Source organism: Eulemur rufifrons, chromosome 8 (assembly GCF_041146395.1).
Source record: "Eulemur rufifrons isolate Redbay chromosome 8, OSU_ERuf_1, whole genome shotgun sequence".
NCBI classification, from domain to species: Eukaryota; Metazoa; Chordata; class Mammalia; order Primates; family Lemuridae; genus Eulemur; species Eulemur rufifrons.
Genome location: NC_090990.1, coordinates 19305068 through 19437723, shown reverse-complemented (window position 1 = coordinate 19437723; position 132656 = coordinate 19305068). Strand labels below are relative to the sequence as shown.

General features: G+C 42.7%; 2 protein-coding genes and 1 non-coding gene across 6 annotated transcripts; all 3 read right to left on the bottom strand.

Annotated features, from left to right (window-relative positions):
• Nucleotides 1-32566: 32566 nt before the first annotated feature.
• Nucleotides 32567-62975, bottom strand: YTHDF2 (YTH N6-methyladenosine RNA binding protein F2). 4 transcript variants are annotated; one of them, XM_069477562.1, is made up of 6 exons: nt 62789-62975; nt 62435-62538; nt 61923-61947; nt 61272-61351; nt 56199-57782; nt 32567-33824 (listed from the first exon to the last, which is right to left on the bottom strand). In XM_069477562.1, the coding sequence occupies exons 2-6, from the start codon at nt 62459-62461 to the stop codon at nt 33801-33803; spliced, it is 1740 nt and encodes a 579-aa protein (XP_069333663.1). In that variant the 5' UTR covers nt 62462-62538; nt 62789-62975; the 3' UTR covers nt 32567-33800. The 4 variants fall into 4 exon arrangements, with proteins under 4 accessions (XP_069333663.1, XP_069333664.1, XP_069333661.1 ...); XM_069477563.1 differs by lacking the exon at nt 62789-62975 and adding an exon at nt 61675-61680 and having other exon boundaries at nt 62435-62629; XM_069477560.1 differs by lacking the exon at nt 62789-62975 and having other exon boundaries at nt 62435-62656.
• Nucleotides 62976-75451: 12476 nt separating this feature from the next.
• Nucleotides 75452-112677, bottom strand: GMEB1 (glucocorticoid modulatory element binding protein 1). The gene is made up of 10 exons (XM_069477559.1): nt 112650-112677; nt 104678-104832; nt 96243-96325; nt 95423-95547; nt 94277-94380; nt 91028-91185; nt 87626-87757; nt 85589-85726; nt 81463-81585; nt 75452-77515 (listed from the first exon to the last, which is right to left on the bottom strand). Exons 2-10 carry the CDS (start codon nt 104803-104805, stop codon nt 76815-76817), a joined length of 1692 nt encoding a protein of 563 aa, XP_069333660.1. The 5' UTR covers nt 104806-104832; nt 112650-112677; the 3' UTR covers nt 75452-76814.
• A 16740-nt stretch (nt 112678-129417) lies between these two features.
• Nucleotides 129418-129551, bottom strand: LOC138391187 (U11 spliceosomal RNA). Its single transcript, XR_011234800.1, has one exon. It is a non-coding gene; the product is annotated as a U11 spliceosomal RNA (small nuclear RNA).
• Between the last annotated feature and the right edge of the window lie 3105 nt (nt 129552-132656).

Below are 132656 nucleotides of genomic sequence, written 5' to 3'. Positions count from 1 at the left end.
TTCTCATCTGTAAAGTAGAGAGGTGCAGGATTGGGGGGAGGATCCTCTGAAACAACAGATGTTTTGTCAACTGAGATAGGCTGTATGGGCATGAGTTGTTAAACCGTGAGGATGAGTAAGACCCGGAAGTTATGAAAGATATGTAAATGGACTGGGTTGCTCACTCCTGTTATCCTAGTGCTTTGGGAGGCAGAGGCAGGAGAATTGCTTGAAGCCAGGAGTTCAAGACCAGCCTGGGCAACATAGTGAGACCCCGTCTCTACAAAAAATAAGAAAAATTAGCCAGGCATGGTGGTATGTGCCTATAGTCTTAGCTACTACAGAGGCAGAGGCAGGAGGATCTCCTGAGCCCAGGAGTTGAGGCTGCAGTGAGCTCTGATCATACCACTGCACTCTAGCCTGGGTGACAGAGCATGACACTGTCTCTTTTAAAAAAATGTAAATGACCAAGTACATAAGTGAAATAATTGCTAAGAAAACATACATGCCAAGTACAGGTGACTTGTCCTCATTTTAGACATTGGAAGAACACGTGGAAACTGGAAAGACCTCTAAAGGAGTTTCCACATGACATTTTTTTTTGCCCCAAACACCTATAGTAGAATTTTTCTTTTCTTTTTTTGTTTTTTTGTTTTTTTTTTTTGAGACAGAGTCTCTCTCTGTCGCCCAGTCTAGAGTGCAATGGTCTCATCATAGCTCCCTGCAACCTCAAACTCCTGGGCTCAAGTGATCCTCCAGCCTTAGCCTCCCGAGTAGCTGGGACTACAGGCATGCGCCACCATACCTGGCTCATTTTTCTATTTTTTGTGGAGATGGGGTCTTGCTCTTGCTCAGGCTGGTCCCAAACTCCTGGCCTCAAGGGATCCTCCTGCCTCAGCCTCCCTGAGTGCCAGGATTACAGGCATGAGCCACTGTACCTGGCCCTACAATGACCTTCTAACGTAAGTACTTGGAAGTGATCGATTCTTACACAGATGTAAGCATTCTAGTCTAATTATCTTTAAAAGGCTGTCTCATTTCTGTGGTCACAAACTCATACACAATCCTGTTGGCTACCATTTCTGGAAAGTTTGCTGTATGCCAGGCACTGGGCCAAGTGCTTTGTGTATTATCTCATTTAATCCACAGGCAGCCCTGTGGGCAAGAGATACTACTATTGTTAATATTATTCCATTTTGCAGCGGTCAGGCTACCTACCCAAGCCAGAGCCAAGATGCCAAGCCAGACCCGTGTGACTCCAGACCCTGGACTCCAGACCCTGGTCTCCTGACCACCACACTATGCCGCCTCCCAGCACAAGGACCAGAAAGTCACGCACCGTCTGCCTCTGTTCGGCAGTTACCTCACTGGGGAGGGCGCTGAGTCTCCTGGAGCTCAGGAGATTCCTGCATCCGTCCTTGCTCTTGGTGGGGCAGAGAGTAGACACAGTTCTCCATGTCTGGGTTACCAAAGAGTCTGGGCCCTGCTTGGGGCTTGTCCCCATGCCTGGCTTCAGGGGAAACAAAACAAAAACAAAAAAATGGATGGGAAATCCTGGGCCAACCCAGGGCATCAGAAGGCGTCAGCAGTAGAGAAACAGAAATCAAGAAGGAGTCAGAGCAGAAAGGAACTCCCTGGGGAAGCTATTAACAATTTAGGACGTGGGAGTGGGAATGTGGCTCCCACCTGCCAGAGAGACAGATCTGCCTCTGAGCCAGCAGGCAGCTCCCCTGGTTGCCTTCCAGTCTGGCTCCCTCTGCAAGCCCAAGGGAGGGAGGAGCGCAAAGATAACCATCAAATAATAACCACTTGCATTTGCAAAGGACTTTTGACTTTCCAAAGCACTTCCAGATTTATGACTTCATCTTATCTTGACACCACCCTGATACACGGGGAGGTCAGGTTTGATTATCTTCATTTTATAGCTGGGAAGACAGATATCTAGAGAGCCCGGGTGGGATCTCCAAGGATACACAGCAAATGGGTGAAAGGACTAGGATTGGCACCACCCAGGTAGGTGCTCTTGCCAGAAACCTAAGACTCAGTCTTGACTCCTCTTTCTCTCTCCTTCTGCCCCCTCTAAGCAATCACCAAGTCCTGTCCATCCTTCCATTATAACCGATGTAATACTGCCATTGTTCTTTATTTTTAATACCAGCTTCCTAATCTGACATATCATCATTTCTTGCTGAAACTACTGAGATAGCCTCTGAGACGCATCTGGGCTTGCTGCCTTCAAGCAGTGACATGGCTATGGGGTGCTCCACGCTTTCCCTTCTGTCCACCTCACTGGCCTCTTGTCCCGCCTTCCCCGTCATATCCCAGGTTCCAGCCAAAATGAATTCCTTGTGCTTCTCTCACCTCCAGGTTTATCTGAATGGTCAAGAGAAGGGCTTTGGCATCAGACTGGTTGGATTTGAAATCCACGCTTAGCCACTTACTAGTTGCATGACCTTGAGTGAGTTACTTAACTCTTGTAAGTTTTGTGAAATGGGGACAACAAAAGCACATACTTCATAGTACCTGGCATATAGGCAGTGCTCCGTGTGTGTTAGCTATTGCTGCGATGATGGGTCATCTGCCTGGAACTCTCTACTGCACCCTCCCTGACCCCTGTGTCATCTATCCCATTCTGACACCTCTATCATGTCTCAGCTGAGATGCCACTTTCTTCCCTGCTTCCCCAGATTAGCTTATGTCACATATTGTCTGTCCTGGAAACAGTCAAGTCCTGGGTTCCTTGAAGACCATCCACCCAGGCGTTGCTGGGGAGGCCTGAGTCTGCCAGAAGGAGGAGGGAATGGAGTTGAAGAGGGAGGGTGGCCCAAGGCAGGACAGAGAGTTGGATTCTCCAAGGAAGGGAGGACAGAGGAGATGGTGGGTTCCTTGAGAAGACCTTGTTGGGTGGTAAGAGCCTGGGAAAAGTTCTGCAACAAGTTCAGGGTCAAGGGAAGAGAGACAGTCTCTGCCCCTTTTGAATGGACCCTGGGGCTTGGACAAAAGCACCTCAGAAATGACTTTGAGGGACCAAATACCAAAAGGTCTTTGCCCCATGTTTCCTGGATCATGGAAACCTCAAGGGAACAGAAGGCCTGGACCTCACCCCCATGGCTGAGACTGGACTTTCCCATAAGCCTGGTGGATGGGGCAGAGGCAGAGTTAATTTGATTTTTTTTTAATTTGTTTTTGCATCTGAGTGTCATGGAGGAAATTCCTGCACCTGTTAGAGGAACCGTCACGAGGCCTAGCATAGACATCAGCAAAAGACAGATGCAAATCACCCTTTGCAGAAGAAAGATGGTGACTTGGAGAAGTTGAAAGTGCAAAATCTCCCTTCACCTCCTTGTACCTGGGATTGGGCCCTGTCCAGACACTCTCAGCTGTCTGCCCAACAGCAGTGTCCTCTCTCATTCCCTACAACTGTATCCTCCTGATCAGGGGACAAGGGATGTCCTTTGTTTTGGGGAAAGGGCCCCTCCCTACCTCAAGGAATGAATTGGTCTAAATTAATCATGGTAACTTGGGGTAGATGCCACACTCCGATGCTGAGGGTATTAAAAAGTGCATTCAGTTGACCTTGTCACATGGGTCCCCCCCCACTGGCAGGTCCCGATTCTCCTCCCAAAATCCCTTCTCCCCAGTCCCCTTCCAGGTCTTCCCCGGCCTCTCTCTACAAAGCATAGGGAGGGACTGAAGCAGAGGTGCTCGCCTGAGAGCCAGACTTTGAGCCAGCACCCTGTCATCTCCCTCTTCCTGCAAAGGGCCTCCGCCTTGGGGTGCTGGCTTCCTGCTTGGGCCCAGGGCCAATCTGGCAGTGAGGCAGGGTGGTGTGATGGAACAAACACAGCTTTAGGAGCCCTGGGATTCGCCTTCTGTCACCAGAGCACAGAATGGTAGAACCAGAAAGAAGACATAGGCACCATGTGGTCCCACACCCCCTTCAGCTTACAGGAAAAGATGCTGAGGTCCAGAGTGGTGAAGGGACTCACCCAAGTCACACAGCAAGTTAGAACCCACATCTCCTGAGTCCTGTGACACTTTCCCCCACATCGGGTGGGGTGACCTTGGACAGTTGCATCTCCGTATGTAGCAGTGAAGGGAAGCTCAACATAACTGGTTCCATTTTGCTTCTGGCCCCCACAGGAATGTCCCTTAGGTTATAAGCTGCTGAGCTCTGCACACAGGCTACAAGAAAGGTGGCAACTGTGCCTTTTCCAAAACCAACTCCCAGGAAGATAAGAAAAGCATACACACAAATACCAATGCTATGTTCAAGATTTTTAGGAACATCCTGATCTTCATCCTCCAAAGTTAATTGACCAAGAACAAAGAAGTTTTAGAACCAACTCAGACCCTCACTTGACGCCCAGATGTCTACGGTCCTCGGTTACCTCTTGCAACCCAACTCCCTCCTTCCCCTTCCCTTAAGATAAAAAGGAGCCTGAAGTTCACACTAACTCAAGATGGTTCTTTGGGACTTTAGTCTGCCATCTTCTCAGTTTGCTGGCTCTCCAAGTAAAAGTCACTTTCTTTGCCCAAACACCTTGCCTGTTGACTTATTGGCTGTCCTGTGGCAAGTGGTACGAGCTTGAACTCAGTTACACTCACATGCCAGGTATTTTGTGAAGCACTTGGTGTATATGACTTCATTTAATCCTTCAGATAACTCTTTCAGGGAAGCAGTGATGTAATTCTCAGTTTATAGAGGAGGAATCCAAGGCTTTAGGGGCTTGCCCAATGTCACACCATACAGCCAGGGACTATGCCTCCAGGACCCTCCTGGTGCTTAGCATGTCACAAAGAGGCCTCAGTTTTCCCTCCTGTGAAATGGAGGCATTGGACTCCATGGCCCGAGGACCCACCTCTGAAGCATTGAAAGGAATTTTGAGGAGAAGCTGGCTGTTTGCTAGTTACCCGTATCAGTGGGAGAATTTTTCTGTTTTCCCCCTGTTTGCTTTAAAACAGCTGGCCCCCAGCTTTATGCAGAGAGGAGCCTGGGGAAGGTGCCATGGCAACCATGGCTGCTCCAGGGAGCCGAATTCCCCCGACTTGGCCAGACTGGCAAACTCAGTGACCTGATGCCTTTGGTCCCTGAGGGGGTCAGGACAGAGCCAGGGCCAGCCCAGAGGACATGAACCAGACCACAGAGGACCTGTGGGGAGCGTGGGGGCAGCCTGCACTCTGTCCCTACAATCCTGCAGCCCAGGCAGAGAGACCGCGGGTTTGCAGCCTGAAAATAAGGCTCTGCAGCCAGCTCTGTGCTGTCTAAAGTTGGAGATCTTGGGCAAATCAATTACTCTCTCTCAGCCTCAGGAGGGTTTTTTTTTTTTTTTTTCTCACTCATCTAGCACATAATATATGCACAAAATAAACAGCAGCTGTTGCCATTATTATTCATATCCAAATTCTTTCTGAAGACTTGGACGCCCATTAGATAATGAACTTGAAAATGCTTTCTATGCTGCAGCACCACATGGTAAGGGGCCATCATCACACCCGGAGACCACTTGCTCATGGCCCCCTGGCGTGGCTTTCCGGGCCAGGGTTGCACATATTCGGCTCAGAATAAACCTCTTTAAATTATTTTACAGGCTTTGGGTTCTTTCTGTTGGCAAAATCACTCCTTTTATTTCATGAATTAGAGGCTTTCAAAAAATCAAATTAATCTCTTACTACTTTTATCCATTATCATTATGCAATATTGTAGAGTGATGTGATTCGTGTTTATAGAACGGGCAAAATGAGTGTAATTTGTATGTGCCAACCTCATTTGCAGCAGAAATAAGAGGCTACTCAGAAAAATGCACTGAATGAATGAGCCTAAGAGTTAGCTCACCTTTAGTAACCCATTGGGCAGACACTTTGATCCTGTATTAATGATAAAAACACCTTATAAACTGTTATAAATAATTAAGAGATGACTGGAAGTATATTTTATACAGAGGACCGTGGCAACTCCTCTGGAAGGAGTTTAAATTCTCAAAATAATTGAATCCTATGTCTACTAATTATCTCCTCATTCACTAATAAACATAAAATCTCCTTAACTTAAATTTTCTGATCCATATAATTGGGACATGAGTATCTATCTTGCAGAGCTACTGTGGGGATTAAACATCATTAGATAGGATCATGGATCTGAAAGCTTCTAAGATGAAGTCTGCCATGGTCACGGAGCAGACATATATTAATAGTTCTGCTAGTTCCTATCCAACCTTTTTTTTTTTTTTTTTGTGACAGTCTCCCTCTGTCACCCCAGGCTAGAGTGCCGTGGTGTCAGCCTAGCTCACAGCAACCTCACACTCCTGGGCTCAAGCAATCCTGCCTCAGCTTCCCAAGTAGCTGGGACTATCGGCGCGTGCCACCACGCCCGGCTAATTATTTCTATTTTTAGTAGAGACGGAGTCTCGCTCTTGCTCAAGCTGGTGTGGAACTCCTGAGCTCAAGTGATCCTCTCGCCCTGGCCTCCCAGAGTGCTAGGATTACAGGCATGAGCCGTTGTGCCCGGCCTCTATCCAACCTTCTTAGAGGATCGATTCTATTTCACAGTATCCTCAGTCATTCTGTGATCAGAAAGACCACATTTCTGATCAAGAAGATCATAAAGACCAAGGATGGAGACTTGAAGCTAAACACTCACGTTTTACTTTTACAAATAACAGTGAAAGGATAACTGGAAATGGATCCATGTAACCCATTTTGAGAAATGACTAATGCTTTCTTGCCTTGTTTTTGCTTAAAGGTAACTGAAATACTTAAGACAGAAAGATCACACAAAGTGTAAGCTTGCGAGTACATTTTGGATGGATGATGCATGAGTAAATATCTCTTTAGAGCTAATTTGATAAAAATTTGTGGTGCCGAATCAACCTTAATTTCAAAAGTAAATTCAGAATTGGTTTTTGATGGCTTTTGAAGCAGTGCCAAGCAGTGGGGTACATGCCTTATGCTGAATTGCTCAGAGTTCAGACCCTTTTTAATGGGAGATGTAATGGCTTTGTTTTTGTTCATTATCTTCCTTGAAGAATGAAAGGCAAAAGTTCTCTCCCCAGCTTCCTAAAAGTAAGTGCATATAAAGCACTTCATGAATTCTAGGAATGGGAACCGGTCTGTTCTGAAACTTTACTTCCTGTTCTAGGTTTAATGGGCAATTAAGTTCTGTTGGGAAAAAGGAAAGTAGGTGGGGTTTATCTTACTGAGCTTTGTTTGGTTTAGGTTTTTGGGGCTTGAGGAGTGAAAAGGGTGTGGGGTGGAAATGCAGGAGTGTGCTCGGTCAGGGGATACATCTCAGGGTGGGGAAGCAAGAGGAGTCCGTGAAAGACTGAACAGTGATCCTTTAAACAGTTCCCGAGAGAGAGAGAGAGAGAGAGAGAGAGAGAGACCACAACCCAAGAGTGCCAGGAAGAAAGTGGACCCGGGGAGGACCATGAGGAACCATCGTTCTAGAGCCGGGGATTGTGTGCAATCTGAATCCTCCACCTTCAACTTCCAAGTCTGGTTTCAGAGAGACCTTTTGTTGTATTATGTAATAAAGAACTTGGCTGGGTGCAGTGGCTCATGCCTGTAATCCTAGCACTCTGGGAGGCCGGGGCGGGAGGATTGTTTGACTCATGAGTTGGAGACCAGCCTGAGCAAGAGCAAGACTCCATCTCTACTAAAAATGGAAAAAATTAGCTGGGCGTGGTGGCTCACGCCTGTAGTCCTAGCTACTCGAGAGGCTGAGGCAGGAGGATTGCTTGAGCCCAGGAATTTGAGGTTGCTGTGAGCTAGGCTGACACCAAAGCACTCTAGCCAGGGCAACAAACTGAGACCCTGTCTCAAAAACAAAACAAACAAACAAAAAAAACTTGACTGGCCTTTGTCCCTGGTTTCTGGGAGAGAGAACCTGAATCCTTGGAATTCCCAAGTAACAGGAGTGTCTTTGCTCTTCATGAGCCCCTTGGTTTTTTTGTTTGTTTGTTTGTTTATTTGTTTTTGAGACAGAGTTTTGCTCTGTTGCCTGGGCTAGAGTGCCGTGGTGTCAGCCTAGCTCAGCCTCCCGAGTAGCTGGGACTACAGGCATGTGCCACCATGCCCGGCTAATTTTTTCTATGTATATTTTTAGTTGGCCAGATAATTTCTTTCTATTTTTAGTAGAGACGAGGTCTCGCTCTTTCTCAGGCTGGTCTCGAACTCCTGACCTTGAGTGATCCTCCTGCCTCGGCCTTTCAGAGTGCTAGGATTACAGGCGTGAGCCACCGCGCCGGCCCTTCATGAGCCCCTTGGATCAACCTGAGTTTCTACTAATGAGATGTGTTGACTCTGGGTAGGAGCTGGCCCTCGGAAAGACTAAACACGTGATTAGAGAGTTGGGGCTTTCAACCAGCCTGACCTCCAAGGAGATGAGGGAGGTTGGAGATTGAGTTCAATCATGGGGCCAATGTTTAATCAATCACAAAGAAAAATAAAGACTATTCACACTACCCTGGGCATGTAGAACCCTTTATTTGCATCTCACGCACCAGGCACTTTCTATACAAAAGGACGTGTTAGACACAATGTTTGGGGAGAAGTACAAAGATGAAATCATTACAGTCTAGTAGAAGATGACATAAAAGATATCAGGGAGAAGCAGTAAGTGTTAGGAGAAAGCCTTTGTTAAAGTTGCTGGGAGCTGAGAGAACACAGATTGGGTCAAAAGGTTGGGGAAAGCTTTCCTGGGCACGTAGCCAAGGGGGCAGGCCACTTCCTCACTGTGCCGCTGCTATACCCGGACTACAGACACGTCTGTGAAGGCACACACGCCCTGGGTTACAGTTATTTGTGGACACTGTCTTTATCAATTAGGACTCTGTGGTTGCAAGTAACAGAAACCTGCTGCAGCTAATTTAAGCAGACAACAGAGATTTATGGTAATGGAACAAGGATGGCTGAGAATCCACGGTCAGGGATGTAGACTGGCTCTAGGAAGGCTCTGGAATCAAGAATAGAATCTGGGGACTCACTCTCTGCTTCTCATCTCTCCTCCATTCTCCTCTCTCTGCAGGCCAGCCCCCTCTGCTGCTGCGCCCCTGATGGCTCCGACCACCCTGCAGCTCCTAAAGGCTCAGGTTTCCCATTCAGCCTGGCACACAGTCGATAGGTGACCAATCACCCTGGTTAGCACGGGACTGTCTTAATTTTACCACAGAAACCTCTCAGTCCCTGCAAAACTGAGATGGTTGGTCATCCTAAGAGTGGGTGCTCAAGACATGATTATTTTTTATTTTTTGAGTCTCGCTCTGTTGCCCAGGCTAGAGTGTCATGGCATCAGCCTAACTCACAGCAACCTCAAACTCCTGGGCTCAAGCCATCCTCCTGCCTCAGCCTCTCGAGTAGCTGGGACTATAGGCACTCACCACCATGCCCAGCTAATTTTTTTCTATTTTTAGTAGAGATGGGATCTCACTCTTGCTCAGGCTGGTCTTGAACTCCTGAGCTCAATGGATCCTCCGCCTCGGCCTCCCAGAGTGCTAGGATTATAGGCATAAGCCACAGAGCCCGGCCAAGACATGTTTATTGAATGAATAAATGTTCTAGTGCCAGCCACAAGCAGGGGTAGTATTTGAATCCCCTCTTAGCGGTCCTGGGCTCCAATCTAAATTACATTGCCCCCCACCTTAGAACTATCTTTTATATCAACCTGTTTACAACCTGTCATTACTTCCTGATTTTCTTCCCAGATTCTCATCACCATCTGAAATTATCTTGTTCATTCACTGGCTTGAGTTTTGTCTGTTTTCACAATATTAGAATGTGAGCTCCAGAAGGGCAGGGACTTCATTTCTCTTGTCCCCAGTGGAAAGATAGTAACTACCACCTTATAGGTGCTTAAGAGATACTCGTTGAATGAATAAATAAATGAATGAAATGTAAAAGAGAGGGAGGCACATTCCAGGTACAGGAACAGCACCAGGTGAAACAAAGAGGAAGAAATTAACGGCACGGAAAGGAAGTAGCCAAGTTTGGCCCGAGGATGGACAGCACAAAGAGAAATGGACAACAATCTGATGAGGGCGTGAGTGGGTTAGGGCCAGATCTCTACACCAGAGCCACAGCCACGCTTTTAGCATCTTCATAACTGCAGGAGGTTTCAGGTGAAGCTGTCCTCTTTGTAAAAGAATAAATTCTCACTTGCTTCAGGGCACACAGGTAGTGAACATTTTTATCAAAAGACCTACTTTGTACCAATGCCAGACGTGTGCATAGACCTTTGTGGAATGTGAAGCTCTTGTGGGAGAATGTCTCCCATGCTCCAGCAGCAGCCCTAGCACCACACAAGGCTGGCTGTGGTCACTGTTCTAGGAAGCCTGGTGGTGGGATGGAAAGGACAGCCAGCGGCCTGCATGGAATTCAGAAGGCCTGGGGGCTCTGTGCCCACTGCGTGACCCCGGCAAGACCCTCACCCTCCTTAAGTTCATTCAGTCATTGACTCAGCCACTCATTCAACAAATATTTATCATGGGCCTACATGATGATTAATTTCATGTGTCGACTTGGCTGAGCCACAGTGTCCAGATATTTGGCCCAACATTATTCCACATGTTTCTGTGAGGGTGTTTTGGACGACATAAACATTGGAGTAAAGCAGACACTCCATAATGTGGGTGGGCCTCATCCAATCAGCTGGAGGCCTGAATAGAGTGAAAGACTGACCTCCCCTGAGCAAAAAGGGATTCTGGCAGCAGACGGCCTCCGGTCCTTCCCTGCTTCTCCAGCCTGGCAGCCCACCCTACGGATTTTGGACTTGCCAACTTCAAAATCATGGCAGCCAATTCCTTAAAATAAATCTTTATATACATGTCAGCACACGTCCTGTAGGTTTTGTTTCTCTGGAAAACCCTAGCTTTTACAGCCTCCTCTGTGCTGAATTCTGAAGACAGAGCAGTGAGCACAAGAGGCTGGTCTGTGGCCTCACTGAGTTTATGTTCCAGTGAGGGGAAGGAATAATAAATAAGAAACACAACATTAAACACACTAATTAGGCCAGGCGCAGTGGCTCACGCCTGTAATCCTAGCACTCTGGGAGGCTGAGGCAGGAGGAGTGTTTGAGCCCAGGAGTTTGAGGTTGCTGTGAGCTAGGCTGACGCCATGGCATTCTAGCCCAGGCGACAGAGTGAGACTCTGTCTCAAAAAAAAAAAACCAAAAAAACAAGAAAAAAACCCAAAACAAAACACTAATTAGATATGCTTGCAAATGTGCTGAAGGGCACAGCTGAGACTGACCCAAAGGCTGGTCCGGCCTCCCACGGGCCAGACAGGGCAGCTTTTAGGCAAAGGCCAAGACTATGGGTTCAGTTTCCTCCTTTGTAAAATGGAGAAAAGAATATCAGCTGTCAGAGAGAGTGTGTAGAATGAGCCCATTTGTGTTTTTAAAAAAAGATAAATGTGTCTATCAGGATAGAAGGAAACGTTGTCTTAGCAGATGGCGGCAGATTCCTTAGGGAGGAAAGTGTCTCTCTTTAAGATAACATTTCGATAAACCACTGGAGGTAGAAACTGCAAACTTGAACCCGGGGGCATTAGCTCTCAGAGACAAGCCGGCATGAGAGATGGAATTAGGAACAACAGGAACTGGGGTGGGGGCCGCAAAGGAGGGAGGACAGGAGGGAGGGAAGAGGGAAAGGCGCCCAGACAGGGGGACCCAGGACCTTCCCAGAAAGAAATGACCATGTTCAGTTTTAAATCACTGGTGTTCCTGCCACATAACGCCACCTTTTGTTCCTCCATACCTTAGAATATTTGCAGGACACACACAGCTTCTTATGAATGCAGATTTTTCTGGAAATGGAAGAAAGGAGCTATATTCCAGGTCTCAGTGACCCCAGGCTGTGTTGCCCCAGGCGTTACACACACACATACACACACACACACACACACACACACAGCCCTCGACAGGATGCAGCGCAGACTAAGATTTCAGTGATGTTGGGAAGTAGGAGCCTGAGGTAACCATGCCCACTTAAACTGTCTGGAAATGTGAGTTTTGAAGAGAAAACTGGAGTTTACACTGGGCACAGAATGAAGGGTGCAAGCCCAGCTTATCTCAATCTTAAGGCCTCAGCTGACTTCTGGGTGACCTGGATATGAAAACATAAAAAAACAAAGTGGGCCGGGCGTGGTGGCTCACGCCTGTAATCCCAGCACTCTGGGAGGCCAAGGCAGGAGGATCCCTTGAGCTCAGGAGTTCGAGACCAGCCTGACCAACAGCAAGGCCCTGTCTCTACTAAAAATAGAAAACTTAGCTGGGTGTGGTGGCTCATGCCTGTAGTCCCAGCTACTCGGGAGGCTGAGGCAGGAGGGTCACTTGAGCCCAGGAGTTTGAGGTTGCTGTGAGCTATGATGATGCCACTGCTCTCTACCCAGGTGACAGAGCAAGAGTCTGTTGCAAAAAAAAAAAAAAAAAAAGAAAGAAAGAAAAAAGAAAACAAAGTGTAGAAAGCTTAACGCGGAAATGCTAACAGGAGCTATTTCTGGATGATGGAATGACTTGTGATTTTGTTTATTTTTTAAAATATCTTTGTGCAACTGTCTAAATCTTGAAAATAAGCAGGAAAATATCCAACAAAGCTAGTTTCATTTTTTTAAAAAAGAAATACATCTCCTCCCACCATCAATCCTGTGGAAATGGCCAAAATGGTAGGTCCCTCCCTCAGGGCCGGACCTGGGGAGGGCTGGGAGGAGCAGCTGGGCCTCCTGCCTCCACTGCGTTTAGAAACATGACTCATTTTGTTCTTCAGGCTTCCAAGAAAATGGAAAGAGAGCTGCCGAGGAGACTCATAAATTGCCCATCTCTTTCTCCACACAAGAGAGAGGAACCCAGACTGTCCTGCCCTTCTCTCCAAAGCGCTAACCCCTGGCCCTTTGCCTGTCAGACCCAGAGCTGCCTCCCGCTTGTCCTCAAGGCCAGGAAAGTTGACAAATCCGTGGTGTCCATCTCCACTTCTTTCCCTCCCCACACCATGCCCAGGCCTGGCTCTAGAGAAGGCCTCCTCTCTTTGCAGCCTCCAGCGCCCTCCTGAAGCCCCCCTAGCCTCTGCTGCCCTCAGGCCCTAATGTCAGAGGGCCGGTGGCCTGGGGTGGGGGGAAGCTGGCCTCCCTCCTCCTCCCTCCTGAGCACCCCTCCTCAGGCTTGCTGCAGTTCCTCCCAAGTTCATGAGGCTCCTCCCCACCGGCTTCCACAGGACCAAGCACCTCCTCAAGTTACGGTCCAGGTAAAATCTGGCTACAAAGGGCACTTGGGGAGGGTTTGGAAGGGAAATGAAAGTAAGAAGAATCTAAAGGTTAAATGCAAGCACATTTAGTACATGGTCCAAGTGAGAGAAATTATTTTCAAGATAATAACACTTATAACTGACGGTCCCCTATTTTCCACTCTTCCTGGTTTCCCCTTTCCTTTAATATCTGAACCAAAGAGTTCAAGCTCCCATTCTTTTTTTTTTTTTTTTTTTTTTTGAGACAGGGTCTTGCTCCGTCGCCCTGGCTAGAGTGCAGTGGCGTCATCATAGCTTATGGCAACCTCAAACTCCTGGGCCCAAGCCATCCTCCTGCCTCAGCCTCCCAAGTAGCTGGGACTACAGGAACATGTGCCATGATGTCCGGCTAATTTTTCTATTTTTTGTAGAGACAGGCTCACTCTTGCTCAGGCTGGTCTCGAACTCCTGGCTTCAAGTGATCCTCCAGCCCTGGCCTCCCAAAGTGCCAGGATTACAGGTATGAGCCACCTCGCCTGGCCTCAATCTCCCATTTAACTGCAGGGAGTCCAGTCTCCTTTCCAATTTTTTTTGAGGGTCCTTGGAGAGGGAAGTACTTAATATTAATAACAACAATGATAAGAGTGTCCTGGCTGGGCAGAAGGATCACTCGAGGCCAGCAGTTCAAGACCAGCCTGAGCAACACAGCGAGACCCCGTCTCTACAGAAAAATAGAAAAATCGGACAGGCGTGATGGTGTTCACCTGTAGTCCCAGCTGCTTGGGAGGCTGAGGGGGGAATAATACAGGGAAGTGGACTCCGAAACTGGGATCTGGCCTGAAGGCCAAGAGAGTTCTTGGCTTCAGGCAGGAAAGATTCTAAGAGTGAGCTGACAGAGTAAGGGCAAGAGCAAATTTATTGAAGGAAGAAAAGAAAAAAAAGGGCTGTCCCACAGGCAGAGCAGCGACTCCCTCAGGGCAACAGTGAGTAGCACTTTGTGAGTTTCCAGAGTCTTATTTTATACCTTCTATTTAATTTTATGCTAAGCGGAGGGAGGATTATTCATAAGATTTCTGGGAAAGGGGTGGGGAGTTCTAGGAACGGAGGGTTCGTCCTCTTTTTAAACCACATAGGGTAACTTCCGGTAGTTGCCATGGCATTTGTGAAATGTCAGGGTGCTAGCGGGTGTTTCTTTTAATATGCTGATACAGGCCGGGCGCGGTGGCTCACGCCTGTAATCCTAGCACTCTGGGAGGCCGAGGCGGGTGGATCGCTCGAGGTCAGGAGTTCGAGACCAGCCTGAGCAAGAGCGAGACCCCGTCTCTACTAAAAATAGAAAGAAATTATATGGCCAACTAAAATATATATATAGAAAAAATTAGCCGGGCATGGTGGTGCATGCCTGTAGTCCCAGCTACTCGGGAGGCTGAGGCAGTAGGATCGCTTGAGCCCAGGAGTTTGAGGCTGCTGTGAGCTAGACTGACGCCACGGCACTCACTCTAGCCCGGGCAACAGAGTGAGACTCTGTCTCAAAAAAAAAAAAAAAATATGCTGATACATTATAAGTAGGGTATAATGAGCAGTGATGGTAACCCAAGGTCGGGTTTTTTTGTGGCCATCTTGGTTCTAGCTGGTTTTGGCCAGTTTCTCCATGGCCTCTTGTTTTATCAGAGACACTGATAAAGTTTTATGACTCCTTATTGAGCAGGGCCTGCCGGTTCCCAATCTCAAAAGGATCACTTGAGCTCAGGAGTTTGAGGTTGCTGTGAGCTATGATGACACCACTGCACTCTAGCCCCAGCGACAGAGTGAGACGCTGTCTCAAAAAAAGAAATGTCCCGTATTTACTGGGTCCTTATTAGGTTCAGCCATGTCAATTTGCTTCTCTTCAATCATCTTAGATCCACAAAACAGCTATTTCATATGCGTGAACTGAATTCTGTGACATGCACTATGCTAAGCGATACATATGCAGTATCTCATTTAATCCCTGTGACAGCCCTATGAGGTAAAGACTGTTGTGCTCACTTAACAGACAGTGAAATTGAGGCCCAGGGAGGTTATTTAACTTGCCCAAGGTCACACAGCTTGTAAGGCAGACCCAAGAATCAAAACAAGACTGTCTGACTCCAAAACTCACAGTTTAACCACTAAACCGTAGTCATATGTCTTGTCGCCATGTAATCTGAACAGCTGTTCTGGTTTATTCCGGATCATTCCTGACAGTCTTGTAATCACGTTTTCAGGCGGCTGCAAGGCTCCCAAGCACTTTCACCCAGAGACAGAGCTGCTATTTGTCACTTCGTTCCCCAAGGCGGCACCAACCACAGACTAACTCCAGGTGTGCCGGCTAACAAGCTTGCTGACAGCTTGGGGAAATCATGAGGAAATTGCAATTCAGAAAACAAAAATTGAAAATTGCTGTCCTACAGGGAAACTCAAGTGTGGACATCAGAAGGCCCCGCAGCCATGCTCTGCTGGCCCCCCAGCCTCGCACCAGCGTCACTGGGGCCTTCTCCTGTCGGGATCAAGCTTTTTAGCTCCTGCCCTTTTTTCACTGTGCCTAAACTGTGCCCCACACCCATTTCCTGGGTCTTTCAGAGAAAGAAAACAAGAATAATATCTATAACCAAACGAAACCAAGGCAAGAAACAACAAAAACCATTAATAACCGAACAACCCCTCCACCCAGAAAGACACACTTGACCTCATCGTGCAAAGCAGTTTAGCTCTTTTGGCCTCAATTTCTCCCACCACATTTGTTCTGGGACTCGCTTTGTATAACCAGAAGACCAAGTAGGTATGCCTGCTGTCCAAAAATAGGCAGCCTTCACCAGGGTGGAACCAGCTTAGTATAGAAAATGCTGCCAGGCGGCTCTTTTTTTTTTTTTTTTTTTAGTTAAATATATATAACATAAAAGTTGCCATTTCAGGCAGTTCTTAAAAATAGCACTTTTCCCCATCCCTGCTACATTGTGAATAAAAAGGGGAAAGGAAGTCTGAGGAGACTGTGAATGGCAGCGGGAGGGGGTGGAAGATGCACTTGCCAGGCAGGTGGTTCCAAGCGCCCAGGAGGTGGCGCGCACTTCTCCCTGGTGCCCCCCGAGGGACTGCCTCTGCCTGCCTGGTGACTGCCCTGCTGGGAGTGACCAGTGATGAGACTGCAAAGTTGGGTTAGGGCCCTATTGTAGAGGCCTGAAATGCTACTTAATTAACTATGTGCTACGTTTCTAATCCATGGGGAGCCATTGAAGGTTCTTGAGCATGACCAGAGCCACACTTTACTAAGATTCTTCTGGTGGGAGGGTGCAGAATAGCAAGGGGAGAGTCCCAGGGTGGAGAGATGCGTTAGGAGATGGCAAGGGTGTAGCCGGGGGCCAGGTCCTAGCCATACAGGGTGAGGAGATCGAACTGAGACCCTCACATGAATGCTACGTCCTCAGTGAAAGAGGAGATGAGGACCCTCTGGCACAGAGAAACAAGGAAACTTGTATGTCCAAGCCTGAGTTGGAGTGCGAGGGAGGTGTTTCCCTGGGAAATTATAATCCAAGCTCAGGTTTGGAGTTTAACTTTAAGATCTTGGAATCAGAAGCTGATGAATTAACATAAAATGTGCCCTGGACCCAGAAGCCTGCTCTGAAGAGGGACACCTTCAACCCAGGCCTGCGCAGCCTGGGACCAGCACTGGAATTCTCCTCGAGAGGAGTGGGGATCTCAGAACTTCCAAGGAGCAAAAATTTGTCTCAAAGCATTTTGTCTCTGGTCTTCCTAGTTTTAATGGTTTCACTCTGGGCAGTGCCTTTGGGGATCAGACTGAGGGTCACATTGTCCTCAGGCTGAGAGGCAGAGCCAGGACGAGAGCCCTGGGCTCCGGTCCTACATGGTGCAGCCTCGGCACCAGGGCCTGGCCCGCGAGCCCCTCCCGCAGAGCCCTGTTCTGGAGGAGATGCCAAGGATGAGGCTACAGGCCTTTGAGGATCTTATTAAAAGACACCAAATGAGGAATTTAAAATCTATTGAATGTGCAGTACAAACCAAACGCACACACACCACCGAGGCCGTGAAACTAGCCAAGGAGGGCTCAGTCAGGGACAGTGCCATGATGTGAATATTTGTCACCTCTAAGCCTCGTGTTGAAATTTAACCCCCAATGTGGCAGTATTGAAAGATGAGGCCTTTAAGAGGTGACTAGGTCATGAGGGCTCTGCCCTTATGAATAGATTCATCCACTCATGGACTAAGGGACTAATAGGTTAATGGATTAATTGGTGATCATGGGAGTGGGACTGGTGGCTTTATAAGAAGAGGAAGGGAGACCTGAGCTAGCACCTCAGGCCCCGGCCATGTGATGCCCTGCACCACTTAGGGACTTCTCAGAGTCCCTGCCAGCAAGAAGGCCCTCACCAGATGCGGCCCCTCGACCTCGGACTTCTCGGTCTCCATAACTGTAAAAAATAAATTGCTTTTCTTTAATTGCTTTCTTTTTCAGGTATTCTGTTATAAGCAACAGAATACAGGCTAAGACGGACGGCGTCTCAGAAAAGGCGAGTCTCTGGCAGGACAGAGATGGAGCTTCGCGGTTGGCGCTGTCTCTTCTTGACGTCGTGTCCTTGGCAAGTCCCTCCCCTTCCCCACGCCTCCACTTCCAAGGTCTCTTCAGGTGCTAAGATTCTGTGTCAGGCTGGGGGACAGGCTAGAGGAGAGAGTTCCAGAGGGAAATTCAGCTGTCAGGTGGGGACAGCTATGGCAGGCGGTGGGGAGTCCAGAAAGAGCTGAGGGCAGTGACAGGACAAGGACACTCCTGAAACTGCTTCCTCCGTGGAGCCCGTTTGCAGTGGGTATCAGTGACCGGGCACCAAAGCCCTTTCTTGGTCTTCATTCCCCTCAGTCACTTAGGAACAGCTGACACCATTGTTCCCTCTGTCAGCTGGCCTAGGTCTAGACTCTCCCTGCCTCACACAAACCCCTCGTGGGTACCAGGTTATTCTTCCTAAAGTGCAAATAGAAAATCTTATTCCCCTGCTCAAAAACCTCCAAGGTGTCCTTAGTGCTCACCGGTGTTAGCACCAACTCGTCACTGAAGCACGCAAAGCTCTGTACAATACAGCCTCAGCCTACCTCCCCAGCTCCCTCTCACTGCTCCCTCGCAAATTGTGTGCCCAAGCCCCACGCCACCATTCTTTCTTACCTGCCTGCCTTTGCTCACGTGGTGATTCCCTCCTGAAATCTCCTTTCTCTGCTGGTCACATGACTTTCCACCATCCAGGTGCAAGCTCGCTCTTCTTAAAAATTAGTCTTGATCATTTTCAAACTTAACTGGAAAATAGTTTAGTTGCAGAAATGAAGATACCCTAAAATACACGGGCCTACGTAAGCCTTCCTCGATTCCTGCCTGTTTTCTGGCCTTAGTCTTTCAGTTTTCCTTTGGATTCTGGGAGCTGTTGGATAACCTCCCAATACATTCCTTCTCTGCTTGAGCTACCAGAATTGGTTTCCATTGCTTGCAATCAATAGCTGTGATTGCTACCCCTGCCTTCCTCCTGGGTTGCTCTCGAGCGAGATGCTGTGTACACAGGTGCTTTGTGAAAGGTAAAGCCCAGCACAGGTGTGATTTATCATCCACTCTGTAACCCCCGGCCATCGCCTCTGACCCTCCAGCCGCCTCTGACAGAAGAGAACCAGCAAAACATCTCACAATCACATTAGCCAAAGGGAATGAAAGGCCAGAAGAGCTAGCAATGAGGCCCCAAAATAGAACACTCATGTTACACTTGATGATTACCTCCCTGAGTATGATTTTTTGCAATTATATAATCCCAAGCTTGTTTTTTTTTTTTTTTTTTCATTGTAAACAGCAAATAATCTCCAAAACCACTTACTGATGATTCCTGACTCCATTAAGGGAAGTTTAAGTGCTTTGTTTAGATCCTCTGGTGCTGAGCCACCAAGGGAGAGACAGTGCCCATGTCCCCCCTGCAGTTCCTTCTCTGGACACGCAGCCTGCTCTGTCTGTGTAGCTAGAAAAAATCACTCCCTTCTCTAAACTCCTTTAGCATTTTGTTCCAGAAATAATTTATGTATGGTAAAGTATTAATATACAAACCTTAGTGTACCACGGGTGAATTTTGACATATTTTGCATATGTCGAGGTGTCCACTACCCAGGTCAAGACAGGGAACAGTTCCACATCCCGGGAAGTTCCCTCATGTCTGTTCCTGTCACTACCCCGGCAGGAGCCACTCTGCTGACCTCTCTCACTAGATTGCTTTGCCTGTGCTAGAATTTCATAAACATGGAATCACGTAGTGTGTGCTCTTTGGCTTCTAGTTTCTTTGAGTCAAGTTTTTGAGTCTCCCGACTTTCTTTGTAGGGAATCTTTCTTCGGCCCCCTCATCGTGCTGCCTGTGAACGCTTCCTGACTTCTGTGTGTGTCTTCTCTACCAGACCGGGGACCAGGACATGTGGCACGGCAGCCCCCACAGCATCCTCGGTGAATTGGCTGCTTGACAAATAGTTCCCGTGGCATTTACCAGTGAGGATCAGAACCACTGATCCCATTTCTCTGTCCCCCTCACAGTCCCTGGGTTGATGCTGAGCACATCCTTTGAGCGCTTGCTGTGTACCAGGCTCTGGGATGGGTTGTTCATACACATTAGCTTCACGTGGAGTTCACAATAACCCTATGATGCAGGTATGACTTTGTCCTCATTTTCTTTTTTTGAGACAGAGTCTTGCTTTGTTGCCCAGGCTAGAGTGAGTGCCGTGGCGTCAGCCTAGCTCACAGCAACCTCAAACTCCTGGGCTCAAGTGATCCTCCTGCCTCAGCCTCCTGAGTAGCTGGGACTACAGGCATGCGCCACCATGCCCGGCTAATATTTTCTATGTATTTTTAGTTGTTCAGCTAATTTCTTTCTATTTTTAGTAGAGACGGGGTCTCGCTCTTGCTCAGGCTGGTCTCGAACTCCTGACCTCAAGCAATCCTCCCGCCTCGGTCTCCCAGAGTTCTAGGACTACAGGCGTGAGCCACTGCGCCCGGCCTTTGTCCTCATTTTCTGCATGAGAAAACTGAGACTCAGCAATGTGACATTACTTTCCTCAGGTCTGTCTGACCCAGAACTCAGACTTCTAACCACTAACCTGCACTGCCTTGCAGTTAGGAAAGACACTAAAAGCAGTGGCCCGAGTGTCCTTTGCGACAGTTCATGAACTCCTCCTGTGGGCCGGGCAGTGCACTTATTATGGCCACCTTCACAGGTAGAAAGGCTGAGGGTCAGAAACACTGAATGATTTGTGCACACAACTAGCACATAGAAGACTGGAAACCAGAATCCCTCTCAACTTAAGGCCCGTGTTCTTTGTGTGACACCCTTGGGCCACCTTTCTGTAGGATGGGTTGACTGCATGCCAGGGCTGTAGCCGCAGATCTCTGTGCCGGCTGGGTGTTTAGAGAGATGTGAGGGATCAATGGTTTCCTTTAAAGCACAGCACTGGAGTATGGGAGATTTGATTGTGCAAGGCTTTGACGAGGGTGGCTGTGTCTGCAGCAATGTTTAAGAAGTTGTCCTCAAATATTCTAAAAAAACAGATCCAAATGAAAAGGATGTGTCCTTTCATTCCACCGATATGTATTGAGTTTATGCTATGAGGCTGGGCACAGTGCCAGGCACCAGTGAACATGGCAGACCTGGTTTTGAGTCTGGTGGAGCGTCTGGTCTAGCAGGGGAATCAGACATGAGTAATGAAGGTCACATCCAGGACCATGGGAATACACAACAAAGGTTCTTTTTTTTTTTTTTTAAGACAGAGTCTCGCTCTGTTGCCCTGGCTAGAGTGCCATGGCATCAGCCTAGCTCACAGCAACCTCAAACTCCTGGGCTCAAGCGATCCTTCCGCCTCAGCCTCCTGAGTAGCTGGGACTACAGGCATGTGCCACCATGCCTGGCTAATTTTTTCTATATATATTTTTAGCTGTCCAGATCATTTCTTTCTATTTTTAGTAGAGATGGGGTCTCACTCTTGCTCAGGCTGGTCTCGAACTCCTGACCTCGAGCGATCCTCCCACCTCGGCCTCCCAGAGTGCTAGGATTACAGGCCTGAGCCACCGTGCCTGGCCGCAACAAAGGTTCTTAACTGAGCCTGTGATGCCCAGGGGAACGTTTCAGAAAGGAATGACATTGAATTTTGACCTTAGTGATGAGCAGGAGTTTAGTAGAGGAGAGGAGTAGAAGGTGTGTGTTGGAGGAGGGAGCTCAGGTAGAGGAAGTGGCAGGTGAGAAGACCCTGAAGCAAGAAGAGAAAGCACTGGAGCCTTTGTGAAGGCAGAAACATTTGCCTTATTCACACCCAAGCCCCTTATACCACACCTGGCACAAATGAGGCACTCAGTAAATACCTGGATGCCTGAATGAATGAATGTTTCAATCACATTCCGACTAGCTGAAGTAGAGTGGGGAAAAGAATAACATGAGATGGAGGCTGAGAGGTGGGCATCAGCCAAACCTTGCAGACTCTTGAAGTTCATGGTTAAAGGGCTTGGATTTTATGTAAGAGAAATGGCAGGGTATTTGAAGAATTTGGAGACATGATAAAATGCAACACTATTTCCATTTTTAAAGAGTCACTTTGGGCCAGCTCGGTGGCTCACATCTGTAATCCCAGTCTATGGGAGGCTTGGGAGGCTGAGGCAGGAGGATCCCTTGAGCACAGGAGTTTGAGGCTGCAGTGAGCTATAATGACACCACTGTACTCCACCCTGGGCCATAGACGGAGACCCTTTCTCTAAAAAGAGCCACTTTGGCTACTGAGGAGAGAGTGACCTGCAGACCAGGCAGCATAGGATGATGCAAGCAGGAAGGAGCTGGAGAGATTCAGGAGCTACTGACGAAGACGAATGATCAGGACTTGAGTCAAGGATGACTCACCCAGGCTTCTGACTTAAGCAACTGGCTGGATGTTCGGCCATTCACCACAATAGGGACCCTGGAGGGGGAACAGATTATATAGAGAAGACAACAATTTTTGTACATGTTGAGGTTAAGATGTCTTAAGAAACATCCAAGTGGGAAAAAGTCAAGTAGGCTGTTGGATGTGTGGGCTGGAGCTCAGAGAGAGGGCTGTGGAGAGCTCTCCAAGGACTGTTGACATCTAGATGGTCAATGGAAACCACAGGGAAGAATGAGATCACCCAGGGAGAGAGGTCAAAGTGAGAGGAGGCCAGGGCCTAGAACTCAACCCTTAATGGGTACAGAGCACAGGAAAAGAAGCTGGCAGAGGAAACCAAGAAGAGGAGAGAGGCAGGTGGCAAACAGGAGAGTACAGGGTTGCACAAGAAGGAAAGAGAATGTTTTAAAAAGAAGCAGCCCTCTGAATTAAATAAAAATGAGGATTGAAATGTTTCCAATGGACTTAGCAACTCGGAAGTGACGGATAACACCAGTTGCTATAAAAACATAAGCAATGATCATTATTGTCTCAGCCCTGGAGAAGGAGACTATATTTTAGGGACAGGACTTGGGAGTCCTCTAATAAGGGTCTGGATGCCAGAGATCTTACAGGTTATTGCAAACCTTTCCTTCTTGGGGATGAGTATTTCTTGTCTTTGGAGAAAAGAAAAGCTGTCTGTGAAGAGTTTCTCACGTATGGGGAAAGAATCCTGGAAAACACACTCTTAAAGTGTCAGCAAGGACCAATGATTTAGCAAAGAAACCACCCAGAGTTTCATGATTCTTTCATTCAACAAGTTATTGAGCCTCTACTATCTGCCTGACACATAAATCTCGATCCATTGACTATTTCTTGAGGGTCTTCTCAAGAAAGCATCTGGGCAGGGAAAACACTGTTTTTACATATGATGCATTAGTTAATTTATAAGGATTTTGTCCTTTTATCAAAATGTGAGCTCAGAGAGCAGAACTTTTTCTTTACCTTTATATCATCCACCACCAACCTTGGGATGATCCAGCCATCCTTGGCAATTCACCATTCCCCCAGTTTCCTGAATCTGTTCCCTCTACCTGGAATGTCTTCCAACTGGATAAATCCTCCTCATTTTTAGGCCCAGTGCAAACGCCCTCTCCTCTGTGAACTTTCCCCAGATGCCTCAAACAAACTTAATCCTCCTTTCTCAGGGATCCTAAGGGCCAGGATAGCACTTGTCTTCTTATGTAGTGTTGATATCTCTGAGGGGCTGCAATCTCCCTAACCCAGCTGTGCCTCTTCTTACACTCTCCCAATACATTTGTCAAAAATCACCTAAACTCCACTCCCTCCCCTGGTGAAAATAGGGCTCTGCACCCCAGACTGTGAGGCTCAGGCTGAGGGGCTATCTCAGGAAATGCTCCTCTGGTGCCACCTTCTGGCTAGGTCGGGTATGACAGCCCCTGATTGTGGCTTTTCTCTATTTGTTCTGGAGTCCCCTGAAGTCCTTCTATTCTTTCATTCATTCATTTTTGTGTTCATTCCATACATTGGTGAGCCAGACAGATCCAGTTCCTTACCTCATGGAGTTAGAATCTAGTGCAGAAGACGATCTCGGAAGGAGATTGTTACAGGAGCTATGATCCTGAATGTTTGAGGCCACAGAAGGGGCTGCTTTGCTGTCTCTGAAGCTGCATCCCCAGATGCCAAGACCGGGGCACGGTCTGGCATTGCCCTCTTGCCTACCTCGGTTCTCACTTGGGAAGCACATCTGTGGCCAGGCCTATCCTACATGTCCACACAATCCCCAGTCACTTTTATTTTTTTAAAGCATAATGATAACAAAGAAAAACAGTACACCACACTACTAAACAATGCAGTGTTTCAGTTCCTCCGAATGGCTGGTCCTGGACTCCATTTCTTACACTCTTGAAACCCTAAGATTAGAACCACAATGTTAGAGCTCGAAGAGAACTTCATTCTTTCATTTATCCATTCTGTAAACACTTAGTGAGCATTTATTAGGCGCCAGGAATCATGTTAAATGCTGAGGACGTAATAGTGAACAAGAAAGGGCATGATGTACGCTCTCATAAAGTTTATGTTCTCTTTAGGGAGATAGGAAACAAAGTAAGTACGCAACTTTTAAATATTTATTTATAACTTTTAATAGGCAGTACATTATATGATTCAAAATGCAAAAGGGAATACAACGAAAAGTCCCCCACTCCTGCCTGTAGCTAACTAGTGCCCCTCATAGAGGCAAGCAATGTTATAAGTTTCCTCTGTACCCATCCAGAGATAACATATACAAGCAAATATGTTCTCCCCCCCTCATTATACAGATGGTAGTACTTTGTACACTCTGTACTGTACCTTGGGTTTTTTCCACTTAACAATGTATCTTAGAAAGCATTCTATGTCGATACATGGCTTCCCACCTTTTGTACAGTTGTACAGTATCCCATTTATGAGTACTGCATGACTTATTACTAAAATAATTTTATATTGTAATAAATGTTATGATGAACACAGAAAATAAGTAGGGAACCTAATTTTAATCTAATACGGGAGATCTGGCTTTAAGGTGATAAGGTGGTCAGGAAGGGAAGCTCACAGTCAGGAAATGACATTGAAGATGAGTCCTAAAATAAAAGAGGAAATCCACCAGGAGAAAATGAGAATATCTAAGCAAAACAAGGGCTGCCAAGGCAGGAACGAGCTTGGCATCCTGGAGGGGCTGAACTGTGGCTGGAGCTGAGGTGCATGGAGGAAGCACCGAGCCAGGTGGCGAGGGACATTGTAGCCAGGCTAAGGAGCACAGGTATGATTCTAACACAACACGAAGCCCCTAGACGGTTCAACAGGGAAAGGGCGTGCTTTGGTTTATATTTGTTTTTTTAAAAAAACCTCACTTAGGCAGCTCTGTGGAATGCAGATGACAGGACAAGAACGAAGGGAGGGAAATCAGTAGAGGCTAACGCGGTGTTCCGGGCAGGAGGTAACAGCATGGATAGGGTGGCTGCGGTGGCGATGCAGAAACACTGACGATGCTGGGATTTACTCTGGAAGTAGAGCTGACAGGACATGCTGATGGACTGAAGGTGGGTTAGCCTCACAGATTATGTACCCCAGCTCCCTCGCTTCCCAAGCAGGCCAACCCTCATGGCTTGCTTGCCATAAGTCACAGGGCCCCAAAGTGGAGTATCCGGGCCTAGAATGCAAGGTTTCTGACTCCCAGGTCAGTGTTCTTTCACTCCAGTAAAGGAGGAGTTGGAATTTGAGAACAGAAACTATTTTTTAAATGCTGTGAACCAATAATTACTTATATGTTCAATTTTTTTAAATTGTTGGACAGCTTTTTGTTGGCTTTCTTGACTCCCCACCTCAGAGTAGAAAGAGACAGATCTGGGGTGGGCGGAATCTCGGGTCTACCACTACCCACTCTCCGCCTGGTGGAGCAAGGACGGGTAGCGTGCGAGATGGGACAGTCAGAGGAGACCTCAGTGGTGAGGGAATGTCTGCTGAAAGACCGGAGGGAGGTTTAGGAGTGAGTGGGTCTTGCACGTATCGGAGGGAAGAATATTCCAGGGGGAAGACGCAGCTGGGGAGAAGATCCCCTGGCAGAAGCCTGGCATGTCTGCAGAGTAGCAGGGAGGCCAAGGTGGGTGGAGCAGATGAGAACAGCGGGGAATGAGATGAGAGCAAGACTGGGGCTGAGGGTCAGATGGCCTGAGGCTTTGTGGGCTGTTGAAGACTTTAGCCTTTACTCTGAGTGAAATGGGAGCCATCAGAGGGTGTGAGTTGATAAGTGACATGATCTGATGTTCATTTTCACAGGAGCCCCCTGCTGCTGCGGACCCACTGTAGGAAGCAAAGGTGGCAGTAGAAACTAGCTAAGAGAACACTGCAATCATCTCGGTGAGAAGGTGGTGACTTGGCTCAGGGGGGCTATGGCGAGACACAGTCAACCAATAAGATATACGGACTGATATGATATAGGATGTGAGAAAGAGAGCCAAACATTACTCCTGGGATTTGTTCTGAGAACCTGGGAGAATGAGCTTGTTATTAATGAGATGCAGCAGATGAGGAAGGAAGGGGTTTGGGTTTGCAAGTGTTGGGTGTGAGATGTTGGTCACATCCAGTGGAGAGGCTGAGCTGGCAGTTGAATATACAGAGTTTAGGGGACAGCTTTGGGCTGTCTATATGTGGGAGCGGTTGGCACATGGATGGTATTTAAAGCCACAGGACTATATGAAATCTAGTGAGTGTAGACAGAGGGTCAAGGACTCAGCCCTCGGCCACTCTGACATCAAAGGGACAAAGAACAGAGGAAGAACCAGCCAAGGAGACTAAGTAGTGAAATAGGAGGAAAATCAAGAGGTACACTGCTAGAATCCAAGTAAAAAAAGGAGGAAAGAAGCATCAGTGATGCCACATGCTGCTTACAGGTCAAATAAGACGAGGACTGAGAATTGGTAAGATGGAATAGTGATCTAACGAGAGCAGCCCCACTGGAATGGAGAGGACGAAAGCCTGACTGAAGTGGGAAAGACAGAATGGAAGGAGAGAAATGGAGCCAATGAGGAACAACCTCCTCTTTAGGGCTCTGTTGCAAAAAGGAATAGAGACATGGGCAGTAACTGGTAGAAGAAATGGGGGAAACAACGGCGTGTTTGTACGCTGATGGGAATGATTCAATAGAGGTAAAATTGTGATGTGGGAGAGAGGGAGATTGGATGGAGCCATATTCTTGAGCTGATGGGAGACTGAGATCTGATACACAAGTGGAGGAATTTGTTCTAGACAGAAATGTGCGTAGTCCAAGGTCATTGGTTCTCCAACACCAGGAAGACCTTGTTAAAGCACAGATTGCCAGGCCCCACCTGCAGAATTTCTGATTCTGTAGGTCTGGGTTGGGGCCCAGTAACTTGCATTTCTCACAAGTCCCCCAGTGGTGCTGCTGCTGGCCAGGAGACCAGTCTTTCAGAGATACTCATCTTTAACAGGCGGGAAGGCAGCATATGTGAGGGAAGCAGAAGTAATGACGGGAGTCTGTGATGTTTTGTTCTGGTTGCTTCGATTTTCTTGTCTAGTAGGAAGTCATTAACTGAAAGCAGAGATGAGAGAGGAAATGTCAGAGGTTTGAGGAAAGGGAGAAGGTATGAAATGGTTGTCTTGAGAGTAGGAGAATGAATTGATGGGGGAGATATTGACGTTCCTCCTGAGGTTGATGATCATGAATTTAAAATGAGACATAGGTTGAATGATTTTCTCCAGTCACACTAAACTGCAGGTGGATGGAAAGTTGGAGGTAACTAGGGTTGTGGTTTCTCAGTTGAATTTGATGAAGCAAGGCTGGATGTGGTGACTGACACCTGTAATCACAGCACTTTGGGAGGCCAAGGTGGGAGGATTGCTTGAGGCCAGGAGTTAGAGACCAGCCTGGGCAACATAACGAGAACTCCACACCACCAATAAAAATGAAAAAAAAAATTGATGAAGCAAGAGAAAAGGGCCAGGAAGTTGATGGTGAATACAAAGTGGGAAGGGGGATTATGATGAACCATGGAATTTAAGCTAGATAAGGAGAGAGATACAGCATGGTGAAGGAAAATGAAATACATTTTCTTCAAAAGTGGGTGCTTTCTTCTCAAAGCCTTACCCAACTTGTCTTCATCTCTCACCTCTCTGTGCTTCTCTTAGCATTGCTTTCTCTTCCAGCCTCATGCCCTTACCTTATAGTACTTTTCTCTACAGCACTCATTATCCAACAAATGTTTGTCTCTCCACCAGAATTAAAGTTCCATTGAAGGCACGGGCTTTTTGTTTTCTGGTGTAGCCCCGGTGCCTAGAACTGCCTGGCATGTAGCAGTCCTCCTCCATGCCATCTTCCCTATCCACTCCTGGCCGGCTTACTCTTCAGCCACACATCCAGGACATGCTTCATAGTTCTGCATCAAAATGCCTGGATCTGTAATGACATTCATCTAAAAACTGAGTGCCTAACTTTAAAAACAGAGAAGCTTCAGGAAAACAGAAATCTGTAAAGTTTGGCTTCCAATGCTTAAGAGCAAGATTACAAGGATGAGCTTCTGCCAAGTTGCTTTTGATGACTGAAACCCAGGCCCTTGGGGCACCGCTCACCCCAGGATCCCAGAAGACCAGACATATTAGGTTGTCATGGAGGCTCTGGGTCCTACTTTAGCAGATTACAGAACTCATGGAATCATGACTGGGGCAGGCGGTGCGGGTGTCGGTGGAGGGAGCGGACCCTGTGGATGGTTTGGTATTATTCCATTTTTGTAAAATAATTTAAAATTGTGTACATGCATATATTAGTATTTAGGAATTCTCATGCTACATATACTGATTTTACATGGCATAAAGTAAAAGTGTTTTTTAAAAAAAGGTTTAGAAGGCTAGATAGCAAACTGTTATACCAAGGTGTACAAAGACACTTTTTATCTTATATAGGTAACTGAACTTTTTTCCTTTAATTAGAAGAGGGCTACTAGTTAAAATCAGTTTAAATCTGTTAAAAAAAAAAAAATCACACAACCAAGTGGCTTCAGAGGTCATTTGCTTTTTCCAATGAGGAAATGTGTGCACAGAGCAATTCCCTGATCGCCCAGTACCACACAGCTCCGTGGGGACGGAGCAGGGCGCGGGGAGGCTGAGGCTGTGGAGGAGGGTGAAGAGGCGCGTGTGGTTGCCCCTGAGACAACGCCAGTATAGAAAGGGCAGATGTCCTCCTCTGCTCCTCCAGTGCTTTGGGCTTATCTCCCACAACTCCCAACTACGACAGAGTATTCCTTAAACTGATTTTTTTAAAGCAGGGGGAGTGAGGAAGGGAGTTCAGTTTCTTTCTTTCTTTCTTTTTAAATCTCTGTCTCGCTCCATCGCCCCTGGGTACAGTGCAGTGGCATCAACACAGCTCACAGCAACCTCAAACTCCTGGGCTCAGGCGATCCTCCTGCCTCAGCCTCCCGAGTAGCTGGGACTGCAGGCGCACACCAAGAGGCCGAGCTAATTTTTCTATTTTTTGTGGAGACGGGGTTGCTCTTGCTCAGGCTGGTCTGGAACTCCCGAGCTCAAGCGATCCTCCCGCCTCAGCCTCCCAGAGTGCTGGGGTTACAGACATGAGCCTCCACGCCCGGCCCTTAAACTGAATTCTGAGAAGACAAGAATCTTCATGTATTTCTTTGCCTCAGTGCTCAACGATAGCACCGACAGGAGCTCACAGAATACAGGCTGTGAGCTCGCAGGCGAAGCTCGAGAGCGGTCCGGAGACCTGGAACCAAGAGCCCTGAAGGGACTGGGACCTTCTCCAATTCACTTAACCTCGCCGAAAATGGTTTATACCACAGCATAGTCAACTTTCCACGTGCAAATCCAGCAGCTGTAATTAAACATTACAGTTCCAAAGAAAGGTTTCTGAGGGGTAAGGAGTTTCACCAGCTGCCCAGAAATCACTAGCAATGAGTGATACCATAAGTAGCATTCCCCCACAACGTAGAAAACAACTGATTGCAAATGGACTTAACAGATTGGGATCCTAGGGACACTTCTACTCTCAATCTCAGAACATTGATGACACACAGTCTAAAAATGATTTATTTTTCAAATAAAGGCCAAAATAAGTGGTAACATTCAAGTGCTATATTAGCTCCATAATGAAAACTGGAAAATTTTAGTACAAGATCACTTATTTTCCTCTCACAGGCAAAAAAGCTCTGAATCCTTAAAAGTTTCGAAGATGTGGGAACCAGATCTTTCAATACTTTGGGGAGGACTTCCAACGTTTGGGGTCTTTATTTACAGGGCTAAAAGCAGAAATTATGGAAGGATGTAAACCAACCCACGCTCACTGAGCCACATTCTAGGTGTATTATGCCAAGTAAAAGCCCTCTCCATAACTCCAGAAATTCATTCGTATATGGCGTTATGAAAGAAGGAAGAAATGAAGTGGTTAAGTTTTTGATTAGGCTAAACAATTCTCCACTTACGCCAGTAATAAAAAACCCTAGTTTAATAATCCATTGCAATTTGAAGAATTGTCTTAAAAAAAAGGATAGTTCCTAAATACTCCCAATAAAAGGAACCAGAGGCTCCTCGGAAAAATGAGTCTAAGGCATGGAAAATACAAGACTTGCCAAAAACATCTTGTAGTAACAGAAAGGAAGGGAGAACATGTCAAACAGGCACAAGAGCCAACTTGAAGAACTCCCAAATGCCAAAGCTGGGACAATTTGAGCAACAAAATAAACGACAGTCTTGACCCGTGGACTAAATACAACAGTCCATACTGATATAACTGAATAAATAAATGGGGAGAAGGGACAGCTCCTCATAGAACTAGTAAATTAACATTTGGCATATGCCACAGTAACACGTGTGGCAGGCAGTAATAATCTATAGATACCCAAAATTAGTGGGCCAAAGAATAGTTTCAAAATATATTCCCCCGTTACATATTAGAAAGGGAAAATTACTAACTTTACAGTGGAGAAACATGGCAGATACTTTGCCCAAGTGATCAAAGTTAACACCATCAGTAGTAAGTCATATCATCACGTATCTTAACATAATGCACTAAAAGGGGTACAGTGCTTTTGTGACATTCTTGCTAAAGAATAAACACAACCTAGTAGTGAGAAATCATCAGATAAATCCAACTGGAAGGGCGTTTTATAAAATTAACTGGCTATTATGCTCCAAAAGTGTCAAGTCATAAAAGATGAAGACTAAGAAAATAAATGCAATGTGGAATCCTGGATTGGATGCTGAACCAGAAAAAAAAGTGTGGTGACTGGCATAATTCAAATAAAGTCTGTAGATTAGTTACTAGTACTGTATCAATATTTACTGGTTTTGGTATTTTTACTATGGTTAGGCAAAATGTTAATATTTGGGAAAAACTGAGTGAAGAGTACATTGGAACTCTCCACACTATTTTTGCAAAAGTCTAAAATTATTTAAGTTTTAAAAAATAGAACATGTTGAGGGAAGATAGCCAAACACAGCTAAAATTGAGTGACTGTGAGATTTACACATTTTGTTCATTGTAAAGGTTAAAAATTCTTTGAATTATGACACTGATATGTAGGCGAGACTATTTGGTTTCCCCGAGTATAGTCAAAAGTTGATTCCCACTGGCAAAGTTATCTTTAGCAAATAAGAGAACTAGTTTAGCTGCATTTTGGGGTGTTCACTAAAACAACTTTTAGACCAAACTCTTGAGTGAACATACGCTAACTTTTTTTTATACTACAGAAAAAGCCAAAGCAGTTTTTAAGAGACCCATAAAATCTGCAAGTCATGGTGGCTCATGCCTGTAATCCCAGCACTTTGGGAGGCCAAGGATTGCTTGCAAGGGATCGCTTGAGGCCAGAAGTTCGGAAGTTCAAGACCAGCCTGGGCAACATAGTGAGACCTTCCTCATCACTAAAAAAAAAAAACTTTGCCTGTCATGGTGGCACATGCCTATAGTCCCAGCTACTCAGGAGGCTGAGGGAGGAAGATCATTTGAGGCCAGGGTGTAACGTGGCCAGGTGTGAAGTTGCAGTAAGCTGTGATGACACCACTTGCACTCTAGCCTCAGCAAAGGAGTGAGATCTTTTCTTAAAAAAAAAAAATAAATAAATAAAATAAAAAATGCCATAAAAATCCAAGATCTTGCACCCTCAACACTCAGGGAGGACTAGGTGTGTGACTCTGTTAGGGGCTCCAAATTCCTTTTGGTCTACTCCCAAAGCCATAACAGTATTTTCTTATGTGCTATGAAAATACTGGGAAGCAATGGCTTAAACTACTGAAGTGCTAGCATTTGAGATAATTTGAAATTATGAGATAATCTTGAATAATCTCATATCCAATTTGTGAATAGAGGAAAATCTAGTTAAAATTGGTTTTGACTTTGATTTTCTCTATTTTCCCTTTTGAAGGTAAAATACTAAACAAATAAGCCCAAGGGAGTCCTCTAGAAGGCACAGAAGTTTGGGGTAAGAGTGAAAACAATGATCTTACTGGGAAATCCAGTATCTTCAAACTGATGAAGACAGAAAGGACCCCCCAATTTGGAAGGAATATATTTCAAAAAGCTTGGGAGATACAAATATCCAGGAATAGAAATATTGTACTGGGCCTCTGGTAGGCAAAGAAAAGTTACGATTGGAAGTGTCAGCAATGATGCTAATTAGAAATCAGTATTTATTCATTTTATTGGCAACCTTGACTTTAGTAGCCTGGGCTATGTAGAACAGACTGAATAAGTCATTTTAGAGCAAAACTGTCCAACAGTATTAAAACCCATTTCCAGAACCTTTTCTTAGTATACATGTTATCGCATATTGAACTAGATTGAATTAGAACATCTTAAGAGCTAAAAATCTTTAAGGCAGAGAAGCCTCCAAACCTTTGGGAATAAATAAGAATTAATGAAATGCCATTACAGTTGTAAGGTTCCCAAAGGCCCAAGTCTACTAAAATTTCATTTTTGGGGACCTGCATTCATGTGGAATACCGTCTAACCTCCTTCGTACCTAAGATAGCGCGCCAGATTCTATGGAGTTATATTTAGCACAGTGCCTGGGACCTAACAAACACAAATATTTGTTGAATGAATGCTTTGGCAATGACTCTACTTTCTCTGAGAAGTATCCAGAAATAAAGCATTAAGAATACCAGCCCACTATGCTTTGCAGAGGTCATGGTTATCCAGCCCCAGGTACAAAGCAGGTCTGACTATTCCCTCTCAGCACAAACTCTCTAAAATTAGTTGCTGTCTCATCCCTCAGTACTCCTTATACTCCAAATCTTTCATAAACATAGCAGACTCAAATAATACTAAAAAGTACTAGGAGTGATGCTCAACAGGATCTCACGTTTATTGAGAAGTGATTAATGGTAAAAAGAAAGGCAATGCCCTTTCCTCATTGGCTGAACAAGAAACTGAAGAAACATACACTACACGTTTTACAATATTTTTCTCTTCCAAAATGCATTTCTGTAAACAAGTTTTTAACCACTGTTCTTAGCTTTGAAATCAAATTAATCCTGACTTAATCAGTATAATGTACAAGAACAGAACCACCCCTTAGGACTCCTAGTACTTTACTTTGAGTAACAAAGGGTCAGAGAAAATGAACCACCCTTAAAGACACAACCTTGGGGTAACACTGTTAAATTCTCCTAGACAAAAATTCTTCATAAAAATGTTCTTCCAGTTAGGAAGGGAAAAACCAAATTCCCACTTTCTGGGGTGGATGCCCAAAACCTTTGTAACTCAAGTGTTCTCCAAGTGCAAATGTCAAAATGGGAGGAGGAAAGGGTTTAAAAATTAGAGAAAACTGTATGCACTTACGGACTTAAAAATCCGAAAAACATAGTAAAAAGACAAAAAAACAAAGCATTATGCTCTGAAATCACAACCAAAGCCAAAATAAAAGGGACATTTTTCACCTAAACTACCTAGAGGAATTTTTTGTTTAGTTTTTTCTTTTTCTTTTTTTTTTCATTTTCCAGTTAAGTCCTATGTCTTTTGTGAAATTCCAATATTTAAACTGCAAGTCTGCAATCGTCTCTGAAGTCAATGAAATTAAGAAAAAAGTCCTAATTCTCTTGAAGGTCATTTTTTCCTTTTAGGATATGCAGATGCAACCGTTGCTGCAGTCTGTGCAGAACTGCCTTTCATTTCCCACGACCTTGACGTTCCTACAGAGATAAGAAAAAAGGGAACTGGTTAGTTAAAACTTATCTGAACATGCTTAAAAATGAAAATTTCATAGATTAGCTCAATAGAAATTTAATTATTTATAGTAGGTAAATATTCCTTACAAACAAAAACTGGCTTTTACTTCTCATATTTTAAACCAAAACACTCAAACATCCCAATTAGTACAGAATCACTTTTCTTTGACTTTATTTATTTTTGAGACAGAGTCTCACTCTGTCGCCCTGGCTGGAGTGCAGTGGCAGATACTCACAGCTCACTGCAGTCTAATATTCCTGGGCTCAAGCAATCCTCCTGCCTTAGCCTCCCAAAGTGCTGGGATTAGAGGTGTGAGCCACTGTGCCCGGCCTGCATTATTTCATCTTTTAAACAAACTTAGTTCCTCTTCATAATGTGCAATTAATTTTAAGTGCCATAAACACCTGTGTTCAATTATGCCTCAAAAATCTATCTGTGAATCTTAGCTACACAATAATACCAAGAGGACCAGTATAAGCTGTGTCTTAATGTAAACCAATATGCCAGAAGGCTTGTTTTAAACGATGCAAATTACAAATGGTATTAGCTGCCTTAATATCCTGATCAACATCAAGAAAACGCCATATTGCTATAATTCAATCTGACTAAATTGTTCTATTTCCAAATACAGTTTTGACGTACACACAATAAGCTTATATATTTACAAATAAAGATACCACTGATCTCCTTAGAGATTATAGGGATACTTAAGCATTCACATCCTATCATACTGATAAATTTGGAACCAGTAAAATAACTGTCAATGATTCACAAGATTTTAAATACTAGATAAAATTTTTTTTTCCATTAAACAGAAGTGTAGGCCAGGCACAGTGGCTCACACCTATAACCTCAGCACTCTGGGAGGCCGGGGCAGGAGGATAGCGAGGCCAAGAGTTTAAGGTTGCAGTGGGCTATGATGATACTATCTAGCCTGGGCAACAGAGAGCCTGTCTCAAAAAAACTAATAGTAATAATAAAATAAAGTATACACTGGAAACAGTGAGAATTAGGATTATTCTTGAAGGTTTTCGCACTGGCCAAATCTGTCACTTGAGTATTACCTACCATTAATGATACATAAACAACTATCATAGTAATATCTGAATCAGGCAAGAACTATCAGTGAATGCTAAAACAAAAGGGTAAAACTTCAATGAGAGATAAGATACTTATATAGTCTCAAGCAATTTTCCCACATATTAAAAGGAAAAAATAGTAACTTTATAGAGGAGAATCTGGTAGACAGCACACCTTACACAAGTGAGCATAGTTAACATTACCAATAATGGTATAAACATATCTTGTGTCTCCTAGTAGATGCACTGAGAAAGACAACATCACTTGAAACAGCGAAGACTGAAAGACTGAGACCTGAAACCAAATGTTACTCAACTGGAATCTGGACTACAAAGAACTGCTATTAGGGACATTAATACAACTGGTAAAGTCTGAATGAATCTCTGTGGTTAACAGCATTGTGTCAGTGTTAAATTTCTCGATTTTTATAAATGCACTGTGGTTATATAAGTGCACATCTTTGTTCTTGGGAACTACACACCAAAATATTTAGGAGAAAGGACATGATGTCTGGACCTTAACTCTCAAATGATTACAAAAAAAACTATTACATACACATTCCCAAAAAGGATGACAGAGAAAATGTGGCAAGATACTACATTGGTAAATCTGGGTGAAAAGTCTAAAAGTATTTCAAAATAAAAATTGGGGGGGATGAGTTTTCATGTAATCCCTCCGCAAAAAAATTAAGTTCACTAAAGTTATGTTTATTATTTTATTTTTAAAAGTCTACTCAACAGCTTTCATAAATCTTTTGGAATAAAAAAGACAGGAGATTCTAATTCAAGAACTTTATTTTTTGAGACAGGGTCTCAACTCTGTCACCTGGGCTAGAGCATAGTGGCATCAACATAGCTCACCGCAACCTCAGACTCCTAATAAGCTCAAGCAATCCTCCTACCTCAGCCTCTCCAGTAACCAGGAATATAGGCGTGCCCCACTATGCCTGGGTATTTTTTCTTTTTTCTTTTTTTTGGGGTAGAGAGACAAGGGTCTCACTCTTGCTCAGGCTAGTCTCAAACTCCTGGCTTCAAACAATCCTCCTGCCTTGGCCTCCCAAAGTGCTAGGATTACAGGCGTGAGCCACCACGATCGGCCAAGGACCATTATTTTTAACCACTTTTTGACATGCAAACTTTTTAAGTTTCTATAAAAGACTTCTCTTACGGCAGTTCTTTCACTTTTGTGACTATTTCCTATTACCACTGGGAATAATTCCACTAAGTGCTTTGACAATTCATGGTCAAAGAGCTTCACTTGTAGGTAGGTCAGGTGTATTTATTTACATTTCTGATCAACCAAATCTACCCTGGCAAAATTTAATAAAGAAAAAGCAAGCAGGAAAAAAGAGGAGACAGATGGGCCGGGCGCAGTGGCTCACATCTGTAATCCTAGCACTCTGGGAGGCCGAGGTAGGAGGATCGCTCGAGGTCAGGAGTTCAAGACCAACCTGAGCAAGAGTGAGACCTTGTCTCTACTAAAAATAGAAAGAAATGATTTGCACAGCTAAAAATATATAGAGAGAAAAAAATTAGCCGGGCATGGTGGCACATGCCTGTAGTCCCAGCTACTTGGGAGGCTGAGGCAGAAGGATTATCTAAGCCCAGGAGTTTGAGGTTGCTGTGAGCTAGGCTGACGCCACGGCACTCTAGCCAGGGCAAAAGAGCGAGACTCTGTCTCAAAAAAACAAAAACAAAAACAAAAACAAAAACAAACAAACAAAAAAACCAAAGAGGAGACAGACGATGGATGTATAATAAAGGGAGAAGAGCACATAAAAGCAAACATGGACCTCCAATGGATTCAAATCCCAGTCAGAATTGCCACAGGTACAACATATGTTTGTGTTCAGTTGGATACACGAGCTTTTATATATGAAGATGCTACTGGCTCACTGTAGCAGTGGAAGTGGTGTGGCAAAAGTTGCTTTTCCCTATGATGCTGTCACGTGGAGTCTGTCTGCCATTCTTCTAACCTAGAGCCATGTACAAGGCAGCTGAAAATCTGTAGTCTTGAGAAATGTCATAGTGAGACCTATGGTGGGAGCAGGCTGGAGTGACCAGTCCAGCTTAAGCTCCTGTCATGGAATGGCTGTCCGTGAGTACAAAGAGGTAAAGGCAAGATACTAAAGCTCAAACACAAAATTAATTATAAAGCCCCCGTTAAACAGAAATCGGCCCCAAAGCTAAGAAGAGTAAAGGAAGATGGCATTCCTAGGTCTAAAAGTAGGTAATAAGCAAAGAATAGAGAAAAACAGCAGAGAAAGTACCTGTCACAAAATTTCCACTAGGACAGTAATTCCAAATCTTTAAAGATAAATTTGGCCGGGCGTGGTGGCTCATGCCTGTAATCCTAGCACTCTGGGAGGTCGAGGCGGGGAGATCGCTCAAGGTCAGGAGTTCAAGACCAGCCTGAGCAAAAGTGAGACCCCCCCCCCCCCCCCCGTCTCCACTAAAAAAAATAGATAAGGATTCGCTGGACAACTAAAAATATATAGACAAAATTAGCCGGGCCTGGTGGCACATGCCTGTAGTCCCAGCTACTCGGGAGGCTGAGGCAGAAGGATCACTTGAGCCCAGGAGTTTGAGGTTGCTGTCGCCTAGGCTGACGCCACGGCACTCTAGCCCAGGCAACAGAAAAGAAAGAAAGAAAGAAAGAAAGAAAGAAAGAAAGAAAGGAAGGAGGGAGGGAGGGAAGGAGGGAGGGGGGAGGGGGGAGGGGGGAGGGGAAAGGAAAGAAAGGAAGAAAGAAAGGAAAGGAAGGAAAGAAAGAAAGGGAAGAAAGAATGATAGATTTGAGCCAGATGAGGTGGCAATGCACCTGCAGTCTCAGTTACATGGGAAGCGGAGGCAACAGGATCTAAGCTTAAGCCCAGGAGTTTGAGGCAGTAATGCACTATAACTAGGCCTGTGAACAGCCACTGTACTGTAGCCCAGGCAACACAGTGAGACCCCCACCTCTTAAAAACAAACAAAAAAGATATTAACTAAGAATGAACTGGAAGATGACATTTCTAGCCCTCAACATCAGATCTGTGGCTTAAATAACTAGAATTAATGCCCACACCACTCTATCCACCCACTCCACTTCAGCCCCTTCTCACATACATTCAGTAAATCTGCCTACTTGGCTTTCCTCTATTTAGCATATTATCCCTCCTAGTACTACTGCGTTGTCCTATCATTCCTCTCCCTCCACTTTTAAGTGAGCCATAAAATGAAGCATATTCATATTTATTTGTTGAATATAATTTCATTAACTTTAAAATCTGATAAACGTTTATACCCACCCATAAATTAAATCTATATAGCCCAACTAATTTTTCCTATGCCCCCATGGGCCTTGATAGAAAAGAACACAAAGTTCAGTGTCCCTGGCTGATAACACAGAATGCTTAGATAGGCTAACATGAAAAAACTGTGATTAAACCAAAATCACTTTCATTGCTTTATATGGTTTATAGAATCAATCTTTATAGTCTCCAGTGCTGTCAATTAGAGTTCAGTGAGTCTAATGGCAGATAGACTGAGTTACATATAATATTCTGACTCCGACAGGCAAAGGAGCAAAAGTATTTTTTAATCACTTTTCCAATTTAAATGATATAATATTTTATTAAAGCTATCTTCTATCTTCTCATTACTTCTTGAGCTTTTCTAGGTGCAGAATGGACATTTCAGTTGGACTGAATTTCTGGGAACTGAAGTAGTAGCACAAAGATGAAATAAATGCATTAATTATCTTTCCAACCCTCTAATTCTTTCCCAAGACTGTTAATTAGTAGCTTAATGCCTATATACATTTCAAGGAAAGGGCCAGGTGTAAAAAGCCTGAAAATATTTAGTCCCTGAATAATAAATCTGACCAGTCATTTCTCAAATGAGAACAAAAAGCAAGATAAATAGATAAAATAAGATTTTCTGGTGTAACTGAAAGTAAAATCCAAAAACACTAGTTCCAAACCAAGTGAAATGGTTTGCCAGGCTTGACTATTCTCAAAATCATTCCTTGGCTCTACACTAAGAAATAACATCTGAACTGAAACTAATTTCCCAACAAAACCAATTTCTCAAAACACTTTGGAAATACTGATTTTAGCTGGTATTATAATTGTATTAGAATACAATTAGGCAAATATTTTTAATGGTTCGTCAAACCCACCCCCAGCAAGGATATTCTGCATTTAACGGGTAAATTCAGAGAGAATGAAGTAATCATTAGAATACGCTTTCCACTTACCTAATATTTTATCCAACTCCCCTTTCAAAAAATTTCTAATCTAACCATCCTCAGTACTTCCATAGCACTCTAGTACAAGCTACTGTCATCTCTCACTGGAACTTTACCACACTTTTTAACTGATCTTCCTGCTTTGACTCCTGTCCTTTCAGTCTATTCCAAGGATTAGATCCCACAAGGGAAACCCAGCAGTACTATTAAGTACCATGCCAAAAGTTATTGAACTTTATGACTGATCCAAACAAGGGGTGTCGGGGGCTATGCGCCTGAGATTATGAATAACAATCATTCATAAAAGCCCTGTGTACAAACACCTCATTTATACAATCATGCTCTGCATAATGGCATTTTAGTCAACTGACCACATATAAAAGGGTGGTCGAGTTAGGATTACAATGGACCTGAAAACTTCTTATCACCTGGTGATACAGTCGCCGTAACAACATAGCACAATACATTATTCATTTGTTTGTGGTGATACTGGTGTAAACAAATGTACTGCACTGCCAGTCATAAAAGTACAGCACATAAAATTATGTACCATACATAATACTTGATAATAAACAACTATGTTACTGGTTTACATATTTACAATACTTTAGTTATTTTAGAATATATTCCTGATGCTTTTTTTTAAAAAAAGCTAATTACAAAACAGCCTCAGGCAGGTCCTTCAGGAGGTATTCCAGAAGAAAGCACTGTTATAGGAGATGACAGCTCCATGTAAGTTACTGCCCTTGAAGACCTTCCAATGGGACACGATGTGGAGATGAAGACAGTGATATTGATGATCCTGACCTCTGTGCAGGTCTAGGCTAATGTGTGTTTGTGACTTAGTTTTTAACACAAGTTTAAAAAGTGTAAAAAAAAAAAAAAAAAAAATTAAGCCAGGCATGGCTCACGCCTGTAACCTTAGCACTCAGGGAGGCTGAGGCCGGAGGATCCCATGAGGTCAGGAGTTCAAGACCAGCCTCAGCAAGAGTGAGACCCCCGTCTCTACTAAAAATAGAAAGAAATTAGCTGGACAGCTAAAAATATAGAAAAAATTAGCTGGGCATAATGGCGCACACCTGTAGTCCCAGGCTACTCAGGAGGATCCCTTGAGCCCAGGAATTTGAGGTTGCTGTGAGCTATGATGATGCCATTGCACTCTAGCCTGGGCAACAGAGTGAGACTGTCTCAAAAAAAAAAAAAAAAAATTAAATAGAAAAAAGCTTAAAGAATAAGGATGTAAAGGAAATACTTTTGTACAGGTTTATGTGTGTGTGTTAACATGAGTCAAAAAGTTTTAAAAAAATTTTAAAGGTTTATAAAGTAGTTACAGTAAGCTATGGTTCATTTATCATTGAAGAAAGAAAAGTTTTTGTTAATTTAGTGGAGCCTAAGTGTACAGTGTTTATAAAGCCTATAGTAGAATACATTAATGTACTTGGCCTTCACGTTTGCTCACCACTCACTGATCCAGAGCAATTAATTTTCAGTCCTGTACACTACATTCGTAAGTGTCCTATACAGGTATACCATTTTTTATCTTTTATACCTTATTTTTACTGTACCTTCTCTATGTTTAGACACAAATATTTACTGCTGTGTTACAACTGTCTACAGCAGTCAGTATACTACTGAGTGGTTTGTAGCCTATGAGCAATAGGCTATGCCACATAGCCTAAGTATGTAGTGAGCCATACCTTCTAGAATTGTGTAAGTACAATCTGTATGTCTGCACAATGAAATCACCTAACAGCATTTCTTAGAACATACCCCTCCATTGCTAAGCAACACATGACTGTATACACATTTAATCTCAACAGCCTAATGAGGTATTTTCCCTAATTTTTAAAGATACATAGGCTCAGCCAGGAGTGGCGAGACTCACACCTAGTGCTAGGATTCCCTAGCAGTTTGGGAGGCCAAGGCAGGAGGATTGCTTGAGGCCAGGAGTTTGAGGTTGCAGTGAGCGATGATGACACCACTGTACTCTAGCCCAGGTGACAGAGTGAGACTTTGTCTTAAAAAAAAAAAAAAAAGATATTTAGGCTAAGAGAATTTACATGCTCAACAGTGACAGTGGCAAATATGAATCCAAGTCTTCCTCCAGAGCCCAGGCCTTTCACTAGTATACTTATGATATGGTGACAAGATCACAAAATCCACAATTCATACTCTTAATATTATCCTAATATATACACACCTATCTCAAGGGGGAAAAAAATGAGACATCAGATGTAATGTGCTTAACGAACAGAATCCTGTCCCACACCCAAAAAACTGATCACCTTTTAAAAACACCTTTAATATCACCATTTGGGCAACTTCAGGATAGCTAGCTAGTGGCAACCAAATCTTCTAGCTTAAAATTATCTAACAACTCCCTAAAAAAGTAATATGCTCATGCGAAGAAAGACACAATAAAAGGAACACTAACAAGATTATAACATGAAGTTACACGTGTAGGATATTAAGCCAAAGACATTGCCATATTTTAATGGCCAAAAAGTACAATGAATTAACTAGAGAGTCATAATACTATGGCTAATAAAAAATGGGACTTTACTCCAAAAACCTTTTCAGCCTTAAGGCAGGCTACAGTATTGAACAAAAAAAGTACAGCCAGCCAGGCACAGTGGCTCACACCTGTAATCCTAGCACTCAGGGAGGCCGAGGCAGGAGGATCACTTGAGGTCAGGAGTTCGACACCAGCCTGAGCAGGAGTGAGACCCCGTCTCTACTAAAAATAGAAAAAATTACCCAGACAACTAAAATTAGAAAAAACTAGCTGGGCATGGTGGCACTTGCCTGTAGTCCCAGCTACTCGGGCGGCTGAGGCAGGAGGATCGCTTGAACCCAGGAGTTTGAGGTTGCTGTGAGCTAGGCTGACGCCATGGCACTCACTCTGGCCTGGGCAACAAAGCCAGAATCTCAAAAAAAAAAAAAAAAAAAAAAAAGTACAGCCAGGCTTATCAGATAACATGTGAATTATACATGTGAATTATAACACTGTTTCTAATGATGAAGATACGACTAGTAGGTTAAGAGAATATACTTTCTATAGCTAGGGGGATGGGAAAGACACTACAGTACAAAGAAACTTCAGAAACCAAACATGTAGGAAAATTAAGCATAAAAACTTTGAAATGGGAAAGGGCGGTACATACAGGGAGACAGGACACTAGTGACATACACAGTAGTCCAGGAGTTCTCAAACTTTAGAATGCAAGAGAATCACCTGTAGAGCTGATAAAATGCAGATTCCAAGGCCTCATCTACCGCTCATTTAGTAGGTGAGGGAGTACAATAATCTCAACGAAAGAACTCTCAGATGATAATTTGTACAAACGAAGAAACTTTTCTTCAATCAGTTCTAACACTGTAAGAAATAACTAAGGCACTTATGAAATAAAATTTCCAATTTATTAATTCTGGAAGTAGAGCCTAGGTATCAATGTTTTTTAAACTTTCCAGGTAACTCAAAAATTGTCTTAAATCAGTACTGTTTTTTTTGGAATTTATACACTGAAGCTCTCACCCAAGTCCACTCTGCTCCCCTACTCAATACTTTGCAGGCCCCTGACCACAAGTAAAGGAACTCTTGCCATAATGACTTTGAATTAGCCAAAAACCTGTCTGGGCGATAATCCTAGCTCTGCCATTGAAGTGAGATAACTTTGTAGTTTATGTGTAAAATGAGTAGGGTAGATGTAAACCTTCCCACTCAATTTTTATAGCCTACCAGTGTGCATTTATCCAGAACTGTTTGCACTCTTCCTTATTCCTGCTGCTTGTAATTAGCAGCAGTTTTTACAACCTTCAGCAAATGGTCATGAAGGTTATATAGAGATCCAATTTGCTCCATTTTCATACTTATAACGGGAAGATTAAAACTGAGTGCTTAAATAAAGATTTAAGTTTCATTTAATTATTTTCTCCTCATATGCCCACAGAGGTAAGTGACTACAGGCATTAGCAGATACTAGGAACACTGCTGTTAGCAATTTTAAATGACAAATGTGAACATGTAGCATGGCCTGAGAACAAAAACAGCTTTGGGCCAAAACAAATTCCAGTTCTACTTTCTAGCTAGTGATCTTGAGAAAGTTATTCCTTTTTGAATCTCAATTCCCTAACTCTAAAATGAAGATAATCTTCACCATTTTACAGGATTACTACAAGAGACTAGAGATATATGAAAAGTACCTTATACATGTCTTGCAAATGCCTAAATATGGGTAAATACCTGAAGTGTTAAGGAAAAGAATGCAGGATAAAATAAATACTATACACAATATGATTTTAACTGTATAAACTAATTGTGTAGGTAAAGACGAGAAGGAAAAATGCCAAAAAGAGTGGTTTTGTCATAGAATTATGGGTGATTTTTCTTTCATTTTCTAAGTTTTGTATCATTTGGCTGTATTTTTACAACGAAAAACAAATGCAAATATAAAGTTTGCACAATGCCAAGTTTTCTTTTTTACGTGCAAACACTTGAAAAGTTCTATATGCTATCCATATGTTACCAAAAAAGTTCACATGAAATTAAGAGCTTATATAAGTCTACCTTTTCTAAATAGCTTTATGTATTACACAACTGATATGGCCAAAATTTGAATTTTGACATATGCAGCAGGCAGACTACTGAACATCTCATAAGAACCACCAGAAATTACAACAAGTTCAGATTAAGTTGGACAGGGCAACTGCTTGCCTTTTTCTCCCTCCCTATCCAGTAGCTCACATTCAGGGATTAGTCACATTTTTCCTTCATCTTTCCACTATCTTTTCCTACCCATCCTTCCAGACCTAATTCAAATTAAGTCTTCCATAAAAATTTTCGGATGACTCTGGCCCTAACTGGTCTTGCTACTCTTTTCTTCTGTACTTTGTCCCCTCTACTGTAAAATTAGCACTTTAATCTATGATGCCCTATACTGTTTCATTTTATATTAATGTTATAATTCCTCGATAACTTCTCCCTATGGCTAACTGAAGTGATTTACATCAGTTCAATAGAGACTGCTTATTCAGCAAGGGATGAAAACCATTAGGACACTATTTATTGCACTAGTTGTTGGAACTAGAATTTGGTCCAGGAGGTGGCAGCAGCATGCAAATTTAAATTATTACCTGCTTCCGTGCTGGTGAAAGAAAGGATGATCTGAGTTGCTACTGGCAGAGGCTTTCTCCTTGCTCAATTACAGACTTATAGAAATGGTAAATGCAGAAAAGCAGGAAGATACTACCTTTTGTTTGTTCTATTTCAGGGAACACAACTTTTTCTCCTCCTCTACATAAACTCCTGAAGAACTAAAGAAAACAGTCCTTTCTCATACTGTCCCTTAAAATAGTGCAAAGCCAATACTATAGCCTTCCCTATCTCCCTCCTGGGAAATACGTCTTCCTCACACCTCCACACCCACCCTAGAAGAGATGCTGAACCTATAAAATCCTCATACTTCTCCATTCTCAAAATTGATTACCCTACCCTCAACTTCACCCCTCAATTTTTAAAAATCCATGTCATTTAAGTCTGGTGCCAGACTCTCATACCTATAATCCTGACACTTTCGGAGGCCAAGATGGGAGGATCACTGGAGGCCAGGAGTTAGAGACCATCCTGAGTACAATCGAGACATCATCGATACAAAAATACACAAAAATTAGCCGGGTGTGGTGGTGCATGCCTGTAATCCCAGCCCCTCAGCAGGCTGAGAAAGAAGGATTGCTAGAGCCCAGGAAGGTTTGAGGGGTCGCAATGAGCTATGATGATGCCACTGCACTCTAGCCTGGACAACAGAGCAAGATCCTGTCTCCCAAAAAAAAAAAAAAAAAAAAAAAAAAATTCATGTCATCTATTGAGTTTCAAATGATGTTTCATAGGGGAGATGCTTCAGGGATGGCGGAAAGAAGCTGAGCATGTAAAATTATCATTTATGAAGTTCTGAGTAAGGTTTTTGTTTAGGGGAAAAAAGAAATCCAATGCTAAAAAGTTTTAAAACTATTATGGGAGTACTCTGTATACCTGGCAGGTAACCATAATGTCTTATACCTGAGTGGTTCTTGTTTTAAACTATTCAGAGTAGATACTAAATGATTCTAGTGTGGCCAACTGGCCCTTGCCCCACAATGTTTAAGTTTGGAAAGATGGCAGTCCTCTCTGGATCAATCTTTTTAGCCAAATCGAAATCAGAATACTTCTATTTTTCATAGTCATTGTATTTCAGACATTTTTATAATTTATCAAAACAGCCCATACTAGGCCAGAAAAAAAGTGATCTTACTTCATTCCAAGGCTTGGAACAGACAGATTTACAGATACTAAGACTCTGCAGGTAGAGGGGGTTGGAAAGATAAACACATGCATAGTCTTTTTTTTTTTTTTTTTTTGAGACAGAGTCTCGCTTTGTTGCCCAGGCTAGAGTGAGTGCCATGGCGTCAGCCTAGCTCACAGCAACCTCAAACTCCTGAGCTCAAAGGATCCTCCTGTCTCAGCCTCCCGAGTAGTTGGGACTACAGGCATGCACCACCATGCCCGGCTAATTTTTTCTATATATATTTTTAGCTGTCCATATAATTTCTTTCTATTTTTAGTAGAGATGGGGTCTTGCTCTTGCTCAGGCTGGTCTCGAACTCCTGAGCTCAAACGATCCGCCCACCTCGGCCTCCCAGAGTGCTAGGATTACAGGCGTGAGCCATCGCGCCCGGCCATGCATAGTCTTTTGAATGAAGTGTGGAAAGCAAAACCTTCAAACCCCTAACAGCAAAGCAATCTTTTATTTAATAGACATCACTGGCACGGGCAGTCATCTGTTACCACTCTGCAGCCTCTGAATAAATCGATTATACCTTACTGCTTGAAGTTCTATTCAAGATACAGGCTGCATATCCCTTATCTGAAAGGCTTGGGAGACCAGGAGTGTTTGGATTTTAGATTTTTTCAGACTTTGGAATACTTGCAGATACATACCAGTTGAGTAGCCCTAATCTGAAAATCTGAAATCTCAAATGCTCCAAATGACCATTTGAGTGTCATGTCAGTGCTCAAAAGTTTGGGATTTTGGAGCATTTTACAGTTTCAAATTAAGGATCCTAAACCTGGCTAACCCTTTCCTTGTTTTTTTTTTTTTTTTTTTTAAAGAGACAGGGTCTCCCTCTGCTGCCCAGGCTGGAGTTCAGTGGCACAATCATAGCTCACTGCCGCAACCTCAAACGCCTGTGCTCAAGTGATCCTGTCTTAGCCTCTGAGTAGCTAGGACTACAGGTGAGCACCACTACACCTGGCTAATTTTTCTTTCTTTCTTCTTCTTTTTTTTTTTTTTAAGAGATGGGGTCTTGCTAATCTTGAATTCCCGGCATCAAGCAATCCTCCCATTGTGGCCTCCCAAAGCTCGAGGATTACAGGTATAAGCCACCATGCTCAGCCCCTTGTTCTCCTTCTAAAGTGTACACAAAGTTTTATTCTTTCTGGAGATTCTTTCCTTAGTCCTTTTCTCACTCCCTGTTGGCTCTGGAACCACACCACAGAATTAGAAGTAACAGTTCTAATCCTGGTGTGACTTTGCAAAGTTACTTACTCTTTTCTGTGTTAGAGTATCTTCAGCAGTAAAACTGAAATAGTTGGTTGCATCTACACTTCACAAAGACATGAGAATTAAATGAAAACTTACATAAAAGTATGTATTCAAGACAGCTATACTGTAGACACTGTACAGAGCATTCAGTAATTGCTAGCCATTTTTATTACCAATACTCTTGAATAATCATGGAATAAACTCTACCATGCCTTTACCTATATTAAGAGTTGAAAATTTTCCAAGTTTCTGTCAATAGATCTCTATTCTGAGCACCAGATCCCCACTCCTAACTACCTACTATCACCTTGCTGTACCACAGGCACCCCAAACACTATTTCCAAAAGCCAACACATCTCCAAATCCTGACCCTAAACTGCTGCTCCTACCATATTATCTAATTTTTTAAAACCTAGTCAGCAACTGTCTACTACATTCTTCAGCTTCCCATTCCCATTGTCTTGGTACAGGCCCTCATTGTCTTTTTCTCCCAGACTATTGTAAAAGTATTACCATTTAGTCTGAGCCACTTACCCACCTACCTCTCTTCAATTAACAGATGTTTCAATAAGTTGCTAACCTAAATTTCCCTTTCCTTATCTAAAAATATAAGTTACTCTCTCCCAGGGTTGGTGTGGGGATTAAAGACTATGAAAGCGTATAGCATAAACGCCTAACAAAGTCAGTGCTCAAATGTATTTTATCCTTCCCATCCTCCAACTGTTGCTCCCTAATAAACCCCTATAACCCAACCAAAACAAAAGTATAAGATAAAATTCTGAAACTCTTCATATAATGGGTCCAACTAATCTCTCCAGTTTTATCACTAATCATTCCATACCACATTAAACTTCTCATCACTCTGAAAACATACCATAAGCACTCTTAAGACCATGGTAGGTTTTTTTTGTTGTTGTTTAAAGACACAATTTCATTCTGTCACCCAGGCTGGAGTGCAATGCCCCAATCATAGCTTACTTTAACCTTGACCTCCACCTCAGCCTCTCAAAGTGCTGGGATTACAGGCACCACATCCAGCCAATACCATGTTTTTGAAAACACTGTCTCCTCTTCCTAAAATGCCCTTCTTCCCCACTTTTCTGATTGGCAAACTCCACATATCACAAAATGGCCCACCGGTTTTGGGTTATAGAGACTTGGTGGCTCTCCAGGTATAGTACCAATATATTTTAGCATTTATTTATTAAGACAAAACTGAAAATAAAAATATATCAGAACTTCACTGGTTCAGTGTTTTGAGCAAGTTCTTTGCTAAGTTAGATAAGGATTTTTCAAATACTAGAAGAGTATTTCCTCAGATTTTTGCATTATTCAAAAAAAAAAAACTACAAGCTACAGACATGACACACTTAAATTTAATCTGAATTAACATTTTTCTCCATCACTGTGAAGTCTAGGCAATCAATAAAAATTAAATCCTGGCTGGGTGTGCTGGCTCACACCTGTAATCCTAGCACTCTGGGAGGCTGAGGTTGGGGGATCGCTTGAGGTCAGGAGTTCCAGACCAGTCTCAGCGACAAGACCCCGTTTTCTACCAAAAACAGAAAAAATGAGGTGGCGCACTCACTCAGGAGGCTGAGGGAGGAGGATTGCTTGAGCCCAGGAATTTGAGGTTGCTGTGGGCTACTCTAATGCCACAGCATTCTAGCTAGCACTGTCTCAAAAAAAAAATAAATAAATCCTGATCTGTACACGGTGTTTGCCAATTTCTACAATGTAAATTAACAGTTGATTTCAGATTACCAATACGATATCACTGAATGTGGGGCTGAGAATAACAGCACATTATGTACTGCTACAATAGATGTAAATAACCTCAAGAGTAATGCATTTGAATATTTATTGCTGTTTAATACAATGGTATTTAATTCTCAGTTTATGTAATTGCAATACTACAAACTAGTTTATAATGTAATTTAATGTACGTAAAAAGGTATTTAAAACACCTTTTAATGCAATATATTTAATTGTAACTTTTTGTTTAATGACTCTTTAACCAACAGCTTGCTAAAATTCTTGAAAACTAAACAGCTGGCTCCCAACTAGCCAGCTCCAGCACATCACTGGAGAGCCATGTTGAAATATCAACTCCACCACTTACTAGCTATAAGAGCTTAGATAAATAACCTCTAAACTTCCTTCTTTGTATGAAATGTGAGGATATTAGATAACTAAGCTTTTGTGTGCACTATATGCCAAGCACTGTGTTATCATTTGAGTGCTCTATTATTCTATATGACATAGTTCAAAAGTTACCTCCCTCCATGAAGCCTTCCTTAATTTCCCAAAATTTCACTCTTCTCCAGAAAGCCAAGAATTTCTTCATTCCTCCATTACATCTCTTATTCCATGTTTTATCCACTTTTTTTCCTCCTAACACAACACTGTCTGCTCCTAAGGCAAAGACGGTGCCTTGTTTAAAATGTTCCATCCCAGCAATTAACACAAGCATTTGTTGAAAGATGGATACAAAGGGCATGGTTCAAAGAGATCTAAATTCAATGTCATCTATTGTCTTCTAGTCCTCCTGTAAGGAGGCTGCACAAAGAGGCATTTTACCTAGCCACAGAACAAGGAAGGTGACAAATAATACAAACAATTTCCTCAACCCTTTTGGCAGAAAGACAAATATATATCTGCAAGACAGCAGTAGACATAAGTGATCCTCGGATTTTACAAAGAAAGCAGGTTTATCATTCAGATTGTTAAAAAAAGATGCCACTCAGTGGTGGGCTTTCAGGACAAAAGATAAACAAACAAAAAAAAAACCCACCTAACACCACAGGATGCCCACCCATCAGCTGTGAAGAGACAACTTAAAACAGTGGTGGTGTGGGGAAATGCTAAATGGGAACCAACAATATTCCACAGTTATGTACTTCCTAAGGATTTAATGGGAATACTTTTGGCTAAAGTGATGCTTTCTTCCTGACTTTGATACCACAAAAACTTACATTTTTAAAAGCTGAAAATGGGCCAAGCGTGGTGGCTCACATCTGTAATCCTAGCACTCTGGGAGGCCAAAGTGGGAGGATCGCTTGAGGTCAGGAATTCGAGGCCAGCCTCAGCAAGAGTGAGACCTCGTCTCTACTAAAAATAGAAACTATCTGGACAACTAAAAATATATATAGAAAAAATTAGCCGGGCATGGTGGCGCATGCCTGTAGTCCCAGCTACTTGGGAGGCTGAGGCAAGAAGATCGCTTGAGCCCAGGAGTTTGAGGTTGCTGTGAGCTAGACTGACGCCACGGCACTCTAGCCCGGACCACAGAGTGAGACTGTCTATAAAAAAAAAAAAAAAAAAAAAAAAGCTGAAAATGGAGCCAAGGTGATTACCTCAAATATTTCTAAGTGACTAAATGCCCAAATTAAAGGGTTAGCAGGTGAAAAATGATTGTAAGGAAAACAAACTTCCTTATAAAGAGAAACCTTACTTGTGCTAACGATATAGGAAGACTTGGATTAAAAAAAAGTCTAAGCTGGGCAAAGTGGCTCAGCTCATGTCTGTAGTCCCAGCTACTCCGGAGGCTGAGGTAGTAGGATGGCTTTGGACTAGGAGTTCAAGGATGCGTAGGATGGTTTTGGACTAGGAGTTCAAAGATGCAGTGAGCTATGGTCATACCACTGTATACCAGACTGGGCCACAGAGCAAGACCCCATCACTTTAAAGAACAAAAAAGCCCAAAAAATCCAGTGTGTATCCTGGATGTCAAAAAGACATGTTCAACTATCACATGAGGAAAAAAAAAAACAAAACTTTTTTAAAGGAAGCATTTCTCCTAATCACTTCTAAATTCCTTTAATAGACAAGTCTTTAGCACACTTCAGGAAATAATTTTTTCAGTAACATTTACACAGTAAACTTGTTAAAAAGTTAACTATCTTACATACCTAATCTGTACCAAGATTCACTGGGAATCCACAAGTCCTTTCTTTTTTTTTTTTTTTTTTGAGACAGAGTCTCACTCTGTTGCCCAGGCTAGAGTGAGTGCCGTGGCGTCAGCCTAGCTCACAGCAACCTCAAACTCCTGAGCTCAAGCGATCCTCCTGTCTCAGCCTCCCGAGTAGCTGGGACTACAGGCATGCGCCACCATGCCCGGCTAATTTTTTCTATATATATTTTTAGCTGTCCATATAATTTCTTTCTATTTTTAGTAGAGGTGGGGTCTTGCTCTTGCTCAGGCTGGTCTCGAACTCCTGAGCTCAAACGATCCGCCCACCTCGGCCTCCCAGAGTGCTAGGATTACAGGCGTGAGCCACCACGCCCGGCCTCACAAGTCCTTTCTGTCATCCACATCTTTCTGGCCTTAAGTCCTTTCTTATTTATTACATGTAATTAATATTCAGGTAAAAAAATTATGGAATAGAAACAATAACTTTTCTAAAAAGACCTGTTTAGCAGCATCAATTGCTGTCATGAACCTTGGATGTTACCTTGAGCCAGCTAACTCTCTCTTATCCTTGGTTTCTCTGGTCTGGACTACCTTATGTACTCTACAATATATATAATACAAGCTCTTAGTCTCTACTTGAAACTCTTCTGTGACTAAGAACTTCATTTAGCCATTTTTAGAAAGTTTTCCCTTTTATTTACAAGACTCTTCCTCCCTACAACCTCTATCCATTGGTTCTAGCATTGTCTTTTGGCTTGAAGAATAATCCTAGACTTACAAGCATTTGAAAACAGCTATCATATTCTCCTTCTCTCTCTTCCCTGCCCTTTGCTAAGACATACACTATAATGAGAAATATGATAACATCTATGAAACACACTGTAGGAAGAAGTGAGCTGTGTGTATTCAGTGAAGATATCTATTATTTCCATATAGTGGTTCATCTCTAGTTCTACAAGCTTCCCTTGCCTTCCATGTAAAGGTTACATCAAAGAGCTCCTCCATCCTGACTCAAATTACTCCTTATTCCTTTCTTTTTTTAAACCTCAGTGTTTTGGGTTTTTTAAACCAAATTTATACCACTTTCACTAGATTCCTTCTGATAATTTTTTTTTTTTAAGAGATGAGGTCTCACTATGTTGCCTAGACTGGAGTGCAGTAGCTATTCACAGGCATGATCCCACTACTGATCAGCACAGAGTTTTGACCTGCTCCCGTTTCTGAAGTGGGCCGGTCACCCCTCCTTAGGCAACCTAGTGGTCCTATGTCAGGTGGTCACCACATTGATGATGAACTTAGTACATAGCACACTATAGCCCAGATCTCCTGAACTCCAGCATCCTTCTGCCTCAGCTTCCTGAGCACCTGGGACCCCTCGTGTGCGCACCACTGCCCCCAGTAGTAGATTCCTTTTTTTTAATCGAGCTATTTACATAGACATTTAATTCAACTCTTTTCCTAATCTCCCAACTTTCCTTTGGGGACATCCATTCCACAAATACAATTTACTTGAGCTATGTATGACACTCCCTGTTCCAAATTATCACTTATACAGTGTCACGGATTGGGGCTGTTCTGAACCATGTTCACTCTTCTCAAAACACCTCTGGGCCGGGCGTGGTGGCTCATGCCTGTAATCCTAGCACTCTGGGAGGCCGAGGCGGGAGGATCGCTTGAGCTCAGGAGTTCAAGACCAGCCTGAGCAAGAGTGAGACCCCATCTCTACTAAAAATAGAAATAAATTAGCCAAACAACTAACAATAGAAAAAATTAGCCGGGCATGGTGGCATGTGTCTGTAGTCTCAGCTATCCGGGAGGCTGAGACAGGAGGATCGCTTGAGCCCAGGAGTTTGAGGTTGCTGTGAGGTAGGCTGACTCCACGGCACTCTAGCCCAGGCAAGAGAGTGAGACTCTGTCTCCAAAAAAAAAAAAAAAAAACACCCCACCACAAAAAAACACCTCTGGCTATATTCTACACATCTTTCATGGCTCAGTTCAGAGTTCACTTCTAGGATTCTTCTATGACCAATCCACCTGCACCCCAGGATAGGTTAGGCAATCTCCTTCAAGCTTCCAAATTGGTACCTTGTGCACACCTTGAGAAAACACTTTCTACTTTGTACTGTTATCTGCCACTAATGTAATAAAAGGCTCCCCGACATTTCTCTGCAGTGTCTAACACTCAGTAAAGATGTTCAAAGATAAATAGCTTCATGTCAATTCTTAAACAGCTTAATAAAATTTAAGTATATCCAAAGACACTCTCAAATCACTGATTTTAGATCTCCTATTTGAAAACAGGAATAATTCCAGAGATATTTAAGGAATTCTCAGCCAGGGTGAGGATTTTTTTGTCTTTAAAAAATAAACACCTAGCACCCTGGGAGGCCGAGGCAGGTGGATCACTCGAGGTCAGGAGTTCGAGACCAGCCTGAGCAAGAGCAAGACCCTGTCTCTACTAAAAATAGAAAGAAATTATCTGGCCAACTAAAAATATATATAGAAAAAATTAGCCGGGCATGGTGGCGCATGTCTGTAGTGCCAGCTACTCGGGAGGCTGAGGCACAAGGATTGCTTGAGCCCAAGAGTTTGAGGCTGCTGTGAGCTAGGCTGACACCACAGCACTCACTCTAGCCTGGGCAACAGAGCGAGACTCTGTCTCAAAAAAATAAATAAATAAAATAAAATAAACAACCTGCTAGTCCCACTTAATAGCAACGACAATTTAAAAACTATAAACTTCAACCTATTTCCACCATAACCACATTTTCTCAATATTTTGTCTTTCTCAACCTCCATTAGCTTTCCAGTTACTCAGAAAAATCACTTACCTAAATGCCCAACTCAATCTAACATTATGCTAGGAGATTAAGAATTAGTCCTTAGTCTCCTGTACAAGACTACTTCTCTTATTTTTACTTGTAATTTAAAGGGCTAGAAACATAAGACAAAAATTAAACCAATTATTTTATGAGGTTTCTATAACAGCATTGCTAATGCAGGAACTCTCCCTTTCTGTTAGACTGTTCCAAAGTTGAGTCAAAAGAGAAAGGTTCTTAACTCACTGTTGCCTTCTTTAGGATAATAACTGCACAGTAATTCCCTCAACAAAAAATTTTCAGGAAAAATGAGAAAGGCCCATATGGCAATATATAACACAGCCAAGACCTTCAAAGCATATACCTTTGACCCATCTAAATGCTGAAGGATAAATATAAACTTTTATTTATATAAAAGGATGTTCAGTGGGGTGTTATTTTTAAATTGGAAAAAGTTATAAAATTATAAAAGTAGTCAAAAATTAGGAATCGGTAAATTATTAGTATGACAGAATGCTATGAAGCCATCAAAAGTGATGTCACAGAGGAATATTGAACTGGGGAAAGATTCTAAATAAATGCAGAAAGCAGGTTACAAAACAGTATCTGTAGCATACAACAAAGTAAACCACTCAAAGGTGTCACTAAAATTTGCTATAAGTTTCAAGCCTGACAGATCCAAGGTTCTGAGATACCATATTAGATCATGTGACAGAGCAAGCCAGCAACAGTACTAGGCAAAAATGGCTGTGAGCTCTGTTTTAGTGTGTTCTGCCAAAATATATGCCCAATCGTGGAACTTCAGAACAGCTGTGACATCATCTTCAGGATCAAGTTTAAGTACTTCCCTCCTTATTGAGTTACCACCCCTATTTGTCATGAAAATTTTTGAAATCTCAAAATACTACAAAGATACACACACAAAAATCTCACCTAAGGGAGTCTCAATGAGCTATGAGCCTCATTCTCATAAAATTTGCTTGTTCTTGGAAGCCTAATAAAGATTCTAAGATAGTTTACGAGTCAGTTATGTAAGAATGTTAAGGATAATAGTAACCAACAGGAGTAAGGCAATACTAACTGAAATGATATCTGGGCTTAGGATCTTCCTGAAACCCCAGTAGCTCTTCTTACAAAAATAAACTAAAAAATAATCTGACGTAAGTATAATCCAAGCTTTTACTTTTTATTTGGTGCTTTGTTCACCAGCCTGAGAACAATTAGAATACTCATTCATCAAGAGCCTTTACAGAATGGTCTTGAAAAAGAGCCATTAGTTAGCTTAATAAAGACCCTAAACTCTAATAATTTTATTATTCCATGAAATCATTAGAAGGCTGGTCAATTCCAACACATGAATCTCACAACTTCTTACAAAGTTCAATTATCATTCACTGAACCACTCTAGTGAACTTAATCCAAATAGGTATTTGATTAAAAGTTAACAAATTAACAAAACCCAAATATACTACTTCACTTTTAAGCCCATGTTTTCCCACTGGCCCTAACACATAGAAGTTTATCTTACCATCTATGCTGTGCCTAAAAAAATTCATCTTTTTGTTCCTGCTTTTAATAACAAGATGTAAGAAAGAATTCTGCAAGATGAAGGAAAGCTGATTCATGGTATTAGGTGGCACACATTTCAAGTGGTTAAACCAAGCACCTAGATGCCTCTCACACGTTCATAAATCTGCTATGCCACTACATGATATCTAAAAGGTCATGGCCTCCTTATTTCTCTAGAAACAGGAGCATGAGAAGACATCGTTAGAGCCCTTCAGATATCCAGCAAAAAGCATCAGTAAAGTATCTTTTTCTACAAAATATGGCACATTTTACGTTAAATTGTTAACCTTTGGGGAGAAGGGAGTTTAAAGGACTATCAAGAAGGAGAATTTTTCCTCTCAGCCAACTTTTCCATAACCTGGCTCTCCATCCCTAATGCTTTTAGTGTCACTGACAAGTGTATCCACATTTTTCTTATTTGTGCACACTAGAAGGTAAAATGGCAACTAACCCTGCTGTAGCTTAACATCAACTCTAGTTTGAATCCATTCTCCATTCTGCCCAAGATCCTCCCTTGTTACAGAGGAAATCAGGATAAAAGGACTCTTTCAAGAAAACAACAAATATTAAAAGAGATCAGCTTTTTCTGATTATTTGTTTTCCAAGTTTTATATAATATACTAAGCCTTAACTTTCCTAACGAGAATTAAGCTGAACACCACAAAGAATAGAACAAGGAACGTTCTGAAAAACATGCTCTTTCCCTGCCAATTGTCATACGGAAGACAGAAAAGTGATTCCAGGGGTTAGTGACACATCAACTCTTGAAAATAAGCACAAAATCCCAGCCAGGCCAACAGTTAATTATAACAGAACTTCTACATTTTTCTCTGCTATGTTATAGCCTCACTCTTTTCCTACTTTAATTTCCATGGTTTTATCACTTCAATTATTCCCTTTGCATTTCCTTCATTCTTCACCTCTTTCTGCATCTTGTAACCCTGTAACTTCTGTATTGTAATTTCTGTATTGTTTCTGTCCTCCACTAATGTTCTCACATTCCTTTACGCTACGGTTCAAATTAAGACTGAACTATTAAGTGATACTGTGCTAATTTACAGAGATTTTATTAATGGTTCACGACGTAATACCTCTCCTGTTCTCTAGTTCCTCCTTTCCTAAAAGCCTTAAGAATGGTAAGTGGGTTACCTTTTTAACACTTTCTTCTTCCTCTTGGCGTTTCTCATAGTGTGAGAAGTCATCAAAAATGGAAGTGGTGTGCTTGTAGCTGGCTATGATTTTCAACACCTGCTTAGCCTTTTCCAGAGGCACTTCCTGAGTGTCCCTAGAGTTGGTCACTGGTTTATTCTCGTTGTTCTCTAGACGAATGTGTCGCAGTTGGCTATTAGGAACGTCCTTCACAAAAATCCACCTGACATCAAAACGACCCTTCCATTTGTCCTGGGACCACACACCTGCACATGTGTTATAGTCCACAGCAGATTTCATTTCTGCAACGCCACAGAAGTGTCCACTGCCGTTGACACTGAAAAGTAAGTAAACGGGGCCTTTCCCGTTCATGGAACGATAAGCAGCATCCAGTCTCTTGTTCCCATGCTCTGTGCTGCACCAGATATTATACTTAATGGAGCGGTGGATATCGTCCTCAGAGTAGCTCTTAATGATGAAAACCCGGCCATGTTTCAGATTCCAGTCAAAATCCTTGGGGTTATAGTTATTAATGGATCGCAGCTTCTCCAACACAGGGTGGGGTTCTGAAGGAGTAGATCCAGAACCAGCCTGAGACTGTCCTACTCCGTTACCATCCACCCCATTATGACCGAACCCACTGCCACGGTTCCGAGGTGCTACCCAGCGGGTTGGCTGAGCTGCCTGTTGCTGGACTGAGAGCTGGGCAGGCTGTGGTGGAGGTGGAGGCAATGGCTGTGTCTGTTGCCCTACTGATGCCTGAGCCACTGGTGGGCTATTGTTAGCCTGCTGACCTACAGGCTGAGGAGATCCCTGGGTTGGCTGACCTATATTCTGAACCAAAGCCTGTGAGGGGGCTTTTGCCACAGGGCCCTTGTTATCCCAAGTTCCAATATCCATGTTATGCTTTATTGGGGGTGGTGGAAGACTTGACCCTGCAATGCCATTCTTGGTCTTCAGTTTAGGTTGCTGTTTTGCAGGCTTGCTAGCAATGTCAGCCCAAGATGCTGGTTTTGGAGGAGCAATAGTAGCTGGAGGCAAACTATTGGAAGCCACAATGTTACTAGTAATGGACCCACTACCAACAGCAGAGCCTACAACTTTTGGAACATTGCTTGCAACTTCTGTGCTACCCAACTTCAGTGCTGCCATCCCTTGGTCTATAGTATTCATGCCAGGAGCCTTATTGAGGGTCTCACTGGCAAAAGCTGACTGTCCATCAATCATGGCTCCACCTAAGGAGCTAGGTGCATAAGCATAATTGCTACTATATCCAGAGCTCTGAGTAGACTGTCCCTGAGAACTGTTATTTCCCCACGCTGAGAAGTCAATCCCACTGGGAAAGAAATTAAAACCATGCTGACCAAGAAATGGAGTGCTACCTAGGGCTCCTGGTTGCCCAAACATTGCATCTGGTAGGAAGTGGGGCTCTCCGTTGCTCAGTTGTCCATAAGAAGTTAGATAGGGCATGGCGGTGTCACCCCCAGTAGACCAAGCAGCTTCACCCAAAGAATAGGAGAAGCCAATGGAGGGACTGTAGTAACTGGGTAAGTAGGAGTCTGACATGGCAGTATACGCATTATTCTGTGGAAGAAAAAAAGGCAAATCAAAACAAAATTACATCAGGGTATTTCCTCCCCCACTTAGTCACACAATTCAAATACTTCAGCCATTACTACAAAAAAGTTTAGCACATTCAAATGATCTCTTCCTAAACTCACTGGCATTTTTATAAGAAATTTTGATGTAAGAACTGAAATGTTTAAAGTTAAGCGGATACATACAGTGAATATGGGCCTTAACTTTAGCACTACAATTCAGAGAACAGAAAACTTAGCATTTCACCAACGGTTTAAGTCTCGAGTATTGAGAGACAATGCCTTTATTAAAATCAATTATCTCTGGACTTAAGGAATGGGAATTTTGGCAGAAGGGAAGAGTGTTTGAAAGTCTCCTACCTAAACCAGGTAATAGGTCAAACAAAAACAAAAAACTAGAAATTTCAAGTTCTAGCCCAAATGTCTATATAGCCATTCCTTAATCATAAACTAGTTTACAGTGTTAGCCTCTTGGCAAACTATCTGGGAACATCAATAGATGCCACTGTTTGATTATAACCTAGAAAAATGCATAGTGGCTTCCAGAGGATTTTTTTTTTTTTTTTTTTTAAGAGACAGAGGGGTCTTCCTCTGTCACTCAGGCTAGAGTGCAGCAGCATCATCACAGCTCACCGCAAGCTCAAACTCCTGGGTCAAGTGATCCTCCTGCCTCAGCCTTCCCAACAGCTGGGACTACAAGTGCACACCACCATACCCAGCTAACTTTTTGTAGAGATGGGGTCTCAGGCTCCCAAAGTGCTGGGATTAATTAGCCCGGCATGGTGGCACATGCCTGTAGTGCCAACTACTCAGGAGGCTAGGGCAGGAAAATTGCTGGAGTCCAGTTTGAGGTTGCAGTGAGCTACGATGACACCACTGTACTCTAGCCCAGACCCCAGATAATACAACTCAACCCTGTCTCCAAAAAAAAAAAAAAAAAAAAAAAAAAGAGTGTGCTGGGATCACAGGCACACAAGCGACTGCGTCTGGCCTAGAGTATTTAAAATGAAAGAAAAAAAAAAAAAAGATATTGCTACCTCCTTTGCTTCACCTATAAAATAGCTCTAAGCTGAAATACATACCTAACTTTTTCATTAGAACCAGCAAAGCATAATTCTGAAGACAGTGTACAGTCTATGCTCTTACAAAATCACAGAAACATGAAACTATACTCAACTAGTCTTCACATTAGGATACAGATTACATTGTAAAAGCCTCAGTCACTCTTGATCTTACTTCAGTTTTGTACTGAACATTTTTTTTTTTAAATAAATGCTACGGCCCACAGAATAATCCCTTAAGTGAAATCCCACAGGTATACAAAATTGTTCTCCACAGATGTAGATACAGCTCAACTCAAAATAGAGAGTAGTTTACCCTAACTTCAATAGTTCTGGTAATATAAGGGTCCATTAGCTATGTTCTTAGAGACTTGGATGATCATAACAACCTTAAGCCCTAAGTTTGCATTACCAAGGCCAATGGTACTCCTTAGCCACTAAAACACATCTCTTCAATATTAAATTTTCCAACTAATGTGGTTTGATAAAATCGTGTGCTTTTCTCTGCCAATTTAAATTTTTCCTTAAAAACAAAATCTTTCCACACACAGCCCCTCCAGTTTAAAAGTTCTCAAAGGCAGTGTTAAAATTTTAACAGACTCAAATCCATTATGTATAAGAAATTCAGTCTACAGTCAACGGATTAAACAGAGTATTATTTCAATATAGGGTGAAGAAAAATTGTCTATAAAGTAGCTGAATTGCTGGAAATGATAAAACTAAAAAGAACAAAGATTCTCAGGTTACTCTTCTTCATATACTCATCTAAGATTTAGATTATCCTAAAAAAATTTTTAAACAAAGACATTTAAGCTTTGGCTCACCTAAGAAAAACCAAATGCACTTAATATCACTAGCTGTGCCAAGATACAGCTGAATGCCTACACCTGAACTGGCAGGCTCCCATGTGTGTGCCTGAGCTCAAAAATCTGAATTACACAATGTTTTACAAAAACTACCATGAATTATGTTACTAAATGCTCCCCCTCTCCCTGTTATGATTATGTAAGTAAACTACTTCAATAGCAGGAACCTATTAATAGTTCATTCCTCTACTTCCTTCCCTACTTTTCCTGATTAACTGTCTGTCTTTTGTAAAAACTTTTTTCTAATCACCTGTTTAGGTGGTTTCTATACTTGCAGTGTAGAAAATTTTACACAGAGAATCTAAAATTTTTATGTAAGAATCAGGTCCAAATATGAGCATGTAGTAATCTGTCAAATTATTCAAGACTACCAACCATATTTCATATAGCATATGTTCAGAACTTATAATTGTTCCACAATCTTCTTAATCTTCCAGAATATTTTGGAAGAGATATGGTCTATTTTCTTTTTGGTCTATCAATCTGGTGAGTTATATTAACCAAAACGTGTCTTTGGGACCCAAGATGATAACGCAAGTTTTTACATTCATAGGTAATATTAATATTTCAATCTACATGTAAACTTTGTTTTCATATTAGAAGATAGATTACATTGTAAAAACCTCACTCTTTTTTTTTGGCGACAGAATCTCGCTCTGTTGCCCAGGCTAGCGTGCTATGGAGTGAGGCTAGCTCACAGCAACCTCAAACTCCTGGGCTCAAGTAATCCTTCTGCCTCAGCCTCCCGAGTAGCTGGGACTACAGGCTTGTGCCACCATGTCCGGCCAATCTTTTCTATATGTTTTTAGTTGTCCAGTTAATTTCTTTCCACTTTTAGTAGAGATGGGGTCTCGCTCTTGCTCAGGCTGGTCTCGAACTCCTGACCTTGAGTGATTCTCCCACCTCAGCCTCCCAGAGTGCTAGGATTACAGGCGAGTCGCCACGCCCAGCCCTCAATCACTCTTCATCTTACTATGTCCTAAACAGTACTTTAACTCCATTTTATAACTCCTATATCTTTCTTCAGTGAGAATGTATGCAAAGTTGGTTTCTATAGCTGTAGGTAAAGCTCAACTCTAAACGCCAAGTACCTAACTCCAAAATACTGACAAGCTAAGAGCCCATCAGCACTGAATGAAGTTCAGGTGACTTCATATTAGAATTTTTTTTTTTTTTCCCCATCACATATTAATCCAATTTTCCTAAAACAAAAATTTCTCCAGGGTGAAAATTCAGAATATTTAACACTGGCAAGTATTCTTAAGTTTTATGCTGCTATACTCTTGAGAGGGGGGTAGGACAATTACTCAAACAGGTGTTACTGTTAGTAGACAAAGTGTTATCAGTACCACAGTCTCAGTACAATATGTCTACTGACAATACAGAGACGGGAATCTTAAAAGCCTATAAAATTTGTAATAACTGTTTTATAACACACTAATAGGTATTAAGAAAGTGAACCCCCAGAAAACGAGATTTATTGACAGGGCAGAGAAAGAGTAGTATACTACACCCTTTGATCAGATATGTAAACGGTTAACTACTCACGGGCCTTGCCTGTGGACTCAAGTACGGTTCAAAATCATCATCGTTTAATCCATCTTTTTGATGTACAGATCCATTTTGTACTAAGGAAAAAAATTCCAATTAGGAGTGTCCCGATCCTACACTCTCCCTCCCAAATGAATCAAACACCCTAATCTGAGAAAAACCTTACTAGTTCGAAAGGCATGTAAACCTGAACTTCAAAAGGATAAAGACGAGAGTGAATGCTGAAGCCAAGTCCGCCAGTGAAAATATCTCCCTCCACCCAGAGCAAGTTGATCTAAAAAGGTCATTTTACTGGCTCCTCTCGATTTCTGTTCCCTCCCGCTTCCCCTCCCCCATCACATGTGAGTACTTCCAGACAGTGCTCCACGAGGATGAAAAACAAAGGCCTCCTAAGACCTACAGGAAACTAAGGGCCCGGGGCATTTCAAAATCGAATCCACCCCCACCCTTAATGAATTACTCCTTGTTAGCTAAAAAGCTGTTCGCCAGCTGCAAGCACACACCGAAAGGGTCAATACTTCAGCGGGAGGCACCTGCGAACTAAGCGGCTTCCGAAAGGTCCTCTCCCCGGGGCGCTTCCCCGAGACCCCGCCCCCACTCCTCGGGGTCCCCCTCCCGGCCCAGGGCCACCGGCGGAGCGGGGCTTACCTTTGTTTCCTTGACCTTTTGGTCTCTGCGGGCAAAGGAAACGTCGCCGAGCAGCAAGTTGTCCGAGGGAGAAACAGAAAAGCAAAGACAAATTAAAGCAGGGCCCGAAAAAGGAATAAAGGAGCAGGCCTGAGGGGGAGGCGCCAGGAATGGTGGTGAGGGGGAGGTGGAAAATGGGAGGCAAGTGAAAGCGCTGGGCCGGCGGGCGCCGGGGAGAAAAAGCGGGGGACGCCAGCGGCAACGCGGGGAAACCGGGGCTTCGAGGAGGGGAAGGAAATAAGGAAAGAAAACGAGGCCCGCTGCGGAAGGAACGCGGAGCGGCCGGTGGGCTCCGAGGCCCGGGAAGAGCGGGCTGAGGGCGAGGCGCTGGGCCCGGCTGGCCTCCGAGGCCCGAAACCCGGCCCGCGAGATGCGCCGCCTCGGCTCGGCCCGACCGGGGGCGGCGGGCCCGGGCCTAGTCGGGCTCCCTCTCGCCTCACACAATGGCCGAGGCATGCGGGCCGGGCCTGTACCTGCTCCAAGAGGCTGCTGGCCGACATGGCTCTCGGATCCTCACGGGCGGAGACGGCGGCGAACTCTCCTCGGCGCGGCGGCGGTGGCGGCAGATGAGCCCCGACTGCGGAAGCAGGCGGCGCGGCGGCGGCGGCTTTTGTCCCTGACACTCGGGGGCCTCGGCGGACGCAGCGGAGACACAGCGCGCGGCTCGGGCTCCGGCTCCGACTCGGCGACGCTCTAGCCCGAGAGCTCAACGCCCGTCTCTATGCTTTTACGCGCGCGCCCGCCCCTCACAGCCGAAATAAGAGCGCCGAGCGGCGGAGGCGGGCGGCGCGCGCGCGACGCGGGCGCTGACTCTCACATTCACTCACCCACGCGGAAGGGGCCCGGCGCGAAGCACCCCGGGAAGGAAGAGACGGGTCCGTGGCTCCCTCTGGTGGTCTGGAGGAGCGGAAGCGGTGCGCGCGGCCTCCCCGCCTCCACCGCCTCAGGATTGGGGCCTAGGGGGGTGGGGGCGGCCAGGGTCTCGCCGAGAGGTTTTGACTAGCTCTTGGAGAGAGTAGCTTTAGCTTGAGAAAACCGTCAAAAGCTGGTTTCTCAACGATGAAGCGGTGTCTGGAGACCGGGAGACCTTAAAATGAACCTGCCTCCCCGCTGCAAGTGGCATCCCATCCCCATCTGGGAGGGAACCCCAAGAGGGGTCACAGAGCCCCCAAGGAAACTTTATAGGCGGTCCTGCCCTGGAGAGTGACACCCCCACCCCCGGTGAGGGCCCTGGTCATCCTCCTTTGTTAGCAGATTGCAAAAAAAGTACCCCAGAGAGCAAAATCTCCACACAAAAAATCCGGTCCCCCGCAAAAGAGGCTCACTCCTTAATATTGCAGGGAGGAGAATCTACAATTCCTCGGGGAAGTCACTGGCCCCCCCAAATAATTTGTTAAACTGTGGACTTTATTTCCAAGAAAAATACACCTCACACATCTACACAAAATGTTACATTTACTTTCTTTCTTTTTTGAGACAGAGCCTCACTCTGTTGCCTGGGCTAGAGTGCCATGGCGTCAGCCTAGCTCATAGCAACCTCAAACTCCTGCGCTCAAGCGATCCTACTGCCTCAGCCTCCCGAAGAGCTGGGACTGCAGGCACGTGCCACCACGCCTGGCTAATTTTTTTCTATATTTTTAGTTGTCTGGCTAATTTCTTTCTATTTTTAGTAGAGACGGGGTCTCGCTTTTGCTCAGGCTGGTGTCGCTCCGCCTCCCAGAGCGCTAGGATTACAGGCGTGAGCCACCCTGCCAGGCCAAGAGCGAATGTCCTTGATCTGGGGAAGCAAGGAAATTAACATTATTCCAATACCTGCTGTGGGCCAAGCTTTGTTGTGTGTTTTCAAACACATTCAAGTCTTTCGACAACTTCAAAATAGCTATCAATCTCTCCGTTTCACAACTGGAAAAACAGAGGTTTAAGTAATGTGACCAAGTTTACAAAGCTATTACATAGCCTGGTATATCTGACACTAACAGGAACGTAATCCACCACCCCCACGAAAGAAATCCTTTATTCAAGAACCAGAATCCAATGGAGACCGAAAGGATGAGCATGAGCATTTTTAATCAGAAAACTCAACTCATCCAGGGATAGCTGATACTAGGAAAGCCCATCTAATTGCTTTTGTGACTGCAAATAAGTTGCAGTAAACAGATAAATAATGCACTATTAATTGTTAACCTCATACCGTCCACTTGCTGGATACAGGAGGCTTTGGTGGACTCAGTAGCAAAATAAATGATAACATGGCATCTTAGATTTTACATCATAATTTTGCTCAAAGTGCTCAAAGCTTTTTTTTTCCCTGCCCATAATCACATTTATGGTAGGAATGAATAAGGTCAGGTACCAAATGTGATGGACTTTTAGTGGAGACAGTAAAATGTCAAGTCTCAGAGTGTAGATTCCACCAAGGAAATTTTTTTAAATTAATTAATTTACTTTTTTATAGCCCAACCCGGTCACCCGCAAGATGGAGCCAGGGTGGGCCTAGGGAGGGTGGGGCTCCCACCAAGGGAATAAAAGACACCTCGTAATACTTTTTTAAAAAATAATCAGCCGGTTAGCCCCATGGCCCAGATTTATGTATAAACTGTAACCAGTTGCCTGTCCTTACCTTTGGAGGCAGGATGATATTGTAAAAAGAGGATTAGACCAGGACTCATATGCTGGGAGAGAAAGGGTCTAAATACTGGTTTTCCCACCAGATGTGCAACATTGGGTAAGTTACTAAACCTTTCTCAGATTCCCTCATTTGATAAAGTGGATAATAATACCAACCTAACAGGTTTATTGCGAAGATAAAGTTTAAAAAAAAAGCAGACATTAAAGCATGTCTGGTACATTGTAGGTTCATTTCTTATAATCCCATTAGGGGATGTGAGTAAAAATTCTTTCCTTCCAGTAATATCTTCATGGTGCCAGAACTTTTGATTAGTTCCTTTGGGATTACCTTCAATTCTCCAGGAGTTCCCAGTTAAAATGCAAATATCCTTGGGAGAAGGGTAATTTCTAAACGTGGATTAGTTTACCAGATTGGTTTTAATAGGCCCCTGAAGAAACTGAATCCACAAGACTGATATATTTAATCACTGGAAAGAGGGAGGGGAAGTTGGAATGTGCGGTATTATTTTATAGTCTGGAAGAAAGAATACCGTACTGAAAATGGGTTTAGATTCTAGTTTCAGCTCTGCCACTGGGTGGATGAAGCATTCAATCCCTCTTTCAACAAATATTTATTGAGGGGCAGCAAATGTACTGGGGAGAAAGTCTTAAGACAGTTCACTTCGTCCTTAAGCTTTAGACTACTCAGGGAAACTGAGACTAAGCAAATAGTTACTCAGTTACAATTATGGAAAGTGCAATGAGGAAGTACAGACAGATGTAGTCTCCTCAGAGGAGCTGGGGAAGTTTCTCCTGAGGAAATAAGCTTCAGCTAAAACATGAAGGATGAGGAGAAATTGGCCAGGCAAGGAGGAAAGGGAAGTGAGCGAACAGTATGTTTCAAAGGCCTTAAGCAAGGAGGGAATTTGGCACTGGTGACGAACTAAAAGAAGACCAGCATGACTGGGCACATAATGAGAGAGAGGGTGGCACCAGATGAGGCTGGAGAATTGGGTAGAATGGAGAAAAATAAAGACTTTAGTCTTTCACTATAAGCAATGATCAGCCAATAAAGGGCTAATAGGAGCATAGCAGGCTCTGGTTTACCGTTTTAAGAAATTCCCTCTGGGCCAGGCGGTGGTGGTTCACTCCTGTAATCTTAGCACTCTGGGAGACGGGGGGGGGGGGGGGGGGGGGGGGGGGGGGGGGGGGGGGGGGGGGGGGCGCGGCGGTGGCGATCCTTTGAGCTCAGGAGTTCGAGACCAGCCTGAGCAAGAGCGAGACCCTGTCTCTACTAAAAAAAATAGAAAGAAATTAGCTAGACAACTAAAAATATATAGAAAACATTAGCTGGACATAGTGGCACATGCCTGTAGTCACTTGAGCCCAGGAGTTTGAGGTTGCTGTGAGCTAGGCTGACACCATGGCACTTTAGCCCGGGCAACAGAGTGAGACTCTGTCTCAAAAAAAAAAAAAAAAAAAAAATTCCCTCTGGTTACAGTGTGGGGAATAGATTTAGGGAAAAGAGAGTAGATTAGGAGTTAGAAGAGTGTTGCAGTAAATCCAGGCAAAAAATGATGGTGGCAGGCTCTAATACAGTGGCAGTGAAGACAGTGAGAAGTGGACAAAACTGAGAAGTTTTAGAAGGTAAAATGAGAGGTCTCAGTGGTTGACTGGATTGGGAGGGGAGACACCAAAGGAGAAGGCAGTATCAGTATCGAGGATGATACCTGGTTTGATGTGAGCATCTGGGTGGAGGATGTGCCTTTTTCTGGTGTGGGGGTGGGGAAAGGGCACACATTTATCTCTGGACTTGCTAGGTTTCAGGAAAACATAAACATCAGATGGAAATGCTCTGCAGACATTTAAAGGGTTTAGGGCTTAGAGAGAAAAACAGGGCTAGGAATGCAGTCTTGGTGCCTTTGTTATACAGATGTTAGTTAAAGCCAAAGGAATCCATGAGATTTCTTCAGAAGAGAGGGAGAAGAGCATCAAACCAGAGAGAGAAGAGGGAGACCAGGAGAGGCAATCATTTCCTCACTCATCTATTTCCAAGACTGAAAAATAAGTAGGATGGACCAAAAAAACCTCTGAGTCTCTTCTGGTTCCACCATTTTAGACCTCTGGTGGAAACCAAAGGGATCCTTCTAGATATATAAGGGGCAGGGGCGGGGAGCGGGGTGGTAGTAAGAGGGAGAAAGAAATAGGAAGGAGAAAAGGGCAGATTTTATGTACTCTTCAGAACTTTTTCATGGGCTGGACTGGGTCCTAGAGTCCTGGTTCTCAAATTTTCCTGTTTTCCAAGGCCTTTATCAGAACAGTAGACTTCATTGCCCAAGTTACCCCCTTAATATGGCAGGAATAAAAAAGACCTCCTGTGGAAATGTTTATATACCTCACACAACTAACTGTAAAAACCTATGTTTAAAGATTTCTGCTGGTTCTCTGTAGCCTACATGGTGTACAAAGCTTGTCACTCTCTAGTCCTGTGTATTTCTGAAGCCTCAACTGCCACGTCCACCCGAACACTCCATGCAGCAGCCACACTGCACTTTTTCCCAAATACACTTTCTGGAGCCCATGACTTTACATATGCAGTTCTCTTTGCCTGAAATGCCTTTGCCCTCTTCCCCATCCAATTGCTATCTGTCCTCCAAGATCCTAATCAATGAAGCCTTATTTTTCCTCTTAGCAGAAAGAAGATGCCGTTCTTTGTTCACACCTAATATTGATCATATTTCCTTATGGTAACTTATTTTAGTGTATTAAAACTATCCATTTCCATCAGTATTTCTTTTTCTTTTGGAAATCTGAGACTCAGTTGAGAATCTAATGAAAGTAATGAATCTTCCCTCCAGAAAAATACACACACCCCCACATTTTTGCATAGGATCTCACTGACCATCCCCTCCCCCAAGCCCATCTACCCCATGGGCCCCAGCTGAAGAAAACCTCTAGTTTACATATTGCCTCTCCGATAAATCTACAACTGCTTATAGCACAAAGAACTTTTTTTATTATTAATCTTTATAATTCAATGCTAAGTAAATGTTTGAATTCATTAGTTATCTCATTCATTTTCAAAATTCTCCCTAGTAACGTCAATCCTCATTTTAGAGATGAAAATCTGGTGGGACCATCATTTGTGTTAAGAAGTTAAATGCATCTGGAACTTGGTGGCATGTGCCTGTAGTCCCAGCTACTAGGGAGGCTGGGAAGGAGGATCCCTTGAGCCTAGGAGTTAGAGGCTGCAGTGAGTGATAGTGCCACTACATTCTAGCCTGGGCGACAGAGCAAAAGACCTCAACTCTAAAAAAAAAAAAAAGTCAAATGTGCAGTCTTAACTAGCTTAATTGAATGTTGAAAGAAAAAGCACTGTGGAAATGGAAATCACAAGGTAAGTTGATGGTTGGCTTTTTAATGGGCAGGTGTTTTATGAATCTGAATGGAGGTATGAAAAGAGCAATGTGAGAATCAGGCTAAAGGAAGAAAAGACCTACAGCTGGGCCAGGTGGCCTTAGGACACTAGGAATTCACAGCTGTGCATATCCAAGGGATGCTGTTAGAGACATCAAGGGCAGAAAAGAACAGGAACCGAGAAAGTGCCAGTACTAAAGGAGCTTTCAAGATTCAACTGGGGGCTGGGCGCAGTGGCTCAAGCCTGTAACCCTAACACTCTGGGAGGCCAAGGCGGGTGGATTGCTCAAGGTCAGGAGTTCAAGACCAGCCTGAGCAAGAGCGAGACCCAGTCTCTACTAAAAATAGAAAGAAATTATCTGGCCAACTAAAATATATATAGAAAAAATTAGCCGGGCATGGTGGCACATGCCTGTAGTCCCAGCTACTCGGAAGGCAGAGGCAGGAGGATTGCTTGAGCCCAGGAGTTTGAGGTTGCTGTGAGCTAGGCTGACGCCACGGCACTCTAGCCAGGGCAACAGAACAAGACTCTCACACACACAAAAAAAAATAATTAAAAAAAAAATCCTTATGTAACAAAATATAATGTTAGGAACCCCATGCTGTTCCCAAGACTTTTTGTTTGTTTTATTGATAAATGAGATCTGTAAGTCTGAGTAGCACTGTGCTAGGAAACAGCTTACCATCTCAATCTAAGACAATAAGTTGGAGAGAAAAATGGAATACAAACACGATTTCTAGAGATAGTGCCAAGGGGAAACAAAGCCATGGAGACCCTGGAAAGACTGGTTCAATTTTAAATTTGTGCCAAGAAAAAATAATTAAGCCAATGAATGTGTGACTAAAGTATTTGGGACAATGTTTTACAGATAAATCCTTCTGCTTTGATCCTTGGGTGCTAGCTACAGAGAAGTTAAATTTGAACAAGGCAAGAATAGAGAGGTTGGCCAGGTGTGTTGGTTCACACCTGTAATCCTAGCACTCTGGGAGGCTGAGGCGGGAGGATTGCTTGAGCTCAGGAGTTCAAGACCAGCCTGAGCAAGAGTGAGACCCCCATCTCTACTAAAAATAGAAAAATTTAGCTGGGCATCATGGTGTGAGCCTGTAGTCCCAGCTACTTGGGGAGGCCGAGATAGAAGGATCGCTTGATCCCTGGAGTTCGAGGCTTCAGTAAGTTATGGTTGAGTCACTGAACTCTAGCTGGAGCGACAGAACGAGACTCTGTCTCAAAACAAACAAAAAGCACAACTAAATGTGTTCTTAAATAAAATATTATCATTATAAAATGATTCATTTAAGAGTTCCTTTAGGTATTATGGTTCTCTACTACATTTAAGGACTCTGTTTAATAAATTCAGTATACAATGTTTCAAATATATCTATTATTTAAAGTAGACTATATGTTAGTTTTCTCACTGTAAAATGGGGTAAATAATGCTATTTATCACATAGGATTGTTGTGAGGATCAAATGGATTAACATGTAAAATGCTTAGAACAATGCTTGGTACATACTCCTCAATAAGTTTTGGGTATTATTAATTATTCATGCATCAAGTATCTATCAAGCTTCTACTACATGCCAGGCACTGTTCCAGGGGTGGTGAAAACTGCAGTGAATGAGAGAGACAAGACAGGTCCCTGCTGTCATGGAGCTTCCATTCTAGTTGGAGGAAGAAAATAAATGTATGTCAGATAAGTAAAACAGAGGAAAGTAAAGCAGTGCAAAGGAAAATAGGAAGCATAGTGTAGGGGGAAGTTGCCAGTTTTTATAAGGTAGGTGTTAGGAAAGTCCTCTCCGATAAGGTAATGTGACTTGAAGAAAGTGAAGAAATAAGCTTTGCAGTTATCTGGAGGAAGAATGTTCTAAGGCAGCAGTCTCTAACCTTTTTGGCACCAGGGACTGGTTTCATGGAAGACAATTTTTTTTTAAATTTTAGGGAGTGCAAAAGGAAGGGGCAAAAAAAGGGGGAGCCATAGGAGACAATTTTTCCATGGACCAGGAGGTGGGGAGGAGAGTGATGCAAGTACTGGGGAGCAGCTGCAAATACAAATGAAGCTTTACTTGCTCACCACTCACCTCCTACTTTGTGGTCTAGTTCTTAACACGCCAGGGACTGGTGCTGGTCCTCGGCTGGGGGTTGGGGACTGCAGTTCTAAGAGATTATTGAATTAAAAAAAAAGCTACCAAAATGAATAGTTCTGGATTTGTAATAGGGAGTTGCAGGGTTTGTGCAGAAGTCATGCCCCATCTAAGGCATGCCTGTTCCAGTCAAGTGTTACTGTGAGGAAATGTGAACCCACTATTTTCAGACCTTCTTGTTGTTCTTAAGAAAAACTGAAAATTAGCCGGGCGTGGGGGTGTGCCCTATAGTTCCAGCTACTACAGGAGGCTGAGACAGGAGGATCCCTTGAACTTAGGTGTTCCAGGCTGCCGTGAGATGTGTTTGCACCACCGCACTCCAGCCTCAGTGACAGAGCAAAGACCCTGTCTCTAAAAATAAACAACTGTTATCTTGAGTTTTTCATGTGAACTGTCCTAATGTTTGAAACTCTGTAGATCTGTAGGCATAAATTCATACATGTTCATAAAAAGACATGGACAAGAATGTTCATAGAGGCATTATTATAATAGTCCAAACTGGAAACTACCCAAGTGCCTATTATTAGTAGAATGGATGGATCAGTTATGGTATAGTCACAGCTTCTATACAGCAATGAGAAGGAATCAACCACAGCTTCACACAACATTCCGGATGAATCTCACAAACACAATGTTGAGTGAAAAGAGCCAATCACAAGAGTTCAAAAAGCAATAAAAGTAAGCCATAGGGAGGTGGGGAGGGGTAAAGACTTACCTATTGGTTACAATGAACACTATTTGGGTGATGGGCACACTAAAAGCCCTGACTTAAGCATTATAAAAGGTATCCATGTAACAAAAACATTTGTACCCCCTTAATATTTTGAAATAAAAAAAATAAGCCATAGTTTTGGAGAGGTAGCTAGTGTTTACCTTGCAGGGTGAAATGTTAGTAATTTTTTTTTTTTTTTTGTGATCTGGAACCTGGTTTCATAGGTGTGCTCAGTTTGTTAAATTTATCAAGTTGTACAATTATGATTTGTGCACATTCCTGTGTGCATGTTCAATAAAAAATAAAAACAAAATTAAACAAAGTATGGGCCAAAAAAAGTAAGTCTTCAGGCTAACACAGGGCTGTGGGCTTCCAGTTTGCTCTGTAATGTATAGACGTCTCTAGAGAAAACAGCAGAGCCAGTTTTGTTTTTTTTTTTTTTTTTAAAAGCAAAAAACGTACACTTTATAATGCAGGTAAATGTCCTCTGTGTGTGATTTCCCTAGAATAACTCCTACAATGACCAGTGAGGAACTTGTCTTTCCCTCTGGGTCCTTTATCCAGCCTCATATTTACCCTTGTATGTGATTCAAACTTATTGTTCAATCTTATTCTCAAATTAGAAAAATTAATCCATATATTCCATATTCCAAGTCGTGACTATCAGTAGTGATGCAGAGTCAGAAACCATATAATGCTCAGGAACCCAGAGGCAATTTCACAACATAGGGTGTAGTCTATTACACATTAGGTTGAGAGGCTCACAAGATACAACAGCAATTTCAATTTCTGGTAGTTGTGAGACATACTGAACTGAAATAAATCATTCAGGAAACAACGTATGTCTTAACCTGAGCCATGGACCGTGAGTAGAGAATCAATCAGATGTAAAAGAGAGGCTTTTAGAATCTATGTGTTTTGGGGAATTTACCTACAGTCACTATACAAGCACATCACAAAGGTGCTTCACTTCAGGTGATTGATGGTGTTAAAAAGCTGTTTTAGCTGGTGAAGACTGCAGTCTATGGATCTATGCACAGGTTTGGGTCCTGGGGGTGTCTAGAGTTGGGAAGAAATGATTGTGTCAGGAGTTATGAAAGAATTACTGACATGGCAGAATTTGGGAACTTAATCATGGTTTCTAAAAGCAAGAGCTAGAGAAGAAGAATGAAGTCAGAGTATGGATAGGGAAAAGTAGAACCTTCTAGAAGTCAAATTGCATAACTCAGGACCAAAAAAGGTGTTCCAGGATTGGGCAGGAAACCTGAAAAGGACTCAAATAGGGCTGCCCAAAGACAGAAATTCTAGGGACAAAGAGACTCCAAATACAGCAGACCTGAACACTTGAGGTCCCTGACAACCTTGGTTGTTATGGCAGTACATTATAAACTACACAAAAATTTCCCAGGGAGGAATTATCCTAGGTTTAGAGAATATGCCTCACCCCCAGGAAAGTGGTTAATTGTACTAGGAAAGTTGTCTGAAAATGCAGGAGCTAGGCTAGTGTCTGACTTTTAGTCTCAGAGAGGACTACTTCCTCAAGAATATTGCCCAACGTGTATCACAACCTCATACCTATTTTATTTGTGTTTGTTTGTTTGTCTGTTTTGAGACAGAGTCTTGTTCTGTTGCCCAGGCTAGAGTGCCGTGGTGTCAGCCTAGCTCATTGCAACCTCAAACTCCTGGGCTCAAGCGATCCTCCTGCCTCAGCCTCCTGAGTAGCTGGGACTATAGGTGCTCACCACCTTGCCCAGCTAATTTATTTTTCTTTCCATTTTTAGTTGCCTGGCTAATGTTTTCTATTTTTTTTAGTAGAGACGGGGTCTCACTCTTGCTCACGCTGGTCTCAAACTCCTGAGCTCAAGCTATGCCTCCCGCCTCAGCCTCCCAGAGTGCTAGGATTACAGTGTGAGCCACCATGCCCGGCCTCTCATACCTGTTTTAAACCTTTGTCCTTTCCACCTCCCTGATAGTACTAAAACATGGATGTTATAACTCAATGAACTAGTAATTCCATATTTCATGCTTGAATTTTACTATTTCTATAATGAATACTCTCTACCATACGGATTTACCTTTCTTTAATGCCTTTCGTGAAATGGGATAAGATGCTACCACTAAAGGGTATCAGAACCACCTGAACTAAATATTAATTTTCCATATATTTGGATTAACATTGGTCTTCCTTCCCTAATGTGGACAGAGGTGAGAAAGAATCTCCATGTGAAGTGGCTTTGAATCTTGAGTATTCATGTTTATTGTGCATTATTTAATTTAGAATGACTGGGTTTTGTTTGTTTTGTTTTTTTGGAGTAGGGGAAGCCTGTAAATTGAGAAGGGGAAGAGAACAAGGCAAGCACCAATCAGGGACATGGCCAAGATAAGACAGTCATACAGTTGACTCTGAGGTCTTTGTGGAAACCACATGGCAGGAAGGTTTGGGGAAATTACCCTTTACCAGCTAGACTCCAGTCCTGCACTGAATTTGGCGCTGGGTCCCATCTGATGGAAACTCAAGAGAAGCCCATGCATGACTCAGCTTCCTCCAGTGGCCAGACTGCCTGTGCTGCTGACTGCCTGGCTCTGTAGGCAGAAGAAACAAGAGACTAAAGATATTTTTCTCTTGAATAAGCCCAATTACTTGAAAATGAAGTACAATAAAACTAGCCAAAAGTGGTCTCTTCTAAATCAGCTTAGGTACATACCTTCTCCGGTAAGTACTCCCATATTTGCTGATTCCACCCCTACACCCTGGCTGGGTTAGGTGCTTGACCCTTTGTTCTCTTGGCTCCCAGCCAAAAGCCCTATCACTGCACTCACCCCAGTATGATGATCTGTTTCCGTATCTCATTAGAAGGGGGCTTCCTAACTTTTTTGTGCCTTTGGCAGTCTGCCGAAACCCATGGACCAATTCTTTTTTTTTTTCTTAATTTTATTTATTTATTTATTTATTTTTGAGACAGAGTCTCACTCTGTTGCCCAGACTAGAGTGCCATAGCGTCAGCCTAGCTCACAGCAACCTCAAACTCCTGGGCTCAAGCAATCCTCCTGCCTCAGCCTCTCGAGTAGCTGGGACTACACATGCGCCACCATGCCCGGCTCATTTTTTTTTTTTATGTATTTTTAGTTGTTCAGCTAATTTCTTTCTATTTTTTTAGTAGGGATGGGGTCTCGCTCTTGCTCAGGCTGGTTTCGAACTCCTGAGCTCAAACAATCCACCTGCCTCGGCCTCCCAGAGTGCTAGGATTACAGGCGTGAGCCACCTCGCCTGGGCCCCAATTCTTAAATAATGTTTTTCAATGCATAAAATAAAATACATAGGATTACAAAAGGAAGCCAATTACAGTGAAATATGTAGTTCATAACTCCAGACATCTGGTGTCTGAATTCCTTGAGCGCAAGGATTATATCTTAATCTCTGTACTGCTAGTGCCTAGCACAAAGCCTGGCACATAGATGGTACTTAAAAATGTTTATTTAATGAATGAACAGAAAAAGAAATGGCTAGTGCCAAGTCAGCCTGAGGAGTGATTCATTGCTATTGCTTATGCACATAACAATGGCCTGCTTATGTCTCACCCCTAGACCAGGGCTGTAAGGGAACCCACACTCAACAACAGGTACCGCAGCATCTAGCAATAATGACAGGCTATTAGAATACCAGGAAAACAACAAAGCTCATGTATTTTACCAGCCAGAGTATTCATATAGTGAAAGTAAACAGGCTATGTCTTGAGGAGGAGAGCTCTTGACTTTGGAAGCATGATGCTCACACTACCTTAAAACATTACCAACAGCTCTGATGGAGGAAAGAAGGGAACCTGAGCTAGCATGTGTCTGTATTCTCTAGGGCTCCTCTCCTGTCCTGAACTGGTCCTCTCATCTCTGGGAAAGAGAAAATTGTTCCTAAAACCACAATAGGGATGAGATGTGCCTTTCTAGTTTCAAGCAGTACATTCAGTCATAGACAGAAATTTTGTTTATGTAGCAACAGAAAACCTAAAGAAGCAGGAAATAAAAGCCACTTCCCTCACTAAAGATATTAATACATAAAGAGCCAAAGATTTGTTCTAAATTAATTGCTAAGTCTATTAGATATTTTGAAAAGAAAAACAAAACCCCAATTTTAAAGTTAAAATCTACAACTGCATGGGATTCATAAATCTCACTCTTAAGGTGTTTAAGAGTGATCCCCCCAAGTTAGAGGGCTTCTTTAGCTACATACAGCCACCTGAGGGATGGCAGAATGTAATTTTCACTTGCTTGATGGGGTTTCTAACATCTGTTGAAAGAAACATGGCTTCAGGTAGATGCCTTCTTAAAAGAAAAAAAAAGAAACTACAGGTCAAAGTTTTGTTTTTAATAATAAAAAAAAGTCCTCCCACTCCTAAGGTGTGTGCTTTCTTTTTTAACCTATTTTTCCTTTAAGTTGTCTGCAGTTTCCCTATATTTTTCCTAGTGCAGTAAACAATGCAATCAAAGAAATAAAAACCAGGATCCACTCTTGCCCCAAACACTGAAGAGGGTCAAAGAGAAGGAATCACAGCACGGAAAATGGCCCAGCTCTAAATATACAAACAACATTAAAAAAAAAAAAAAAAAAGGAAAACAAAACAAAACAAAACAGCACCCCCCCCCCCCAGACATTATTATTGACATTCCTGGTATAATATAATGTTGAAGACAATGCTTCTTTCCCAGGGAGTCCAGCTCGCTCAGGAGGAGACATCTAGTCGGTGCTGCAGGAAAGGCTGGGGGTGTTGAATCTTCCCTGCCAAGCCTAAAGCTTTTTATGAGCTCAATATCTCACAGAAACATCTGTGGTACAAATGAATCTAAAAGGAGATGAAGGCAGGCAGGCACCTGTCACTGTTCTCCAAATCAGCCAAAAAGCTGAAGAGCGTGGGATCCAGGAGGCAGATGCCATTAAGAGTTGAGGGACGGAGGGTAGAAGGAGAGGAAGCACCAAATGGGTGGCTGCTTTTGGTTCCAAAGCCAAAAAATGGCCCCACCAAAAATGGCAGCTGGTCTGGATAAGGAACTCCCCTGCTCCTGGAGTCATGCAATAAAAATGATGGCCTTGGAGCTCCAACCCCATGACAGCCACAGTCCAAGAACCAGAGCAATTTTCATCACATCACAGAGTTTGCAAATGAATGGACTGATCCTAGTTTAGGAGAGTAAGTGCTTTGACAAAGTGCAGGGCAAGGTGAGCTATCCCCTTGAACCCCAAAGCATAGCTGTGGCATCCAAGGATTTCTATTTCTGCAAAGCCATAGGCCATTGCTGCCACCTTCTCGGTGGAGATGCACCCCTCCACCTATCACCCGCCTCTTCTCAAAATGGCACCTATGTAGTAACCTTTGGAGATCTCAACAGGCATCAGTTGTACCTCTGGAAGTAAGATAATTTCCTTGCCCCATCCTCACCGAAGCACTTCCCTTTTTAAGCTAGTGCTGGCACACCACCTTTCCCTCCAAGCAGAGTTCAACTTCCTTTTGTTTCAGAGTTTTGCACTGGCCTCTTTAGGGCCCTTTCCAGGGTACAAAATAAAGTGCCCTTCTGCATCCATATGCGAATGAGTTGCCTTCCAGTGTCAGATCTGAGATCCAGAGTTTGGTCAATGCATCTTTACAAGCATAAAAACACATGCTTACACAGACAGACAGACTCGCCTGGAAATGGCTTTCTGGACAGGGTTTCTGGTTATCTTGATGCCTCCCCTAAAGGAAATTACTTTCTTGGTGTAAGACGATTAGGACATTGAATGACCTACTCTCAACTTCCGGAAGGGCAGCTTGTTTTGTCCATTTTTCAATGTGGGGGTGAGAGGAACCCAACATTTTCAGTTACAACAACAAGATTTTGTTTTTTAAAAAAAGGATCCTATGTGGAAATGAGTGGGACAATGATAAAAATAAACAAATAATTAAAATTCCAAACCAAAACATATCTCCTGGCCCTGAGACCCCCAGTTAATCCTCTAAGACCACAATCTCCACATTGTGGACTTGATGCTGGTGTTCTTCCATCTCAGCCACAACTTTCTCCTCAGTCCTCAGCTCTGTCTCCAGGATGACTGCTTTGCCCTCAGTATCTTCAGCCTCTGGGTCCGGGGCTGGGTCAATCTCAATGATGGTCTGCCCATCCTCTGAGGTGCTTTCAACAGCCTGGATGGCTGAGGTGAGGCCGGACTCCATGGCCACCAACTCCACAGGGCTCACCATGGTGGTCATGTTGCCCAGGGTACTCCCATCCTGCATGGCAGTAGAGCTTAGCAGTGCCAGGCTGGATGAAGGGTGGATGGTCACTGTGTCTGGTGAGCTGCTCTTGGCAGAGGAGACCACTGTGGCATAGCGGAAGAGCTGAGGGCCAGAAGGCAGTGTGTGGACAGTCACAGGACTAGAGCCCTGGCTGAGGGTGGCCACTGGAATATTGCCCATGGAAAATGACTGACCCACTGGGGTGATGGTGATGGGTGAGATGACTGTGAACTGAGGCTGCTGGACAGGAGGAGAAGGGCTCAGGACAGTGGTGGAGGCTGGCCGCTGGAGCCGGGGCCTTTTTGGAGGTTTAGGAGTGCTCACAGGCATCAGTACCACATTTTGAACCGTCTGGGATTTCTGCCTGTGATCCTGAGCTTGCTTCTTCTGCTCTTCCAACTGGCGTTCCAAGTCTGTGCAAAAAAAGAAAAGACTGTGTGTGGAGGAAGTAAAATCTCTGGAGAAGTAAACTGGAAGTCAGGAGACCTGGGGTCTTGCACTGGTTTTGCTACGATATAGCCTTGAGCAAGTCACTTTATTGTTTTTAAAAGGAAAAAACTAGACTGGATGATTTAAAAAATCCTCTCAGTAATTATATTTCATTGTGTGATTACAGGCAGGGCAACAATTCAGAATCTTTTACAAGCTGTGATCCTACTATAACTCAATCCTAGAAGCTCTTCTGGCATTTAGTCACGTCACCAAATGCAAATCAAAGAACCCTCCAATTGGTGTTATAACTTGAATATGCCCTGCCTGGGTCTATAGATGAAAATAACTATTATCTGCATGATCCCTTTGGAACTGGAGCTACAATGGCCACTCCGAAAAACAGTGATTCGCAAACTGTCCTTCAAGGCAGGAATGCTTTAGCTGTATTGGCTGGAAAACTCCTTTGCTGGTGACCCAAATGGCCACTGTCTACCATTAGCCCAGGGAAGCCTACAGAAAGTTACAGAGGAATTCTCTATTACTTAGTACGTGATAAGAACCCAAGAAATAATCAGTTACATTTGTAGAGCACTTTGTACTCCCTATATAATAAAAAATATATACATTGGGTCTCTGCCCCTAGTTGCTGGCATACAGTTCCTAAAACACTTAGATCTCCAGAGTGATAAGTGTCTTTCTGTATCCTAATGAGATGACTGGTATCTGGGGGCTGCCAGATAGCTTCAGGATGGGGGCTGGTCACCAGAAAAACCAAGGCATGATTAGGGGGCTGGGGCTTTTAGCTCTACCCCACAACCTCTGGAGTAGGGAGGGGCTGAAGGCTGAGTTCACCAATGGCCAAAGAGGTAATCAATTATGCCTACGTAATGAAGCCTCCATAAAAACAAAAAAGGACAGGGATCAGAGAGTTTCAGACTGTTGGAGGTTCCTGAGGGTGGCATGCCCAGAAAGGGCATGGAAGCACCACACTCCTTCCCATATATCTTGTCCTATACGTCTCCTCCATCTGGCCATTCACCTATATACTTTGTAAAATAACTTTTATAATAAACACAGTAAATGTAAGTAAGTGTTTCTCTGAGTTCTGTCAGCTGTCTAGCAAATTAATCAAACCCAAGGAGAGGGTTGTGGGAACCCCAATTTATAGTCAGTGTTCAAAAGCACAGATTACAACCTGGGGCTGAAGTGGCAGGCAGTCTTGGAGGACTAAGCCCTAAACCTGTGGAATCTGGTGCTATTTCCAGGTAGACAGTATTAGAATTGAATTGAATTATAGAATATCCAGTCAGTGTCTGCTGGAGAATTGATTGCTTGGTGTGTGTAGAAAACCCCCTACACATCTGGTTATAGAAGCGTTCTAGGCCTTATTGTGTAAGAGTAGAAAAAACACTTTGGTTTTTCCTGTCTTATACTATTAAATACTATAAAGTCAGGTTCCTTGCTTAGAATAAAAGGAATAGGTAGGGATCAAGAACACCTTCAAAATTTATAAAATACCGTCTTTTAAGGTAACAAAATACTGAAATACTGCATTTTTTTCATCTTCAATAGTAATCAAAGAAATATGTACCTAAACAAGGTACTAACTAAATCTATAACTGAAAGAAATTTAAATCAGGGAACGTTATAAATACCCCTACACCCAATATTGGTGTGCTCAAACTGGTGACATAAATTGGCATAATCTTCTTGGGAATTTGACAAGAGGACACAAAAATCCATAAAAACATTATCAATATAATTTAAATTGAAGCCTAGTCCTGGGAAGTAGCTTAGAAGGATATAAAAAAGAAAAAGTTACTGTCAAATAAGTTCACTGTAACAAAATAAGCAACTAAAGAAAATACAGAAAATTAACATGTCATCCCTAGACTGTCCTAAGATACTGTATAGTGATTTGGAAAAATATTAATATGTCATGGTCAAAAAAGATACAAAACTTTATGTATCCTATGATTAAAACTATCTTAAAAAATGGCCAGGCACAGTGGCTCATGCCTGTAATCCTACCACTCTGAGAGGAGAGGCAGGAGGATTGCTTAAGGTGAGGAGTTCGAAACCAGCCTGAGCAAGAGCGAGACCCCATCTCTACTAAAAATAAAAATAAAAAAATTACGCAGGTGTGGTGGCACGTGCCTGTAGTCCCAGCTACTTAGGATGCTGAGGCAGGAGGATTGCTTGACCCCGGAGCTTGAGGTTGCAGTGAGCTATGATGACGCCACTGCACTCTACCTGGGGTGGCAGAGCTGAAACTCTGTCTCAGGAAAAAGTTCTAAAAAAATAATACAGGCCAGGCAGTGGCTCAGGCCTGTAATCCTAACACTTCGGGAGGCTAAGGCAAGAGAATCACTTGACACCAAGAGCTGGAGACCAGCCTGGGCAACAGCGAGACCCTGTCTGGACTCAGCATGGAGGCTGAGTGAGGAGAATCGCTTAAGCCCAGGAGTTTGAAGTTGCAGTGACCTATGGTGATGTCACTGCACTCTAGCCCAGGCAACAGAGTGAGAACCTATCTCAACAAATAATGAATAATAATACCAACAAGGAAACCAAAAGCCCACATTTCTAACAAAAACCATTTTTCTGATGATTTAAAGTGTCAAGGTGAGAGAAAGCACTAGATTAGGAGTAAAATGATAGAGTTCTATTCTAGGATTGTCTGCCAAGTAGTGATGTGGCCTCAGGCAAATCATTTATCCTCTCTGTGCCTCTAGTGGGTAACCTGTAAAATAGGGATAATAGACATCCTAGAATCCTAAGGAGGATCAAAACTCAGTAAACTGAGTTTAAAATATAAACTAGGTATAAAAGTAAGTTGAAAACAAACTAAATTATCCTTCTCTAATCAAATGACCCTAACCCTTTTGGCTTCACCACTGACTATGATATATTCTACATTATTCAAAGGCTGATAATCCACACCTCTGATTTGTTTTCTATCTTTTACCTGCTTTACCTCCTCCAAAAGCTTTTCTTGAGTCTCTCCAGGTAGAAGTGAAAACTCCATTTGTTCTTCCACAATACCACTTTATGTCACAAAATTTACTACTTTTTGCATATATTTGTTTCTGTATCTGCTTTCCCTTAAGTTTCTCGAAGACCCTGAGGAAAGTGAAGCTGTCTTACACAACACTTTTTTTTTTTTTTCTGAGACAGAGTCTTGCCCTGTCGCCCCAGCTAGAGTGCAGTGGCATCATCATAGCTCACAGCAACCTCAAACTCCTGGGCTTAAGTGATCCTCCTGCCTGAGCCTCCCAGTAGCTGGGACTATAGTATAGGTACATACCACCATGCCTGGCCAATTTTTTCTATTTTTTGTAGAGACAGGGTCTCACTCTGGCAAGCTCCTGAGCTCAAGCGATCCTCCCTACTTAACCTCCCAGAGTACTAGGATTACGGATGTGAGCCATTGTGCCCAGCCTACATTTACTAAAGCCTAGCTTAAAGACTAGCAAAGTACTTGACAAAAACAGTTAAATTAACCACATTCTCATAATTTCTGATTACCGCAAATAATGGAGAAGGTACTAAATTTATATCTACCAAAACCATGTAAAAAGACAAAGACCACTTTGTGTCTTCTGTCACCAACATTACTGGATCAATGGAGCAATCTAGGACACATCTTAATCCTCCACAAAACACAGAAGGAGGACCATAATGTTGGCTTCTTTCTTTTTTCCTTTGTTTCCCACCACTCCACTTCACCTGAGGTTGTTTTTATTTTATCTTATTTATTTTATTTTTGTTTTGTTTTACCCCACCCCATTTTTATTTTAAAAAGTAAAACCTGATACTATGTGAATTAAAAAAAAAAATGTCAGTCCCACCAGAAGTCAACAAAGAAATGGCAAGACTTAAGAATATCAGCAAAATATCACCTAAGAAGAGAAGTAAGTTATAATACCTGCCAGAGTATAGAGAAATTGCTCTTCTCCCTGTTCTACTTGGTTCCTTCTGTTGTCTAAAACCTTCTTGACCGTGTCCATTAGGCCAAATGTATGGGCTACGTTGTTGAGAACAGCAGCATCTATTTAAAACAAAAAACATGCCTGTCAAGTTAAAACACAAATGTTCCACCAACTCCCTGTTGTGCTGCTTATAAATATGGAACAACCCAGAAATTATGGGACTCTCCTAATTGCATTTTAATAAATTTTTAACAAAGATTTATCACATGTATAATAAACTTTGCTTTAATTGTTGTATTTTTGTCTTTCCTTATAAATAAATACAAAAAACCAGAAAAAAAAAATCTTGTATCTGTTTATAGGTATAGAAAACATGGTCACTGTATTAGATAGACCTAAATTTGAATCTCAGTTTTGCTACTTCCTATCTAAAGTTATTCGACTCCTCAGTTTTCTCATCTGAAACAAATGGGACTAATAATATTTACTCTGCAAAATAGATATAAAAAATTATAAATATCATACTTTAAGTGCCAAACATGAGCACTGGCATGCAATATTATTACTAATAGTATTATCTCTGTTCCCCTGTATATACAATTCTTTTTTTTTTTTTTTTTTTTTAGAGATGGGGTCTCACACTGTCACTGAGAATGGAGTATAGTGGCACGACCACACGACCACACGACCACAGCTCACTGCAGCCTCAAACTCCTATGTTCAAGTGATCCTCCCACTTCAGCCTCCTGAGTAGCTGGGACCACAGGTGTACAACACAATGCCCAGCTAATTTTTTTATTTTTTGTAGAGACAGGGTCTCACTGTTGCCCCGGCTAGTCTTGAACTCCTGGCCTCAAGCAATCCTCCTGCCTTGGCTTCCCAAAGAGCTGGAATTACAGGCGTGAGCCACCTTGCCCAGTCTATATAAAACTTTAAGAGAACTCTGCGTATTCATGGTCATTATTTCCTAGACTTGGACAACTTCACCTACACTGCCTTCCATGGTCTTCTCACCTTCCATGTCTTCTCAGTGGTTTTAAATAACACGTACATGCTGAGAACTCCCACATGTAGATCTCTAGCCCTGACCTCTTTCCTGCATTCCACCTTTATACTTACAGTTATAGGAGTGATATCTCCATTTGATGGCCTCATAGTCATCTCAGTTTAACAGGTCAAAAACTAATTTTGATTTCCTCTCTAAACCTGTTCCTCCCACAGTGTTCTTTATCTCAGTAAATGGCATCAACACTCAGCTCAGACCAAAAATGCATGAGTCATCCTGGATATCTTTCTTTCTCTTTCACCCTACATCCAATCCATCAGCAAGAGTTGTCAGTTACACATTCAAAATACATCCCCAATCTGATCACTTCTTCCTAGGTCTACCACTGCCCACTCTAATCCATGCCACATCATCTCTTGCTTGGATGAATTCCTTTATGAGTTTCCCAACTCCAACTGGTCTTCTTGTTTACATTCTTGCCCCATATAGTCTATTCGCCACACAGCAACCAAAGTTTTCTTTTAAAAAATATAAATCTGGGCTGGGTGTGGTGGCTCATGCCTGTAATCCCAGCACTTTGGAAGGCCAAGGTGGGAGGATCGCTTAAACCCAGGAGTTTGAGACAGCCTGAGCAACATAGCAAGACCCCATCTCTATAAAAAACTTTTTAAAAAAATTAGCTGATGATTGCTGATATTTTCTTAAAAGAAAAAAATAAATAAAAATAAAAAATTAGGCCGGGCGCGGTGGCTCACACCTGTAATCCTAGCACTCTGGGAGGCCGAGGCGGGTGGATCGCTCAAGGTCAGAAGTTCGAGACCAGCCTGAGCGAGACCCCGTCTCTACTAAAAATAGAAAGACATTATATGGACAACTAAAAATCTATATATATAGAAAAAATTAGCCGGGCATAGTGGCGCATGCCTATAGTCCCAGCTACTCGGGAGGCTGAGGCAGTAGGATCGCTTAAGCCGAGGAGTCTGAGGTTGCTGTGAGCTAAGCTGACGCCACGGCACTCACTCTAGCCTGGGCAACAAAGTGAGACTCTGTCTCAACAAAAAAAAAAAAAAAAAAAAAAAAAAAAAAAAAATTAGCCTAGTGTGGTGGTACACTCCTATATTCCCAGCTACTTGGGAAGCTGAGCCAGGAGGATTGTTTGATCCTGAGAGTTGGAGGTTGCAGTGAGCTGGGATCATGCCACAGCACTCCAGCCTGAGCAACAGGGCAAGACCCTGTCTCACAAAAAAGAAACAAAACACAAAAAACAAAAAAACAAAAAAAACCCCAAAAACCAACAAACACAAAAAACCAAAAACTATATATATATGTATACATATATATGTGTGTGTACATATATATATACACACACACATACATATACATATATAAAAATTTAAAAATCTGGTTACTTCACTCCTGTGCTCAAAACCACTGTGATGGTTTGCTATCACCTCAGAATAAAACCCAAAGTTCTGACCAAGGTTTATCTAAACTTTCTCTTCTGTGCCCCTCCAGCCTCATCACCTATTACTGTCCCCCACAACTTAACTCCACTGCAGCTGCACTATCGGTATTCCTATAATTCTTTGAACCCAGCAGGCTCATTGCCACTTCAAGATCTTTGTTCCCTCTGCCCGGAATATTCTTTCTCCCAGGTTGTCACATGGCTAGCTCCTTCAATTCAGGTCTCTGCTCAAATGTCACCTCCTTACACGGGCCTTCCTTGACTATCACTAAAATAATCATCCCTACTTTCTTTATTATTTGTGTTATTATTATTATTTTTTTTTTATTTTTTTTTTTTTGAGACAGAGTCTCACTTTGTTGCCTGGGCTAGAGTGAGTGCCGTGGCGTCAGCCTAGCTCACAGCAACCTCAAACTCCTGGACTTAAGCGATCCTACTGCCTCAGCCTCCTGAGTAGCTGGGACTACAGGCATGTGCCACCATGCCCGGCTAATTTTTTGTATATATATATTTTAGTTGTCCATATAATTTCTTTCTATTTTTAGTAGAGACGGGGTCTCGCTCTTGCTCAGGCTGGTCTTGAACTCCTGACCTTGAAGCGATCCACCCGTCTCAGCCTCCCAGAGTGTTAGGGTTACAGGCGTGAGCCACCGCGCCCGGCCTATTATTTGCATTATTTTTTTTTAAACTCCAAGCATGTCTTGTTTTAAATTTTAAAAAGATTTCACTGTAAAGTTTGTTTAAGTGTATGGTATATAATGCATAGGTTATAAAGAGGTACAAATTTCAGTAAGAACTCACTGAACACACAGCTTATGAGGTCTCATCAAAACCCCATTTGTATCAGATGATTAGAACATCCTTTTACATACTGCATAGCAGCAAGCACCCTGTGAGTATTCAGCAATAGCCATCAGTGGCTAGGTACCATGGCTCATGCCTGTAATCCTAATACTTTGGGAGGCTGAGGCAGGAGGATTGCTTGAGCTCAGGAGTTTCAGACTAGTCTAGGCAACAGTGAGACCCTGTCTCTACAAAAAAATTTTAAAAATTAGGCAGATGTGGTAGTGCAAGCCTGTAGTCCCAGTTACTCAGGAGGCTGAGGCAGGAGGATCATTTGAGCTCAGGAGTTTGAGGTTGTAATGAGCTATAATGGTATCACAGCACTCTAGCCTGGGCAACAGAGTGAGACCCTGTCTCAAAAAAAAAAAAAGAAACAAGACGTAGCATAGCTATCAGTGAACACAACAGTTAAGATTAACAGGATATAGGATATGAGAATAATCTAAAATGAGGTAGATTTCTCCCAATTTTCAGATTCTCTCTCTACACACACACACACACACACACACAGAATGTACATATATACACACACATATATATATAGAGAGAGAGAAAGGCTGAAAAAATATGTATCTAGAAGGAGAGATTGCTTTCTGACACCATTTATAAAGGCAAAAATTACCTGTGGAAAAAGTATGGCTAGACCTGAGTTCAAAATTCAATTATAAAACTTGACAAGTGACTTAACTTTTATGAGCCTTATCTATAGAATGAAGATAATTATACCTATATCTTAGGGTTTTGTGAGGCTGACAAGACCTGCCTACAGTTGTGAGTATTCAATAAATGCCTGGATTTGTGCACTTACCTGTGACCTGGAAGGGAGCCTGGATGAGCCGCTGCTGAACTCCCCTGAGTAGCTCTTCTATTTCCTTCTGTATGTTGCAGACAACTTCTTCCATCAGCCCTACATCAGCTATTCCTTTCCAGAACATCAATGTGTCCTCTGGCACAAGAGGGATAAGACAGACTGTAAACAAGGAATGCTATATAGATACTCAGGCAAATCTTTACAATGTTAAATACAAAATTATTTTGGTTCAAAAGGATTTCTTGTTGGGTCATTTCTTGGAAAAGGGAAGAAACTTTTGGAATACTAGATGGCTCCCTGAGTTGGTACCTAATTATGTGGCCCCTTTAGCAGCATAGGGGCTTGGGATAATTGCCTCAATTTGTCATGCCCTCAATTTTTTATGGCTCTGGCTACAAGAATAGGCATTTTCCTCCAATAAAGATGTTAAATATTGGCCGGGCGCGGTGGCTCACGCCTGTAATCCTAGCACTCTGGGAGGCCGAGGTGAGCGGATCGTTTGAGCTCAGGAGTTTGAGACCAGCCTGAGCAAGAGCGAGACCCCATCTCTACTAAAAATAGAAAGAAATTATATGGACAGCTAAAAATATATATAGAAAAAATTAGCCGGGCATGGTGGTGCATGCCTGTAGTCCCAACTACTCGGGAGGCTGAGACAGGAAGGATCCCTTGAGCTCAGGAGTTTGAGGTTGCTGTGAGCTAGGCTGACGCCATGGCACTCACTCTAGCCTGGGCAACAAAGTGAGACTCTGTCTCAAAAAAAAAAAAAAAAAAAAAAAAAAGATGTTAAATATTAAATAAACATTAAATATTTAATATTGACTATTATTTAATTAAATTTGAATTTTATTTAAAAATTCGATATTTAATATTATGAATACCTTTAAAAATAAAGATATTAAATTAAATATTAATTAAAAGATAAGCACCCCCAGTTCTATACTTAAGAAAACGAAACAGTTGGATAGGTGGGGCTATAAGCTCCCTGAGGGTGGTGGCTCTGGTTTTTCATCTATGTACCTTGTGTCTAGCAACAGTTCCAGCTAAAAATGGGCAATAATAAATATTTAATAAATGAATGGAGGATGATGTGAAACCTTTCCTGGTCCCTTCTAAGAATCACCATTAATCACCATCCTCTAAAACTATGGTCCCCAACCCCCTGAGTGGTGGTCCCCAACCTCCAGTGCCTGTCTGTGGCCTGTTGGCATCCCCCCTCCTCCCCCACCAGCCCTGGCTACACAGCAGGAGGTGGGTGGTGGGCGGTGGGCAGGCAAGGCTTCATCTGTATTTGCAACTGCTCCCCATCGCTGGCATCACCGCGTGGGCTCTGCCTCCTGTCAGATCAGGTGCCACTGGATGCTCATAGAAGCACGAACCCTACTGTGGACTGTGCATGGGAAAGGTCTAGGTTGTGAGCTCCTTGTGAGAGCCTGGTGCTTGCTGATCTGGGGTGGAAATGGTGCAGTGGTGCTGGTGCTGGGGAGCAACAGCAAGTGCAGATTGTCACTGGCAGAGAGGTTTGACTGCACAATGAATGCGGTGCACTTGGGTCATCTGGGACCGCCCCCCAACCCCTGTCTGTGGAAGAACTGTCTTCCATGAAGCTAGTCCCTGGTGCCAAAAAGGTCGGAAACTGCTGCTTTAAAATACCTGCTACCTAATTTTTCCATCTAACATCCTTAGGCTTGGTTTATCTAAGAAATGTGCCAAAGTTAAAGGCAGTTTGATAGGATGAAAAGCACGGACTACATAGGTCCAACAGCTGAATTCAACTCTGCAACTTATTGGTTGTGTGACCAGTCTTAGGCAAGTTGTGAAACTTTTCTGAATCCCAATTTCTTCCCATGTAAAATGTGACTTTGTAGAGCTATTGCATGGATTAAAGTAAGATGTTTGTAGCTACGGTTAGTATTTATATACATGGGAAAAAACAGCCAAAGTAAGAGGTCTTCTGTGTCCATAAGTCCATAATCATCATGGTGAAAAGAGTCACAAAACCATGCAAGATATCTGAGCCTCAAAGAAAAATACCTGAAATTTCCTCTGAGTCTTTCTTCACTCCATCCTCTGTGGCCATAGTGACAGCAGCAGTGAGAGCCGAGTTCCATTCCAGCCCTGCCTCTTCCATGCTCTCTTCTGAGATGGCAATCTGTGTGATGCTACCTAAAAGCCGTCCAGTAGAGGTAAGACCAGTGAATTTTATGGAAAAGTCATAGCTATCCTCTATCTCATACTCACAACTACAGAGACCTCGTTATTTTAACCATTCTAGCCTCTTGGCTAGAGGTCCCTATTTTAAAAACTAGACACTTATGTGAGGCAGGATGAACCCTGGATTTTCGAAAGAAAACCTGCCTTGAAAAGGAAAATGCTTTCTTCTTACTCTGAGGAGAAAGTGAAAGATAACTTATAAAATCACAAAAGGGCAATGTTTCCTGAGTAGGTATGTTTTGAAAGAAACTGAAGGTAGGCATGGTTGCTAGGCTGCCTGTCCCAGACTTATTGAAAATGACAAAGACTGAAATAATTTAAAAGTATAGGCTGGGCGCAATGGTCCATGTCTATAATCCCAGAACTTTGGAAGGCTGAGGTGGGAGGACTGCTTGAGGCCAGGAGTTCAAGATCAGCCTGAGCAACACAGCAAGACCCCTGTCTCTACAAAAAAAAAAAAGACAGGCGTAGTGGTGTGTGTCTATAGTCCCAACTACTGGGCAGGCTCAGGCAGGTGGATCGCTTGAGCCCAGGAATTTGAGGTTGCCATAATCTATGATTGCACCACTGCACTCTAGCCTTGGGGACAGAGTAAGACACTGCCTTAGAAACAAATAAAAAAAAGGTACGATGGTTTACCAAGAACCCTACTACAAACATGTTTAATACTAAGTATCTAGAACATCTAAAGTTACTATGGCTTATGTATCACCCTGTGAAGAGAAAGAAAGAGAAATGGAGACCAAAAAAAGCAGATAAGAGATCCATGTATAGCAGATCCACAGAGGGGGGAAAAAACTCTTTGCTATCAATTGTATATTAAGATTTTAAACAAAAAGAATTGAGAAAAATCAAACTGAGCCAAACAGCAATGCAGATAAGTGTAGACTCTCCACACTACAGGATGTCAATAACCAAGCAAAGGAGTAATAGCAAGATGGAAAATGAAGTAAAGGAGTTTTGGCCACATAGGAAGGAAGTACAGTCATCCCTTGGCATGCACAGGAGATTGGATCCAGGACCTCTTGTGTGTAACCAAACCCACGCATCCTCAAGTCCCCAAGTAGGCCACACAGAACCCATGGATATGGGCCGGGCGCGGTGGCTCATGCATATAATCTGGGAGGCGAGGCGGGTGGATTGTTTGAGCTCAGGAGTTCAAGACCAGCCTGAGCAAGAGCAAGACCCTGTCTCTACTAAAAATAGAAAGAAATTAGCTGGACAACCAAAAATATATGCAGAAAAAATGAGCCGGGCATGATGGCGTATGCCTGTAGTCCCAGTTACTCGGGAGGCTGAGGCAGAAGGATTGCTTGAGCCCAGGAGTTTGAGGTTGCTGTGAGCTAGGCTGACACCACGGCACTCTAGCCCAGGCGACAGAGTGAGACTCTATCTCAAGGAAAAAAAACAAAAAACAAAAAACAAACAAACAAACAAAAAACCCATGGATATGAAAAGTCAACCCTTCTGCACAGGAGCACAGCAGGGGGAGAAAAGAAAAAGAAAAAAAGTCAACCCTCAGCATACCGGGGTTTCACATCCCACAAATACTGTATTTTCTTTTTTTAAAATTTATTTTTATGTGACAACACTTCTTTTTATAAAATAGAATAAGTGTTCCCATGAATACTGTATTTTTGATCATATTTGGTTGAAGAAAATCCACGTATAAGTGGAACAGCACAGTTCAAATCTGTATTGTTCAACTAAATATTAATATATTTTTATAGCATTTTTTGCCATTCTTTTTCTTCCTTTTTTTTCTTAGAGATGGGAGATGGGATCTTGCTCTATTGCCCAGACTGGAGTGTGGTGATACAATCATGGCTTACTGCAGCCTTGAACTTCTGGCCTCAAGTGATCCTCCTGCCTCAGTCTCCAAGTTGCTGGGACTATCGGCCGTACCATCATGCTGGACTAATTTTTTTAAAAACTTGTTTTAGAGATGGAGTCTTGCTATGATGCCCAGGCTGGTCCTGAACTCCTGGCCTCAAATGATCTTCCCACCTCAGCCTCCCAGGTCACTGGGATTACATTTACTTTACTTTTCTTTCTTTCTTTCCTTTATTTTTGAAAAGAGTCTTACTCTGTTGCCTTGGGTAGAGTGCAGTGGTGTCATCGTAGCTCACTGCAACCTCAAACTTCTGGGCTCAAGCGATCCTCCTGCCCCAGCTTCCTGAGTAGCTGAGACTACAGGCACATGCCACCATGCCCCACCTACATTTACTTTTCAATTGAAACAGTCAAGTATCCAAAATTTCAAACTGCCAGATATTTTATATTTTCCTGAAAGAGATTTAAATTTCAAGAGATTTGGCATCTATTCACCCACTGGTTACTCACAGAGTATTAGGGCTGACCAAAAGAAACCTTATAAGGTCATTTTTAAAGCACAGTGTACTTCCCTAACCTTTTAGATACTTTAGCATTCTTGTGACTCTGTCAGACATATTTATAAGTCTTATGACAATAGTTGAGACATATTTTATCCAACTGTGGTAAGTCCCCAGCCGGACTAACTGAATCCTTAGTAATAATCTCACATGTTTATAGCTTTCCTGGACGGTAAGGAGCCCTACTCCCAAGCTCAACAATACTGAAGTTAAGTGTGTGCTCTACAGCAACACTCATAGTGGAAAATCAAAATAAAAAAAAACAAAAAAACAAAACAAAACAAAAAAATAAGTGTGTGCTCATCCTGTTTCATCTGTGTGGAAGTCTCAGTTTGGTAATCTGGAGCTTTTCTAGGCAGAACTCTCTGACCCTTACAGCAGAGTCTCCGGAGTCCAGCCCAGCCAATGACACATTGTCTTTGATATATCTCAGTCTAATGGTTGAAAACCATTCATCATTCTAATCTACCTTCCTGCCTTGACCACTAGTAAAGCAAAGGATTTTTTTAAACAGTGTAATTCAACCTCAACATGCCAAGTGGCACCAAAGTGAGACTGCTGAATAAGCACTGTAACTACTGAACCATCTTTCCAATGCTTATAATGCACTGTAAGAAAGAAACAAGGAGGGAGGTCTGGCTAATAGGAATCATTTGGAAGAAAACCAAGAGATCTGTTTCCAAAATATAGACTCCTACTCAAGATTACCATACCTTACAAGACACATAAATGATCACAAGAAATGAAATTCAGAAACACCAGGGAGAAATAAAGGGAAAAGTGCTGCTACAAAACACAGAGGGTTTTCGGGTGGTTTCCTACCCCCTACCATCGGCCGAAGTGGGTGTCTGCACCACACTTGTCTGCTGTCCTGGCACTGGAGCTCTTGCACTGCTGATCAGAAGATCAAATTTGGTGCTTCTGCAGGTATTAGAGCAAACTTTGTCATGTTGGTAAAAGTCAATTTGTCCAGAGTCCATCATTTTCCTGTGCAAAGGGAGACAAGAAGTACCAGTTTAGCCTGCACTTCATCTAGAGGGAACTAGGCCTTGGGGACAAATAGGGACAAGATTGCTGAGTCTACTCTGTAGATTAGTGAAACCTAATAGTATTAGAAGTGTTAGGTTGCAAAAACTCTAACTGGGGCTTTCAATTTTCATTGGTCTTATGCACATTTACCAGTACTCCTCTTTCCTCTCTAGTTTACTCATTATGAGTATTCTCTTCCATTTCCAATTATTACTAAGCTTCAGGTATATACTCCTGACAATAGCTAAGTTTCCCCATAGAATCTCATTGAAACCAAACTAAAAAGGGGAAATCCTGATACAATTAAGAAATGCCACAGGAGAATTAGAATTTTATGATGAGATTCTGATGTATTAGTATTCCTAGACCAGTAAGATCTGTTGCTACTTTTAGAGACATAAAGCTTCAGCAAATATCTTTTTTTCAAAAAAAAAAAAAAAAAAAAAATTGATTAACAACTCTCTTAAAAAAAAACAAAAAAGAGCAAAGTTGATAATATTAAATCCAATATTTAAATGTCCAGAGGATCCACAGGCCATAGGGTATTTTAATTATAGTAAACTCTATGTTATAATGTCACTTGGCATTCATTAAAGATTTTTTAGGCATTCTATTTCTTTTTTTGGAGACATGGTCTCTGTCACCCAGGCTAGAGTACCATGGCGTCAGCCTAGCTCACTGCAACCTCAAACTCCTGGGCTCAAGCGATTCTCCTGCCTTAGCGTCCTAAGTAGCTAGCTGGGACTATCGGCACACGCCACCACACCTGGCTAATTTTTCTAATTTTTGTAGAGATGGAGTCTCACTCTTGCTCAGACTGGTCTTTTTAGGTATTCTGATTCCTTTTTACCTTTGAGGAAAACTGGCATATGTTTATCTTTCTGGGTAAATAAAACAGGGCAAGAACAACAAAAATGAAAGTTAAAGGTATTCCTCCCCAATTTCATTCAACTACTGATTTATTTATTTTTATTTTTTTTTAATATGGGGGGGTAAGGTTCAATTTCCTCTTTTTTTTTTTTTTTTTTTTTGAGACAAAGTCTCACTCTGTCACCCTGGTAGAGTGCAGTGGTGTCATCATAATTCACTGCAACATCAAACTCCTGGGCTCAAGGGGTTCTCCTGCCTCAGCCTCCTAACTAGCTAGGACTATAGGCGCACACCATGATGCCCAGCTAATTTGTCTATTTTTAGTAGAGACGGGGTCTCACTCTTGCTCAGGCTGGTCTTGAACTCCTGAACTCAAGTGATCCTCCCGCCTCAGCCTCCCAGAGTGCTAGGATTACAGGCATGAGCCACCATGCCTGGTCTCAACTACTGATTTCTGCATACAAATCATCTGGAACAAATTTTTAAAGAAATAATGTTTATGTGTCTCTGACTATAAAAATAGTATGTGAGGAAAATATTTAACATTTTTAGCCAGGCACAGTGGTGCATGTCTGTAGTCCTGGCTATTCAGGAGGTTGAAGCAGGGGGATCACTTGAGCTCAGGAGCTGGCGTCCACAGTGCGCTATCACAGCACTTGTGAATAGCCACTGCACTCCAGCCTGCGCAACACAGCAAGAACTTGTCTCTAAAAACAAAACCTAACATTTTCTGTAGAAAGCACAGAAAACCATAAAGAAAACAACTGCCCTTTCTAAAAAAAAAATCCTACAACACACAGGTAATGTCAACATTTTAGTGAATTTTCTTCTACTAAATTTTACCTACACATGAGTGTTTTAACACTGCTAAAATCACACTGTCTAATCAGTTTTATATTTGCTCTCTTTCTTCACATTACATCATAAGCATTTTTTGCTGTAAAATCTCTTCAGAAATATTTTAATATCTGCAAATATTCCATAGTATATACTCATATATATTTAGATAAGCCTAATTACTTTAGAAGTCTCTCAACTATAAAGCAGAATATAATTTTCACCATAATAAATAATGTTGCAATGAACATCCTTCTGCTTAAATCTCTATAAGCATTATAGATTTTTCTTAGATTACTTAAAAAGAATTAAGACGACACAAAAGATAAGATGTTTTTAAGGCCCTTGATGCAAGTTCTGTGGGGAATTTTTAATTCTTTTTTTTTTTTTTTTTTTTTTTTTCTTTTTTTGAGACAGAGTCTCACTCTGTTGCCCAGGCTAGAGTGCCGTGGTGTCAGCCTAGCTCACAGCAACCTCAAACTCCTGGGCTCAAGCAATCCTTCTGCCTCAGCCTCCCGAGTAACTGGGACTACAGGCATGTGCCACCATGCCTGGCTAATTTTTCTATATATATTTTTAGTTGTCCATATAATTTCTTTCTATTTTGTTAGTAGAGATGGGGTCTCGCTCTTGCTCAGGCTGGTCTCGAACTCCCGAGCTCAAACGATCCACCTGCCTCAGCCTCCCAGAGTGTTAGGATTACAGGCATGAGGCACTGCACCAGGCCGGGAATTTTTAATTCTTGATCACATTTTAAAATTTTCTCTCAGTGCGTAAGTGCTCAAGGAATACTAATATCAATCTTCGTAAGGGGAAAAACTATAATGGTAAACATATTGGAAAAAAGGTATGGAAGTGGGCTATATAATATATTCTGAAGTTTATTTCTGTGTGATGGCAAGGATTACATTCACTATGCCTAACTGTTATTTATCAACAGCACCCTCTACTTTACCAGATTATCTCAGGATTTGTCAGTCAGCCTAACCTTCTCCACAGTTGTTATGCTTCCTCAGCACCAGGCTTAGCCCTTCTTCAGCTTGGTGATCTCAGGCAGGACTGACATCTATTCCTGAACTTCTCTGATCAGAGAGGATCCTACTCAACATCCTGACATCAGAAAAATTTGCCCTAGATGCTGGGAAGAGTTAATTCAATTCAATCTTTCTTCTCTACCAGGGATTTTAAGGAAAAGTTGGTAAAGGTCAAATAATGCATGGATTATTCAAGCTAATCCTTGCGACAGAATAAAAATGTCAACTTAAAGAGAAAAGACTGGAGTCCATCATGATTCAGTGCCCCAAAGTTTGTTCAAAGGTATGTGCCTGACAATAGAGATTACCTGAGCATGATTCCACCCAGACGAATAGCTCTCTTCCAGTCCTTTAGAGTAGACTTGCCAGCCAGATGAACAAAATGCTTGGGGCTGATCAACTGATCATTAAACTAAAGTAAAGAGAAAAGTTCAAAATAGTCCAATGTAAACTCAGGTAGGCCAAGAGGGAAAATAATGAAATGAAAACTCTATTTGTTATGTTCAAAAAAATACCCTGATGACATCCTAAATCATAGCCTTGTATTATCCAGCCTCCCGTCTTATTGTGCCAGAGATGACCCTTCTCTGAGCACAGTACCCATTCCTGGTAAAAAGCCCCAGAACACATGAGGAGGATCAGAGATGAATGTATTGATTAGTATCTAAAATCTATTTATGTCTAGAATCACGTGGTTGGGTCTAGTGTTGTAAATGCTGTTCAAATAAACTGAAGTAATCTATCCAGCCATAACGACAAGATCCAAGATGTGGTGGAAAAAACAAGTATGGTAGAAACCAATAGCACTGCGGAGCCTCAAAACTTTGTAATCCTATTAATCTAGGATGATATTGCTATGGTGACTATTATCTCTGAATATAGTTGTCGCTATCAATAGGGCCAGAATGAGCAATGATTTCCACATTATCTTCTCATAAAGTTTCTTTCTTTTTACCAATAAACTCTATCACAATGCACACCAGTGAAAGACATTTTACATACATTATCTCATTTAATCTAGCAGCCTTACAGTGTGTATATATGTGATTATTCCTATTTTAACATATGAGGCTCTGAAATATTAAATAACTTGCTTAAGATCACCCAGCCAGTCAGTGATAGAGCCAGGATTCCATGCATCCATTCATACACTGAACAAGTATTTATTCATCACCTACTATATGCCAAGCACCATTCTATGTACTGGGGAGGGATACATTAGGTGAACAAAACAGACAAATTGTCTGCTCTTGTATAGCCTATATTCTAGTGAGACTTAAATCCAGGTAAATTTCACTCCAAAGTCCTTATTTTTTCTACTGTGACGCAATAGAACAACAGCTGCAAAAATCCAAAAGCCCTGATATGTTGGAAGAATGAAAGGAGGCACTGAACTCATACCGTGTGAAAACAAGGAGTCCCAGAAGAGGTTTCAGCAAAGAAAAGACAATTACCTTGACACACTTCACATTTATTCCTGGACATACAAACTTCTTCCAGAGGAGGATGGCTTTGCTCTCCCCACAGGTTATGGGGTAAGCAATTTCCATATCCTCATTTGCTTCTATAGTGCTTGCATCTGAAAATGGAAAAAATATCAGTTATTTATCGAATGACTTTTCCCTAAAGCTTAAATTCAAAATTTCTAGTTTCCTGATTCGTCTGAAGGGCTAACACTTCGCTCTTGCTGGTATTGTTTAGAAATCCTCTGGAAGAAGTTTGGCATAACAGCTATCTGTTACCAAACTCCCACTATGTGCCAGACACTATGTTATATACTTTTACATGCTTCATCTTACTTAGTAAGGCAGTGAGTGAGTGTTCCCTAGGTTTTACATATATGGGCTTCAGAAAGGTGAAGTAACTTTCCCAAGGACATGCAGCTAAGAAGCGAGAGAGTACGATTCAAACTCAGGTTTGTTTAATTTCAAAGTTTCTTTCCACCGAGTGCCTTCTAGTCAACATCTCATCAGTCATCATTCTAATGATAGGGATCAACCTTGAGGCTCCAATTTCTTTGTGGGATTTTGATAGATGAAAAATACTTTTAGCTACCCTAGCAAACTGATGTTAAACAACCAACTGACAGCCCTAGCATCTTAGTCTGTGGTGTCTCTAGATGTACCCCCATCAAATCAATGGGGGTACATCAATACTGCCCTACCGCAGTATTGGTAGGGCACATTGGGAGTGGGGAAGAACAAGGCACAGAAGGCAAGAAAACTCAACCAAGGAAGCTAAGGTCAAAGGTACTAGAATAACAAAAAAACTTACCAATCCCTTCTTCAATTTTGTGTATCGTGTGAGTTTCTACTGCTACAACTGCCGTGTTATTCTCCGACCCAGCTTCATAAATCCTGTTGTAAAAGTGTCCATCGATAAACAAACTACATAAATCATGAAAAAATTAATATTCACAGCATGGGGTCAAGAAATTTGTTTTAAACTATCTCAAAAGGAATAAAATAGATATACAACTCTACATTTGTGCTTTGACTGGTTCCCCATTGTATTTAAACTCCAAGCTGCCAGGACTGCTTAGCAGCTACTACCACAGAAATGAATCAACACCTTTCTTCACTTCAAAGAAAAGTAAGTCTTGCTACTGTGTTTATACCACCACTTGCTACTGTATTACACCAGAATTTCCCTTTATAACTTTATTTTATTTTATTTTTTGACACAGAGTCTCACTCTGTTGCCCGGGCTAGAGTGCCATGGCGTCAGCCTAGCTCACAGCAACCTCAAACTCCTGGGCTCAGGCAATCCTCCTGCCTCAGCCTCCCAAGTAGCTGGGACTACAGACATGCGCCACCATGCCCGGCTAATTTTTTCTGTATATATTTTTAGTTGTCCATATAATTTCTTTCTATTTTTAGTAGAGACGGGGTCTCGCTCTTGCTCAGGCTGGTCTCGAACTCCTGAGCTCAAACGATCCACCCGCCTCGGCCTCCCAGAGTGCTAGGATTACAGGCGTGAGCCACCGTGCCCAGCCAGTATGGTTTCAAGTACACAACTAAGTCATATTATAGAATTATCCTGACAAGACTAAAAGTAAATACCAGCAGATAGTTCAAGACAGGAATAACCATGTTGACCATAAAAGTTGATATCCCTTGGAATCTACACATTTTGACTTTTTGAAAGCAATTTAGCATTTTTTAAGGTACCATAACCAAAGAGTTGACATGAGCAAAGCCTAGTGGATAAAAAAGTAAGAGGGAAACTATACCCAAAGTAACTAACAGTAACTAGGGGCACCACTTAGTGAAGGTTTATATAATGCAGATCACTCTAAAATGTCTACATTTACGGGCTCAGATAATCTAACATGATACAATGATGTCCTTTGTTTAATTTCTATGATAAACCTAATGTGTTAATTATTGCACCTTGTTATTTAAAAGCACTGCCTAAATAATCTCCTTAGCATCAATGACAATCCACCTCCATGGTGACACCTCTGGCACAGACTTCCCTTCTGAATTTCATAGCAGGACACAGCTAACTGCTAAATGAATAAATACATTTGGATGTCCCATAGGACTTTGTTGAATTCATCATGCCTAAAATAACTAACAAGTTCTCTTCCCTTTCCCACCCTCCAAACTACTCTTATTCTTATACTTTGCATCCTTGTCAATGGCATCACCCAGTATACTGTAAACAGAAATCTGACCCCAGACAGAAATCTGGGAATTACACTAGATTTCTCCCTTTTCTTCCTCCTAAACTCCTACACAGTCACCAAATTCTGCCAGATGGATCTCTTTAACACCAGCCATCCTCCCTGTTTCTATCTCCACTGTTACTGCCTTTATTCAGGCCTCATAATCTCTAGTCTGGACTAGTATCTTTGCACCTAACTGATCTTCTATACTCCCACCAGAGGGATCATGTTAACGCCCTCCTTAAAATATTTCAAACGCCCTCTCTCTCCTCACTGTTAAAGCCCCAGATCCTTCATATGATATTTAAGCCTCTCCAAAATCTGGTCCCTGGTTTTAACTCTCCCTAAACCCCAGCTTAAAATCCAAGCCCCAGCATTCACAAACTATCTGTGGCTCTCAAAAGTGCAATCTTCTTTTAAACTTTTAATCTTTGCTCTTAATTCTTCTTCCTAGAACATTCTTCCCCATCTTTTTGTCTTTTACTAAGCAGCCTCTATGTTGCTTTTCCTCCCAGTGCCTTCGGTATAATCACTCATTTCCTCCATTGTGACCGAACTGTACTTGGGGTTTTTGTCACAATACCTATAACACTTACTACTATATACTTGTTAATCTGTCTGCTTTCCCTTGGGCATAGCTTAAGAGGTCCCTGAGAGCAGAGATTATGTCTGATTCATTTATTCAATTTTGTATGCCTGGCACATAGTTTACTGACTAGAACACAGCAAAGCACCCAATAAATGGCTGTTCAATGAATGAGGATTGTGATAAACACGAGAAACCATTGCTTCAAATAAAATTAATAAACTCATTCTTAATTGAACAATATGTGAAAAATCCAGGCCGGGCTCAGTGGCTCTCACCTGTAATCCTAGCACTCTGGGAGGCCGAGGCAGGGGGATCACATGAGCTCAGGAGGTTGAGACCAGCCTGAGCAAGACCAAGACCCCGTCTCTACTAAAAACAGAAAAATTAGCCAGACACACTGGCGGGTACCTATAGTCCCAGCTACTCGGGAGGCTGAGGCAGGAGGATTGCTTGAGCCCAGGAGTTTGAGGTTTCCATGAGCTATGATGACATTATTACACTCTAGCCTGGGTGACAGAGTGAGACTCTCTCTCAAAAAAAAAAAAAAAAAAAAAAAGTGAAAATCCCTTAAAAGAATAAATCCTCATGTATACATAATTTCAAAAATCAAAAAAATTGCACTTGAGAGTAGAAAGTAGGGGACATAAGTCTATATTTTTCTGAGTAAAAAAGATCTTATCAGATTCCACAGACCCACTCAATTTTGTTAAAAAATAAAAGAAACAAAAATCTTATCAGGGAAAAATTATCTAAAATAACTCAAGATAGTGATGAATTTAGCTTAATTCTCTATACCTACTATAGCTATAGTCAAAAGTCATAAAATATGTTCAAAATGTTAAGGCATTATAAGATACTGACATGCCTTACAAATCATCAAAGGAAGATAAAATTACATTTACTAAAGATTTATTTTATTTTTTTTAATTTCAGCATATTATGGGGGTACAAATGTTAAGGTTACACATATTGCCCTTGCCCAACCCGAGTCAGAGTTTCAAGTGTGTCCATCCCCCAGACGGTATACACCACACCCATTAGGTGTATATGTACCCATCTCCAGCTCCCCCCTCCCATCTGCCCAACACCCGATGAATGTTGTTACTATATGTGCACTTAAGTGTTGATCAGTTAATACCAATTTGATGGTGAGTACATGTGGTGCTGGTGCTTTACTAGAGCTTTAAAGTTAAGTCTACGTTACTGTATTCCAATTCTCTGAAAACTAAAAATCCACATACAGTTAAGTTCTTTTTATCCAGAATGTTAAGGAAAGATATTCTGATTAACTGAATGTCAGATTAAGAAATAAGGATTCTTGGGCCAGGCGCAGTGGCCCATGCGTATAATCCCAGCACTTCGACAGCCTGAGACAGGAGGATTCCTTGAGCCTAGGAGTTTGAGACCAGCTTGGGCAACAGAGCAAGATCCTGTTTCTACAAAAAGATTAAAAACTTAGCTGGGTGTAATGATGCGCACCTATACTCGTAGCTCCTTAGGAGGCTGAGGCAGGTGGATCCCTGAGCCCAGGAGTTGGAGGTTACAGTGAGCTATGATCACACCACTGTACTCCAGCCTGAGTGACAGAGCAAGAACCTGTTTCAAAAAAAAAAAACCTAAAAAAAAATTAAAAAGAATTCTCAAAAAATGAGATGATTATTACATAAACTAAGGAATATCCTACTTCTGAAAGAATTAATAATCTTCCAAAGACCTTAAAATTTCTACTAGGGAGGAATAGGCAATGAAAGGGAAAAAAGGGCCACTATTCTTCAAACTGAACTATTCTACTACATTTGGACTGAATTTCCTCTACAGAAGAAGAATGAAGCCAGAGAGCAGACTGAACAAACTTATGTAGCACTAAAATCCTGATCATATTATATTTAAAATTCTATTCTGGTCGGATGTGATGGCTCATGCCTGTAATCCTAGCACTCTGGGAGGCTGAGGCAGGAGGATCGCTCGAGGTCAGGAGTTCGAAACCAGCCTGAGCAAGAGCAAGATCCCGTCTCTACTAAAAAAAGAAAGAAATTAACCAGACAACTAAAAATATATAGAAAAAATTAGCCGGACATGGTGGCACATGCCTGTAGTTCCAGCTACTCGGGAGGCTGAGGCAGTAGGATTGGTTGAGCCCAAGAGTTTGAGGTTGCTGTGAGCTAGGCTGATGCCACGGCACTCTAGCCCTGGGCAACAGAGTGAGACTTTGTCCCAAAAACAAAAAAAAAAAAAAAAATAAAATAAAATAAAACTCTATTATGAATCCAAAATAAACAGGAAAGTCAAGAACGGTGATGGAATTCCAGGACCTTCACTCCTTCTGGGAACTTTTTGATGTTATAAAAGAGATTTTATTTGAAAAGGTTAACCATTATTTTTTAAAAGAAAGCATATGCTGAATAAGTCTTCTAGCTTTAAAAGATCCCCAGAATTATTAAAAGCTTTCTAGATACCTTAGTATCTATGTTAAAAAAAAAAAAAAAAGTTAAATGGTAGATACATTTTAAGGCCAACCTACTCTTAATATGAAAGTATCATTTTATACAATGTGTCTATGTATTTATATCTGGAGACTGTTACCAGACAGTCTACTTATGCTGCATAATGTATTCCTATAAACATGTACATAATGAATAACTGAAAAAGCATAAAATGTTATATATATACATATATATAAGCTAAAAAGACATTTAAAGGGAGTTCTGTATATTGAAATATAAAAATATTGAAATAAAATCCCTAATTAGTTCTTGTCTTTTGGATATAATCTTTACCAGTATATTCCCACCATTTTACACATGTTCTTTGATTGTTTTTTTCCTTCCTACTTGAACCCACAGCCAATGAGGTGAAGTATGACTGAGGCTGAACACTGACACTTGATAATTTCCATCTTCGTCTCAGATATATTAAACTTGACCTGTACTTCTCGTGAATGGTATTGATGTTTTTGTTATCCCACTTGTTTATATAAAATGAGGCTAAAATGCAATAAAATATTCAAATAATTAGATAATACAACTAGAGAAATCAACTGAGCATTGATTTGGGAGGCATCTCAAAATGCAGTATTCACTAGTGCTAAATGTTTATTCACGAGCTCATGGACTAAACTTAGTGTAAACAATGGCTCAGGGAGGTCAATATATGTTGTACAAAGATGTTCACATGCAATTGAGTAATAATAGTTTTCCAGAAAAGGCAATAATATCATTAAGGAAAATAAGAGAGAGACAAAAGAAAAATAAATGGAACTAAATCTTTAAAAAAGAAAACACCCTAAGACTATAAATAGCATATAAAAGTTTTTTCTGTCTCTGCTAGGGATAGAACAAGTGACAACTGGGGCATTTTACGAAAGATAGAAGAAAAGATGACTTCATGAGAAAATAAAGCTGCCAGGAACTAAACAACCTACCCTTTAATTTGTCCTCATATATGAAAAGGTAATAACTGGATGTGTGTGTGTGTGTGTGTGTGTGTGTGTATACTAAATGAAATTTCCAAATAAGTGAATTTGAATAAGCATACATAATCTGTTGGTGTCAATAACAATTTAAATCACTCTATTGATTTTATGTCAGAAATTGTTTATATCAACTTTCCCTTATAGATCTTACAATATTTCCTTTGTGCTTAACAATATTCAGAAATGTCAGCAAACATCTGGTTATATTTACAAAAAAAATTTTTCTGAAAAGAAAAACTCTTTATCTTTTTGACATACACACTAATATCCGGGATTTGATTAAAAAAAAAAAAGGCAGAAGTGGGTGGATATAGAGATGAAATAAGACTGGCCATGGACTGTTAAGAAAATCACAGGGCTGGGGAAACAGAAAGGACTTCAAAGACCTCCATTCTCCCTCATCAGTGAGAGTTAGGGAATCTGCCCATATACCGCTCACCACTGCTACAGCCTACAAACAATTAGCAACTGAGAAAGTTACCACACTAAGGATATCTATAACCAAGGCATCCATCCAGAACCTAGACCACCATCAAAGCACCCAAAATGGAAAACAAACACACACACAAAAAATACAAAAGATCGGTGAAACCAAAACTTGGTTCTTTGAAAAGAGAAACAAAATTGATAGACCTCTTTCTAGATTAACCAGGAACAGAAGACAAAGGAACCAAATAAGCTCAATCAGAAATTAAAAAGGAGGCCGGGCACGGTGGCTCACACCTATAATCTTAGCACTCTGGGAGGATGAGGTGGGAAGATGCCTTGAAGACAGGAGTTCGAGACCAGCCTCAACAAGAGCAAGGCCCTGTCTCTACTTAAAATAGAAATAAATTAGCTGGACTAGTAAAAATAGAAAAAAATTAGCCGGGCATGGTGGTACATGCCTGTAGTCCCCGCTACTCAGGAGGCTGAGGCAGTAGGATCGCTTGAGCCCAGGAGTTTGAGGTTGCTGTGAGCTAGGCTGATGCCACAGCACTCTAGCCTGGGCAACAGAGTGAGACTCTGTCTCAAAAAAAAAAAAAAAAAAAAAAAAAAAAAAGTGGGCAAAAGACATGAACAAAAGCTTTTCAGAAGAAGACAGACAAATGGCCAATAAACATATGAAAAAATGCTCAATGTCACTAATCATTAGGGAAATGCAAAATAAAAACACAGTGAGATATCACCTTACCTCAGTTAGAATGGCTTTTATTAAAAAGTCCAAAAACAATAGTTGCTGGCATGGATGCAGAGAGAAAGGAAAGCTTCTACACTGTTGGTGGGACTGCAAATTAGTACAACCTCTACGGAAAACAGTATGGAGATTCCTCAAAGAACTAAAAGTAGACCTACCATTTGATCCAGCAATCCCACTATGGGGTATTTACCCAAAGGAAAAGAAGTCATTTCATCAAAAAGACATCTACACTCAAATGTTTACTGTAGCACAATTCACAATTGGAAAGATGTGGAATCAACCCAAGTGCCCATCAATTCATGAGTGGATTAACAAAATGTGGTATATGTATACCATGGAATACTATTCAACCATAAAAAAGAATGAATTAATAGCTTTCACAATTTGGATGGAACTGGAGACCATTATCCTAAGTGAAGTATCTAAAGAATGGAAAAACAAACACCACATGTACTCACTATTAAATTGGAACTAATTGATGAGCACATATGTGCACAGAGGGAAGTAAAACCTAGTGGTACTCAAGCAGGGGGGAGTGGGGAGGAGGAGATGGGCAAAAACCTACCTAACGGGTACAATGAACACTATCTGGGTGATTGCACACCTATAACCCTGACTCAAGCATTACAAAAGCAATCCATGTAACCAAGAACATTTGTACCCCCATAACATTTTGAAATTTAAAAAATAAATTAAAACAAAAAACAAACAAAAAGACTAGCCATGTGTTGATAACTGTTGAAGCTCGGTGATAGGTACTTATATGAGGGTTCATTATAGTGTTTTCTTTACCTGTGTACATATTTAAAATTTTCTATACTAAAATGTTTTTAAAATTACCAAGAAAGGCTGCTTCTCTTTTTACAGAAATGTTTAAGACAAGGCACACTACTCAGATTGGGATTGGATTATGTGTTTTCCTAGGAACATTGCTAATCCTATGAATCCTATGAAGAAACCTTTATACAATCCCCAAGATAGAACTCCCCCCACCCTGCTTCTCTATGATCTAATTTTTATTTATCCTTTTAGACCCTTCCCCCCCTTTTATGAGACAGGGTCCCACTCTGTCACCTAGGCTGGAGTGCAGTGGCTCAGTCATAGCTCACAACAGCCTCAACTCCTGGGCTCAAGCGTAAAACCCCTTTTTAAATCTTATCTCTTCTTTCAAATTCATACTCATCTCTGAACACCAAAGCACTAAACCATGCCACTCAGCATGTCTTAGATTTTGCCATGTAAATGACTTTCTTATTTACATATATGTAGTTTTGGTTTTTACAACTAGACTGCAAGCACCATGATGGTGGGAACCATGTGCTATATTTCTTCCAACACCTTCATAATATACTGTATTATAGTAGGTAGTTGATATATATTTTTTGATAGACTACACTTGATAATTTGCTCATCCATGAGGGTTCAGAGAGCTTATGGTATCAATACTTTTGTATCTGCCTTGCCTGATCTCCTCTGACCCTAACTACACTGTCTTTTGGTAAACATGTATGGAAGCCCTGTAACTGGTACGGATAAATAAGATGAGGGAGCCATGTAATTTACTCTCAAGGAGATCCCAGTGGAGAAGAAAAAGAGATACGAGGAAAGAAATAACTGTTGTGGTAAGTATTAAAATGTTGAATACAGCACATAATACAGTGTATTATGGAGAAAAAAACTTAGCCAGCTCTGGTTGATGTTAAATGTTCCATTGTGCTAAGCAACCACAAAGTTTCAATTTCCCCGCCCTTTAAACCTCCCAAAATATTTCAGAATATCCAAATCTCTAGCCACTTACCCTTGTTGCACAGGCTGTAACTGCAAGATCACTTGAGTTTTAGTATCTTCAGGGTTCTCCCCTTCATTTCCTTCAGTGGGTACCACAACCACATCCCCCACTGGGACACTCACTTCTGCATTAGCCATCTTTCACATGAAGTCAGATAGCTGAGGCTGCTGTCAGAACAAGAAGCATCAGTAACTTTATCTCATTTGAAAAGATGGCAACCACAGGAAAAGAATGCCAAGATAATGACTACCAATTCCAAGAGCACCCTGGAGATCATGGGCCTCTGAAAAGGATGGGAACTGTGAGGAGGGGCTGACACAGGCTCTGATCTTTTCCAGATATGCCTCAGTACTCATTTGCTATTGTAGGTTTTCTTAGAATGTGTGACTCATCCAGTCTTCTGGAGCCAGCAGCTCCTGAGAGCCGTTTATGCATATCCCTTCTCAACTCCAAGTTTAGTGACATCAAGTTGGTAGCCTGACATCAGTGATGCTGGGAGTATAGAGACCATAGAAATTGATAAGCACTACAAATCAGAGTATTTTACTTTTCTGGAGAGCTGGTTTACAGCACACTACTAGTTCCATCCCAAACAGTAAGCTCCTGGAAAATAGGAATCATATCTATTTTCTGCACAACCCGCCATTACAAAGGACCTCATCAAGTCCTTTGTCCTTTGTAAATACTTAACTAAGTATCTGCTGACTAACTGAACTGAGCTGCATGGGAAGGGGAAGATGACTTACATTGTATAGTTGTTTAAATGCTGAATCAACTGCACGAACTCTAGGAACTTCTTAATACCTGTTTGCCTCAGAGTGAATGGAGATACAATCTTGCCCAACAACACCCTTACAGAGCTAATGAGGAAACCAGTGTCCAGCACCATGTGCTCCTTGACTCTAAAGTAATTCCAAGCATTTTCCCAGTCTTAATGAAAACTCAGAGGACCCCAGGATATTCTGCAGCTATCAGTCCTCACAGTTGAAATGAGAGAGTCACTTAAGTATAGGTAAGAGCACTACATTTATTTAAATATGTGAGTATGTGAAGATGACTAGGGCTGTGCCTGGACAGAACAGGCACACAACGGATGCAAGTCTGAGTATGCAACTGGTAGTCAGAAGACTTAATCCACATCTCAGCTCTCTCACAGCACTTATTTGCCTATAATACACAACTTAAGCATGGTACTCGGACTTTTTATTATTTTCCATTTTCTTTTTTTTAGAGACAGGTCTCACTTTGTCACCCCAGCTGGACTACAGTGGTGTGTGTTATCATAGCTCACTGCATCCTTGATCTTCTGAGTTCAAGCAATCCTCCCACCTCAGCCTCCTGAGTAGATAGGACTAGAGGCACATGCCACCACGCCCGACTGATTTTTTTTTTTTTTTTTAGAGACAGGGTCTTGCTATGTTGCCCAGGCTGGTCTTGAACTCCTGGGCTCAAGTAATCCTCCTGCCTTGGCCTCCCAAAGGACTGGGATTACAGGCATGAGCCACTGCACCCAGCCAACGTTTGTTATTCCCTAAGCCTGAAATGTCCTTCTCCCTCATCTCCTCCCTTCAAGGCCCAGTTCAAAGCCCATTCCTCCACAGAGCCACTGCCAAACCATTTTCTTTTCTGTGTTCCCCTAACACTTGGTTTGTAGCTCTCTCCTGTTTATACACACTGTGCCCTGTATTGCAGTTAATTGAACATTTATCTCCATAACTGCACTACACTCTCTGTGAGGAGGTGCTGTGTCTTATTGAAAAATCTTTTTGCCTCCCACAGCCCTGCTCATCTTAGGCAATGATATATGTTGGTTCATTTAATTTTTGTTTGTGTATGACCTAGTTAAAATTCTTCATATCTGCCTTCTATTTCTGCACTTTATGATTCTCACATTTAAACTCTTTTCCTGAATTCTATATCCTCTAATCCAACAGTCTCTAAAATGTCTTGCAGGCACATTAAACTGAACTCACGTTCCCTCTCAAACCTGCTCCTATGTTTCCTGTCTCAGAAGATGGTGCTACCCTCCACCCATTTTCTCAAGCCAGAAACTAAAGTTATTTTTGACTCCTCTTTCTTTTCTCCTTTTGTTTTTTTTAAGACAGAGTCTCATTCTGGTGCCCCAGGTAGAGTACAGTGGTGTCATCATAGCTCACAGCAACCTCAAACTCTTGGGCTCAAGCAGTCCTCCTGCCTCAGCTTCTCAAGTAGCTGGGACTATAGGTGCGCACCAGCACATCCAGCTAATTTTTCTATTTTTTGTAGTAATAAGGTCTTGTCCTTGCTCAGGCTGGTCTTGAACTCCTGGCCTTAACTGATCCTGCTGCCTCGACCTCCCAGAGTCCCAGGATTATAGGCATGAGCCACCACACTAGTCTCTTTCTCTTCTTTGAAATCCACCACCAAATCCATTTTACACCACCAAAACCATTTTACCACGTACATATCTTTTAATCATCCTCCCATTCTCTATCTGTGTTGCCACCACCATGTTCTCGGCCACCACACGCTAATGCCTGGATTTTTGCAGCTGCTTCTCATCAGTGTCCTCATCTCTGGTCTTGTTCTCCTCCAATTCATTCTCCACTGAGCAGCCAAGGTGATCCTACTAATGGCCATAGGCCATTTCCTCACTTAAAACTCCTTTAGTGGGTGCCTGTTGCTATTAGTTGTGGTTGTGTTAAGGTGTGCAAACACCTTAACTTGGCTTGCAAAATCCTCCCAATCTGTCCCCTGCCCACACTGCTAGCCTCATTTCTCAGAGATCTTCTTCTCACACCGTGAGCTCCTGTCATTACATTTTTTCCAATTTCTCAAATATACCATATTTCCTCACCTGAGCCTTCACACTTGTTTCCTCTACCTGGAATTTTCTTTCTCTTCCCTTTTAGCTAGTCCCTAACCTTTCTATGACTTATTTAAAATATCACTTCCTTCGGGAGACTTTTTATGACTTCCTTCACTAGGTTCGAGCTTGTGTTCTTGCCACCTCAGCACCATGCAATAACCCTGTGACAACCACTATTTCACTTTGTTGACCTCTTCCCCTCAGAAAGTACATCCTGGGAAAGCAAAGACTGCTTTTCTTATTCAGCAGCTCCCCTCTACCTAGAACAGTGCCTAGGACATGAGAGTATAATAAATGGTTTTCAAGGCCGGGCGTGGTGGCTCACGCCTGTAATCCTAGCACTCTGGGAGGCCGAGGCGGGTGGATCGCTTGAGGTCAGGAGTTCAAGACCAGCCTGAGCAAGAGCGAGACCCCGTCTCTACTAAAAATAGAAAGAAATTATACGGCCAACTAAAAATCTATATAGAAAAAATTAGCCGGGCATGGTGGCTCATGCCTGTAGTCCCAGCTACTCGGGAGGCTGAGGCAGTAGGATTGCTTAAGCCCAGGAGTTTGAGGTTGCTGTGAGCTAGGCTGACGCCACGGCACTCATTCTAGCCAGGGCAACAAAGCAACACTCTGTCTCAAAAAAAAAAAATAAATAAAATAAAAATAAATAAATGGTTTTCAAATATCAGACTTCTATCTACAAAACTGCTTACCTGAAACTTTCTAAAGAAATCTGGCACACAGCAGCTATGTGATACATTTTTGTTCAATGAATGACTCATCTTCCCTGAAAAGACTTCTGGAACTTTCTGCCTTCCTATCATAGGGGTTATAAATTTGCATAGGCAGCTACACTAAGCTACACAGCTTACGGCTTATCATTGTGGCCAGTTCCACAACTATTTACTGAGTCTCTACTCCACATCAGGCACAGAATTAGGCTTCTTGGATATAAGGATGAACAATACCTGCTCTTAAGGAACTATAGAAAGGAAAGAGATGCATGACACTATTGTACACTATAGGGAAAAAGGAATTGTGAGGTATTATAGTACACAATATGAACTTCTACTACTTAGAAGTTTAAAACTAGAAAAAAAGACAATCAATGGACTGGTTCAGCTGGCTTGTCAGCAGTAGAACCAAAACAATTAGGACTCTTGAGTCACAAAAAGGCCAAAAAGGGATATGATAAAGTACACAAATGCCATCCAATTCTAGAATAATTGAACCAACAAAAATCTTTAAAACTTGAACTATAGGCCAGGCGCGGTGGCTCACGCCTGTAATCCTAGCACTCTGGGAGGCCGAGGTGGGTGGATCGCTCGAGGTCAGGAGTTCGAGACCAGCCTGAGCAAGAGCGAGACCTCGTCTCTACTAAAAATATAAAGAAATTATATGGACAACTAAAATATATATATACAAAAAATTAGCCGGGCATGGTGGCACATGTCTGTAGTCCCAGCCACTCGGGAGGCTGAGGCAGTAGGATCGCTTAAGCCCAGGAGTTTGAGGTTGCTGTGAGCTAGACTGACGCCACGGCACTCACTCTAGCCCGGGCAACAGAGTGAGACTCTGTCTCAAAAAAAAAAAAAAAACTTGAACTATAAAAATGTAGGGTGAGTTAAACTAATAATCACAGCTAACATTTACTGGACATTCATTGTCAAGCACTGTTCTGTTATTATTTAATTATTTAAATTATTTAAACATTTAATTTAAAAGATGTAATACTTTAGCAGGTAGCAATTTTATGGAATTTATTACTCCAAAAAGATGCTTTAATTTTTTTAAAATTACAAGCTGAGTATCCCTCATCCGAAATGCTTGAGACCAGAAGTGTTTTGAATTTCCTATTTTTTTTTAATTTTGGAGTATTTGCATATACATAATGAGATATCTTGGGAATGGGACCAAGTCTAAACAGAAAATTCATTTATGTTTTATATATACCTTACACATAAGCCTGAAGTAATTTTATACAATATTTTAAATAATGTTGTTTGTGAAACAAAGTTGGGTTAAGTACTATATGTGGAATTTTCCATATGTGGCAGGCATCATGTCAGCAATCAAAACTTCAGATTTTGAAGCATTCTGGATTCAGATTTTCAGATGCTCAACCTATAATAGCTTAGGTGAATTAATGGGTGATGGAATGGTTATAGAAGCCCAATTAGAATGATGCTTCTAATTTCAATCTCCACCCTAAGGTTGAGTCCCTTCTATAACATCTCAATAAGTGGTTGAGTAACTTCTTGATTGATACCTTCTTCAATAAGAACTCATATTTTATTCCTTACCCCTCTCACCCCTTAGAACCCAAGAAGAATGTTCTCGCTGATTCTCTAGCCATGTGAGAGTTTATCAGAGAGGATAATTATAACCATCACAGTATGTCTCTCAGTGTCAGTCAGAGACACAGGTCTGATTCAACATGGCAACTCTTTTTATTTTTATTTTTTTATTTTTTTTTATTTTATTATTTTTTTTTGTTGTTGAGACAGAGTCTCACTTTGTTGCCCAGGCTAGAGTGAGTGCCGTGGCGTCAGCTCAGCTCACAGCAACCTCAGACTCCTCGGCTTAAGCGATCCTACTGCCTCAGCCTCCCGAGTAGCTGGGACTACAGGCATGCGCCACTATGCCCGGCTAATTTTTTCTATATAGATTTTTAGTTGTCCATATAATGTCTTTCTATTTTTAGTAGAGACGGGGTCTCGCTCAGGCTGGTCTCGAACTCCTGACCTTGAGCAATCCACCCGCCTCGGCCTCCCAGAGTGCTAGGATTACAGGCGTGAGCCACCGCGCCCGGCCAACATGGCAACTCTTAACATTCTTTACAGAAGCAAGTTTGGGTTGAGTATTCTCATTGCCCTAAATACCATATTCTTTGCAAGTAACCTGAAACCAGCTCTATAGACTATACTGGCTAAATGCAAGGCCATCTCTTTGAGCTGAGTGTAAAGTGAAAAGTAGCTCTTATTTATAGCAACAAAAACTCCAGAGGCTTGATGAGTGAGTTGATCCTTTCAGTATTTCATAGGAAAGGCCTTAATCATTGTGGAATCTCACAACACTCTCTATAATTCTAAGTGAACACACATAATGGAAATATGTCAAATTTATATGAAAAGCTTAAGAATTATTTTGTAGTTATTTTCAAAGACAAAAAAAGACACCTTGAAACTAAGTATATCACTGCCCACATAAGCTATCAGAAAACAAAGCAAATGACATCTGATTTATTCTAAATTAATTTTTGTGTGTCCTGAAAACCCAATGTCTAAAATATGGCAAGATGCTATGTTTGAAGTAAACACAAGTGTCACATGATTGCAGGGACATTGGAACTGGTAGTTGAAGAGGAATAATGCCAGATATTCTGAATTTTTCTCACCCAAAATGTCCTTATTTATTTCACACTCTATTGTAACTTTTATAGACTGTTTTCTTAAGAAATTTCCAAGTTAAAACTTTATTATTACTTGAAGACAAAACTCCTTGATTTCACCCGCTTTTTTATTCCTTTTCATGCATTTAGTAGATGATCCAGAATGCTACCAGATGTAATGAAGCCAACAAGTAAATTACACAGAAACACTGTGAGGGAAATATCCAGAGTAACTGAAGTTCTGGATAAGTCACAGATTGAACACTACTATGTAGATAGATGTTTGAGGAAGCAATAGGATTAACATAACAGTTCTTTGGAGAGTCATCTCACCAGAATTCAGGGGACTTCTGCGTAAGGCAAGACCAAAATAAGGCCCCAATTAACCCAATGAAGATGAGAAGTTAGTTTACTTGGTATAAAATAAGACCGTCAAATTAGGAGAGACAGTCTAACCACTTAATGAAAAAGTCCCCCAAATGTACGTTGGTAATATTAGCAGAGACAAGGAGGAAAACCCCATTTCCTGGTTCTCCTAGATACCAATCAAGGCCTCTTTTGTGTGTGCTAGGAAGTGGTTTTGAGATTTCCCTCATCTTCAGAGAATTTAGGGTTCCCTGTGCTCCCTGGATAGCCAAGCCTTCCAGTGATCCCTAGGTCAAGGCTTGACTCGCCTTAGTCTGGTGGATTACTCTCCAAGACCTTCAGGTAAGATTCTGCCCCTGTCTCTCCTGGCCCTCAAGTAGATGACACCTGGCCAATTCCCCTGTCATTTCAGAAAGCAGTACCCTAAGCTACTTCCCTCAATTACCTTCTCTCCCGCTCTCAAAAACATAGGTTTCCCCATCCCCTGACAAAACACATTACCCCGTTCTCTACCTATACATCAGGAAGTACTCAAAATCATCTTCATCCCCTCAAATTTAGACCTTTCTCAGTCCTACTTCGGGAGGCTCTAAGAGTCTTCCTACCACCCTTTATCTATGGGAAGCCCAGGCCTGCTCACTTTCCCTTGGAGCTTCTCTTCCTTGTTTCCCTGGCCTTTGGAAAAGAACCTGTTTCTTCTCCCCTGGACTGAATGGCCAAGGCCATAAACGCGCCCCTCGGGTGAAGCTTGGACTCTCCTCAGTAGAACCCACTCTCTGCTCTTGCTCCCCCACCGAGGTTCCGAAGGTCTCCCCTCCTGGACGGGCATCCGGGCTTCCCTCACCTATCGCCCCCTCCCCCGGGGCGGGCCCCAGGCCTCTATTCAGCTCCTCTTCTAAAGGCCCGGTGCTCCGCAGGCCCCACCTTTGGGGATGCCCCAGGCTCCCCGGACCCCTCGCCGGGGTCCAGGGCGCCCGAGCCTCTCAGGCCGGAGGCGCTCAGGCCCCTCCTGGCCCCTCGGCCGCGTACTTCCGGGCCCCTCGGTCCGGGGGCGCCGTGGCCCCCCCAGTGCCGGCCTCGCCGGTCCCCACCGCCCTCGGCCTGGGGCCCGAGCCCCGGCAGCGCGGCCGGCTGCGCTGGGGGCGGCCCGGCTGCTCGGGCGGACCCAGCGGCAGCGTCCCCCCACCCCCCCCGCGGCGCCGCGACGTCCGCTCGCTCCCCGGCGGCGGCGGCGGCACGCACAGGGCGTGGGGAGGCGCCCGCGGAGGCAGCAGCCCCCCGCCCCCTGCGCACCCGCCCGCCCTCGCCGGCCGCCGCGCGGCCCCCGCGCCCGCCCCCCCGCCCCCACCCCACCCCGCGCCGGAGCGCCCACCCCTCCCCCTCCTCACCGTCTCCGTCGGGCGGGCGGGCGGCGAGCGGCCAGGGCGGGCGGGCGACGGAGCATGCGCAGAGGCCGCCACGGCTCCTACCGCCACCGCCGTCGCCAGGCCGGGCTTCAACACTTCCGGCTGCCGCCGCCGGCGAGCTGGCGCCTTAAAGGGAACGCGTCCCTATTGTCGGCCCCCCGGAGGATTAACCTCGGAGGAGGGATTTGGGTCTTCACCTGAGCAGGGGGGGTCTCTGCCCTTGAAAATCAGTGTTGGAAAGGTCGCTGGGGACCCCAGTAACTCTTCCTACCCCATTTCATGGATAAGGAAAATAAGTCCTAAATTAAGGAATCACCTCATCCACAATCAGGAACCAAGCCAGTTCTCTGGACTCCTCTGGAGGACTCTGCTCCTTTTACCTCCCTAAATCGTGTTGTATGAAGCTTATATCTTATCAGACCTTCATGTTACGATCCAACTATCAATTTGGCATCAGAAGATTTGCTTCAGTATAGATCAGTAACTGGGTCAAAAGTGCGTGAGCAAGCCCCTTATGTTCTCTGATCCACGTCTGTTTGCCAAGCCTTTCCTGTCTGAGAAGTTCTGTGTTCAAGTGTTGACGTCCCTGCTGGAAGTTTAACAACTCTGGGAGAGTTACTTGACAGCTCTAAGCCTTTATTTCCCATTAGGCTTAATGTTGTGAGTGTTTAAAGAGGGGATTACATAGGTCGGACAAGGTGGCTCATGCCTGTAATCCTAGTATTTTGGGAGGCCAAGGCGGGAGTATCACTTGAGGCAAGGAGTTTGAGACCAGCCAGAGTAAAAGCGAGACTCCACCTCTACAAAAAATACCAACGTTAGCTGGGCGTGGTGGCATGCATGTGTAGTCCCAGCTACTTGGAAGGTTGAGGCGCGGGAGGATCGCTTGAGCCCAAGGAGTTTGAGTCTGTAGTGAGCTATGCTGACACCACTGCACTCTAGCCACAGAGTGGACTCTGTCTCAAAAAAAAAGGACAGATGAGGAAGCCCAAGCATCAAATAATAGAATTGGATTTAGGGATCAGACCATCTGAATTCTAGACTTGGCTTTAGCAAGTAGGGCATCTTGACCAAGTCACACCTCCCTTAAGGCTTGATTTCCTCATCTGTAAAATAGAGACGATTATCCCAACATGTGTGCCCACCTTTCAGGGCTGTTACCTGGATCAGATAAGGAGACTCATGTTAGCACCTGTTCTTAATGATCAAGAACTTACACGTAAGCAGATAATTCTGAATCTAAAGGGGGCTGTTCATGACTGGACTCGACCAATGTGAACTGGTGTGAACATCTATATCTTTTGATTATGCAGAATACACTTATTGAACATTTACTAAAACCATGTCCCTGCTTTCCAGAAGCTCTTGGTCCACCTTCTTTGAGAAAGAATTGTAAACAGATATAGGACAGGCCGGTGTGGTGGTGGCTCACACCTAAAATCCCAGCACTTTGGCAAGCCAAGGCGGGAGGATAGCTTGAGGCCAGGAGTTTGGAACCAACCTGGGCAACATAGACCCTGTCTCTACAAAAAAATTAAAAAATTAGTTGTGCATGGTGGGGCACGCCTACAGTCCTAGCTACTCGGCAGAGTTGAGGTGGGAGGATCACTTGAGCCTAGGAGTTAGAGGTTGCAGTGAGCTATGATCAGGCCACTGCACTCCAACCTGGGCAACAGAATGAGACCCTGTCTCTAAAAATAGATAGATAGATAGATAGATAGATAGAGGACACTACAGTACAGTGTGATGGGTGTATCCTAGAGAAATAAACAAAACACTGAAAAAGCACAAAAAACTCTCCCTGAAGGATTCCTGAAAGGCTTCCCAGTGGAGGGAGCATTTGAGCCAGGTCTCAGAGGATGAATAGTTCATCAAAGAGAAAAGTGGGGAAGAGCATTCCAAAAAGAATAACATGTGCAAAGACAAAGAAGTAGGAAGTGATGGGAGGGAGATGGGGCTGAAAAGGGAGGCTAGCACCAGATGGCTGCCATAAGGAGCTATCTTACAGAGGTAAGGACCCAAGGGGAGTTTTGAAGTCCTCTCCAACTGCACTAACACCCAGCTCCAGCCCACAGGACGTGTCTGCACCACCGCAGAAATTTTCTAGTGCTCAGCAGCCCCAGCCACCCCACCCACACATGGTATCCCCCCTGAATATCCTAGGGCAAGTAATCTTTTAAAAAGAGAAAGTCAAATCATGCTACTTCCCTCCTACAAACAGTTTAATAGACTCCCATTGCACTTAGAATAAAACCCAGACCCCTCACCAGGGCCACCATGCATGATCCCCTTGCTATTCTTCTCTCCTCTGCCCCTCACTCACTGTGCTCCAGACACCCTGGGCTCCTTTCTGTGCCTGGACTCTCTCGGGGCCTTGTCACTGGGTCTTCCCCCTACATGGATAGCTCCTCCCTCAAGTTTTCAGAGCTCATTCTCATCCTTCAGTCCTCACAAGCCTTCCCTGGCTGCCCTAAAACAGGATCCCCAGCCACGTTCTTCTCTATCTTTGCTGCCTCTGCTTCCATGAGGGCTCCATGATGTTTCTTGAGGGACTATGTCAAGACAAAGAATGCATCTTAGGGAGCTCCCTCCCCATGCCCTGATTACTTTCTCTCACACCCCGCTGCTTATCTGCATAGCGAGCCCCACTATTTGGAATCCCCTAAATTATGTATTTACCTATTTTTTTTTTTTTTTTTTGAGACAGAGTCTCACTCTGTTGCCCGGGCTAGAGTGAGTGCCATGGCGTCAGCCTAGCTCACAGCAACCTCAAACTCCTGGGCTCAAGCGATCCTCCTGTCTCAGCCTCCCGAGTAGCTGGGACTACAGGCATGCACCACCATGCCCGGCTAATTTTTTCTATATATATTTTTAGCTGTCCATATAATTTCTTTCTATTTTTAGTAGAGATGGGGTCTCGCTCTTGCTCAGGCTGGTCTCGAACTCCTGAGCTCAAATGATCCGCCCACCTCGGCCTCCCAGAGAGCTAGGATTACAGGCGTGAGCCACCGCGCCCGGCCTATTTACCTATTTTATGTCAATCTTTTCCCCACACAGTATTTGGAGCAGAGTTTGGTGCACAGCAAGTGACAAGTGTTTGTTGCTAGAATAAATGAATAATGAATGATCAGAAAAATTATAAGATATGAACCAGAGAAAAAGAAGACCAGGAAAAGGAAACTGTGGGGTGACTGATGTTAGGGCGATACCCCCAAAATACAGTGGTTTGACATGCAGAACTGAAGAAGCCTCTGACCTCCCCTCAACCCCACCACCCCGCAACCATCTCTCAATTCTCTGTCTCTCCCAAAGCACAGAACAAAGTTCTCTGAAGTTCCTTTATCTGCCTAAAGTCTGGACTCTCCAAAGAAGAAAATGATTACCTTTGGTCCCTTCCCTGAGTTTTCATGAACTGAACTCATATCGCAGGAAAAAAGACTAAAGTCTGTCACCAAACCTGGACAGATTTTTGTCACAAACCATTGTCTGCTCTGCAGGCCCAACAGACTTTGTCCCAGGCCACTATATGTTCTTCAAGCCCATTATATTCTCCTAAAAATCATTTACTACCCCAGTAAAATCATCCCCATCTCCCTTTCCTCGGAGAAGAAGAGTATAGAACCATCTGTACCTCTTTGGGATATTGGGTAATCATTCTCCTATGATTCCCCTGTGCTATGCAAGTTAAGCTAAATTTGTATGCCTTTTCTCCAATTAATCTGCCTTTTTGTGAGCTGATTTTTCTTAGGGCAAGGGGGAAGTTTTTCCCTTGACCCCTACATTGTTATGATCAACCAGGTGAGAGAGCATGAGGGCCTCACACAGGACAAAGCCGAACACAGCGAGCACAGCAGCCCTGAGGTGTTTTAGACCGGGGTGAAAAATGGCAGAAGAATGTGTCCTGCATATTTGGTGCAGAAGTAGTTGCAAAATTTCTCCATAAGCCTGATTTGGATCTTAAATATTACAAGTCCCAATTAGGCAGTGTCAAAATGACATTTTTTTGCTTGCTTTGTGATCATAACCCTTGGAGATGTTAGGGATCTTGTGGCATTTGGCTTCTTTTTCTCTGCAAGCTTTAAAATCTGAAAAGAACATCAACAGTGAGCCCTGTGCTCCAGACACAGTTCCAAACTGGGATCAACAAGCATTAGTAACCAACTGAACGTGGGGGGTGAGGGAGAGAAAGGGACAAGGATGACCCCAAGTGAAGGGACAAAGCAGAAAGAGTTGGTTGGGGATTGAGGGAAAGTAGAAACGGTGGTCAGTTTGGCCTTTTCAATCTGGGGTGCTTGCAGTGAATCCAGATGAAGTTGTCCAGGGGAAGGTGGATTGACTCGTCTGAGAAGGCCAGGGATAGAATTTGGGACCTGTCATGTAGATGGGATCCCCCGGGAAGAGTGTCCATAGAGGGAGGGGCCAGAGGCCTAAGCCTGGGGAGCATCAAGACTTGAGGAATCTGCAGAGAGCAATCATGAGTGGTTGGAAAGGTTGGGTCCCTCCCACAAAGCAGGGAGGGAGCTTCCACAAGGAGGGGATGACACCAACAACATCAGGTACTGCAGAGAGCCCAGGAAAGGAAAAAGGGGAAGACACTGGTAACTGAGAAGTCACTGCTGATCCTCCCAGGGTGGAGTCACCTCCACAGCAGGGCAGGAGGCCAGATTGTAGAGGATAAGAGAGAAGTGCAAAAATAGCCAGTGGAGACGACACTGCAATTTTTTTTTTTATAGAAAGGAGAAATTAGACATAAGGCAATGAGATGATTGTTTTAGGAGGAAAGTCATGTGAAGACTTTTCTTTTTCATTTTTTTCACTTCATTGTTTTCCCTGTAATTATAGGTTTGCTGTAGAAAATCACAAAGTGCAAAAAAGGGTAAACAAGCAGAATGGAAACAAACCTTTTTCTTTAGCATCTGGCTGTTTCCTTCCAATCTTTCTTCTGTATACTTTTTTTTCCTTTGACTTGATAAATTATCTTCAATATGCAATTCTATGTTTTTTTTTTCTTTACTTAATACTGTTTCCTAAGCACTGAAGAGAATTTTTCTCTCTCTCTTTTTTTTTTTTTTTAATATGAGAGGTACTCGAGTGTCCAGTCTGGTTCTACCCTCCACTCCAGCAGTCTTGGCCTCCCTGATTTCTGACCAGACAACCTGGTTTAGGAGATGATTCTTTTCATTTGGGTACATAAAAAAGCTAAACAGCAGAAGGGCCAAAAATAACCCTGGGGGCAGCTGGCAGGGTTGGGAGAGGCCTTAGTGTGGGATGTTCAAGGCACCTAGGGAGAGATTTTGGGTGTGAGCTGGACACAGGCCCTTGTTGGGGTAACCAGTTTGGAAGCAGCAGGAAGGGAGGGGTGGTGATGCCCAGGCCTACTGAGAGCTTGCTGGCTGCCAGGCACTGCTCTTAGCACCTTAGATGTATCTGACCTCACAAGTCCTGTTACTAACACCGATTAACGTGAGAGGTTAGCAACTTTTCTAAGTCCACACATCTCCTTAGTGGCTGGGTCGGATTTGAACATAGGCAATTGCCCTCCAGGACACATTCTCCTAACTACCCCTCTACTGTGGAACTCCCATCCCTGGCTGCACAAAAAATCACTTGAGAGGATTTTATAAAATACCTGCTCTGCCCCATTCTGCTTCCTTCCCTTCCTTCCCAAACCAGGTAGCCAATCTCAAGAATGCCCCCACATAAATGTCTGTACACTAATCTCCATCTCAGAAAAAAAATTGCCCATACCAGGGGCCCACCCAGAGAGACTTAGGCAGGATCTCTGGGGGTAGGAACCAGACGTGAGTATTTTTTTTATGTGTCCCTAGATGACTCTGATGGCCAGCCAGGTTTGAGAACCACAGGTCCACTGGCTCCTAAGTATGGTTACTCCATACCAAATAGCAACAGCAACAGCAGCAATACTAATGGCTAACCCTGCTGGGTGCCAGGCCCTGTTTTAAGCATTTTTTATGTGTTACCTTACTTAATCCTCACAAGGAAGGTACTACAGTAGTAGTGTCCCCATCTTACAGATAGGAAAACTGAGGTTGCATAGAATCTGGGCTCCTCACGTCAGTCTATGCTATACTATAGCCTGACTATTCTGATTTCTTGAGACTAGCTGCTTAGCAGGTTAAAAGGAAAATAAACTAACATCCCTTGAGCCCTTTCTATGTGCTGGCACAGTGCTAGGAACTTTCCCATAGATGAAATTCCGGGTAGGGAATTTCCCTTCCAGGTGGGGAGTGCTATCCCATTCTCCAGAAAAGGCAAGACAGGCTCAGTGAAGTTAAGTGGCACACTTACCAGGCTGGGAAGCAACAGAACTGCCATTCCCAATGGGTCCATCTGAAGTTTAGGCTCTGTCCCAGGCCAGTTTTTTCCCCTTCTATAGTGTTACCACCCATCCATGCCAGAGGTTAACACCCCAGGGCCTGCCAGGACCAGGCCTTGAGTGGAATCTGCAGCAGGCCGGCTGGGGTTGGACCATCAAACCAGCTGAGAGTTCATGCCCCATCTGGGGGTGCAGCAACTCCTCTATTGGGAGGAGTGGGCCTCTATTAGGAGAATGTGGCCCCAGAGCAGCCAGACCATCTAATTCAGAAGAGAAGGCCGAAATCCTGGGTTTTATTTGGTATCTCTGGATTTATAAATGTTGATAACTGATTTTTAAAGACAAAAAACTTCAAGCCTCATCTGGGCTCTCTATTACCCACCTGTGAAGAGGTATGGCCTACAGGTCCCCAGTGGCAACCTCTGGTCTCTTTTCCCAGGTATCGACCTCCAGCCTGGAACAGTGTCTCTAGCACCCCGACCAGTGACCGACTCCCCAAACTCAACATGTCCACATCTGAATTCATTGCTTCTCTCCCTGCCCTTAAAAGTCTCCAACTTCTAGCATGAGCTCTCTTGTACAAAAATGAATAAAAAAAAAAAAGTCTCCAACAAACCTGCTTCTCTCCAGTGTCCCCCACCTCAGGGAATGGTGCCTCCACCTCTCAGCCACCGTCAAGACCCCTATAACACCACGTGTTCTCGGAACCTCCACTTGGTCATCATTGCCTGCCTCTGTTCACCCAGAGCCTTCTAATTGGCCTCCCCACTTTCTGTCCTGCTGACTTTGAGTCTTCATTCTTTACTCTTCCAGTGGCCTCCCTCCCCTTAAATGAGCCGCGCATGGTGGCATACCTATGGTCCCAGCCACTCAGGAGGCACTCCAGCCTGGGGGACAGAGCAAGACCCTGTCTCTAAAAACAAATAAATAAACAAATAACAGAAAGGTAAAATAAAATAAAACTTGAGCTCATCATGGTCTACAGGACCCTACATGGCCTGGCATTGGGCTCTTCTCTTGACTAGCTCTCTTTCTGCCACTCTGCTCCAGCCACACTGGCCTTCTGAAAGTTCCTCCAGCATGTGGACTTCATGGCCTTTGCCTGCACTGTATCCCCAGATCCTCCCATCCCCAGGGCTCAGCTTCTCAGCAAGGTCTTCCCTGTTCTCACTGTATAAAGTTGTGTCCCCTCTCCAGACACTCTGCCTCACATCTCCCTTACAGCACTTACCCACCCTGACGTGTCTGGCTCCTGTCTGTATCCCTCTGCCCCTCCTATATATACCCTGTCATGGAATCTCCATGAGTACAAGGGCACAGTCTGTTTTATCCATGGTAGGACTCACTGCTTGGTACATAGAGAGAACTCAAAAAATATTTGTCTGTTAAGGATTGCCTGCACATTTGTGTCGACTTCCCCTCCCCCCACAGCTTACCCCACTCTTCTGTATTCACAGTCTCAGAAGCCAGAAGCCACTAACAGATGGGGAATGAATCAGAAAGGAAGCAGAGAGAGAAAAGGAAGAAGTTCTGCCAGTTGGTGCAAAAAAAAAAAAAAAAAAAAAAAAAAAAAGTTTGGGATGAATCTAGATACAGTCAGGTGAGTCACATCCTCCCCCACCCCACCTCACCCTCACCCACATTCCACCACCTCGACCAAAGCAAAAGGCTATGCCGGGCACAGTGGCTCATGCCTGTAATCCTAGCACTTTGGGAGGCTGAGGCAAGAGGATCTCTTGAGGCCAGGAGTTTGAGACCAACCTGGGCACCATAGAAACACCCCATCTCTACAAAAAATTTAAAAAGTTAAGGCCGGGCGCGGTGGCTCACGCCTGTAATCCTAGCACTCTGGGAGGCCGAGGCGGGTGGATCGCTCGAGGTCAGGAGTTCAAGACCAGCCTGAGCAAGAGCGAGACCCCGTCTCTACTAAAAATAGAAAGAAATTATATGGACAACTAAAATATATATATACAAAAAAAATTAGCCGGGCATGGTGGCGCATGCCTGTAGTCCCAGCTACTCGGGAGGCTGAGGCAGTAGGATCGCTTAAGCCCAGGAGTTTGAGGTTGCTGTGAGCTAGGCTGACGCCACGGCACTCACTCTAGCCCGGGCAACAGAGCGAGACTCTGTCTCAAAAAAAAAAAAAAAAAAAAAAAAAAAAAAAAAAAAAGTTAGCTGGGTGTAGTGACACACACCTGTAGTCCTAGCTACTTGGGAGGCTGAGGCAGGAGGATCACTTGAGCCCAGGAGTTTGAGGTTGCTGTGAGCTATGATGATGCCACTGCACTCTACTCCAGGCAACAGAGTGAAACCCTGTCTCAAGAAAAAAAAAAAAGAAAGAAAGAAAAGAAACAAAGCAAAATGCTGACTTTCTGGGTTTGGAGTCAGAGAGGACAAGATTCAAGTCTTGCTGGCTCTGTGACCTTGAACGAGTCTTTGTCTCAGCCTCAGTTTCCTCATCTGTAAAAGGGAGGTGGTAATGGTATCTCACAGGGGGACAGTGAACGAGATAATCCACATGCACAAAGGCCTTAGAATCATGTCTGGAACATAGTAAGCACTCAAGAAATGCCAGCCGGTATTACTATTAATATGTTACCTGGCACCTACCACCCACTCACCTTACAGAGCTCAGAGCTGCATCAGTGCTGCCTCTGTTGCTATACGATCTCAGTTCATGTCATCGCTGGACCTCATTCTTCCTATCTGTGAAGGGGACCATTATGGCAACTGAAATTAAGGCTGCTGAAGCAGGAATAATTCGATAAAGGTTTATTGGAAGCCAAATGTGAGGATCGACCAGAGAAGACACACCAACAGAATTGGGGATGTTCCAGAGTTTGTCACAAGGTGAAAGGTTTTTATAGAAAAGTTTAAAAGGAGAGAGGGGGAGTTGTCCCTGTTTTCATTGGAGGGTACAATACCAAATTTGTAATCATTGGCTACTGATTACATCATACAGGCTAAAAATGTCTGTGTGCAAGGCAATCAGTAGAATTTCATGCTTCAGTTAATCTTAAAATAAATCAGTGTCCTATTTAGTGTCCACAGGTGACACATCAATCAGCACATCAATAATTTGAGGAATATATGTTAAGATTCTTTACTCAGAGACAGGCTGTCACCATTGAGTCACAAGACCTCCCCAAGGAGAATTAATTGAGAATCCTGCCTCCTGTCAAATGTGACCCAAAGGGTATCAAGAAGTAGCCACATTTATGAGCACTTGCTGTATACCAGGAACTATGTGTACACACTATTTGCCCACTAGAGTGTAAGTTCCCTGAGCCACTGGCCACCTCCCAGCCCAGTGCCAGAGATATCATGGGCATACTAAAAATCTTGCTCTTCACTATTTTTTCTTTTAAATTTTTAATTTAATTTAATTTTAATTACTTTTAATTTTGTGATAAATATATATTACATAAAATTTACCATTTTAACCATTTTTAAATGTACCGTTCAGTGACATTAAATACATTCAAATTGTTGTGCAACCATCACCACCATCCATCTCCAGAACTTTTTAATTATCCCAAACTAAAATTCTGTACCAGGCCGGGCGCGGTGGCTCACACCTGTAATCCTAGCACTCTGGGAGGCCAAGGCAGGAGGATTGCTCGAGGTCAGGAGTTCGAGACCAGCCTGAGCAAGAGCAAGACCCCGTCTCTACTTAAAAATAGAAATAAATTAGCTGGACAACTAAAAATATATATAGGAAAAAATTAGCTGGGCATGGTGGCACATGCCTGTGGTCCCAGCTACTCGTGAGGCTGAGGCAGGAGGATTGCTTGAGCCCAGGAGTTTGAGGTTGCTGTGAGCTAGGCTGATGCCACCGCACTCTAGCCCGGGCAACAGAGTGAGACTCTGTCTCAAAATAAATAAATAAATAAAATAAAATAAAATTCTGTACCCATTTAACAATAACTTCCCACATCTCCTTCCCCTCAGTCCCTGGTAACTTCTACTTCTGTCTCTATATAGTTGAGTTTTCAAAGTACCTCATCTAAGTGGTACCATATAATATTTGTCCTTTTGAGTCTGGCTGATTTCACTTAGCATAATGCCTCCAAGGCTAAGCCGTGCAGTAGCATGTTTCAGTACTTCATTCCTTTTTATAACCAAATAATATTCCATTGTATGGCTACCCATTCATTTTGTTTCATCCCTTGATGAATATTTGGGTTGTTTCTACCTTTTGGCTATTGTCAATAATGCCGCTACGAACATGGGTGTACAAGTATCTCTTCAAGTCCCTGCTTTCAATTCTTCCATCCAAGTACTAACCAGACCCAACCCTGCTTAGTTTCTGAGATCACAGGAGACCAGGCACATTCAGAGTGGTATGGTTGATGGCTGTAGACTCTGCTTCCAATTTTTTTGGTATATACCCAGAAAAGGAATTGCTGGATCATATGGTAATTCCATGTTGAAAGAACAATTTTTTTGGGCTGGGCGCGGTGGCTCACGTCTGTAATCCTAGCACTCTGGGAGGCCGAGACGGGAGGATTGTTTGAGCTCAGGAGTTCGAGACCAACCTGAGCAAGAGTGAGACCCCATCTCTACTAAAAAAAATAGAAAGAAATTAGCTGCACAACTAAAAATATATAGAAAAAATTAGCCGGGCATGGTGGTGCATGTCTGTAGCCCAGCTACTCAGGAGGCTGAGGCAGAAGGATTGCTTGAACCCAGGAGTTTGAGGTTGCTGTGAGCTAGGCTGAGGCCACGGCACTGTAGCCTGGGCAACAGAGCGAGACTCTGTCTCAAAAAAAAAAAAAAAAAAAAAAAAAGTTTTTTAAGAGATGGGATCTTGTTATGTTGCCCAGGCTGGATTCAAATTCCTGGTCTCAAAGGATCCTCTGGCCTCAGCTGCCTGAGTAGCTGGGCTACAGGCATGCACCACCATGACTGGCTTGATTTTTTAAATAATAGCTATCCAAATGGGTGTAAAGTGGTATCTCATTGTAGTTTTGATTTGCATTTCCCTAATGATTAGTGATGTTGAGCATCTTTTCATGTGCTTATTGGCCATCAGTATATCTTCTTTAGAGAAATGTCTATACAAGTTCTTTGCCCATTTTTGAATTGGGCTGGGTTTTTTGGTTACTGTTGAGTTACAGAAGTTCCTAATATATTCCAGATATTAATCCCTTATCAGATATATGATTCACAAATATTTTCTCCCATTCTGTGGGTTGTCTTTTCACTCTCTTGATAGTGTCTTTTGATGCACAAAGATTTTAATTTTGATGAAGTCCAATATACTTATTTTTTATTTATTTTTTTTTTTTTGAGACAGAGTCTCACTTTGTTGCCCAGGCTAGAGTGAGTGCCGTGGCGTCTACCTAGCTCACAGCAACCTCAAACTCCTGAGCTCAAGGGATCCTCCTGTCTCAGCCTCCCGAGTAGTTGGGACTACAGGCATACACCACCATGCCCGGCTAATTTTTTCTATATATATTTTTTTAGCTGTCCACATAATTTCTTTCTATTTTTAGTAGAGATGGGGTCTCACTCTTGCTCAGGCTGGTCTCGAACTCCTGAGCTCAAATGATCCGCCCACCTCGGCCTCCCAGAGTGCTAGGATTACAGGCGTGAGCCACCGCGCCCGGCCCAATATTCTTATTTTTGATTTTGTTGTCTATGCTTGTGGTATGATATCCAAGAAATCATTGACAAATCCAATATCATGAAGCTTTTCCCCTATGTTTTCTTCTAAGAGTTTCATATATATAATTTTTTTTTTTTTAAGACAAGGTCTCACTATTGTCCAGGCTGATCTTGAACTCTTGGCCTCAAGTGATCCTCTTGCCTCAGCCTCCCAAAGTGCTGAGATTACAGGTGTTAGCCACTGCACCTGGCAAGTTTCATAATTTTAGCTCTAACATTTAGGCCTTTGATCCATTTTGAATTAATCTTTTGCATGTGGTATAAGGTACAGAAAAAGTTTGCTGATGCCTGGTGAAGGTAACTTCAGTTTCTTCTGCTTTATAAAAAAACATTGCAGGCCGGGCGCGGTGGCTCACGCCTGTAATCCTAGCACTCTGGGAGGCCGAGGCGGGTGGATCGCTCAAGGTCAGGAGTTCGAGACCAGCCTGAGCGAGACCCCGTCTCTACTAAAAAATAGAAAGACATTATATGGACAACTAAAAATCTATATAAAAAAATTAGCCGGGCATAGTGGCGCATGCCTGTAGTCCCAGCTACTTGGGAGGCTGAGGCAGTAGGATCGCTTAAGCCGAGGAGTCTGAGGTTGCTGTGAGCTAAGCTGACGCCACGGCACTCACTCTAGCCTGGGCAACAAAGTGAGACTCTGTCTCAACAAAAAAAAAAAACATTGCAGTGAACATCCAAGGCCTGTGAGACCAGGCTGTAGCGGCCCCTTCAGGCTTCAGTGTGCCACCTGGATGGTTTCACTCTGGCCATCTTGGTCTTTCAGTTCCTGAATTACAGCACATTCTCTCCAACCTCAGGGTTCTGCCTCTCCTTAAATTGTCCTTCCTCCCACACTTTGCCTGGTTGTCTTCTGTTTATTCTTTAGGTTTCAGATTCAAAATCATTGCCTCAGGAACACTTTCCCAGAGGCCAAATTCAGTGTCATACTCCATTTGCTACTCTCCATCCTCACTCAACTGTAAGCCTTGTGGAGCCAGGGACTGGATGGATCTATTCCATTTGCTATTATATTGTTCCACAGTATACATTGCTTGTTAGAATGAATGAACCCTTATTGGTAAATTTCCCCTTAAACCTAATTTTGCCTGTGAGGATACATTCCTAGGAGAGGAATTCTTCGAAGACTTTAGATTTTGCGTGGCTGTTGCTGAGTTGCTCTCTACAAAGTTTGTCGATATCAGCAGTAAGAGAGTGCTATTAATACTTAACTAGTGTTTGGAACTATTGCTTTTTTTTTTTTTTTTATTGGAGAAAAGCTTTAGAAAGAATATCAACTCAGTTTTAGAAAGGGATATACTTAAGTCTGGTAAAAGGGGAGGAATTTTTACAAAATCAAAGTTTCACATGATGATTCCCTTACTCTTATGGGCGGACACCTGGAAGGAGTCTGGATATTCCTTCTGGCTACATAACATAGTGTATAACATAGTGTGCCCTTGGATAAACATTGTCACCTAACTTGCTTAAATCTCAATTTTCTAATCTTGAAACAGAGAAAACAATACCTATTCTTTCTACTTCAAGAATTAGCTGCTTGTGGGGGGGGTGGGGTGGTGGCTCACACCTATAATCCTAGCACTCTGGGAGGCTGAGGCAGGAGGATTGCTTGAGCTCAGGAGTTGGAGACCAGCCTGAGCAAGAGCGAGACTGGTCTCTACTAAAAATAGAAAAATTATCTGGGCATGGCGGTAGGCATCTGTAGTCCCAGCTACTTGGGAGGCTGAGGCAGGAGGATCTCTTAAGCCCAGGAGTTTGAGCTATATGACACCACTGCATTCTAGCCCAGGTGACAGAGCAAGACTCTGTCTCAAAAGAGGGCCCAGGAGTTTGAGGCCAGCCTGGGCAACATAGCAAGACCTCTGTCTCTTAAAAAATAAATAAATAAAAGCTGCTTGGGTACTGAAAGTAGACTCCAAAAATTCCTGCAGCTGGGAAAGAAACACAGTTCACACCCACCCACATCAGTTCCTTCAGGTAACATCATCATGGACAGATGCTCATTAGTAGGTCTCTCAGTATCAAATAGAGTTAAATTATTAATAGTTTTAAGAGCTAATCGGGTTTCAGAACATGTGCAAAACCTGCCTGTAAAGCGACGATATTTGACTTTTGATGCAATGCCCAGCAAAGTGTGACTACCAAAACCCAATTTTACAGCTTTGTCTAAATATCAGAAGGCATCTATAGCTCTCTCTTTTTGCTCCCTTCCTTTGGCTCTCTTTTCCTGCTGTGACAACAGGTCTGGTCTTCATCTGTGGCATATGTACCATGCTCTGTAAACCTATATCTTGCTCTTGCCCTATAACCTTATCTTTTTCTCCTGAATAAACCTCATTTTCATGTTTGCCAAAAAAAAAAAAAAAAAAAAAAAAAGGACATCTACAGAAGTTGTTAGATTTTCTACAACCAAATATATACAGTCATGCACTCCATAACAACATTTGGGTCAAGGACAGACTGCATATACAATGATGGTTCCATAAGATTATAACAGAGCTAAAAAACTTCCTATGAACTAGTGACATTGTAGCCATCATAACTTGCTAAGGCAATGTTTATGGTGCTGCTGTAAACATTTTTTCCCTAAAGACTGACTGCTACCTTTAGGTCTAGATGAGATTTCTGAAAGACTGACACCTAAGGAGCCTGAGGAAGGTCCTTCAGGAGGTATTCCAGAAGAAGGCATTGTGCTCCTGCCCCTGAAGATCTTCAAAGTGGGACAAGATGTGGAAGTGGAAGAAAATGATATTAATGATCTTGTTTTTTTAGCTTTACATATGACTTTTATTAATATTTAATATGAAATTCATAACACTCAAAATGTTTACTTTGGTTATTTAGCTAACTTTCCTGAAGAAGTAGTAGATAATTTTCCAACTGACGTATCCACTGGCATTTATTATGGTTGGGCCCATGCTGGAAGTGATGTCCACAAGATGGTGGTGAGCATAGGATGGAACTCGTACTACAAGCATACAAAAAAGTCCATCATAAGCGCTGTGTTTTGCTCTGTAACTGGCAATGGGATGATGATTTAGAGTAATATGCAGTATTAGATTTATATAGAATTCAACAGTTCAAATATTAGAATTTTGAGGAGCATACTTGAAGGATTTAAAAATGAAGTATTTACATGATTGGATTAGTAAACTGTGGTATATGTATACCATGGAATATTACTCAGCTATAAGAAATAACGAAGATACGACATCTCTATGGTTCTCCTGGAGAGAGTTGGAACCCATTATATTAAGTGAAGTATCCCAAGAATGGAAAAACAAGCATCACATGTACTCACCAGAAAATTGGTTTCCCTGATCATCACCTAAATACACATCTGGGAACGATACCAATCGGATATCAGACTGAGGTGGGGGGTGGGGGAGGGGATGGGTGTATGCCTACATAATGAGTGCATTGCGCACCGTTTGGGAAATGGTCACGCTTGAAGGTGCTGACTCGGGGAGGGGGGGTGGGGAGGGGATGGATATATACCTACATGATGGGTGCAACGCACACTGTCTGGGGAACAGACACGCCTGGAGCTTTGACTTGGGGGGACAGGCGGTACATGGGCAAGGTATGTAACCTGATTCTGTATCCCCCATAATAAGATGAAATAAAAAAAAAATAAAGGCAGGTTAAGAATTAAGTGCTTTGTCTTTAGCTGAATACATATCTCACTGATGCATCATAATGCCCTGACCCCTACTTCATTTTATTTCCATTTCAGATCTATAATTTTAATCAGCAAAGTGTCATTTGTAACCTCCAACTGGTCAGGGTACGTACATTCACACAACTGTAGCACTTCTGTGTTTCAGTTTTTTATTTCCAATAAATAAATAAAAATCTTAGATTTCAAAAGAAAAAAAATGAAGTATTTAGTTACTGTTTGAATGGAGTATCTTTTTCTGTCCTTTCACTTTCAACAGATTTGTCTTTGGATCTTGATATTAATGATCTTAACCCTAGGTAGGCCCAGGCTAATGTGTGTGTTTGTGTCTTAGTTTTTTTTCTTTTCTTTTTTTTTAAATTTTTATTTCAGGATATTATGAGGGTACAAACATTTTGGTTATATTTTATGTCTTTGCCTCACCCAAGCGAGGATTAGAGGCATGCCCTTCCCCTCTACAATGCTCACTGCGTCCATTAGTTGTGAGTTTACCAGCCCCCCAACCCCCTAATCCCTGAAGAATATTACTGTGTCTTCGTTTTTAGCAAAAAGAGTTTAAAAAATTTAAAAACAGGAGAAAACTTATAGAATAAGGATCTAAAGAAAAAATACTTTTGTAGAGCTATACAATGTGTTGGTTTTAAGATGAGTTATTACAACAGTCAAAAAGTTAAAAAAATTTAAATTTATAAAGTTACATTAAGCTAACTGAATAAAGAAAAATACCTTGTAATAAGTTCAGTATAGGTAAGTGTACTTCTCATGAATAAAGTCCACAGTAGTGCACAATAACGTCACTCACCACTCACTCACTAGTGCAACCTCCATTCTTGCAAACTTCATCTTCAGTTAGGTTAACGCCCCTTACAACCATGCCCTTTACACGTGCTTTATAACAGTATTTTCAACCACACTTCACCTATACATAAATACCATAAATTTAAAGAACAACTTCTGACACGAAAATGCTAAAGACGTTGGTTAAAAAAAAAAAAAAAAAAAAAAAAAAAAAAAGACCACATTTAACCTATTACCGAGGTCTCACATTAACAGCAAAAAAAAAGGGCGCCGGGACCAACGATCACCAGCAGCCCGTATACCAAAAAATTATGCTTCCGAAATCTCTTGATGTCGATTCCGCACGAAAGGCAGTCGAGTTGCCCCACGTGTGCCACTCACGACAGAAGCCCTTTTTGTCTGAGCACTCGCAAAAGCACAGTGGCAATGTTGGTAAATCCATCTTTTGGTAAAGGTGAAAATAAAGCCCAAGCAACTTCCTTTCCATATTTCTGAAGTTGAGGAGGGAATTCCAATATCTTATAAACCGGAGGGAAACGTGTACAAGGAGAATCTATGATTTTGTCCTTTTGATTTTTATTTAGAAGCAAATGCAAGAAAGCGAGGTGATATGCAAATATACGCACTGCTTGCTGGGAAGGAGCCGGCGGGCGCAGGGGGAGGGTCAAAGAAGAGTTGTCGCGGAAGCTAGCCGGGAAGCTCCTGCCTGCTGCAGTGGGCAGTAGGTCCGCCTGCTGTCAACTGCTTGGAACAGCGGGCCGTCTCCTGGCGCAGAAAGACCGGCTCTGGGCGGCTGTGGGTACCTAACTGGAGAAGACACGAATCCCAACCTATTAAAATTGAAAATGCCATTCCAAACTTGTGCCATCTCTAGCCATCCCCCCCGTAGCAGCCCCCGCAGGCTTGCACGGGAGGCACCAGAGCACTGCGAGAGCGAAAACGGGGGGCAGCTAATCACTGCATGACAACGGATAAGGAGACTGCCATGGTGTGTTTGTATGATGGGATGCTATATGCTGCACTTCGAAGGAGTGTATTAGACATAAAAAAAAGTTGAGTGATAAGAGTGGTAGAATAAGGTACAGCATAACATTAATCAGAAAAGAAGCAATGCTGCACCTTGAATGAAGATCTTTATCAACATAGATATTTAAAAAATGAGTGGGAAAAGGTGTTGAATAGGGTACAACATACCATTGATGTTATAAAGAGCATACAGGCAAAACCCAGTGCTACTCACTTGATTGCTCACGGTTACAGATTGAACTCCTTGTTCTACTCTGCCCTCCTCCTCACTACTGCACCTGACTAGTCTTAAAAAAATTAAAAAATAAATAAATTAAAAAAATTTAAAACCCACTGCTATATATTTTCTAAGGCCACATATTTGTATGTATAGTATAAGATTTTTTTAAAAGATCTAGAAGAACACATATCAATGATTACCTCTGGGAAGGAGGGAGGAGATCAGGATGGGGACAATGGCACACAGGACTTTATATATATGTGTATATATATTTTAACATTAATTTAATATTAATTTTTTTGTGGAGACAGGTCTCACTATGTTGCCCAGGCTGGTCTAGAACTCCTGGCCTTGGGTGATCCTCCAGCCTCCAACTCCCAAAGTGGCGGGATTACAGGCATGAGCCCCTGTGCTCTAACTTTTAAGGGGGATGATGAATTATTTTATTATTGTATGACTTTGTGTAATTAAAAGTATTTTAAAAATATAGTTCTTGTCTTCTGTAATGTCCCCATATATTTTTTTGTTTTCTTAAACTCAGTGGTAAGAATATGTTAGTTTTTTTTTTGGTCAGGTTTCTTGAAGTATATAATTTACACAGAGTAAATTCACCTTTTTGACCATATAGGTCTGCGATTTATTCATTTATTTATTTTTTTGAGGCAGTCTCACTCTGTCGCCTGGCTAGAGTGCAGTGGCATCATCATAGCTCACTGCTACCTCAAACTTCTGGGCTCAAGCAATCCTCCTGCCTCAGCCTCCCAAGTAGCTGGGACTACAGGCACGTGCCACCACGCCTGGCTAATTTTTCTATTTTTAGTAGAGACGGTGTCTCACTCTTGCTCAGGCTGGTCTCAAACTCCTGAGCTGGCATGATCCTCCTGCCTCTGCCGACACAGAATGCTAGGATTACAGGTGTGAGCCATTGCGCACGGCCTAGTTCTGTGTTTTAACAAACTTGCACACTGATGTACCTACTATCATAACCAAAATATCAAACATTTCTATCACTCCAAAAAGTTCCTTTGGGTCCTTTTCTAGTCAACTCGTACTTCAGTTCCTAATCCCTAGCAACCAGTGCTCCTTTTGGTCCTGTAGTTTGTCTCTTCAATAATGGCATAAAAATGGAATCATTCACATATATTTCACTTTTAATATAAAAACAATATGTGATAATTGTGAGGAAATTTAAACAGTACAGAAGTGATGTAAAATGTGAACATGCTTTCTCCAAACTATTTACAGTTTAGTGTTTACCTTGCCAACTGTTTCTATGTTAATACACATAATATACATAGATATACTTTTTTAAACAAAAACATATTCTTAAGAGATTTTACGGCCGGGCGCGGTGGCTCACGCCTGTAATCCTAGCACTCTGGGAGGCCGAGGCGGGTGGATTGCTCAAGGTCAGGAGTTCGAGACCAGCCTGAGCGAGACCCCGTCTCTACTAAAAATAGAAAGACATTATATGGACAACTAAAAAAATCTATATAGAAAAAATTAGCCGGGCATAGTGGCGCATGCCTGTAGTCCCAGCTACTCGGGAGGCTGAGGCAGGAGGATCACTTGAGCCCAGGAGTTTGAGGTTGCTGTGAGCTAGGCTGACGCCACGGCACTCACTCTAGCCTGGGCAACAAAGTGAGACTCTGTCTCAACAAAAAAAAAAAAAAAAAAAAAGAGATTTTACTTTAATACTTAATATATTGTAATAATATCGGCCAGGCACAGTGGCTCATGCCTGTAATCCTACCACTCTGGGAGGCTGAGGTGGGAGGATTACTTGAGCTCAGGAGCCATTTGGGAGGCTGGGGCAGGAGAATCGCTTGAGCCCAGGAGTTTGAGGCTGTTGTGAGCTAGGCTGATACCACAGCACTCTAGCCCAGGTGGCCGAGTGAGACTCCATCTCAAAAAAAAAAAAAAAAAAAAAAGATGAACAAAAAGTGGTATGCCAGATCCTAAGGAGAATGAAGAGAGCAGTGGCAGAGAAAGAGAAATAAGGACAGGAGGATAGCTTGGAGCCTAATGGTGAAAAGGCCTTGAATCTGAGAATTTGGATCCCATGGCAGCGTAGAGGGAGGATTGGGAACACAGTGGGATGAGGATACAAAGATACTAAGACAGAGAGGGCAGGTTGCTGGACCAATCTAGACAGGTCTTTCTAATTCCTGCTGGAAGCTACTGTCGCTTGTCTGGGCTGTCACAGCCTTTTATACATTTTTGTGTATGTAGGTGTTTCTCCATCTTACAGTGAAC

Coding starts and splice junctions, on each gene's coding strand:
- YTHDF2 (XM_069477563.1), bottom strand. CDS start 62,461: ATGTCGGCCAGCAGCCTCTTGGAGCAG. Junction 57,783..61,271: donor TGAGTCCACAGGCAAGGCCC/GTGAGTAGTTAA, acceptor TTTCTTCCACAG/AATAATGCGTATACTGCCAT. Junction 33,825..56,198: donor AAGAAGAAAGTGTTAAAAAG/GTAACCCACTTA, acceptor TTATCTCTGTAG/GAACGTCAAGGTCGTGGGAA.
- GMEB1 (XM_069477559.1), bottom strand. CDS start 104,805: ATGGCTAATGCAGAAGTGAGTGTCCCAGTGGGGGATGTGGTTGTGGTA. Junction 94,381..95,422: donor TAAATGTGAAGTGTGTCAAG/GTAATTGTCTTT, acceptor TCTTTACTTTAG/TTTAATGATCAGTTGATCAG. Junction 81,586..85,588: donor GGCTCCCTTCCAGGTCACAG/GTAAGTGCACAA, acceptor TGTTTTAAATAG/ATGCTGCTGTTCTCAACAAC.